Here is a 133,881-nt window from a genome sequence, read left to right on the forward strand (position 1 = left end):
AAATGTACTTTCTACGGTATTTGACAAGGGGTCTTTGCACAGGACTGGAATAGGGGAAATTGCAGAACACAATCGAAAGGAAACTTCACAATGCGTAGTTAAAATTTCCAAAGGTTTTTATTTTTCAACCCTTTATACTTCTTATTGCTATAGTATTGGGCCTAGCTTTCAGCCTAAAACACAAAAGGTTAATTACCATAGATTTTAGTTAAATCTTGTTTAGTGTTAATTTTCAAATGTTGAGGCAAACCTAACTGAACTTTATTGATAAGAGAAGTGTTTTAAGTATACTGAGATTGATTGATTGAACGTAATTATTAAGATTAACAACCTTAATCTTTATTCTTGAAATTATTGCGCGTAAACATTTTAGTTACCACTTTGATCCAAATGCATTTTTTAGTACGGGTGCTGAAACCACTGTATTCCCCACTGGGACATTTACACGAATAATATGACTTGCGCAAAAGGAGGCCTTTGTAATTAACTTTGGTGCAGTCTGTAAAATAAAAGTAACACTTTTCAACCAAAAAATGGGGCGGGGCACAGTATCGTCTGATCGATATTTAAGGGTTAAGACAGTGTTAACATTGATAGGATGTTAAATAGCAAAGTTATCAGAACTGTTTAGAGAAATTACCGTAATTTTTAAATAGGGAAATTTACCGTTTAAAATTTAGGGAAAAGAAAAATTTCAGTTCAGTCGGTATAAGTTTTGGAAATTTATATTTTCCCCTGCTTACAATCAATTACTTTTAACATCGGTTAATTTTGAGCACTATCTTGAATGCTCTTTACACGTAATTGCGGCTTTTGGTGCTAAAAGAGCGCTTATATTTTGTTTAGAAAGAAACAAAAAGAACTATATTGTGGAAAAGGTCTTAAAAAACAAATCTAACTAGCAATAATTAGGAATAAGTAGCAATATTTAGGGGTAAAAACATGTCCAGTTTAATAATTTTCTGGAAAAGGCGAAAATTAATTTAGCTGATAACATCAAAAACAGACGCGCATTTAGCCGCTCATAAAAAACGAACTAGGCCTAGTGAAAACTTTAACGAAAATTTCAGACAACATAACAGATTATACCATAAAAGTCCGGCTGCTTATTCTAAATATAAAAGGAATTAAATATTAAAATAAATTATCTCTTAATACAATATGATAATTAGTCCATTTATTTAGTCTTAAAAATAATCAAGGACTACTGCCTCGCCATCCGCCATTGCTTTAGTGGCGTCTGCTATATCGAACCTCTTAACCCCTACCTCTCTAAGCCTGTGAGAATTCAACCAAATCCTATAGGTGTAGGGGTTCTGGCTAGCAGACGCTATGCACTAAACCAATGGCGAGTGGCGCAGTAGTCCTTGATAGTTGTACAAGGCTAATTAAATGTACTAATTATCATATTGTAATAAGAGATAATTCATTTTACTTTAATTTCAATGTTTAAATCCTTTTATATTTAGAAAAATGAAGCCGTTCTTTTAAGGTATAATCAGTTATGTTACCTAAACTTTCCCTTTAACAACGTCTCGCTAAAATCTTGAAGGAACATTGCAGTATTGAAACTCGATCTCACGACGAATCTAATCACACTATGACCCGGAAACCCGATAACAGAATTCGGATGCCCGCCCTGATAACCGATAAGCAAATTTAAGAGTACCCGAAAACAGTTTGAATTACAAAAATCACTATACGCGCACAACTCAAGAAAGTTTATATTTGAAATTTTGAAGTATTAATTAGACTAGAATCGGCAGGAACCCACCAGGGTGTTAATTCGGCACTAGTTCCCTTTTTTAAATCATCAATATACCCACTAAGCAGTTCAACTACATCTTCATGCAGAGCTGTGCTAATTAATTAGTTAGCTAATTGAATTTCTAATTAATTAGCAACATTTACTAATTGAAAATGGTAATTGAATTTTAATACCTTAGTGCTAATTGAGAAGTAATTAAAATTAATTAGTATGAATAGGAAAGGTAATTATCTAATTAAAATTTAATTAGATTTAGGATTAACTAATTAGCCAATTGGATTTTCAATTAATCTTTTAATTTAGTAAAAACTAAAAATCGAGGAATTAACTCTCGATTGATTTGAATATTTATTTATTTATCAGTTCAGTACAGGTAAGCCACTAGAGCTTATTTAGTACATCCGAGAGAGATTAATGGTTAAGTTATACATTAGTAAGAAAAAAAGAAAAAAAAAAAGATAAGTAACAAAGTTAAAGAAAACAAAAAAATAAAAAAAATAAATATGAAAACGGCCTTATTATATCGATGAGGAAACCTTAGTGCTACTCTAAATATTTCAGCTCCTCAAAACATGAGAGAATAATAGTACCAGGGAGGAAGTAAGGAGAGTCGACTCCGGTAGTTTCCGTAAACGTCCGGTAGAGGCATGACAGAAGCGTTGCAGAAGCTAGTGCTTCTAGCGGCCTCTAGCTCTCGTACGGAACATAATTAGATGCACGGGGGGCAAGGGACTAGTTTCCCCAATGTTAATATCCCCCAGTTTTTCCGTACGACAAAAAGGGGGCGCCACGGTCGCGTTTCGAAAATCGGGTACTACAGCCAAAGCTAGAGTCGGCTATCCTTGTTTCATCCATGATAGTACTAGTAGAAAATTTCGTAAATCATAACTGTCCCATTTCGAAATTTCGACTGTTTTTCCTACTCGAATTTATAGCAGTGCCCATGGATTTACTACTCAGAGTCCATTATAGGAACTGTGGCAAGAAAATGAAGAAATGAGACAAATTTTAACATGACAGACGGCTTGTCTCATTTTTAGTGCATAATTCACGGCTTCCGTAACCGTTTTTCAATGGCATTAAAACATTAAACTTTGCATTACCAAAGTACTAAATCAATGGGCACTTTTAAACTTTTATGTTTACTTATGGTTTCTTTTTTTTCCTTAATTAGACAAGTAATTAATTAGAAATTAGTAATTCTAATTAATTAGTTTGATAAATAAATGGCTAATTTCTAATTCAATTTAATTATTTTCTATGTCTAATTGCTAATTGGCTAATTAATTAGTTCATAAATATTTACCTAATTGCTAATTCTAATTCAATTAGTAGTCAGCTAATTAGCACAGCTCTGTAGAAAACTTCATGTTTACATCGATGAGCTATGTCTAAAGCTGACCGAACACGTATCAACAATAGCTGCTTCAATAAATTTTCTATCAAAGTTTCAAGTAGGAGTAATAATCTAACGCGAGGACAGGAGATGCAGCTTCGCGGCAGAGTAGACAACATATTTATCTTTGTGCTTTTGAATAACGCGTCGTCTGCTACTCATTCTGGAGTGAGATATTGAAGAAAAACTTGAATTATGTAAACTTCAAGCACAGACTCAAGCAGTGCAACCGTGTAAGGGGAAATACCTGTCGCATTCCCGAATGCAAAAGCTACACATTTTCAAATAAAAATATAAGTTTTCATCGGTTTCCCAAAGAAGAACCCGTTAAAAACTGGATTTTTGGCATGGCGCGACCGATTTTTTTAACCGACGGTGGCGCGAGCAGCTTGCCTCGTGAAGCGCGTGGTCGGGTGCGCTACGCCAGAAATTTTCCATCAAAGTTTCCCTCTTCTCTCGTGTCGGGGGGGAAACCACGAAGAGAGAAATTTATTGAAAGAGCTATTTTGTCCAATGTCAATCACATCGGTAAATGACCTTCATATCAAGCGCGAGCACGCAGTACTCAATCTCATCAATATTGATGCTGTCAAGATCTCATTCAGGTAAAGAGAGAACGTTCGAGTTTACCTTCATCTTCGCTACCATCAAGTACTACCTAGGCCCTCCCTAAAAAAAATTCCCGCCATTTTATCGATACACTAACACCACCTGGTGTACTACCCATTCATTATTTATCGAAATTGTCGTTCTCGATCTCGATGTGAGGGAGGCTGACTCCAGAATTAGTAGAAATGTTTATTAAAGCAACAGTTGATAGTGCTGGTTATGTCGATATAAATATAGACCGAATAGTAAATAGTAAAATAGACAATAGTTATTCGATTATTATAAAAAGGAAAGGCCACTATTATTTTCCTTAAGTGCCAGAACAACCAAGGCTTACGTTTGAAACTCCAGGTAAATAGCCATATTTTAATATAATACCACGTTATTTTTATCTGTCCCTACCCCGATTGATAAAAAATATATTTTTAATAAGGCCGATCCGATGTTATTAATCTGAATCGTATACTAATACTTAACATTGTTGTCAATAGTTTCTTTCGACTCTTGCCTAGGCCGACTCTCGAGTCTACTGCGGTTAACCATCAATATTGATCCTAAAATTAGTTGATTTCACGACATCAACGTGGCCCATATAAGCGGCAATAAGCATTGGCGTTTCACCGTCGTCACTCTTTAAATCGTAATTAGCGACGCTTTCAAGTAACAATTTCACGATATCTACGTGGCCCCCATAAGCGGCATAGTGCATTGGGGTTTCACCGTCGTCATTCTTTAAATCGTAATTAGCACCGCGTTCTAGTAACAGTTTCACGACATCAACGCGGCCCTGTTTAGCGGCACGGTGTATTGGGGTTTTACCCCTGTCATTCTTTAAATCGGGATTAGCGTCGCGTTCTATAAACAATTTTACGACATCAACGTGGCCCCATTCAGCGGCATAGTGCATTGGCCTATCACCGTCGTCATTCTTTAAATTGTAATTAGCACCGCATTCTAGAAACAATTTCACGACATCAACGTGGCCCTGGGATGAAACAAGGTGCAACGGGGTCTCCATACTCTCAGAGTTTCTACAGCTCACGTCAGCACCGGCATTGATTAAAAGTTCTGCAATTTTAACGTGGTTGTTTGAAGAGGCAGGGTGTTTACCAGTCATGTCTAGTTATAAGAGCATGCATTACTAATCACGCACCGAAGTATAGCCTAGGTCTGGAGTTCATAATAACCCCCTTGTTATTTAATTTAACCGCGGAATTCTCACTCATACCATGGCCAACTATCAGTAACACTCATCAGGAAAAACATCGATGTTTGGGAATATGAAATCGGTGTTCTTTTGACGTCATGATGACGTTGCAGTTATTGAACGTCGCAATTTTGCGTAATCGATGCATTTCAAAATGGCGACGATATTATGATAACGTTATGGCGGAGGCTAAAATAATAAAACCGAACTATTTACAACGATATTATACTTCGATTTATCAACTAAATAAAAACTCCTTTCTCTTAAAATTCTGTCATAATCCATTTTTTTCGAAATTATATATAGCTTTTTAGCATTTTTATCGATAAGGTTAATATTTGTCAATTCTTCATTATTTAAGATCGCGGAAAATTGGAATGTAGATCCCTCCATTTTTTTGTAACGGCGCAAAATGACGAAACTTATGTCATGAATGCGATGCTCATAAAAAAAAAATCCTCTCACAGCTGATTTTTCTGATGAGCATCCGATAAGCATCATGACGTCACGCCCAAAGACACGAAAAAGCGTTCAGTAAGACATCGATGTCATCTTTCTGTCCTTGATGTTTTTGATGCCGGTTACTGAAAGCAGCCTTAGATAGCCTTCTTTCAGCGGTAGAAGGCCTGCCAGCTTTACCCGAGCCCCATGCTAAAAACGACTAGCAAAAGCGCCCCTAGTTCCGACTTTGGCCGTTAGGTGCGCTACAAACCCAATTTTCCTCGTAATGCTTTTTCCAAGGATGAAGAATGCGCGTGAGGAAATTTGTTTTCACTCTAAAGGATAGGCAACTCTCTATTTCGGACGACAGATAATTCTATATATACTCTATTACAGCATCGGTTGTCAGCAGGCGCAAAGCTAGGTGTCTATGTAACGTAGCTTTGTACGTGCTATCAAGAGACGAAAAACTTCAGGATTTCAAATGTCCGCGAGTTTTTTCGCTCGAGTGCACGGACCTCTTGGCCTTAGTTTCAAATACGTGTGAAATTGCCTACAGCCTACTACCGTTTCTTGTCAGTACGCACAAAGCTAGTTTGCATAGAGACAGAATACGCTGTCTTTCGAGATAGGGAGTTGCTTATTCTAGGAGAGCGGTCGCTCTCTTAGATAAGACTTCATACTGCCTCTAATGTATAAGGATGGTTTTTTGATTGGCCGTAACTTTTTTCGTATTGTGTTTGCTGCTTTGAAATTTTGACAGTGAACTAAAATTCGGACCCTAATTTTGTGGTTAAAATTTCAAAGAGATCCATCTAATAGTTAATTCTTTAAAGGAGAGAGTTGCTAAGGGTGGTTTTCATTTCCACACTGTTAAAAAAAATGGAACTGTTTGACACCTTTAGAGGTGTTTCCTAATGCATCCCCAGTAGCACCTCTATTGGTGTTTAAAAGCACCATTCGAGAGGATGTCAATACGCACCTTTCAAAACGGTGCGAAATAATACCTTCTCTGAAGGTGCTTTTTAAATCCTGTTAGGTGTTTTAATCACTTAGAATAGAGGTGTATATTAATACCAGAAAAAGTGTTAATAAACCCTTTAAAAAAGGTCTTTTTGAGACAAATTTGGTGTTTTTAAATTCCATTGACGTTGGTGCTTTTTAATTCCTGTTAGGTTTAAAACATCACCCTTAATAGAGGTTTATAATTATACCAGAAAGGTGTCTATAGACTCTTAGTTTCTTAAAAGGTGTTTTTTGAAATAATTGTTTTTCAAAACACTCAAAACACATGAGTTACCATAGATTAGTCTTTCAAAATAGCTGCTCAAATCCAGTGGATTAAGGGTAAACGTTTTTTCTGCTGTAAGCCTTATTCAACCGTGTAAGAATTGATACGCGTGCGAAATGGTTACGTTTAACCTTTACTGTATATCCTCAATAGTTCTATTGAAGGACCTGATTTATATCATTCAAAACTGTATTTAATTTTCGGCTCACTGTGAACCGTCAACACCTCCTCAAAGACACACGAATTCATGGAACCAAACCGAACAACGCTTACCAAAATCTTTAGAAGTAGCATTCAGTGTAACTAGGAAAGTTTAATTTCACGTTTACCTTGTATATAAATGTAGTAAAGCTGAATTAAAAAGTAAACACCGAATTTGAAATATTAATATAAAAGATGTTCTTGCAATATTGAAATGAAACAGAGCTTTTTAGCTACAAAACTACAAAAAGAATCGTAATGCCGAAACATACTAAATATTTTCTTTTAATATTCTACAATAAGAAAATGTTATGGTTTTGTAAGAGATAATTTTATTTTACTCGCTTTATATTAACTTTGATATGCGTATATGTTTCGATTCAGATGCAATCTTCATTACTCGTTCTGTATAAACTTTCACTTGTGTCGTTCCGAAGAAAGAAGATTATCTTAAATAATTAAATAAATATAAATGATATTAATTTTTTTAATCGCCAGTATTTTACCTTAATTCTAGTTAAGTGGTTTAAAGAAGCGTTATTCTTAAAATGATTTTAAATATAGCTATTGTTGACGTTTGACTTCTAGCGTAAACCGTTTTCACAAATTTTGGAAATTTAGGGTATATAAGGCGATTGATTGACAAATAGTAGGAATAAGCGCTATTGCGTGAACCTTTGGTCGAAGCCCTGCCATTGGGAGGCTAGTCGTTTCTCGTAACTTAAGCCGTTCGCGCGTACGTCTTAATCCCAACAATGATAATGGAGTAGAAGCTAATGTTTCAGATTTGCGTGTATGTGGTATACACAGATTGTGTTGTCAGAAGCCAATAAGTACAGATAAACGTGTATTTCGTATATACCATTAGAAAAACAAGTGTGGAGATTGCATAATGAAGTAGAATTTTTACCTCTCCGAGTGAAGATGACGTCACGGAGAGGTATTGCACTGGACGTGTCTGTGTGTCTGTCTGGCACCGTGTTCGCAGTTGGCAAATCGAAGCAAACGTGTTCCCAATTTCCGGACCGCGTTCGCAGTATACAGAAATTCGAAAAATGTTACTTCGTTGCTATATCCAAATTATTTAACGTCAATAATTAACTATCCGTTACACCTTCATCTACTGTCTAACCACCAATTGTTTCACCCAATCCCAAACGGTATTTAATGGCTTCTAACATCAATACCATGCAATAGTCTTTCGTGTACACCACATACGCCTTACGCGGCTAGGGTTACGAGAAACGTCTAGCCTCCCAATGGCAGAGCTTCCATCAAAGGTTCACGCAAGTGCGCCCTTTCTTACCTCTTAGTGTGAATCAATCACCTTTTATACCCTTAATTTTCAAAAGTTCTGATATAGGTGTTCCCTAGAAGTATAACGTTAAAGATAGCTATGTTTAAAATTATTTTAGGAATTAAGTTTCTTAAACCGACTTAACTATAATTAACGTAAAATACTGACTATTAAAATAATTAATATCACTTATATTTATTTAATTATTTAAGATCAACTTCTTTCTTTGGAATGAAAAAAGTGAGAGTTTATATAGAACGAGTAATGAAGATTGCATCTGAATCGAAACGCGACACGCATATCAAAGTTAATATAGAGCGAGTAGGATGAAAAGATCTCTTACAAAACGATAATATTTTCTTTTTGCAGAATATTAAATGGAAATATTTTAAATATTTTCGGCATTACGATTCTTTTAGTAGTTGTGTAGCTATAAAGTTCTGTTTCATCTCAGACACAAAGATACGTCCAGTGTAATACCTCTCCGTGACGTCATCGTCACTCGGAGAGATAAAAACCTGTGCCAAGGGGAAATTAAAGAATTTTTTATGAATTACTCTAATTCCAAGAAATTCCAGCATATTGAACTCTTCGAGAATTATTTTCCAATGATTGATAAATCATAATAAGTATGAATTCCTTCAAATATTTGGTATAAGGTAGTGCAAAGTAATTTTTAAAATCTTTGGGATATTTTTAGAATGCTTCACTATGCAGGTAGAATTAATAGGTGATTTCCCTCTAAGGTCATATCAATAACGTTTCACTTAAAAAAAAAACACCATATCAGCTAAATAGTGTTAAGTCAAGCCCAAAGGTGTTTATTCGCACCATTCAAACAGATTTATATTAAAAACACCATTTCCGTTTTTAAAAAATTGATAAGGGTCAATTAACATCTAAAAGTGTTTATACGTACCAGTGAAACAACATTTACTTAAAAAATACCTTAAAAGAGTCAACTAGCTCCTTTTTACGGAGAAAACACCATCTCAGTTAAAAAACACTCTAAAAAGAGTATTTAAACACCTCGAGGTATTTCCGAACACCCATGAAACACCTTTTTTTCTAACAGTGCATAAAATTAATCACAGATTTTGACGAAAAACTGGAAAATCTCCATAGAAATAACATGGGAAATTTTCCAAACTTACCCATTTTGTCCATACCCTTACAAAAATAACTATACATTTGATAGATTTGAAAACGGTCTTAAATGAAAGCCCCATTATCATAATTGGCGCCTATTTTTTTTCATTAAGAAAAATTTCGATTAAGTATTGTTTCTCATAATTTTAATTACATGCCCTGATTTACGTCGTTTTGGGTATTGGAGTTACGGCGCTTTTTCACTGTTAGAGACACGCAATTTACGCCTAATTTATTATGTGGGACTTACAGCGTTTTTGTCGTGAACTCGTGATTAACGCCGTTCCCGTTAGAGGGACTTAAGGAAGAAAAACATGGCGTTCGAGGCACACCCGGTTAAAACCAAAATGTTTTTAATTGGAATTAAAATGGAGGCTAATTAGGTCTGATTTTTATTATTTTCGTAACAAAAACGTGATTGAAATTTACTACAATTATTTTCATCTTTAAAATCATTAGAATATTTTAATATATTTAGCAATACCAGTTCGCATACCCAGTATCCCCTGATCGTACGGCTCCTCAACGACAGCGGCATAAATCTCTAGTTGCGGAGCTCCGCCAGAGGCAGGCGAGGGGTGAAACTGGTCTCTATATTCGTCAGGGCCGTATCTTTCACGATGGGTCCCCCGTGTCTAATGATTATTACCAAGTCGCAAACTCGGGCCCCGCCTCCACCAACACTGGTCCAGGAAATCAGGCCTCAAAAAATGTAACCAGCCTCTCTGCCCCTCCACATCCTTACTACCGGTAGCAACAAATGCGACTCCACTAACTAAAGCTAAACTCAAGATTTTCTACCTCAATGCCCAAAGTTTATTTAACAAAAGAAACGAACTTATCACGATATCGTCAACCTGGGATGCAGACTGTATTTGCGTCACGGAAACATGGGCCTCTCCTTCCCAGCTTGACGCTGTTTTTAATCTTCCCGGCTACACCTTCCTACGGAAGGATAGAATTGACCGTCATGGTGGTGGAATATTGATCTACCTCAAATCCGACATTATTTTTCATGAAATACGTTTACCAGATCAATTCCCAGAATCGCTTTGGTTGGAACTCTACCTACCCACCTCCTCGCTATGGGTAACTCTAGGATGTATATATCGTGCCCCGAACACCCCTCTTATGCAATCTACTAATCTCTTTAATAATATTCGCGATCGCTCGTCAATTACCTCAAACCTTCTGATAGTGGGCGACTTTAAGCTCCCAAAAATTGTCTGGTCAACTTGTACCGTAAATCGGCCCGCATCACCAGAACATGAGCTCCTTCTCGACCTCATCCACAATTCCGCCCTTACCCAGCACGTAGACTTTCCTACCAGGTTTAGCCAGAGTCAGGCAATGGGCAGTAATGTACTTGATCTCGTCCTTACCTCCGCAACAGTCGTGCCATGTATTAGCCATCTACCCCCTCTTGGAGGCAGTGACCATGTGATACTTCAAATTGCCTACCCACTGCAGTGCGTTCTTGATTCTCCAATTCCATTTGAAAACAATTATGACTACACACGAGCTGACTTCCCGGCCCTCACCACCGCTCTTGCCAGAATAGACTGGTCCCCCCTGGGCTCTCTCCCCATTGATGAGGCATGGACTCTCTTTACGGTCAATCTATTTGATTGCATCTCGCGCCATGTGCCTATCTACGATACTTCGACTCGTGATAAGCGTGCTTGGATCCCTTTATCCACTAAACGTGCAATGCGGAAGAAAGAAAGACTATGGAAAAAGCTCCGTCAAGCTAGCTCCACTGGTGACCACCGCACTTTTTCTCACCTCCAGCCCCAGTACAAAGCCCAAGTATCCAGTGTAAAATCCCTCATCTTTCGTGCCAAATCTAATATGACGGATCGCAAATTCAAAAACCTAAAGAAAAATCCTCGCGCGTTTTATCGATTTGTTCGCAAACAAATTAAATCGCTACCAACCCGTCTTAATGTAAAACTGCCAAACGGTGCCAGCACAGACTCTAATTTCCTCATGGCTCAGAGCCTTAATGAGACACTAGTCAAAAACTTTAACCAAGCTCCTACAAATTTAAATGACATTTTTCCCACTATCGCCCCTGAAATGGAAGACTTCTTTCCTTCAACTGAGGACATTATGAATTCTCTTAAGACCCTCGACATTAAGAGTGCCTCAGGACCGGATGGCATCACTTCTCGTCTCCTTAAAAACTGTGCCGGTTCTCTAGCCTTTCCTTTAAACTTAATTTACACTAACACTCTCGTGCATGGTTCAGTCCCGGGGGCTTGGCGGCTTGCTCATGTAACACCGATTTATAAAGGGAAAGGGGAAAAGTGTAATGCCAAAAACTATAGGCCTATAAGTCTCACCTCAGTCGTATGTAAGGTACTTGAGAAAAGTCTCCGAGTTGCCCTACTTCGTCATGTAACCCCGTATCTCAGCGATTATCAACACGGTTTCCTTTCCAATAAGTCAGTGGAGACCAACCTACTGTCTGCTCTTAGCGTTTGGGTAGAGGCTCTTGATAAAGGCGGCCGAGTAGATGTTATTTACCTTGATATCGCTAAGGCGTTTGATTCGGTCCCACACAAGCGTCTCTTGGCTAAGCTTCGCGCTTATGGAATCACAAACAATATATACGCTTGGCTTGAAAGCTACCTATCCAACCGCTACCAGGCTGTACGTGTCGGTAATTCTTTAAGTTTACCCCTTCAAGTTGTTAGTGGTGTCCCCCAAGGTAGTGTTCTAGGCCCCTTATTATTCATCCTATACATTAATGATCTCCCAAGGGTAGTCTCTTCCTCCCTTCGCTTGTTCGCGGATGACCTCAAACTGTTTAGGGAGATCCGTACTTACGAAGATGTTAGTCTTCTTCAGGCGGACCTTTCTCAACTAGAGGCTTGGTCCCTATCAAATGGTCTCATATTCAATGAAGAAAAATCCCTAGTTCTTACAATGCAACGAAAACCCTCAGATCTCTCTGCCCCTTCCCCTTACTTTCTATACGGTTGTAACATCCAACGGGTAAACGATTGTCGGGACCTCGGAGTGCATCTTACTCATAACCTGTCCTTCCACTCTCACATTTTGAAGTCTTGTGCGCGAGCTAATGGTCTTTTGGCTGTGATCAATGCTAACTTCCCCAATATTTCACCCGCTCTTATCTCTCGCCTCTTTAGCTGTTATGTGCGTCCTATTCTAGAATTTGGCTCCCAAGTCTGGAACCCCTCCCACATCCAGGATATAGCGTCTCTCGATAGGGTCCAAAGCCGTGCTTCTCGGCTTCCTTACAGTTTGAAATCCCGCCCAAGGGCACAACGCGTGTCAGCCCTCGGTTGGCCCTCCCTTACTCTTCGACGTTCTTACCTGGACCTTATTAGTCTATTCAAAATTTTAATTGACCCCTCCCAATCTCATTTTATTCAAGCACCCCGTTCCATTAACACTAGAGGTCACTCCCGCAAATTGTTTCTGAAACCTTTCAAGACCGATGTATTAAAACATTCATTCTTCCGTCGCACAATTCCCCTTTGGAACGCCCTCCCCGAGGATGTGATATCAGTCCGGTCCATTGCTCTATTTAAAACCCGACTAAGGGCTCACTTGCAACTTTAAGAGTTCACTACCTATTTAAAATAAAAAAAAATTAACTACCTATTTTTTACTGTGATATGACAATGTGATATGCGATAATGTGATATAAACCTGTTTTGTATGTAGGGAGCTGTATGGCTGACTCAGCCCTAGCTCGACTTTTATTAAAGGAAAAAAAAAAAAAAAAAAAAAAAAATTTTTGCTAAGCCTCGGTCAAAATAACGTTATGTTGTCGTTGATGTTATAGGGTAATGGCAGCCCTCTGCCTTCGACTGTATTAAGCTCTATGGGGAAATAACATGGGGTGCCATTAGAATACTGTCGGTAGTTGCAAATAAATTATAATTATAAACAAATTAATTATTAATCTTACTGGGAGATCAATCAATTACTACATTGTTATCTGTGACAGCTGGGATACATGATTAAGATGTAGAGGTAAATTTTTCACCTTAATGATGAAACCTCCGAGTCGCTGACTAAACGTAGCCGATAACTTTTCAAGGAAAATTATGACAAACAGAACTGTATAGATTCTTCCATTTAATAACATTTTACATTTGCATTATTTAAATTCAAATTCTGCATTAAAGGTAAAAACCATTTCTGTTCATTGGATCTCAAAACATTGTTTTTAATTTCAACAAACCAACGTAGCTCTTGTAATTTGAGGCTGAGTTTTTTTAAAGTCGTTTACAACACGATGTTTAATTAAATGATATTAATTTTGGATTACGTTAAATATGTAAAACACTGTTAAGTGGTTCTGCTACTAAGCCTTCTGAAAGAACCCAAAATGTTTGAAATTATTGGGAAAAATGTTTCTTTGACGCAAATGTACGTTACCTGACCTTACCAAAAATTGTTCCAAACTTACGGTGTCCGAAATTATCAGAGCTAATTATCAAAGACACATATTTAATTGATCTCATTTCGAATTATTTAAATTCAAAGGGCTGTATTAACTTTTAAGGGGAAAACCATTGCGGTTTATTGGACTTCTAACATGCTTTCCAACTTTTTGATATACAAACATAGCATTGTTTGTTTGAGGTTCCGTTTTTTTTAAAGACGCTTAAAACACTATTTTGCTTAATTAAATGGTATTAATTTTGGTTTATGTCAAATATGTACCACAGCTAAGTCGCATAGAAGTAATAAACATTAAGTCAGCTGACTTCATCAGCCGTAGAGTTCTACTCACAAGGGTTTGTTGCAAGTTTGATGAACTCAGTGCCACCACCCGGGATCGAAGCAAATAAATTAATTTTATTTTAAATAGAATATTAACAGTACTAAAAACACATTAAATCTTGGAAATTAGGTATGACGTTCATGATGGATTTCCTAGTCCCGTCACAGCACAAAACGTTATTAAGCATACTTAACGATATCACAAATATGACATTTCTACTCAAATTTAGGTGTTGAATGTGAAAGATAGTGTGGGTTTGCATTTTAATTAATAATTAGAAACATATTACATTTAAGAACATCATGATTATGATTAATTAATGTGGAATTAGTAAATAAAATTGCTTAGTGATTGCTAGCCCCCCCCCCCTTTGTATGAATTAAAAATTGGAATGCAGATAGACAAGATTTAAATGACAAATAAAAAGTGATTTATGGATTTTAATGATTTTCGCAAAATGTATTATTTATTATTTTCAGGGAATGAAATAAATGATTTTTACAAAATGAAAGTATGATTTTTAAAAATGAAATATTTATTATTTTTAGGGAATGAAATATTTATTATTTTTAGGGAATGAAATAAATGATTTTTACAAAATGAAAGTATGATTTTTAAAAACGAAATATTTATTATTTTTAGGAAATGAAATTATGATTTTTAAAAATGAAAATAATGATTTTTACAAATAAAATATTTATGTTATTTACATAAAAAGAAAAAGAAAATTTACTTAAAAAAAAACGAAAAAAAAAATTGTGATGATGCTATATGAAACAAGATGACAAAATTATACTCTTATAAGAATGTTATTGGAACACAGGAAATTAATTTAACTATACAATAGGGGCAGAAAAGCAAGTAACAAATACATTATAAGGCTACTTTAAATTTGAATTTTCGCGCGTTTCAAGCAATAGGTCTCTTCATTAGCATGATAACAAAACCCACCAAATTAACTTGGAAACTTTGAGAATTAACTCATAGCCCTAGCCAAACTTTTGTCTATTCTGGAGCAATACATAGCTTACAAGCATGGAGGATTTCTACCATTAACACAAGGAGACCAAGACAGAGTGTAAAATCGTCTGTTATTTTACACTCTAAGTTGGCTGGTCTCCTTATGCAAATGGTATGAATCCTCCTTGCGTGTAAACTATGTATACTATGCTCATTTTGTATAGGGCGCCAATGTTACTTCCTTATGCTTAATTATTTATTATTATATTTGTTCCTAAATTTTACCATGTTATATGATATTCATGTCTAACACATTAAAAACTGTTAAGATTTTTCCTGTGCCCCGGTTTAATATAAGTCATCACATTTTTGTAATAACTTTAATTTTTATCTTACTTACAAAATAAAAATTAATCTGCCACTGGGGCATCCTTATCGTCGATGACGACATCTTGGGGGGGCTTTGGTTCCGCCCCCTCACCCACTTCCATGCCCTCAGGCATTTTCTCCTCCTTTTTTTCTTTTCCAATAATATAAATAGGCTATTAACTAGTTTACAGGCGTGGAGGATTCCTACCACTAACACAAGGAGACCAAGCGACTTAGAGTGTAAAATCGTCTGCTATTTTACACTCTAAGTTGCCAGGTCTCCTTGTGTAAATGGTATGAATCCTCCACGTCTGTAAACTATGTATACCGTATGTACTCTGTTACAGCATCGGTTATCAGCACGCTCAAAACTAGGTCTCTATGTAACGTAGCTTTGTACATGCTGTCAAGAGACGAAAAACTTCAGTATCGTCAGGATTTAAAATATGCTGGAATTTCTTAGCTGAGTGCACGGACCTCTAGGCCTTAGTTTGAAATACGTGTGAAATTGCCTTGGGCCTAGAGGTCCGTAACCTGGAGTTAAAAAATTCGTGAATTTTTCAAATCCTGAAGATCCCTATTTTCCCCGTCTCTTGTCAGCACGCACAAAGCTAGGTTACATAGAGACCTAGCTTTACGAGTCCTGACAACCGGTGTTGTAACAGAGTACATACAGAATAAGATGTCGTTCGAGATATGGAGTTGCCTATCCTATAGCGTGAAAACAAATTTTCTCACGCGCATTCTTTATCCATGATCATTGGTCACACTAACACCATGGATAAAGAATGCGCGTGAGGAAATTTGTTTTCACTCTACAGGATAGGCAACTCCCTATCTCGAGCGACAGCTTATTCTGTATATACTCTGTTACAACATCGGTTGTCAGCACGCGCAAAGCTGGGTCTCTATGTAATCTAACCTTGCGCGTGCTGACAAGAGACAAAAAACTTCAGGATATTTTAAACGATTTTAAATCCTGAAGATCCTGAAGTTTTTTGTCTCTTGTCAGCACGCGCAGGGCTAGATTACATAGAGACCTAGCTTTGCGCGTGCTGACAACCGATGTTGTAACAGAGTATATACAGAATAAGCTGTCGCTCGAGATAGGGAGTTGCCGATCCTATAGCGTGAAAACAAATTTCCGCACGCGCATTCTTTATCCATGCTAACACCTTCTAAAAAAAGGATCCCCTACCTTTTTGGGCAGGGCAATCTTTTATGAAGTGCCCTTCCTTTTTGCATGCGTAGCACACTCGCGGACGCCTCCCCCCACGTTTATTACGACCGCCTCGACCACCACGACCGCCGCGACCGCCGCGACCGCCGCGACCACCTCGAACACCATTGTTGGTAACGTACACGTTGCCGGTAATTTTACAACTATCCATTTTTTTCTAAGCCTTGGTCGGTTAACAAGGAATTAAAAAAAATCACAATTTAACCACAAAAAGTGCTCCCAATCAATTTTCAAACTAGTTCATATAAATAAACCTTTAAGTTGTTAAATATATGACTTAGTTTAAAAACAAATTAAAAAAAAAATAATTCTTAATAAATTTTGGCATAGAACTCACTTTCGTTTCTTTAAATTTGAAAGTTGGCACCTTGACTATAGCCCACTCGATCACGCACTCCTCCGTCGTGGAGCGCGTAATCGAGTGGGCTATGCACTGTAAAATAAAGAGAGAAATAATAATAATAATAATAATAAAAATTTAAATATTTATGTAAATGCTGAGCTACATAAAGGAGCCGCCTTGTTTCTGAAGGGTGTATACATACAAAAAAAAAAGAAAACCTGTAACCAACAATACATAGTTTACATCGTAGGAGGATCCATACCATTTACACAGGGAGGCCAGGCTTCACGTGTTACACAAGAAGGGCTGACTCACTAGGTGAGTCTAAAGCCATGCCTCCTTTTGCAAATGGTATGTATCCTCCTAGCCTGTAAACTATCTATACAATTACTAGGTCGGGAAACTGTCCACTAGATTGTGCAAAAATAGTGTCGCGTTTTCATTGCCAAGCTATCAATATTTTGGAAAATTTATTGGTCAAAATGTACAGTGACCCCCTTAATTTTTAAAAATATTATGGGACATTTTAAAATTTTATTGAACAATGTCCAGTGTACTGTGCTTATTTCTGGCCCTGCCTATAAATGTTCCTGTGCTTATTTTCGGCCCTGTACACAAGTGACAACTTTGCCTTTTTAACTAAGCCTATTTTTATGTTAAGAGCCACGTTTTCGGGCGCCTTTTTCTGTTTTGGTACGTATTCTCAAGCACAATTTCCTCTGCTACTACTTACTAAGACTTACAATTTCTAATTAATCTTTTAAGGGTTAATAACTTTTATTAGTTCCATTACTTTACAACGTCTGTATTAAATTATTTCCATTTTTTCACTTGTTTAATTTTTATTCTTTTTACTTTTCGCGCTCTTTAGAGCTGAAAAGTATTGTTCCGACCTCTGTTGGCTGGACGGCTGGCTGGATTTGGTGTAACCGCATAATAAGATTCGTCATAAATAAACTTTTTGAATTTCAAATTTCCCGCGAATTTTCGACTCGAGATTCACCCGTAGTTCACGTTACACCTCATAGGTGGCGTAACGTATTTAATTTCAATTGAAATTATTTTTCTGTCGGCGCCGGGCCTCGAACCCGCGAAGTCCTGATCCATACGAGACGACAGTGAAGTCGCCCGTCCGCGCGCGCTGACACGAAGCCACGCTTGCTTGTAATATGAAGCGAGATAAATTATAGTGAAGAGAAGAAAGAGAGAGTTAGAAGGAAATGGACCCCCCCCACCTCCCCGACGCCCGCGTGGGTTTAGCGGGAGACGAGAGAGAGAGCTGTCTGGCTTTAGATATGGACCCCCCTCCCCCACCTCCCCGACGCCCGCCACTGGATGCTGTCGAATATATATTGTATCGAGGTAGAGGAGGAGAGACAGTTGCTTGCAATTTTTTTTGCAATTTATAATTATTTTATATCTTTTTAATCCTAGGCAAGATTAGATTTCAACTTGGGAACTTAAACATTACAATTAATATTATCATATTAATCAAAAAAGAAATTAAAGTTCTCCCCGACAGAAGGCGCGCTAAGCAGAGAGAGTTTTCTAATTTCACCAATGAGTCAATGATATCGTTTTTGAAGACTCGTCTGCTTAAAAGTTAGGGAGGTAACTTGATTTACTAATAAAATTAAATGTATTAACAAAATGAAACTCGAGTCAGCGTTTCAAAACTATAACTAGTTTGGGACGGAGGTACCATTGCTCAATATTTGTTTGGCAAGTTTAAAATTAAATGATCACTTAACGGAACTACATAAAATAATAGGTAGATTTTTGCAGAATTAAATTGCAGATTCTTTGCAAAATTAACTAATCATTTTGGCAGTTTCCGCTCTCGCTGGGTTCATCTACTAATAACAGTTACGTAATAAGTGATAATTTTAAAAATAAAATCAACAACTCAAAGATATAAAATGAAATTTATGATCAAATTGAAACTAATTTCAATCAACGACAAACGGAATCAACTAATCATTTTGGCAGTTTCCACTCTCGCTGGGTTCATCTACTAATAACAGTTACGTAAGTGATAATTATAAAAATAAAATCAACAATCTCATAAAATCAACAACTCAAAATATAAAATGAAATTTATGATCAAAATGAATCTAATTTCAATCAACGACAAACGGAATCAACATGTTCATCTCTCCATCCACGGAAATATGAAATTTCTACATGAAACATGAAAGTGCTATCAACCTAACAATTTTTAGAAATGTAATTTTAATCAATGAAACATACTTGTTTAAAGTTAACTAATTATAAGTCGCTAATTTGATTATTATATTTAAAAAAATTATATTATTTAAGTAATAAATTTAACGATGGTGTTGATAGTACCAATAGAGTATTCAAGGATTGATTACGTTAATATCAACGTATCAAACAAAAAGTATTTAATTATAATTTGGAATTTCAATTTAAATTTATACAGTTTTTTAAATGCCCATTGAGATTCAGAGTCTGTCACTGAATGTTGAAGATATCCAGTCTCTGCCAAGTGATTTAAATTTTCAGACCCTCTCTGTGGGAAAGGGGGAATTAAATTAACGAGACTTACAAACTGACATCATCCTTAAATTAAATAAGGATTATAAATGAAAAGTTAAATCAAGGTATTGAAGGTTTAATTCTAATGTTAGGAAAGGATTTTAAAATATCCATGCGGTGGCATAACTAGTTAAATATCAGCAACAGTTGAAAAACCTTGGCCTAACTTTTAGGGTGGTCTGCTACAGTATAAGGTACAATTCGTTCAGTAATATAAATCGGTTACATAATAATAAAAATATAAATTTAAATAAGATTTGCAAACGCTTCAGAAACTCCCGTTACTCGGACCCCCGAGTCCCCGATGATACCCGACTCCCCGTCCCCGATACACTAAAGACCGAGGCTTAAACCTCCTGAGCGTCCGTGTAGCTCGCGGCCATCTTTATTGTTTACATGAGCTCGTCACTACAGGGTAGGAAATAAGACAGGTTTACAAGTCCCAAACCAGTTTATTAATTCGGAGCCTACGTTAATCATTAACGTAGGCTCCGATTAGTTGCTCGGACCAGTTTATTTATTCCAAAAGTTGGGGTCAGTGGTATCAGGGAGCACTTTATTAATTATGGTTTTTGGAAAAAATAGACGGTGGGACCAGTTTATAAATTCGGGGTTCCTTATTAGAATTTTTCTAGCTCAACCTATTCTACTCCTAGGTAGTTAGTACTCCTTGGCTACAACTTCCCTACAAAAGTTTTGTATTCTATTGACTATTGATCTTGTCTAGCGTCTATACTCTAGAATGAGTCTCTTGTAGTCGACATTCTAGACCATAGCCAGTACTAGTTGTCAGTAGTATTAGGCAGTAGCAGAAGTAAATATTTACTTCTGGCAGTAGTGTATGGTCACATTACTTATTTATTTATTTATGGAACACTGTTCGTGAAGCCAGCAGAGTGGCTTGTGTACGAACATCGGATACAAAGAGAGATGTAAAAACAGAGTAATTATTGAATATAGGGCTAAGAAACAGTGTAGTATAATGAATGAGATTAAGTTGACTAACAACGTAGCCTACGTTAATCACGCTAACAATATAAAAATTATAGGAACATAAGGGAGTATATTAAACAGTATTTGATCTGGCTTACTGATAGCGAGAGAAGATATTGCCACCGAATTTATGTAAAATGCAATAAGGAATAAGGATAGAACTCTTTTTATCTTTTTCTATAACCGCAAGTCTTAATAATAATCATTAATTACACGCCTGAATCAACGACAATTAACAATTAACAAAAGGATTAAGAACCTCAAATATCATTAGACATGTTGATTGATATAATGATATTTAGTGGCAACTAGTTGAAAAATTGTGATAAGAAATAAAAGTTAACTAGGGACTTGGCAATTCGGGCTTAACTCCGCCCCCAGCGCCATTATGGTATGTTTTTTAACAGAATGAAAGCTATATAAGTCCCTCCTCCTGGTATGTTTTTTAGCACTAGTGGAAGGTAGCCTGACGTTGCATGACGTAGTATTGCCAAGTCCCTGTTATGGATGGTTATATGCTACTTTTTCCTACAGTAAAAAATTCAAATTCAATTAGAATTTTCAGCTTCTTTACTTTTGTGTCTTTACGTGCTTTTTATTCTCACCATTTTAGAAATTTAATTTATAGTGGGACCGGTAAAATAATAATTAATGCGAGGGTCACTGGTCCCAAGGACCACCACCACATCCGCGACACCAATTCGCCGCCGCCCACTCCGAAACAGACGAGCGCCTGAAAGGCTCAACCTATGAGACAGCAGCTAAACCAAGTTTTCACCATAATAACAATAACCTCATGAAGGACAGTATAAATAATGAGTTTAAACAAACTTTTCACCATAATAACAATAACCTCATAAAGGACAGTATAAATAATGACTTTAAACAAACTTTTCACCATAATAACAATAACCTCATAAAGGACAGTATAAATAATGACTTTAAACAAACTTTTCACCACATTAACAATAACCTCATAAAGGACAGTATAAAATAGTGACTTAAACGAAGTTAAATCTGAATTACAATCTACCTCATTAAGCTCAACCAAACTGTTACAAATGCATAGCGCAATATTACAAGTTGCCAATGATCTTCGAATTTTATTGTTAAACCCTCACATTATCTTAAGACTCATACAGTCACTGGGTTTTAATCTCACGGGAGAGTATTGCTATATTCGTAATTCCCGCTTATTCCAAACACAACCTAGATGGCGCCCCATCCTCAGATATCGATTGATTGTAACCCCCATTTTCTAAGCATGAGATCATGAACGCTGGATCTCTAAAGGGACCGGAAAACGCCCGCCTTCCACTGTACAAACCGAGTCCTCTCTAGCATAGCGTCGGGGGAAGGTATGGGGGTTGTGAATTTGGGAACACTTAAGGCCATTCGGTCTTTTGTGATTCTGAATAAACCTATTGAAAAGAAATTTAAACGACCTTAGCCGTACCCGTTTTTTTTATTTATTTTTTTACAAAGCAAACGTGCTATAGAGAAAAATCGATTCCGTTTACCAGTCCCTTTAGAGATCCAGCGTTCATGATGAGATATAGGAGAGAACATTCCTCACTTCTTTATCCGCACTCAAGCGGCATCCTTGCCACCCAATGTAACGAATGACCATAATCATATGGTAGAATAAATCTTGGATATTGATTAGTATATCTCGCCTAATTAATCCACCAAGACTTGAACACTACAGTTAATTACTTATTTAATTAAACTGTAAACCAAATTCTTACTAGATTGGTTTTATTCATAATCGGAATGCTATTTTATAAACAATGAAAAAAAAAACCTGAAAATTTTAAATTTGTCGGGGTCAATGAATATAGTAATACTAATTCTAGTCACTAGAGGGCGCGAAAAGTGTAATCTGGCCGGGGCCATCTTGTTTCCCTTCACGTTAAGCCTACTACTTTTTATTACATTTCACTGTATGTTGTTTTTATTTAAGAGTGTATATAATTGTACTTCTTTGTGGTTCCAAAGTGTTCTTTGTGCAACGCTTTATCGGATAGCTTTGTGGTTTCAAAGCGTTCTTTGTGCAACGCTATATTGGATTTCTTTGTGGTTCCAAAACGTTCTTTGTGCAACGCTTTATTGGATAGCTTTGTGGTTTCAAAGCGTTCTTTGTGCAACGCTTTATTGGATTTCTTTGCCGATCAAAGGCGTTCTTTGTGCAATACCTACCTAATTTGGGTTCTTGGCGCAATACCTATTTTGGGTTCTTTGCAAATCCAAGTTGAAAATTGCTGTGTGGAATTAAGATCTGTTTCAAAAATACACTACTGTGTTATATTTCTTAACGAATATTCAAAATGGTTTCAACTGAAGCAGTTAAGAGGAAAAAATTGCGTCAAGCAAAGCAAATATATAGAGCGCAAGTAAAGTTAAAAATGCAACTTGAGAGTAAACCTAAGAGTCAAGCTAACAAGCTATATTGTAAAAAATACTATTTGAAAAACAATGAATACTTTCAAAGAAAAAATGCAAAAAACTATGTGTCACGTAAATCTCACCTTGAGAACCGGAAAGTGCATACAAGAAATATGCCTTCAGGTGGTGGCACTAATGTTCGTACAAAAAATAAAAAACCCAATAACAAACACATTCTGATGGGTAAAATGGGTTTTGCAAAAAACCTCTTAAATGCAGGGATTTTCAAAACAAAGAACAAGAAATTCATAGCTGAAAGCTACAAACGGTTTCTGGTCACACGTTTAACTGAAAGATTGGCAGGATCAAAGTCTATTGACAGTGAGACTTCAAACAGATGCACCAAATCTGTCTCTCACAAGCTGAAATGCCAATTGTTAGCTGGTAGAATACTACACTTGAAAAGGCAAACAACGCCCAACTATCAGGGATGGTTACTCAATTTAAAGATATTGTCGAGAAAATCAAAGAAATTGGGTGTGTTAATCAAGACAACTTGGCGGAAGTTGTAGGTGGGAAAAGGCTTCACAGTAGCCTAAAAGAAGCCTATTTCCACGAAATCACCTATTATGCAATTGGGAATAATGGTAAAATATTAAAAAATGACAATGAGTTGCGTTACAGAAAAATATTTCAATTGGATTCGGATGGTCATGTACAGAAGGTGCTGAGAGACCGTGCTACCAATTCGAACAAAGAATTGTTTGTTGACGAAATGGGGAATTTCGTTGACATAAAAAACAATAACGAGACTAGTAACGTAGAACGAGTTTTACAAGTTAATGAGTCGGGAATTGTTACGAATCTTTTCAAAATTGTTGAAACTGAAGAGAAGAATCCGAAAGCAAATTTTGTGATCAATGAAGGGGGGTTTATTGAAACCCAAAATAAAACTGTATACTGGGAATGCAGTGACATTTGTAATGTTCGAACTCGAGCCATTGCAAAAGTACTAGCTTTCATAAACACAGTTGCCAATGCTAATGAAAAATCTTTGACTAAAATTTTTGAGTCTGATTTGGACCTTTGCGAATTAAGAAAAGAATTTTGCAAAAAATCAAACGTGTTTATACCACCAGATGGGGACGAAGTAGTGGTGAGAATAGTTCCGTTCCTAGGACACACCTCTTACTGCGCTGATAGCGAAGAGTGCCAAAGTAATTTGCGTTCTTTCGCTGAATTGGCTCCACATTATTCGGGAATTAGAAGTATTATGAATAAGATGTATCAAGTCAAAGCCTTGCTCAACGCGTTAACGAAAATTTCAACTGAAATTGAAAGTGGTGATTACGATTCTCTGACGAATGTCATGGTGCAATCGAGAAAAATCCTAGCCACACGTGGGAAAAATTTAAATACCGAACAAAATAATGCTCCCACAGGAAGCGTTAACGCTCCTCGGCCGACTCTCGATGAAAGTGAAATCTTGAGTCTTTATGAGAATCAATTCGCTCGGGCAATGCTAAACACCAACGAGTTTCACGACACGCCCTGCGACTGCTGTTTTAGATTACTGAAAAAAACTGATTTAAGAGCTGTAGAAAAACTAGTAAACAGTGCTGTTTTTGATAACGAGGCCTATCTGATTTTAAGAGCTGGCTGGATAATGAATAATTCGGACGCTAGAGAAGCGGATATGCTTCTATGTCGTTACTGCGCTACGGATTTGGGAAAGGGTAAAGTTCCCATTAGATGTTTTCTGAACAACTTGGCGGTTGACAATCCTCCGCCAGATATCACCAATTTAAACATGTTCGAGAAAGTTTTAATTCAGCTTGTGAAGCCCTTCCACACTGTGGTGCGGTTAGGCACTAAAACCAATTCCAACGTGAAGTTTGGTACGGTTAAAGCTTTAAAGGGAAGAGTAATTTATCTTCCAATTCCAGTGGAAAAAAATTTGAAGATGATTCCCAAAACGTTGCCCAAAAATCACGAACTGCATATCTTGGTGAACGGCGTTCCCACTGCGGACAAAAAGGTTTGGCAGCAGGTTGTTTGCCTCGAAAAAGTGTTGAAAGCTTTCAGTGTGCTGAAAAAATTAATCCTTTTTACAAACATATTGATATTTCGGCAATGAACGAGGATTATATTTGTGGGACGCAATATATCGATGGCGGGGAAAATTCATTGATTCCCGATGAATTACTGAGCGTAGCAGATCCACTTGCGCTGATCAACGATGGCTGTGATGCGGTGCCACGTGGTTCCGCTGCGCTTCCAGTGAATTGCAATCATGACATGCCAGCTGACCAAAACGCTTCAAATATGAGCGTTCAGGGTGAAAATCAGTTGACCCATGCAGCAGATGACTACGCAATTATAACGCAACCCGAGGCTTTGTTGCGAAAACTTTCTAAAGGCGAAGCCAATGATCTGTACGATCATTACTCTATTCATCCGGTGAACGTCCAACCACCGAAGGATTTATTGGGTGCTTACCAAATGAAGCGCGTCGAGGCCGAGCCGGTTAGCACTTGGGACAAAAAACTGGAATACATGAGCTTCGTTCATTTGTTCCCTCGGGGTCGCTTTGGCAAGCACGATGATAGACCATTTGGGAAAATAACGGAAACCGAGTATCGTTTATCCCGTCTTTTGAACAAAAGTCCAATTTTTAGACGAGATTACGCCTATTTGTTCCATTCTTATTAAGAATGCGAAATGAAAGCGATTTCTAGCAGTTTGAACTACGTTCTTCGTGTTAAAAAACCCATGCCAATTGGTGTTGAAAATTGCTCAATCGAGTTGAATCTGGCGATAAAGAACTTGAGAGTAATTTAGCTACTTTCTTGGGTCATATTCGAGGAACGAAGGACTACTGGTATAAAGTTCTTAGGGACGTTCTAGCGATGATTCGGGAATTCGGTCCTCCAACCTGGCTTTTAACTTTTAATCCGGCCGAGTACGATGATATGGAACTGCACGATCACTTGAGAAAAGTGAATTCAGACGTTCCAGGAGTAGAGTCGATGACGGTGGCTGAATTGTTGAATTTAGACCCACTTAGCGTCAATTTGCACTTTCACAACAAAGTGCGGTCGCTGTTAAACAACTTTGTCTTGTGTAAGCAAAATCCAGTTCTTGGCATGATAGAACATCATTTTTGGAGGGTTGAATACCAATCTCGGGGTTTACCTCACTACCATATGCTTTTGTGGGCCAAGGACGCTCCAAAGATTGGAACTTCTTCGACCGAGACTATTTTGGATTACGTGCAAAAACACGTCACGTGTTCGATGCCAAGAGCATCGGTAAGTCCGGAACTACACCGGCTGGTAAAAAAATTCCAAACTCACAAATGCACCTCCAGTTGTTATAAGAAGGTGAAAAATTCTAAAAAAGGATTGAAAGTGTGTCGTTACGGTTTCCCTCGAAACGTAACAAACATTGCCACTATGAATTCTGTTAGATCAGTTACTCGTCACCGTAAAATGAAAAAGGTGCAGAAACGACTGTACGACTTGCCCAGAAAACAGCACGAAGTTTTAATCAATGATTACAATCCCACGCTACTTTTGGCTTCCAAAGCCAACATGGATTTGCAATTTGTCGCTGACAAATCGGAAATAGTGGCAAACTATGTCACGGCTTACGTGACAAAGGGAGACCGGGCTGACATGGACCAAACTTTTGCCGAGTTAGGCAACGAAAGTTTGTCCAAAAAATTATTTGCCTATAGATTGAAATCTTTGAAGTGCAAGCAAATAGGAATTTATGAAGCTCTCGATATGATGCTGGGCCAAGACCTTTACAACAAGTCTGACAGCACTAAATTTATAAACACTAACTTGAAAGAAAACCGATCGAGAATTTTGAAAGGTTTCAAGGAACTCGCTCGTTTGAGGGAAACTGACCCCGAAAGCAAGGACACTTGCCAAAAAGGGTTCGTCGACGACAAATATCCGAATCGTCCTGACAGCTTGGAAAATCTAAGTTTGCGGGAATTTGGTCAGTTTTACGATTATGCGATGCGCTCTGAGGGTGTCGAGAAAAATGCGAATGTAATCCAGTTGAAAAACAATCTGGGTTTCATGAGAAAGAGAATTAAGCCGTACATAATAGAGCACTTTATTCACGACCCGATAGAGGAGAAAGAACAGTATTGTCACGCCCTACTGATCCTGTTCAAACCGTGGCGTGACGAAACTGAGTTATTGGGCGAGTTTGAAACCTACGCCGATGCTTTCGAAAACTCTCTTTCAGTGTTAAAAGAAATGAGAGAATATCACGCGAAGCTCTCTGTTTCCAAAGAAGTTGAAAAGAAACGGAAGGCTTCTAAAAAGGCGAAAGAGTCAGAAACCATCATTTCGGATGTGGAAAGCGACGACGATGAAAATGCTCTGCAAGGGAAAGAAATTGTTATCGAAACCGAGCATGCAATGGCTGATGTGGAAGCTGCCATGGAAATGAATTTCGAGGCTGATGTTGACAATGTGGCGTCACTAAACTCGGATCAAAAGAGAATTTATGATGACATCATGGATCACTTCTCCCAAAAGGGAGAAAAATCTGGAAACAAGTGCCTTTTTGTGTCAGGACCTGGTGGCACTGGGAAATCGTTTCTCATAGACACTCTCGCCAATGCCGTAAGGCGTCGCTTTCAAAATCCTGCTAGCGTAGCCATTGCCGCGCCAACGGGTTTGGCAGCTCTGAATGTTAATGGCGTAACGTTACACAGATTACTAATGCTACCGGTAGATCATGGGCGTATCGCCGAATACCATTCCCTGAGTTCAGACAATATGAGCATTATGAAAGAAACTTTGGGAAACTTAAAACTGTTAATTATTGATGAAATTTCTATGGTCTCATCGGTTTTACTGACTCACGTTCACTTGAGACTGAACGAATTTTGGGAAATGAACCAACCATTTGGTGGAGTGGTCTCTATCCTTGTTTTGGGAGACTTTTTCCAATTGCCTTCGGTTCAAGGGAATCCCGCGTTTATCAAAATCACTTCCGAAGAAGCCAGACTTAGATTCAATTGCATCGGAGGAAGTGATCTTTGGAAGTTTTTTAAATACGATGAACTAACGCAAAATGTTAGACAAGCCAACGAACAAAGTTACGGCGACATTTTAAGCAGAGTTAGAATTGGAAATATTTCCGAAGCTGATGTTGCAACCTTAAAAAGTAGATTGGTTGCTGACGGACAACACATCTTGGTGGCTATGGATCTTTTCATTAAGCTGTCCAATGAAGGGTTTCACCCAATTTGTTTGATGCCAAAATTAGCGATGTGCGAAAAATTCAACTGTGAAATGCTGCGAAAAAACGGCGAGAAAGTTGAAGTCATTCCTTGCCAGGATAGACTCGCTGACTACGGCAAAAAAATGAATAAAAACATTCTCAGGAGACTGCAAAGCCTACAAAACGAACCGTCCAAAACTGGCGGTTTGGAGAGCGAGTTAATTCTTTGCGTTGGCTGCCGTATAATGGTCAGAAGGAATATTAGTTTTGAAAAAGGCGTTGTAAATGGTACGATGGGTTTCGTAACTGGATTCAAGAAGGACGAACAAGGAAACGTTGTTGGCATTTTTCTCAGAGTAGATCGCGAACCGAATAACGACGACGCTAACACTGACTTTTTAGTTGAGAAAATTTGCGCCAAATTTTTGCTCATGACAAACATTTACGTTAAGCGCTCGCAGTTTCCCGTCATCCTGGCGTACGCTATCACGATACACAAAAGCCAAGGAATGAGTTTAAAATGCGCCATTATGGATTTGGGTCCGAATTTATTTGGAACGGGCATGGCGTACGTCGCTTTATCGAGAGTGACGTCCTTAGCCGGACTTCATCTATTACAGTTCGATCCGACTAAAATTAAGGCGGATGGACGAGCCATAATGGAGTATAACAGGCTTCGCAAAAAATATAGGCCAGATCTGCCTGTTTTGAAAATAACGGAGTCGAAAGAAAGGCGAGGTGGGAAAAGAAGTGCGCCTACACTATCTAAAAGCCTTTTAGAAGGCGAGGAAGAGAGATGTGAAGAAACACCGAAGAAGAAAAGGAAAGCCCAACAGAGTTTGGATAGTTTTCCCTTGAAGGGTTTAGCTAACGATGATCAAGTAACGTGCTATTCTAATAGCGTTTTGCAACTGCTCTTATTAGTGCCGGAATTAAGAGAATTGGTTAAGTTTTACAATGGATCGTTCGTTGAAAAACCAGTTTTACGGTGCCTTCATAACACGATAAACGACATCGAGAGTTCTCAAGGAAGTTTCAGTCGTAAAGGGTTGGAACTGAGAATGGCTGTTGGAAATCATTTTACGCAAAACGATCAACAAGACGCCAGTGAATTTTTGATGGTCCTCTTGACGACACTAAGCCAAGAAATGGAAGCCGATTACTCTAAGGTTCTAAAAGAACTTTTTTGGTCAAAGTCGCGAAACGTTACCAAATGCCCCAAATGTCAAGTTGAACAAAATTCGGAAAATATTGTTGAAAGCAACATTTTCAATCTTCCACTAGAAAACCGAGATAAAATTGATTGGAAATCTCTAGAAAAAAGGATGAGATTAACAGAGATGCGGTGCGTTTATTGTAATAATCCAACAATACAAGAGCGTGATGTATTGATATCCAGCGGAAAGTACGTTTTTCTGTGCCTTCTACGGGGCGATTACAGAGATGGTCGACCAATTAAGATTTCGACTAAAATATCAAATTTTGAAAATCAAAATGTCACTTTGAGCAAGATTCTCTTTAAAACTAAAGGGGTGATTATTCATAAAGGTCAATCGTTGGCCGAGGGACATTATGTGAACTTTGTGAGAAAAGACAACGGCTGGTACGAGGTCAGCGATGCAATGATCAGAAAAAAGGAGAGATTCGTCAGTAGCTTGACTGACGTCACTGTTTTGCTCTTGGAAAGAGTCTAAACACTTTAAAGGGGAACTAACGTGCCTGAAGTCCATATTAAATTTACCCCGAGTAAAGCCTAAAATTTCAATAATCGTACCAGAGAGGAGCATCATATCTGTCGAAGATATACTAATAGTTTCATATTCCCTTTTAAGTAATTTATGCTTGGGTAAGATTGTTGGCCCTCGAGCATGTTTAAGGTTTACAATGGTTAGAGATTAATTTTGATGTTGCCCAGACTATAATAACCGTGAATGGGAGAGGAGGGAGGATTGTAGGGCCATGCTATTGTTATGAAAAAAGGCGATGATTCTTGCATTAATTTTTAAATTTTCTAGTGAAGGGTTTTTAATACTCTGTGTTAGTTTTGCCCCAATGGTATTTTATGTAAAAACAAGTTAAAAACGTAGCCCCTGTTGGTAATGCTATGTGATTAAATATAATTCTTTAATAAGCTGGTGAAACTATTGAGACAAACTCATATTATTAGTTAACATTGAACAGATTTTTGGAACTGAGATTTAGACACTCGTAACCAAATATTAAATAAATACTGATTAAAATTAATATATTCGAAGAGTTCTCTAAATATCAGTTTCGCAATTACCATATTTTCTCTTTTAAGCGCGCTATATTTTTTTTTACATTAAGACGCTTATAAATTTTTTTGCATTAACAATTTCAAACCGTTCCAAAAAATCCACGAGATTTTATAAACTAAATTAATTTAATCTAATATTATACTGTTTTAATTTCAACCCCCTGTAGCGAAGATTTTGTGTTTCAATATTATTTATTAATATAACCTTTCCTTTGTATAACTTATCAATAATGTGTACCGGACCCAATCTAATACCACTTACAAAAAGTCATTTTTAAACTATTTAATAGCCATATGAACTTATTAATTTGTCCCACTAACTAATATCCTACTATTGTTGGAGAATTTGTTTTTATAAAGTTTGAGAATTATTTCCCCAATTGCGTTTACCAATATATATATATATATATATATATATATATATTACATTACCCTTGTAAATAGATAACTAAACCATTTTTTTTTACAATTAATATTCCAGGAAGTTTTGCATATTCTCTATGTGTTTCTCACCAGCTGGAGTAGTCTGAGTGACGGGTGGCATTGAGTAAAACCAACAGGGGTAGAATGTGCAAAGCTTTCTGGAATACCTTTTTTTTTCTTCAAAATTTAATAACCTTTTCATTGTCCCTTTGGTAACCCACGCGCAAAACAATAATTCTCATGTCCTAGCAGCACTGTTTCCAATCTTAAAACTAAGAGTTGCGTTACAAAATTTTAAAAATAAACCCTCAAAATCTTATATTTAAATGAACATATAATTGCCAGTAAATTGTAAAGTTTTCTTTCAACCCCCGCCCCTTTACATAACTAATATAACGAAGAACAAAATTATTTCGACATAAATGCTACAAGCAGTGCATATTTTCAACTTTGAAACATGCAATTTAAAGACTATTTTCGTACAACTACGAGCGTATTGTATCAACACGTGCCAGCTGCTAAGCTTCAACAGAAAGATAATTCTAGGAGAGCGATAGCTCTCTTAGATAAGACCTCATACCGACTTTAATGTATAAGGATGGTTTTTTGATTGGTTATAACTTTTTTTGTATCGTATTAACTGCTTTGAAAAAATTCCACAGAACTACAATTCGGGCCCTCAATATGTGGTTAAAATTTCAAAAAGATCCACTCATTAGTTTATTTTATAAAAAATAAAGTTGCTAAGGGTGGTTTTCATTTGCATAAAATGATTCAGCCCTTTTGGTGAAAAAGTTAAATTTTCCCATAGAAATAACATGGAGTTTTTTTCAAATTTAGCCATTTTGTCGCAACCCTTTTGAAATGAAATATTCGTTTGTTACGTTTGGGAACGGTTTTATATCAAAATTTAAACCTTTTTCTAGGACCATTTTTAAGGTTTTTGAGAAAAATTAATTTTAAGTATGTTTAATTTTAAATTTTAAAAACTACCCCAATCTGCGATATTTTAGCATGGATACGCTGTTTTATTGGTAAATATCAGCGAGACCAATATTGGCCTTTTTTTACGTATAGTTGCGTCTTAATAATCCGATTGTTTTTTCTTAATGCCTTTTGGTTGAAATGGCCTATCGATAGTGAGATAAGACTGCTTTAATATTGCCGCCGTGACAAATTACCCCGTTTGTGGCCGCCATTTTTTTAAGGGGAAAAAAATTTGAGAGTGGGTCCTTTTTCGTTGCCATTTTCATATTTTTTGAGGATTTGCTCATGGATGGATTTTAAATATAATTTAAAGTAGGTTTCAAGCTTTAATATAAGCCTAATTTCATAATTTTCCACCTTTTGATTGTCCCACAATCCATTTCTAAACTAGGCACTTTTTTTAAGGCGGTGAAATTGCGCTAAGCCTTGGCTTAACGTTCATTTTTGCCGTTTAAAAAAATGTTTACCTCTCGTTGCCCTTTACTACTTCGCCTTCTCGTATCGTCGTACTTTTAATTAAAGTTTAGACTTTGAAAGTAGTGCTTTGTTTTCTTAAATATTACTTAATTGTATAAAATTTCAATATTATAATTGCATAAAACGAATTCAATTTTGTTTGTTGATGGGACGCGCCTTGCATTTGAATTTCGTTCCCTCGAAACTACCCCCCCCCCGAAGAATTTTTATTTATCGCCGTCTTTCGGTCGCTTCAGCCCGAAAACAGCTGTAGTGAGAATTTAGAAATGTTATTTATTAAAAATGTATGCGCTCAGTGTGTTGTTGTGTTTGCATTTTAATGCTTCTAGAAAATCGTGGTGCGCGTCGAGGTTTACGAATCCAACGTGTGTTGCGAAATGAAAATCAAGGGTGGATACTACATGATCTATGCTTTAAAAGGAATTTGACCGCGCCATGCAGTCAAGCAAAACGGTATTAGGCCTTGCCAAAACTTGACTGAGCTATTGCGCCTTGTCAGATTATCTTGTCTATCTATCAATGATATAATAAATTCACCCTCGGATATCCTGTGACGAGGAGGTGGTTTTAAAGTTACTAACACTCGATTTTGGAGGTAGATACTGTCTTGTGACACTTGATGTAACGATTTTATCTTATAAACAGACTATTATCATAAGCCCATATCGTAAATTAACCGCTGTTGATATCAAAGCTTAATTGAAATACTGATACCAATTTTTTAACTCAATGAATCATCAAAAATTATCTACTAAAAGAGATATCTACTTATATTCCATTCAAATTTCTCGCAACATTTCTAATTAACGAGTAGAAATGTGCAAATGAAGTTCAAACTGATTAATTGGGCAAATTGCTATTTTGGTCACCATTACCGATCACAGATAGATTTGCGCCCTTCAGTAGTGTTTATTATGCTTGTGAAATGGATAGCGAAATCTGTGATTAAAGTTTAAAATGGACATGAGCAAAAACGGCTTTATTCATATCAACTCGATTACCGAATATCTAAATTTGACTAAAATTAACAAAATATTCTATTCATGGTTAAAAATCTTGTTTGAAGCAGCAAGCCATCTAATCCTTATTTACCTTCTTTTGAAAAAAAATAATAGGTTGATACCTCTTTCAGTAGATGATTCATTGATATTTCAGTTTCATTGAGTTTAAAAAAAATTCGTTCCACCATTGGTTGATTTTCAATATTGACCAATCGATAATCACAAATTTTAATAACTAAATTATTAAAACCGGTTCAAAACCATATTAGTTTTGAAACAATTAAATTATAATTTTAAACATATATACTAGTTAATTCCTCGTAGGTAATTAGTTAATTGTCTTAGTCAAATTAATGCTGAATATTACATACAAAAAGTAAATAATAAATTCAACTTCTAAAATTTAAATGTAAAGTGTGTGCATTATTTCCCAATTAATAAAAGATATCCACTTATTTTCATTCAAATTAATTACTAATTTGTGGATAATGGATAGAAAATGTCGAGCTCTAATTGCGATATAGCTAAAATCAATCCCACTGGCTATTTATAATACAATATAACCTTTGCCCTATGTTTACTGTTTTGAATTTTATTTGTGAAATTTAAAACATAAAATAGTATTACAATTTTTTTAATTAAATAATTATTAATAAATTTCAATAAAATAAATTCTGGTTAAATACATAACACTACTTTTTACTAAGTTTCTGAAATTATCAGAGCTAAATATCAAAGACACATATTTAATTGCTCTCATTTCGACATAACTGCAACCGTATAGATTCATTCATTTAATAACATTTTTAAAGGGATGTATTAACTTTTAAAGGTGAAAACCCAGCTGACTTAGAACTTTAGAAGCAGGCTGGGAAATAGCACACTTCCTCTGGTCCAAAACCAGTTTATTAATTGCTTGGACTAGTTTTTTAATTCAAGAAGTGGGGGTTACTGGTCCTCGGGACCAGTTTATTAATTGCAAATCTATTGGAGAGCAAAGGCTGGGACCAGTCCGGAGACCAGTAAATAATTTCAGACACTAGGGGGTCACTGGTCCAAAGGACTAGTTTAAAAAATATCCTTATTTCCCAGCCTGTTTAGAAGTAAAAAAATACCAGGCTGCCAGGCTGTCTCTAACACAACAGAGTTGGCCATTCTCGCTTATGAGAAATGAATCCTTGTCATATGCATCTCTGGACTTTAGGAGCTCCAGGAGTCAGACTCCCAACTGAAGCAGGGTGGGAAATAGGGATTTTTTTAAAACTAGACATTGGGCCAGCGACCCCCTGCCCAGGAATAAATGAACTGGTCCATGACCATTGACCAGGGCGCGGCGTCTGCTAAACTAAAGAAGTGGGTAATTAAAATAGTTGAGATAATGTCTGGACCCTGGTTACCCTAGAATTTCCTTAGTGGTCCTGTGGTCCACTGCTCCCCCTCCGATTTAATTTTTAAACTGGTCATTTTCCCTGTGCCACCGCCTTATTTACAACGCTGAACCAAGAAGTTATATCAGTATCTCAGAGAGAAGATATAAATTCGCCAGATTTCCAGCTTTATTTCCAGTCCTAACGTAGGTCCGCAGTCAATCCCCGTCTCTAAATTACAACCAGCATCTCATTGGTTCTTGAAAACTCACGTCAGCGCGACGACGCGAGTGAGGAAAATTTCCGACTGACTAGAGCGAAATAGCCCGGCGCCTCCTTTTACGTCCCCCCTTGTATTTTGAAAGGGGGACTGGGACTATGGCGCGCGAATACAAAGGCATCTTATATCTTCTCTCTGAGATACTGATATAACTTCTTGGCTGAACTGAAGATTTCTTTTGACCGGACCATAGCCTACTCGATCACGCGCAACACGTCGCAAGCTGCTTGCCCTATAGCGCGAGTCAGGGTGGGAAATAAGGATTTTTTTAAACTGGACATTAGACCAGAGACCCTCCTGACTTGGAATAAATAAACTGGTCCGTGACCATTGGCCAGAGCACGTCGTCTGCTAAGCTAAGGAAGTGGATAATTAAAATATTAGAATTTTAATGTGTGGACTCTGGTTACCCTTGAATTTTTTAGTAGTCTCGTGGACCACTGACCCCCCCCCCCCTCCGATTTAATTTTTGAACTGTACCAGGCGATTTTTAAACTCGTCATTTGCCCTGTGTTACCGCCTTATTTCCCACGCTGGCACGAGCTGCTTTGCGTTGTCGAGTGCGTGATGGAGCGGGCTATGCCTGGAGTCCCAACCCCCGTTACTTACTACCAAAATACCCACTAGCATAGCCCACTCGATCACGCTCTCTTTTCCCCGGCTACATATTTTGAAGAGGGCACTTTGTAGGCGTATTTATTAACAATCTTGGATCACCTTTGTGGACTTTTAGGGTAGCCCTTAAAAATTGAGTCGGCATTGCCCTGACTATATTGTGTTTAAGGTTTATAAGCTTAATATCAAACAGACGTTAGTTAATGCTACAAAAAAGTTCGAAATTGAAAATCTCGGATCGTCGTTGAGAAGTTTTAAGGACATCCGAATTTCATATTGGGCTTATGAAAAGTTTGAGCTAAAGGTTAAACAGACATAGGCTAAATCAGCGTTTTAAAAAATTGTGTAAAACTGTCAATTTGGTCCTATTTGTGGAATTTTTAGGGGAGCGCCTCGCGTTTCAATAAAGGGTTGTAAAAAATTGTATTATGTTAATTACAATAAGAATACAAACTTTCAATGAGTTACGTTTTTATTTTTTGGAGTATCATTATAAATAAATGACTGATTGAGCAAAAGTTACGGTCCCATTTTTATATGTTTCTGCTTAGTGTAGATTTTGAAAATGTAAAACAGTTTCTTAACAATCTTAATTAAAATGAAGACTGAAGGAGCAGATATTAATCAAAAATGTCTTGATTAGAATCAAGTCCTAAAAAGTATCGATAAGACTGAGGTTATCACTTGACTGAAGGATCAGATATTAACTTTTCTTTTTAATTGAAACTTAAAGGCATGCTTAAGAAAAAACAACGTTCCATTACCGTTTTCCGTTGAAATAACTTATTTTACAGGTAATCAATTTCAAAAATTTACTTATCTCGGGTTTTCGGGCACAATTCCATTCCCTCAAAACATTTTATCATTACATTAATCACTTTTGAGAGAGTACGTGTCAAAATAAGCTTTAAAACAATAGAAAACTGAATGAGCGGTCTGTTTAGCCATGACCAAAACCTTCAAATCAGTGTTGCTAATGTTAGAAAGTGGATTTTCCCACTTCCATTTTAAAAATTTGCCGCATTTCCCACACCCCCTTTTTTACAGTCATATTTATCTGGACTATTTTATCATACTAAGTTTAATATGGAATATCACTCCGCATGGCTTTGACAATATGTACAAATGCTATAAAGCTTTAAAATTCTCAAAATATGCTTTCTTTTTTTTCAGTGCCAAACTTAAAATCACCGAATTTATTTCAAAATGTCGCTTGAAATTATTAAACCGGATAAAATTTTGAACAGGAAAATTCCGACATTTGATTGATTTCGGAAAAATATTACTTTTTCCCCACAGAGCCTAAAACCAAACCTAAATCTCCCACGATGTGGGAAATTACCCACACATTTGCAACACTGCTTTAAAAACTTACAACAAGCACACTTTCGAGACATGTTCTGAACAAATTAGTGCTTAACCCGCTAATAGTACGACCACGGAGAATTGATGTAAACTGTATTGAAATATATTCATGTGCGACCCGCGGCACTGAATGGTCTCTAACCATTGTTTGAAACTAGAGAGAGAAATAGTGAGCAGCATTAATCATGTCCTGAGCTATGAGAATGAACAGTATGACTGTTGACTGAAGTACACTAGACATTACATCATTTTTCATAACCACGAGTAAAAATCTAACTGTCCCTACTTAATTTTCCGCCATTGTTTTAAAACGTATCCACTGCGAAGCATGCCGGGCACAAATGAGGGAATGTCATACACGTACTCTCTCAAAAGTGATTAATGTAATGATAAAATGTTTTGGGGGAATGGAATTGTGCCCGAAAACCCGAGATAAGTAAATTTTTGAAATTGATTACCTGTAAAATAAGTTATTTCAACGGAAAACGGTAATGGAACGTTGTTTTTTCTTAAGCATGCCTTTAAGTTTCAATTAAAAAGAAAAGTTAATATCTGATCCTTCAGTCAAGTGATAACCTCAGTCTTATCGATACTTTTTAGGACTTGATTCTAATCAAGACATTTTTGATTAATTCATCATAGCCATTATAAAAGGTTAAAACTACACAGCTAAAAAATATGATCATCATCATTATAAAAAACAACACAACAAGACTTCGATAGACAGATCAACAAATATAAATATTCAACTTCTATGCCGAAATAACAGACACTTTAGACTGGCGTGTTCAAAGAATGAGAGCGACTTTGGATTAAGAACAGCAAAAATATTCAAAGAAATAACCTTCGTATTGCTTGAGTGTGTGTCTATAGAACGTCAAGCTGTACCAAGGCCAAATAATACGTGTCAATTATTTGGTTTCCTTGCATAATTATGTAACGGCTTGGCAAGCCTTGCCTTCAAGTTCATCAACACAATAGAAGTTCATAACAGCTATGAATTCGCTAAAAAAACTTTTTTGAACAAAAGTTGCTTCAACGTTATTAAAATTTAGAACAGCAATGGTTTGTTACTAAAATTATGTACTGTACTATGTTGGGAGTTTGGGCGCACTCCTGTAAGCCAAGCTTCTGGGCGACAAAGTTTTGAGGGAATAAGGGACTTGTCAGCATGCCTACCCTACAGGAACTGACTACCCCGTGTCCGCGGGTGGTGAAATACCCCAAATCCCCCCTCCTTCACCACCCGATTAAACCTCAAGTAATTCACTTGTTACTCTAAAAAAACCAACTGTGATTAACCGCATAATCACCTTGGACTTCAAAATCAATTTCCATCAAAACGCTTAAAGGTAATATACCATCGTTATGAACGTTATTTTACGGACGTTTGCCAATTAATGACGTTAAGCACTAATGCTATCTGAGTTCAAAAGTAATAGATATCCATAAAAAAATAAAATGGACTGGAGATGTCGCTACCAAACACAAGGCACATCATTAACTCTCTGAACTAAATTGCAGATTCTACATTAACAAAACAAAATCACGCGCGATGGAGCCAGTAAAAAAGCTACCAATTACATTAACCACTAACGCCATCTGAGTTCAATAGTGAAACACACGACTCCTCATTAACTCTGAAATAAACTGCTGACTCCACATCAATAAAACAAAACCAAGCGCGATGGAACCAGTAAAAAAAGCTACCAATTAATGACATTAACCACTAACGCCATCTTAGTTCAATAGTATTAAATATAGAAAAAAAAATAATTCAACTGAATTGGAGATATCACTAACGAAATACAAGGCGCTTCATTAACTCTCTGAGCTAAACTGCAGATTCTACACCAATAAATCACTACCCTTTTTAAAAAGCATCTTTAAGTATATTAGCAGTATTTTAACAAACTCCCCCTTCCCTTTTTTATACCTAAAAAAATTTAACATTAAAATCCATGCTTACTATTTTTCTGGCAATTACATATTCTCCATTTTACAGTCCTGGGATTAAATGTGTATAAATATTTTTTTTCATCATTGAATTATTCACTTGAGAGATTAACAAAATGATTATTGGTGTTCAAACGTTAATGTTGAACTTTTCACACTTTTCAAGTCCAACCTTCACGTATGACTGTCTTTGAACATTTTTTTAATCCCTCTCATGTATTCATAGTGAAACTTACATTTTAGATTCAGTTAAAATTAATTATACTTATTCATAGCTTTTCCCTGTTAAGGTCTATTTTTTTGCCAGCCAGGACGCAATCACTAATTATTCTCAAAAGCCTTTCTGGTGTCAAAAATAATTTTCCTTGTAAAGTTATGAATGAAACCCTTTAAAAAGTACGCAACTATTAGCTTTGAACGTGACAAAGAAACTTTTTATTTACTGGAAAATAATTATAATGAATACCATAAATAAATAACAACCAGGGAAATTTAATTAAAAATTGTGTGCTATATTTAAACGTAGCAATTATCAAACCAAATGTGTTTTTAAAATAAATCTTTAGCACATTCCAATAAAATAATAATCATGCGTGTTTAAACTTTGAAAATAAAGTTTAACCAAAATATTCTTAAAGCAATTTGTTGTTTTAATGATTTGAAAGTAATTATTGAACAGCCATAACTTTTAAAAATTACAATTTATATTTTAACTATTATATAAAATAAATAATATTATTTACCCTATCTTTTGTCATCAATAAACTACTGTAACTCTCATTTGAGTTTATTTATCAAAGGTAAAATAGTTGCCATTAGTTTCATAAATACTAGTAAATAATTTGTTGATCCTGTTGTTTCCTATATTCAATAATAAATCTAAGCACAGTTCCATTACCAGACTCCCTTAGTACGCTGGCTAATCATTTATCATCTATCCCAATGGCTAAATCCAATTAAGATTATACTTAAGAACAGAGCTAAAAATAAAATATGCCAAACTACCACACTATACGGAAGAGAAATTCTTTTTAAGACACGCCAAAGGAGGGGCCCTTTGCATTAAAACTGAATGGCTAAATGTATTCCTGTTATTGAATATAAAATTATTATGAAATTGCCATCTTTTCCAAAATACTACAAAATTGTGTTTCTTTTCAAACCCCCAAAACATGGCCAAATTATTGCTAGTTGTCTTATTTAATGTCATTTTTAACAAAAAAATTACTATTTTAGTTTCTTAAATTAGGTTAAAGTTAACCACAAAAGATGGTAATCTATATGTTGAATCTCGTGTAAAGGTTAAGAGAAATATCCGTTCTGAATAAGATCTTGTTGACACAATGACATTGGAAATGGGGTTCAAAATTAGCGTGAAAGCAACTGGTATATTCTGGTCTGGGTTCATCAGAAATAGTCGAACTAAAATCTATGTCATGACATCACACCCTCGTATATCTTACATCATCAGCTCAAATTAAGACTAAAAATATTGATGTGACGTCCCCTTAGCTACAAACTCGCAGTCTATTGAATGACACACTATTTCCTTTTCTGCAGCATGCGGGAATGAGCACTGAAATAAATTAAACACCACCGCATGTACGCAAAATTAATAAAAATTAAGACCGAAGTAACAGATATTAATCAAAACGCGTCTTGGATATAACCAAGACCTAAAAAGTATCGATAAGAACAAGGTTAATCACTTGACTGAATGCACAGATATTGAAACGTTTTTTTAATTAAAACTTACATGCTTAAGAAAGTAATATTCCATCACCCTATTCCATTGAATAAACTTATTTTACTGGTAGTCAATTTTTTTATTTTATTTTTATTTTTATTTACTTATCTCGGGTTTTCGAGCACAATTCCATTCCCCGAAAACATTTTATAACTACATTTATTATCACTTTTAAGAGTTTTCGTGTGGAAAAATACCATATAACTACACATAACAATGACAAAACGAGTTTAGGGTAGTCTGCTTTAGTCTCTGCTGCGCCCGATACGAACAAGTAGGATGTATAGTTGTATACATCCCCCTTGCTAGAAGTACACCTTGTGCCATTCTCATGCCTCGTGCCCTCGTCACTCAATTACGCGTTAAGCTGCTCGAGAATTCTGTGTGAATAGTACTTTTTAAGGTATTCGTCAGCAAATAGTAATTGTTTTTGAGAGCATTCCTCGCCTTGAAATAGGACAACTACGAAATAATTCGACCAAGTTGAAGTTTAATTATTCGAACAAATCTTATTTTATAAATATCTTCTACCATTTCAATTTCTATAAAACTATTCTACCAAATGCATACGGAGTGCTACCAGAAGTCTCTGGGGCTACTAGAAATACTACATTTACATTCGCAGCGACAAGTTTAAAAATCCCATATTTCTTTAAAAACCGTTAATACATTATCCTTGTTCCTGAAAATATACAGACTATGTAGCAGAGTCGAGCCACAGCGTCCTAGATCACGCGACTCGGTGAACGCAGGCTATATTGCAAAATAACCAAGTCAGAATTTTCAGGCTACGACCGCGCTTAAGTTAACAATTACAACAAAGAAAATCAAAAAATTACGAATATCATGAACTCCCCTACGGCTTGCGAACTATACAAACGCCATGGCATAGAACCGTGTGACCATTGTCTGTCGTTCCGCTGCTATAGACCCTTTCTACATAAAAAAAGAGATGTCAATCAGTATCGGGACATACAAGGGGGTTGACCTCTCGCCGTCTCTGCTCTATTTATGATCTTTCCATCAAGCGAGATGGAAGACAAAGTTTTACCCCCGTGTCTTTCCCTCTAAGATATGTCGAAGTGGTCGATTACATAATTCAGTTTAACCAAGAGTAAAAATCATAACGTCCCTATTGAATGTCCTGCCATTGTTGAAATTTGCACTAAAACAAAAGATTTCACTATTGAGCGTACAGGGCATGAACGGGGATATGTTAGTAACCTATTAACGACACAATGTCATACACGTACTCTCTTAAAAGTGATAATAAATGTAGTTATAAAATGTTTTCGGGGAATGGAATTGTGCTCGAAAACCCGAGATAAGTAAATTTTTCAAATTATTGAGAGGGAAAAAATTGACTACCAGTAATATAAGTTTATTCAATGGAATAGGGTGATGGAATATTACTTTCTTAAGCATGTAAGTTTTAATTAAAAAAACGTTTCAATATCTGTGCATTCAGTCAAGTGATTAACCTTGTTCTTATCGATACTTTTTAGGTCTTGGTTATATCCAAGACGCGTTTTGATTAATCCTATAGGGAGCTAACAACTGGATACGGGAAAGAGATAGTTTGACGTCACGCAGCCACCTTCTGGTTGGCATTTTTGCGCGTAGAATACTGTTGACGTGACTCTGGTTGTTCACTAACTGAAAAATCTAAAGGGTTGATCGCGGGTTTAATTTAGGTTTAAATTAAAGAAGATTTAAAACATGAAAAGCAAAAATTTTTTTGAAGGTAAAAAAAATCGCTCCTATCGCTTCAATGTTGAACTTAAGACTACCTTTTTTTCTATTATAACCAAGCTTGGAAAGCCTTCTCAGTTCTCTCCCCTGGCGCCAACTCTCTCTTCAAAAAACCTGGGAGGTCGTACCCCTTTTGCGGGTTGCAAGCAAGGAAATTCGTAGCTCGGGCTCCTTACTGTTGATGCGTCAGAGAGAAAACCCCGAAAACTTTCCATTCTACGAAAGGTACTGGCGCGAGTTATAATTCTTAAGAGCGAAAATTTACAGAAGTATATTAACAAAAAATAACCAAAAAAAGAAACGTGAATTTAAACTTTGAAGTAATATTGATTATTATTCAATTTACGACATCCTCCCCCTAAAAATGAGGATTACTGATTTTATTTTTTCTTTCATTTTACTTAGAAATTTCTAAGGGGAATAGTAATTGTAGTGGTCTTTTTATCTCTGAGCCTAAATGAGTTTTTAACGTGGCAGATCTAACAATTCCATCCCTTCCTACATGTAAATTAGTTATTATACACAATTTCCAAAGATGAGGTTGAATTCGCTCATCTTTCAGAATGACAACATCTCCCACTTTGGGTTCTCTAGAGTTAGCTACAAGTTCCCCTGATTTCTGGGCAGACCTTAATTCAAGGAGATAATCTTTTCTCCATCTGGTCCAGAACCTATTTAGCAACTCTCGGCGGTATTTCCACCTTTTTTTTTTCTAAATCTCCATAGCCAATTTGCAACTCTCCTAATTTGAACTTTCTGGGGGGTAGCGCATCTAATCTTTTCCCAATAAGAAAATGGGATGGTGTGAGCGCTGAAGGTTCGCTTTGATCGCTGTAGCTAATAGGTCGTGAGTTTACAACCGATTCTGCTTCTATGACGACGGTTTCTAATTCCTCGTACGTTAATAAGGCACGACCTACAACTTTCTTCAAACAACCATTCAGTACTCCAACCATTCTCTCCCACATCCCACCCCACCAAGGAGCGCGATCTATGTATCTCCAGTCTATCTATTTCTCTCCGAAATACTGGATAAGTTCTGGAGTGACTACTGTTTTCCATAGTTTGTTTAGTTCTTTTTCAGTCTTCTTGAATGTTTTTGCATTGTCTGACATCATGATTCTACACTATCCGCGACGCGCCACAAATCTCTTAAAAGCCATAATGAAATGCTTGGCGCTTAAATTTGTCACAACTTCGAGGTGGACAGCTCGAGTCGTCGCGCACGTAAACAAGGCGATATAGCTTTTTGATTCGACCAATGCTTTCTTTTCCGCGACGTAATTTTTGACCAAAAACGGTCCGCAAAAATCTACTCCCGTATTTTCAAAGATCGCGCCTTCGTTTACGCGAATCGGTGGTAGAGGCGCGGTTTCACATTCGAAAGCCTTAGCTTTCACGCGCGCGCATTTTAAACATGTAAAGAGCACGTTTTTGACAACTTGCCGACCTCTTGGAATCCAAAAACGTGTACGGAGACTCGATAGCGTAGCGTTGACTCTCATGTGGAGAACGTCCTCGTGATGCTTCTTTATTAATAGCCGTGTGAAGTGGCCTTGGCTGGGAAGTATAATTGGGTGTTTTTCATCAAAATTGAGGTCCGAAAATCCCAATCATCCTCCCATGCGGCAAATACCCTCCTGGTCTAAGAATGGCTTTAATTCAGCGATGAGTGAATCTTTCTTGAACTCTTTCTTCTCCTTCATCGCGTCGATGTCGTAAGGAAAAGCTTACCTCTGGGTGGTTTTTATCGAATAATTTTCAGATTCGAGAATTTCTTGCGTGTTCAACTCCCCCCGTCTCTTGTGGTCCTTGTTTCTCGCATTGAATGTAAATCTTTTTATCCAGGCCACGATCCTTACTACCCTAGAGCAGCGCTTCTCAAACTGTAATCCGTGGACCAGCACCGGTCCGCGGACATGCGGCTGGTATGGTCTGTCATACATAGTTGAAAAAAAAAACCGGTCCGCAAGGTTAAAAAGTTTGAGAAGCGCTGCTCTAGAGTACTTGGAATATTTCTCAATTTCCAAAAGAGGTTCGATCTTGGGGTTTGAACTCGCGACGAGGTAACACGCGCAGTCTTCATACTTTGCTCTTCGTTCAGCTTCAACCAAGTAGTGACTGCGCTCGACGCTTCTTAACTTCGGTTATCGGACGAGAACCGGTGTATTCAGCGTGATATGGCCGTTGCCGAGAGTGCTTGTTAATAATTTGAATTTAATTAACTTTCATCTTTATAACACAATAACAAAAAGAAGATATGTTTGCTTTTTTCATATCTGGTGGAATTTGAAAGAGAAAACAAAAGTGAAAAAGCCAACGGCACGCAGTATTCCCAAGTACTGTATGCGCTCGACGCTGCTTAACTTCGGTGATCGGACGAGAACCGGTGTTTTCAGCGTGATATGGCCGTTGCCGAGAGTGCTAGTTAATAATTCGAATTTAAATTAAGTGAGACAAATTAACCTTCATCATTTTAAAACAATAAGAAAAAGAAAACATGTTTGCTTTTTTCATATCTATTAAAATTTTAAAGAGGAAAAAAAAATGAAAAAGCCAACGGCACGCAGTGTTCCTAAGTGGTCTCCCTCCCAAGTACTGACTGCGCTCGACGCTGCTTAACTTCGGTGATCGGACGAGAACCGGTGTTTTCAGCGTGATATGGTCGTTAATGCAGATACGATGTTAACTTCAAATACATTATTAGGAAATGCCGTTCTCAGGTAAACCACAGCGCCGTAAGCCCTTTCGCTTGCGTCCGTGAAGCAATGAAGTTCATGGAAAATTCGTTGTTTCTTCGGTAGCGCGTGGTAACATCTGGGAATCAGTAGATAAAAAAAAAATAGATGAAAAAAGCAAACATATTTTCTTTTTGTTATTGTTTTAAAAAGATGATGGTTAATTTGTCTCACTTAATTTAAATACGAATTATTATCTAGCACTCTAGGCAACGGCCATATCACGCTGAAAACACCGGTTCTCGTCCGATCACCGAAGTTAAGCAGCGTCGAGCGCAGTCTGTACTTGGGAGGGAGACCACTGAGGAACACTGCGTGCCGTTGGCTTTGTTAAATGTCGTATTTCAAGTAGGCTTTCGGGGTGAAGGGGAATTTAAGCGAACTGGGGACTTGGACAATTTATCTCAATGTGGCTAAAGAAATTATCTATTTTATGAAGACAACCAGGATTTGTTAATTTAAACTAATATTTAAAATCTAATATTTATTCATAAAAATATTAATGGTGTACATAAACTATTTAATACAACATCCTCTAACATATTAACAAGAACAAACAATATTTTAGAATGCCCCCAATGCAAAACTTCAAAAAAGCTAAACTCAATCTTTTATGTAGGAGTAAAACTATACAACCAAATTTATTTACTTATATGTGATACCAAATCCTTTGCTTTAGTTAAAAAAAAACTTAAAATTCATATACTTAATGGCAGTGTGTAGCCATCTTTGATCTATTTGTTTATTTATTTTTTTATTTATATATTTATTTATTCCTGATTTTGATTGTTTTATTTAAAGAAAAACAATAACTCGTTTATATTTTATATTAAACGAAGTAAAAAAGTCATGCTTTACAAAAGATATTAAACTATATTCATGTATTTGCAAAACTTTATTTAAATTTTAATTTATATTATTTTTTTATGGTTATTCTCTTTTAATATTCTTTATCTAATTTTGATGTCCAATTGACGTTAATCTTAAGAAATTTAAGGAGGGCAATAAGTCGCTTGAAGACTTGGTCCCTCCTCATGAGCTTTTGTACTAAACTATGCCAAATAAACTTTGAAACTTTATTTAAAATGCATATAGTTATAACACCGCGTCTTGGGATTGATTAAACAACAAACTAATTCAAGAAATATCTAGGCTAGAACTGATGATTAAATTGATTCTGAGTTAGTTTTTATATACAAATGAATTTAAAAACATCATCCGGCTGGTCTATGTTTTAACGATAACGTTTAAGTTTAAAATCTAATCTAATTTTTGCCAGCATTAAATATTATTAGATTAAATTTAGATACAGTTCTAATCTATTTTTTAACATCCTCCCCCCGATAATATTTTGTGTTGAGAGTCGCTATCCTTTAGTTCCATTGGGTACAGGAGTTGCACCGGTCTGCGAAGAGTACCCTTTGCTGTTTTCACTAAGCATGCTCTAATTTTTCCGTCTCTGCCGGGATATAGCTCTTCAATTCGTCCAATTCGCCAAAGGTGTCGAGGGCACTTGTCTTCATGTATCAAGACCAGGTCATTGATTTGTAGATAAATCGAGGGTTTGGCGTCAGAAGACATATGGGCAGATCTTAGTTCGAGCAAATATTCGTTGCGCCAGCGTTGCCAGAATTTATTGAGCAATGATTCTCGATACAGCCATCTTTTTGTCATGTCTCTCCGGTTTGAAATTTCCTTCAGTTGAATCTTCGGTGGAAGGGAGTTGAGGCGTCTTCCAATTAATAGATGAGCGGGCGTCAATGGAGATGGCTCGGATGGGTCGCTGTTGAAATAAGTTAATGGTCTAGAGTTTATAGTACCTTCGATTTCGACCAATAAGGGTTCCAATTCTTCATATTTGACTAAGGCGCGACCTAAGGTTTTCTTTAAACATGTCTTGACCGTTCTCACTAGGCGTTTGAAAAATACTCCCCACCATGGTGCTCGTTCGACGTTGAATTTCCATTTGATGTTAGAGGTGATGAAGAATTCTTTGAGTTCGGTTTTAGATATCTTCTTCCAGAGGTCCTGTATTTTTCCATTGGCTCTCTTGAACGTCTTGGCATTGTCGGATAGAATTACTTCGCATATGCCCCGTCTTCCGATGAATCGTTTCAGCGCTAGTATAAACGTTTCCGTGCTGAGGTTGGTTGCAAGTTCTAAGTGAACTGCTCGACTCGTTGCGCATGTGAATAGTACGACGTACGTTTTCTCCGTTCTTGTTTCGGTGTTGGCTTTTACGAAAATCGGACCCGCAAAGTCGATGCCCGTTGCTTGGAATGGGATTGTGTTGGAAATACGATCTCGTGGCAAGGGTGCGGTTTCTTGTGTGATGGCTTTCGCTTGTAGCTTTCGGCATATCCAGCACTTTGACAGGAGTTGTTTAACGACTTGACGCCCTTTTGGGATCCAAAAACGATCTCGAAGATGTGTTAGAGTACTGGTGAGGCCCAAGTGGAACATCCTTTCATGGCTGTTGATAATTTGTAGTTTGGCAAAGTGAGTATTCCCAGGGAGAATTATAGGATGAGAAACGTCGAAGTCGAATTGAGATTGTTGTAGTCGCCCTCCTGCTCGTAGAATGAGTTGGTCGTCTAGGAAAGGTCGAAGGTTCTTGATCTTGGAGTCATGTTTTATTTCTTGATTGCTTGCTAGGCACTTGATTTCGTCGGAAAAGACTTCAAGTTGAACAAGTTTCATCCAATAAGTAGTAGCTGCGTCCAAGTCGGTGATCTCCAATTCTTTACTATGTCGTCTATTAGTTTTGTGTGTGAGATTGTGGTAATATCGCAGGACCCAGGCAGTGACGCGTAGAAGTCGGTTAAGGGAGCTAAAGCGTGTCGCAACTATGACGGGCTCTTGGATTCGAATGTGGCAGGTCGCTTGTGTAATTTGGACTATCTTCCTTTCTCGTCGCAATTCTGGATCTTGTAATTCTTCAGTTGGCTGCGTTGGTTGAATCTTCTTCGGCCAAAGATCGTTTGGTTTTGAGAGGAATTTGGGTCCATGCCACCAGTTTTCACTGTTGTGTAAAGCTTCTATTTTCATGCCTCGGCTGAGAATGTCGGCTGGATTATCGGGACCGGGTACGTGGGACCATTGACTGGGTTCTGAATTCATCTGGATTTCCACGATGCGATTTTGAGACGAATGGTTTCCAGTTGGTGGCTGCGTCTCTTATCCAATGGTAGACAATCATGCAGTCCGTCCAGAAATGTTGAGTTGGTTGATCGTTCTCGAAACAGGTAGCGACGGATTTCATAAGCCGTGATCCTATTACGGCGGCTAATAACTCTAATCTTGGGATCGTTGCTTTCTTGAGTGGAGCAACACGGGTCTTTGCAGATACGATGTTAACTTCAAATACATTAATAGGAAATGCCGTTCTCAGGTAAACCACAGCGCCGTAAGCCCTTTCGCTAGCGTCCGTGAAGCAATGAAGTTCATGGAAAATTCGTTGTTTCTTCGGTAGCGCGTGGTAACATCTGGGAATCTTTATTTTTTTTCAGCGCGTTCGGCTGTTATCCGAAAGGTTGGTGGTTCGAGCACGCCCAGGAGCGGTGTTGTGAGGTCTCAGATGTAACGTAAAAAGTCAAAGCTTTCCACAATACCTGACGACCATTTTTTTTCTGAGCTTCCGTGGCTCAATGGTTAGTGCGTTCAGCTGTTAACCGAAAGGTTGGTGGTTCGAGCCCACCCGGGAGCGGTGTTGTTGGATCTCAGATGTAACGTAAAAAGTCAAAGTTTTTCCACAATACTTGACGACCATTTAATATTTGGCTTCCGTTGCGCAATGGTTAGCGCGTTCGGCTGTTAACCGAAAGGTTGGTGGATCGAGCCCACCTGGAAGCTGTGTTGTGGGGTCTCAGATGTAGCGTAAAAAGACAAAGTTTTTCCACAATACCTGACGACCATTTAATTTTTTGCTTCCATGACGCAATGGTTTGCGCATTTGGCTGTTAACCGAAAGGTTGGTGGTTCGAGCCCATCCGGGAATATTGGTGTGAAATTTTATAAGTAACGTAAAAAGTCAAAGTTTTTCCACAATATCTGACGACCATTTAGTTTTTGGGCTTCCGTGGCGCAACTGTTAGCGCGTTCAGCTGTTAACCGAAATGTTGGTGGTTCGAGCCGACCCGGCAGCGTAGGTGTGAAGTTTTATAAGTAATGTAAAACGGCAAAGTGTTTCCACAATACCTGAACACCATTTAATTTTTAGGCTTCATTGGCGCGATAGTTAGCGCGTTCGGCTGTTAGACAAAAGGTTGGTGGTTCGAGGAAAGCCGGGAGCGGTGTTTTGGCGTCTCAGATGTTGCGTAAAAAAACATAATTTTTCCACAATACCTGACGACCATTTAATTTTTGGGCTTCCGTTGCGCAAGGGGAAGCGCGTTCAGCTGTTAATCAAAAGGTTGGTGGTTCGAGCCCATCCGCGAGCGGTGTTGTGAGGTCTCTGATGTAACGTAAAGAGTCAATGCTTTTCCACAATACCTGACAACCATTTAATTTTTGGCTTCCGTGGCGCAATGGTTAGCGCGTTCGGCTGTTAACCGAAAGGTTGGTGGATCGAACACTCCCGGGAGCGGTGTTGTGAGGTCTCAGATATGACGTAAAAAGCCAAAGTTTTTCCACAATACCTGACGACCATTTAATTTATGGGCTTCCGTGGCGCAATGATTAGCGCGTTTAGCTGTTAATCAAAAGGTTGGTGGTTCGAGCCCACCCGGGAGCGGTAATGTAAGGTCTCAGATGTAACGTATAAAATCAAAGTTTTTCCACCATACCTGACGAACATTTAATTTTTGGGCTTCCGTGGCGCAATGCTTTACGCGTCCGGCTGTTTAATATCTATTAAAATTTAAAAGAGGAAAAAAAAGTGAAAAAGCCAACGGCACGAAGTGTTCCTAAGTGGTCTCCCTCCCAAGTACTGACTGCGCTCGATGCTGCTTCACTTCGGTGATCGGAAGAGAACCGGTTTTCTCAGCGTGATATGGCCGTTGCCGAGAGTGCTAGTTTATAATTTGAATTTAATTAACCTTCATCTTTATAAAACAATAACAAAAAGAAGATATGTTTTACCTCTCCGAGTGACGATGACGTCACGGAGAGGTTTTACACTGAACGTGTCTGTGTGTCTGTCTGTGTGTCTGTCTGTGTGTCTGTCTGTCACACCCCACGTGACCGCGTTCGCAGTTTCCAAATCGGAGCAAACGTGTTCGCCATGTCCGAACTGCTTTCACAGTCACGGAAATGGCTCCTCTACTTGAGTTCTCACACCACTATCTTCTAGTCTTTGTCCATCCCACACGGACACCAGTCTGTACATACTGGCTTCTAACCACCACCATCTTCTGGTCTTCGTCCATTCCACTTGGACAGCAGTCTGTACATACTGGCTTCTAATCACCACCATCTTCTGCTCTTTGTCCATCCCACTTGGACACCAGTCTGTACATTCTGGCTTCTAAACACCACCATCTACTGGTCTTCCGTCTATTCCACATAGACACCAATCTGTCTCATTGGCTTCTACTCCATTATCATCGATTGGTTTTAGGATATACGCGGCGATCAGCTAGGGTTACGAGAAACGTCTAGCCTCCCTAAGGTGGGATCGCCACCAAAGGTTTTCGCAATTGCGCTTTTTCCTTACTATTATAATGGAAACGAATCGTATATATACCCCAAAATTTGAAGAAAGCGGGCAAGAGGGGTACCCTTCATTTTAAACGTCAATATTAGCAAAGTTTGAGATGATAATAGGTATAACTTTATTTTAAACGATTTAACTATTATTAATGTTAATTATTGAAGATTAAAATAATTAAAAATAATTATATTTATTTAAATATTAAAGATAATCTTGTTTCTCAACTCTAAATTAATACGGAAAGAGTTAAAAAGCAGTCTATGTTTTTGTCTGTGTGTGTCCGTCCATTGTTACATAGTGCGTCGCGTTACCAGTTAGCCTTGTGTTGATGTGTTAAGAAATCATACAGAACCTTAATATTCCCTTTTCCCATAATATAAAGTGAATATGTGGAAGTATTTTTTGTAATTATGATGCATTTAGTACTTTTGTAGCTTTAAAGCTCTGTTTCATTTTGATATTCCAAAGACTTTTTTTAATATTGTTATTTGAAATGGCTGTTTATATATTACTTAAGCTATACTACATCTGTATATAGAATAATCCTTGGTTTAGTGATTTCATGAAGAAAACTAAGACCTAGACTCCGGCGGGTATATTAAGTATCATCCGCCATAGGCTTAGTGAAACAAAGAGTAAGTAATTGAGGCCTGAGGTGAAGTAAACTTTGGGCTTTGATTTTCGTGTCTGAAATGAAGAGACATCAACGGTTCAGAGTGAGCCGAAAGTTAAGTACACTATTAAATAATCAGGTTAAGATTTTATAATAGAAGAAAAGATCATGGCGGCAATTAGAATAGTAAAAGGGCTAATGGTAAACGGGTAGTAGCTACAGACTTTTTATTCTCTTTATGGTGCGCATTGACTATGAGTGCGTTTAGCTACAATTTAGCTTTGGTGTTATTTAACGTTAACATTCATGTTGGCAAACTAAGAATATTGTTGAGGTGAGACGAGACGATTGTGTTTACATTGCAAACCAGTTGTGAATGCAGCTATCAGAATATACGGTAAACAGCTGAAGCGTAGACTTCATTTCCTGATCTTTTCCCCATTGACTGATTTCCATGTGTCCAAGATTTATCCTTATTGGATGTAAAATGTCGTCTGCTTTACTGTATTATTCGCTATGCTTGGAATAATGCTTCAATATTTCGTAAATTTTTACTTCAAAAAAGAGAAATAATTCCATATCTAGGTAAATACGTTTGTAGTAGTAGTAGTTTGACTCGGAGAGGTAATATTTTGGTTTTCCCAACTTGTTTCATATCAATTGGAATTTAAAAGAGGAAAAAAAAGTGAAAATGCCAACGGTACGCAGTGTTCCTAAGTGGTCTCCCTCCCAAGTAATGACTGCGCTCGACGCTGCTTAACTTCAGTGATCGGACGAGAACCGGTGTATTCAGCGTGATATGGCCGTTGCCGAGAGTGGTAGTTAATAATTTGAATTTAATTAACCTTCATCTTTATAAAACAATAACAAAAAGAAGATATGTTTGCTTTTTTCATATCTATTGGAATTTAAAAGTGAAAAAGCCAACGGCACGCAGTGTTCCTAAATGGTCTCCCTCCCAAGTAATGACTGCGCTCGACGCTGCTTAACTTCGGTTATCGGACGAGAACCGGTGTATTCAGCGTGATATGGCCGTTGCCGAGAATGCTAGTTAATAATTTGAATTTAATTAACTTTCTTCTTTATAAAACAAAAAAAAAGAAGATATGTTTGCTTTTTTCATATCTGGTGGAATTTAAAAGAGAAAACAAAAGTGAGAAAGCAAACGGCACGCAGTATTCCCAAGTACTGTATGCGCTCGACGCTGCTTAACTTCGGTGATCGGACGTGAACCGGTGTTTTCAGCGTGATATGGCCGTTGCCGAGAGTGCTAGTTAATAATTCGAATTTAAATTAAGTGAGACAAATTAACCTTCATCATTTTAAAACAATAACAAAAAGAAAACATGTTTGCTTTTTTCATATCTATTAAAATTTAAAAGAGGAAAAAAAAGTGAAAAAGCCAACGGCACGCAGTGTTCCTAAGTGGTCTCCCTCCCAAGTAAAGACTGCGCTCGACGCTGCTTAACTTCGGTTATCGGACGAGAACCGGTGTATTCAGAGTGATATGGCCGTTGCCGAGAGTGCTAGTTAATAATTTGAATTTAATTAACTTTCATCTTTATAAAACAATAACATAAAGAAGATATGTTTGCTTTTTTCATATCTGGTGGAATTTGAAAGAGGAAACAAAAGTGAAAAAGCCAACGGCACGCAGTATTCCCAAGTACTGTATGCGCTCGACGCTGCTAAACTTCGGTGATCGGACGTGAACCGGTGTTTTCAGCGTGATATGGCCGTTGCCGAGAGTGCTAGTTAATAATTCGAATTTAAATTAAGTGAGACAAATTAACCTTCATCATTTTAAAACAATAACAAAAAGAAAACCTGTTTGCTTTTTACATATCTATTAAAATTTAAAAGAGGAAAAAAAAAAGAGAAAAAGCCAACGGCACGCAGTGTTCCTAAGTGGTCTCCCTCCCAAGTAAAGACTGCGCTCGACGCTGCTTAACTTCGGTTGTCGGACGAGAACCGGTGTATTCAGCGTGATATGGCCGTTGCCGAGAGTGCTAGTTAAAAATTTGAATTTAATTAACTTTCATCTTTATAAAACAATAACAAAAAGAAGATATGTTTGCTTTTTTCATATCTGGTGGAATTTGAAAGAGGAAAAAAAAGTGAAAAAGCCAACGGCACGCAGTATTCCCAAGTACTGTATGCGCTCGACGCTGCTTAACTTCGGTGATCGGACGTGAACCGGTGTTTTCAGCGTGATATGGCCGTTGCCGAGAGTGCTAGTTAATAATTCGAATTTAAATTAAGTGAGACAAATTATCCTTCATCATTTTAAAACAATAACAAAAAGAAAACCTGTTTGCTTTTTACATATCTATTAAAATTTAAAAGAGGAAAAAAAAGTGAAAAAGCCAACGGCACGCAGTGTTCCTAAGTGGTCTCCCTCCCAAGTAATGACTGCGCTCGACGCTGCTTAACTTCGGTTATCGGACGAGAACCGGTGTATTCAGCGTGATATGGCCGTTGCCGAAAGTGCTAGTTAATAATTTGAATTTAATTAACTTTCATCTTTATAAAACAATAACAAAAAGAAGATATGTTTGCTTTTTTCATATCTGGTGGAATTTGAAAGAGGAAACAAAAGTGAAAAAGCCAACGGCACGCAGTATTCCCAAGTACTGTATGCGCTCGACGCTGCTTAACTTCGGTGATCGGACGTGAACCGGTGTATTCAGCGTGATATGGCCGTTGCCGAGAATGCTAGTTAATAATTTGAATTTAATTAACTTTCTTCTTTATAAAACAATAACAAAAAGAAGATATGTTTGCTTTTTTCATATCTGGTGGAATTTAAAAGAGGAAACAAAAGTGAGAAAGCAAACGGCACGCAGTATTGCCAAGTACTGTATGCGCTCGACGCTGCTTAACTTCGGTGATCGGACGTGAACCGGTGTTTTCAGCGTGATATGGCCGTTGCCGAGAGTGCTAGTTAATAATTCGAATTTAAATTAAGTGAGACAAATTAACCTTCATCATTTTAAAACAATAACAAAAAGAAAACATGTTTGCTTTTTTCATATCTATTAAAATTTAAAAGAGGAAAAAAAAGTGAAAAAGCCAACGGCACGCAGTGTTCCTAAGTGGTCTCCCTCCCAAGTAAAGACTGCGCTCGACGCTGCTTAACTTCGGTTATCGGACGAGAACCGGTGTATTCAGAGTGATATGGCCGTTGCCGAGAGTGCTAGTTAATAATTTGAATTTAATTAACTTTCATCTTTATAAAACAATAACAAAAAGATGATATGTTTGCTTTTTTCATATCTGGTGGAATTTGAAAGAGGAAACAAAAGTGAAAAAAGCAAACGGCACGCAGTATTCCTAAGTACTGACTGCGCTCGACGCTGCTAACGTCGGCGATCGGACGAGAACCGGTGTTCTCAGCGTGATATGGCCGTTGCCGAGAGTGCTAGATAATAATTCGAATTTAAATTAAGTGAGACAAATTAACCTTCATCTTTTTCAAACAATAACAAAAAGAAAATATGTTTGCTTTTTTCATATCTGGTGGAATTTGAAAGAGGAAACAAAAGTGAAAAAGCCAACGGCACGCAGTATTCCCAAGTACTGTATGCGCTCGACGCTGCTTAACTTCGGTGATCGGACGTGAACCGGTGTATTCAGCGTGATATGGCCGTTGCCGAGAATGCTAGTTAATAATTTGAATTTAATTAACTTTCTTCTTTATAAAACAATAACAAAAAGAAGATATGTTTGCTTTTTTCATATCTGGTGGAATTTAAAAGAGGAAACAAAAGTGAGAAAGCAAACGGCACGCAGTATTCCCAAGTACTGTATGCGCTCGACGCTGCTTAACTTCGGTGATCGGACGTGAACCGGTGTTTTCAGCGTGATATGGCCGTTGCCGAGAGTGCTAGTTAATAATTCGAATTTAAATTAAGTGAGACAAATTAACCTTCATCATTTTAAAACAATAACAAAAAGAAAACATGTTTGCTTTTTTCATATCTATTAAAATTTAAAAGAGGAAAAAAAAGTGAAAAAGCCAACGGCACGCAGTGTTCCTAAGTGGTCTCCCTCCCAAGTAAAGACTGCGCTCGACGCTGCTTAACTTCGGTTATCGGACGAGAACCGGTGTATTCAGAGTGATATGGCCGTTGCCGAGAGTGCTAGTTAATAATTTGAATTTAATTAACTTTCATCTTTATAAAACAATAACAAAAAGATGATATGTTTGCTTTTTTCATATCTGGTGGAATTTGAAAGAGGAAACAAAAGTGAAAAAAGCAAACGGCACGCAGTATTCCTAAGTACTGACTGCGCTCGACGCTGCTAACGTCGGCGATCGGACGAGAACCGGTGTTCTCAGCGTGATATGGCCGTTGCCGAGAGTGCTAGATAATAATTCGAATTTAAATTAAGTGAGACAAATTAACCTTCATCTTTTTCAAACAATAACAAAAAGAAAATATGTTTGCTTTTTTCATATCTATTGGAATTTAAAAGAGGAAAAAAAAGTGAAAAAGCCAACGGCACGCAGTGTTCGTAAGTGGTCTCCCTCCCAAGTAATGACTGCGCTCGACGCTGCTTAACTTCGGTTATCGGACGAGAATCGGTGTATTCAGCGTGATATGCCCGTTGCCGAGAGTGCTAGTTAATAATTTGAATTTAAATTAAGTGAGACAAATTAACCTTCATCATTTTAAAACAATAACAAAAAGAAAACCTGTTTGCTTTTTACATATCTATTAAAATTTAAAAGAGGAAAAAAAAGTGAAAAAGCCAACGGCACGCAGTGTTCGTAAGTGGTCTCCCTCCCAAGTAATGACTGCGTTCGACGCTGCTTAACTTCGGTTATCGGACGAGAATCGGTGTATTCAGCGTGATATGGCCGTTGCCGAGAGTGCTAGTTAATAATTTGAATTTAATTAACTTTCATCTTTATAAAACAATAACAAAAAGAAGATATGTTTGCTTTTTGCATACCTGGTGGAATTTGAAAGAGGAAACAAAAGTGAAAAAAGCAAACGGCACGCAGTATTCCCAAGTACTGACTGCGCTCGACGCTGCTAACGTCGGCGATCGGACGAGAACCGGTGTTCTCAGCGTGATATGGCCGTTGCCGAGAGTGCTAGATAATAATTCGAATTTAAATTAAGTGAGAAAAATTAACCTTCATCTTTTTCAAACAATAACAAAAAGAAAATATGTTTGCTTTTTTCATATCTATTGGAATTTAAAAGAGGAAAAAAAAGTGAAAAAGCTAACGGCACGCAGTGTTCCTAAGTGGTCGCCCTCCCAAGTACTGACTGCGCTCGACGCTGCTTAACTTCGGTGATCGGACGTGAACCGGTGTTTTCAGCGTGATATGGCCGTAGCCGAACGTGCTAGTTAATAATTCGAATTTAAATTAAGTGAGACAAATTAACCTTCATCATTTTAAAACAATAACAAAAAGAAAACCTGTTTGCTTTTTACATATCTATTAAAATTTAAAAGAGGAAAAAAAAGTGAAAAAGCCAACGGCACGCAGTGTTCGTAAGTGGTCTCCCTCCCAAGTAATGACTGCGTTCGACGCTGCTTAACTTCGGTTATCGGACGAGAATCGGTGTATTCAGCGTGATATGGCCGTTGCCGAGAGTGCTAGTTAATAATTTGAATTTAATTAACTTTCATCTTTATAAAACAATAACAAAAAGAAGATATGTTTGCTTTTTTCATATCTGGTGGAATTTGAAAGAGGAAACAAAAGTGAAAAAGCAAACGGCACGCAGTATTCCCAAGTACTGACTGCGCTCGACGCTGCTAACGTCGGCGATCGGACGAGAACCGGTGTTCTCAGCGTGATATGGCCGTTGCCGAGAGTGCTAGATAATAATTCGAATTTAAATTAAGTGAGACAAATTAACCTTCATCTTTTTCAAACAATAACAAAAAGAAAATATCTTTGCTTTTTTCATATCTATTGGAATTTAAAAGAGGAAAAAAAAGTGAAGAAGCTAACGGCACGCAGTGTTCCTAAGTGGTCGCCCTCCCAAGTACTGACTGCGCTCGACGCTGCGTAACTTCGGTTATCGGACGAGAACCGGTGTATTCAGCGTGATATGGCCGTTGCCGAGAGTGCTAGTTAATAATTTGAATTTAATTAACCTTCATCTTTATAAAACAATAACAAAAAGAAGATATGTTTGCTTTTTTCATATCTGGTGGAATTTAAAAGAGGAAACAAAAGTGAAAAAACAAACGGCACGCAGTATTCCCAAGTACTGTATGCGCTCGACGCTGCTTAACTTCGGTGATCGGACGTGAACCGGTGTTTTCAGCGTGATATGGCCGTTGCCGAGAGTGCTAGTTAATAATTCGAATTTAAATTAAGTGAGGCAAATTAACCTTCATCATTTTAAAACAATAACAAAAAGAAAACCTGTTTGCTTTTTACATATCTATTAAAATTTAAAAGAGGAAAAAAAGTGAAAAAGCCAACGGCACGCAGTGTTCCTAAGTGGTCTCCCTCCCAAGTAATGACTGCGCTCGACGCTGCTTAACTTCGGTGATCGGACGTGAACCGGTGTTTTCAGCGTGATATGGCCGTTGCCGAGAGTGCTAGTTAAAAATTCGAATTTAAATTAAGTGAGAAAAATTAACCTTCATCATTTTAAAACAATAACAAAAAGAAAACGTGTTTGCTTTTATCATATCTATTAAAATTTAAAAGAGGAAAAAAAGTGAAAAAGCCAACGGCACGCAGTGTTCCTAAGTGGTCTCCCTCCCAAGTAGTGACTGCGCTCCACGCTGCCTAACTTCGGTTATCGGACGAGAACCGGTGTATTCAGCGTGATATGGCCGTTGCCGATAGTACTAGTTAATAATTTGAATTTAATTAACCTTCATCTTTATAAAACAATAACAAAAAGAAGATAGGTTTGCTTTTTTCATATCTGGTGGAATTTAAAAGAGGAAACAAAAGTGAAAAACAAACGGCACGCAGTATTCCCAAGTACTGTATGCGCTCGACGCTGCTTAACTTCGGTGATCGGACGTGAATCGGTGTTTTCAGCGTGATATGGCCGTTGCCGAGAGTGCTAGTTAATAATTCGAATTTAAATTAAGTGAGACAAATTAACCTTCATCATTTTAAAACAATAACAAAAAGAAAACCTGTTTGCTTTTTACATATCAATTAAAATTTAAAAGAGGAAAAAAAGTGAAAAAGCCAACGGTACGCAGTGTTCCTAAGTGGTCGCCCTCCCAAGTACTGACTGCGCTCGACGCTGCTTAACTTCGGTTATCGGACGAGAACCGGTGTATTCAGCGTGATATGGCCGTTGCCGATAGTACTAGTTAATAATTTGAATTTAATTAACCTTCATCTTTATAAAACAATAAAAAAAGAAGATATGTTTGCTTTTTTCATATCTGGTGGAATTTAAAAGAGGAAACAAAAGTGAAAAAACAAACGGCACGCAGTATTCCCAAGTACTGTATGCGCTCGACGCTGCTTAACTTCGGTGATCGGACGTGAACCGGTGTTTTCAGCGTGATATGACCGTTGCCGAGAGTGCTAGTTAATAATTCGAATTTAAATTAAGTGAGACAAATTAACCTTCATCATTTTAAAACAATAACAAAAAGAAAACCTGTTTGCTTTTTACATATCTATTAAAATTTAAAAGAGGGAAAAAAGTGAAAAAGCCAACGGCACGCAGTGTTCCTAAGTGGTCTCCCTCCCAAGTAATGATTGCGCTCGACGCTGCTTAACTTCGGTGATCGGACGTGAACCGGTGTTTTCAGCGTGATATGGCCGTTGACGAGAGTGCTAGTTAATAATTCGAATTTAAATTAAGTGAGACAAATTAACCTTCATCATTTTAAAACAATAACAAAAAGAAAACCTGTTTGCTTTTTACATATCTATTAAAATTTAAAAGAGGAAAAAAAGTGAAAAAGCCAACGGCACGCAGTGTTCCTAAGTGGTCTCCCTCCCAAGTAATGATTGCGCTCGACGCTGCTTAACTTCGGTGATCGGACGTGAACCGGTGTTTTCAGCGTGATATGGCCGTTGACGAGAGTGCTAGTTAATAATTCGAATTTAAATTAAGTGAGAAAAATTAACCTTCATCATTTTAAAACAATAACAAAAAGAAAACGTGTTTGCTTTTATCATATCTATTAAAATTTAAAAGAGGAAAAAAAGTGAAAAAGCCAACGGCACGCAGTGTTCCTAAGTGGTCTCCCTCCCAAGAAGTGACTGCGCTCGACGCTGCTTAACTTCGGTTATCGGACGAGAACCGGTGTATTCAGCGTGATACGGCCGTTGCTTAGAGTGCTAGTTAATAATTTTAATTTAATTAACTTTCATCTTTATAAAACAATAACAAAAAGAAGATATGTTTGCTTTTTTCATATCGGGTGGAATTTGAAAGAGGAAACAAAAGTGAAAAAGCCAACGGCACGCAGTATTCCCAAGTACTGTATGCGCTCGAAGCTGCTTAACTTCGGTGATCGGACGTGAACTGGTGTTTTCAGCGTGATATGGACGTTGCGGAGAGTGCTAGTTAATAATTCGAATTTAAATTAAGTGAGTCAAATTAACCTTCATCATTTTAAAACAATAACAAAAAGGAAACCTGTTTGCTTTTTACATATCTATTAAAGTTTAAAAGAGGAAAAAAAAGTGAAAAAGCCAACGGCACGAAGTGTTCCTAAGTGGTCTCCCTCCCAAGTAATGACTGCGCTCGACGCTGCTTAACTTCGGTTATCGGACGAGAACCGGTGTATTCAACGTGATATGGCCGTTGCCGAGAGTGCTAGTTAATAATTCGAATTTAAATTAAGTGAGACAAATTAACCTTCATCATTTTAAAACAATAACAAAAAGAAAACCTGTTTGCTTTTTACATATCTATTAAAATTTAAAAGAGGAAAAAAAGTGAAAAAGCCAACGGCACGCAGTGTTCCTAAGTGGTCTCCCTCCCAAGTAATGATTGCGCTCGACGCTGCTTAACTTCGGTGATCGGACGTGAACCGGTGTTTTCAGCGTGATATGGCCGTTGACGAGAGTGCTAGTTAATAATTCGAATTTAAATTAAGTGAGGCAAATTAACCTTCATCATTTTAAAACAATAACAAAAAGAAAACCTGTTTGCTTTTTACATATCTATTAAAATTTAAAAGAGGAAAAAAAGTGAAAAAGCCAACGGCACGCAGTGTTCCTAAGTGGTCTCCCTCCCAAGTAATGACTGCGCTCGACGCTGCTTAACTTCGGTGATCGGACGTGAACCGGTGTTTTCAGCGTGATATGGCCGTTGCCGAGAGTGCTAGTTAAAAATTCGAATTTAAATTAAGTGAGAAAAATTAACCTTCATCATTTTAAAACAATAACAAAAAGAAAACGTGTTTGCTTTTATCATATCTATTAAAATTTAAAAGAGGAAAAAAAGTGAAAAAGCCAACGGCACGCAGTGTTCCTAAGTGGTCTCCCTCCCAAGTAGTGACTGCGCTCCACGCTGCCTAACTTCGGTTATCGGACGAGAACCGGTGTATTCAGCGTGATATGGCCGTTGCCGATAGTACTAGTTAATAATTTGAATTTAATTAACCTTCATCTTTATAAAACAATAACAAAAAGAAGATAGGTTTGCTTTTTTCATATCTGGTGGAATTTAAAAGAGGAAACAAAAGTGAAAAACAAACGGCACGCAGTATTCCCAAGTACTGTATGCGCTCGACGCTGCTTAACTTCGGTGATCGGACGTGAATCGGTGTTTTCAGCGTGATATGGCCGTTGCCGAGAGTGCTAGTTAATAATTCGAATTTAAATTAAGTGAGACAAATTAACCTTCATCATTTTAAAACAATAACAAAAAGAAAACCTGTTTGCTTTTTACATATCTATTAAAATTTAAAAGAGGAAAAAAAGTGAAAAAGCCAACGGCACGCAGTGTTCCTAAGTGGTCTCCCTCCCAAGTAATGACTGCGCTCGACGCTGCTTAACTTCGGTGATCGGACGTGAACCGGTGTTTTCAGCGTGATATGGCCGTTGCCGAGAGTGATAGTTAATAATTCGAATTTAAATTAAGTGAGACAAATTAACCTTCATCATTTTAAAACAATAACAAAAAGAAAACCTGTTTGCTTTTTACATATCAATTAAAATTTAAAAGAGGAAAAAAAGTGAAAAAGCCAACGGTACGCAGTGTTCCTAAGTGGTCGCCCTCCCAAGTACTGACTGCGCTCGACGCTGCTTAACTTCGGTTATCGGACGAGAACCGGTGTATTCAGCGTGATATGGCCGTTGCCGATAGTACTAGTTAATAATTTGAATTTAATTAACCTTCATCTTTATAAAACAATAAAAAAAGAAGATATGTTTGCTTTTTTCATATCTGGTGGAATTTAAAAGAGGAAACAAAAGTGAAAAAACAAACGGCACGCAGTATTCCCAAGTACTGTATGCGCTCGACGCTGCTTAACTTCGGTGATCGGACGTGAACCGGTGTTTTCAGCGTGATATGACCGTTGCCGAGAGTGCTAGTTAATAATTCGAATTTAAATTAAGTGAGACAAATTAACCTTCATCATTTTAAAACAATAACAAAAAGAAAACCTGTTTGCTTTTTACATATCTATTAAAATTTAAAAGAGGGAAAAAAGTGAAAAAGCCAACGGCACGCAGTGTTCCTAAGTGGTCTCCCTCCCAAGTAATGATTGCGCTCGACGCTGCTTAACTTCGGTGATCGGACGTGAACCGGTGTTTTCAGCGTGATATGGCCGTTGACGAGAGTGCTAGTTAATAATTCGAATTTAAATTAAGTGAGACAAATTAACCTTCATCATTTTAAAACAATAACAAAAAGAAAACCTGTTTGCTTTTTACATATCTATTAAAATTTAAAAGAGGAAAAAAAGTGAAAAAGCCAACGGCACGCAGTGTTCCTAAGTGGTCTCCCTCCCAAGTAATGATTGCGCTCGACGCTGCTTAACTTCGGTGATCGGACGTGAACCGGTGTTTTCAGCGTGATATGGCCGTTGACGAGAGTGCTAGTTAATAATTCGAATTTAAATTAAGTGAGAAAAATTAACCTTCATCATTTTAAAACAATAACAAAAAGAAAACGTGTTTGCTTTTATCATATCTATTAAAATTTAAAAGAGGAAAAAAAGTGAAAAAGCCAACGGCACGCAGTGTTCCTAAGTGGTCTCCCTCCCAAGAAGTGACTGCGCTCGACGCTGCTTAACTTCGGTTATCGGACGAGAACCGGTGTATTCAGCGTGATACGGCCGTTGCTTAGAGTGCTAGTTAATAATTTTAATTTAATTAACTTTCATCTTTATAAAACAATAACAAAAAGAAGATATGTTTGCTTTTTTCATATCGGGTGGAATTTGAAAGAGGAAACAAAAGTGAAAAAGCCAACGGCACGCAGTATTCCCAAGTACTGTATGCGCTCGAAGCTGCTTAACTTCGGTGATCGGACGTGAACCGGTGTTTTCAGCGTGATATGGACGTTGCGGAGAGTGCTAGTTAATAATTCGAATTTAAATTAAGTGAGTCAAATTAACCTTCATCATTTTAAAACAATAACAAAAAGGAAACCTGTTTGCTTTTTACATATCTATTAAAGTTTAAAAGAGGAAAAAAAAGTGAAAAAGCCAACGGCACGAAGTGTTCCTAAGTGGTCTCCCTCCCAAGTAATGACTGCGCTCGACGCTGCTTAACTTCGGTTATCGGACGAGAACCGGTGTATTCAACGTGATATGGCCGTTGCCGAGAGTGCTAGTTAATAATTCGAATTTAAATTAAGTGAGACAAATTAACCTTCATCATTTTAAAACAATAACAAAAAGAAAACCTGTTTGCTTTTTACATATCTATTAAAATTTAAAAGAGGAAAAAAAGTGAAAAAGCCAACGGCACGCAGTGTTCCTAAGTGGTCTCCCTCCCAAGTAATGACTGCGCTCGACGCTGCTTAACTTCGGTGATCGGACGTGAACCGGTGTTTTCAGCGTGATATGGCCGTTGACGAGAGTGCTAGTTAATAATTCGAATTTAAATTAAGTGAGAAAAACTAACCTTCATCATTTTAAAACAATAACAACAAGTCGGGAAAACCAAAATATTACCTCTCCGTGTCGAGAAGATTATATAAACTTAAGTAACCAATGAAAACGTCGACCTTTTTGCCCTCATCTTTTCCCGCGCTTTGCGCTTCCGCATTTCATCCTTACTCTCAACATTATCTTCCTCCATTTTACATACAAAAATCGAATACTCACAAAAAGAAGCGGCAAAAACCTGCTGGCTCTTTACAACCACTTAATTTGACTTAATATCCAACTTCCAAACACAAATATTTACTGGTAGATAAATTGACAACCTACAAGCAAAGAAAAATTCTCAAGAATGGCTCCCGCAAATTTAAAAGGTCTATTTTCAACTAGGTTTTTTTTAAATTTTTGGTCTAACTGTTATCTACACCTAGATGGTTTTCAGTGAAACAAACAAGGAGCATAAACACAATAATGGAAGCTTCAGTTTTATTTAAAACATGTAAAACAATTATCATCTCTGCAAATAGCTTACACATGTCTTTTTTACCAATGCCTAACCGTTTGGATTTTTCTAAAGCAATCTCAGCACCAAAAAATATTTTTTGATACAAAATAAATGTTTTATATTCTTATTAAGAATAAAACAAGAGGATAAAAAAGATCTGTCCTCTCGTAATTTTTTAAGCTTTTATCAAGATTACTCTATACAACAGTAACAAGGAGTATAAACCCATTAGTGGAAGCAGTATTTTTTTTCCGAAACAATCTCGCTTATGTTTATCCTCTCTAGGCTTCGCTAAATACGTATTTCTCTTACGTAAAATATTAATAGACAGGCAAGGATTCATACCATTAAAGAAGGAGAGCAATATTATCCATATTTTCATTTCATATACAGAGAAAAGAAATTATTATGTTTCTGAGAGGAGCTTCCCATTTTTGTTGTTGTTTTGAAAAATATATCGCAATGCACGGGCCTTAATAGATAAAGGAGGCAATGAAGGAAATATATCGCATGCACGGGCCTTGGTAGATGTAGGAGGCAATGATAATCTCTCTCTTTGCACGAGAGGTTTATCTTTAATATTTAAATAAATATAATTATTTTTAATTATGTTAATCTTCAATAATTAACATTAATAATAGTTAAATCGTTTAAAATAAAGTTATACCTATTATCATCTCAAACTTTGCTAATATTGACGTTTAAAGTGAAGGGTACCCCTCTTGCCCGCTTTTTTCAAATTTGGGGTATATATACGATTCGTTTCCATTATAATAGTAAGGAAAAAGCGCAATTGCGAAAACCTTTGGTGGAGATCCCACCTTAGGGAGGCTAGACGTTTCTCGTAACCCTAGCTGATCGCCGCGTATATCCTAAAACCAAACGATGATAATGGAGTAGAAGCCAATGATATAGATTGGTGTCTATGTGGAATAGACTTTGTGGATGGTGGTGTTAGAAGCCAGTGTAAGTGCAGACTGGTGTCAATGTGGGATTGACAAAGAATAGAAGATGGTGGTGGTGGAAGCCAGAAAAGTACCAGACCGGTGTTCATATGGGATGGACGAAGACCAAACATGGTGGTGTGAGAACTCAAGTATAGAATAGCCAAAGGAGAGAAATACAATTTTCCAAATTTCTGTGAACTGTTAATGCGGTCCGGAAATTGGGAACACGTTTGCTCCGATACGCAAACTGCGAACGCGGTCACGTGGGTGTAACAACGGACAGACAGACACACAGACAGACACACACACACACACACAGACAGACACGGCCGTTACAGAACCTCTCCTGGACTACGTCACACGGAGAGGTAAAAAGAAAACGTGTTTGCTTTTTACATATCTATTAAAATTTAAAAGAGGAAAAAAAGTGAAAAAGCCAACGGCACGCAGTGTTCCTAAGTGGTCTCCCTCCCAAGTAGTGACTGCGCTCGACGCTGCTTAACTTCGGTTATCGGACGAGAACCGGTGTATTCAGCGTGATACGGCCGTTGCCGAGAGTGCTAGTTAATAATTTGAATTTAATTTACTTTCACCTTTATAAAACAATAACAAAAAGAAGATATGTTTGCCTTTTTCATATCTGGTGGAATTTGAAAGAGGAAACAAAAGTGAAAAAGCCAACGGCACGCAGTATTCCCAAGTACTGTATGTGCTCGACGCTGCTTAACTTCGGTGATCGGACGTGAACCGGTGTTTTCAGCGTGATATGGCCGTTGCGGAGAGTGCTAGTTAATAATTCGAATTTAAATTAAGTGAGTCAAATTAACCTTCATCATTTTAAAACAATAACAAAAAGGAAACCTGTTTGCTTTTTACATATCTATTAAAATTTAAAAGAGGAAAAAAAAGTGAAAAAGCCAACGGCACGCAGTGTTCCTAAGTGGTCTCCCTCCCAAGTAATGACTGCGCTCGACGCTGCTTAACTTCGGTTATCGGACTAGAACCGGTGTATTCAGCGTGATATGGCCGTTGCCGAGAATGCTAGTTAATAATTTGAATTTAATTAACTTTCTTCTTTATAAAACAATAACAAAAAGAAGATATGTTTGCTTTTTTCATATCTGGTGGAATTTAAAAGAGGAAACAAAAGTGAAAAAACAAACGGCACGCAGTATTCCCAAGTACTGTATGCACTCGACGCTGCTTAACTTCGGTGATCGGACGTGAACCGGTGTTTTCAGCGTGATATGGCCGTTGCCGAGAGTGCTAGTTAATAATTCGAATTTAAATTAAGTGAGACAAATTAACCTTCATCATTTTAAAACAATAACAAAAAGAAAACGTGTTTGCTTTTTACATATCTATTAAAATTTAAAAGAGGAAAAAAAGTGAAAAAGCCAACGGCACGCAGTGTTCCTAAGTGGTCTCCCTCCCAAGTAGTGACTGCGCTCGACGCTGCTTAACTTCGGTTATCGGACGAGAACCGGTGTATTCAGCGTGATACGGCCGTTGCCGAGAGTGCTAGTTAATAATTTGAATTTAATTTACTTTCACCTTTATAAAACAATAACAAAAAGAAGATATGTTTGCCTTTTTCATATCTGGTGGAATTTGAAAGAGGAAACAAAAGTGAAAAAGCCAACGGCACGCAGTATTCCCAAGTACTGTATGCGCTCGACGCTGCTTAACTTCGGTGATCGGACGTGAACCGGTGTTTTCAGCGTGATATGGCCGTTGCGGAGAGTGCTAGTTAATAATTCGAATTTAAATTAAGTGAGTCAAATTAACCTTCATCATTTTAAAACAATAACAAAAAGGAAACCTGTTTGCTTTTTACATATCTATTAAAATTTAAAAGAGGAAAAAAAAGTGAAAAAGCCAACGGCACGCAGTGTTCCTAAGTGGTCTCCCTCCCAAGTAATGACTGCGCTCGACGCTGCTTAACTTCGGTTATCGGACGAGAACCGGTGTATTCAGCGTGATATGGCCGTTGCCGAGAATGCTAGTTAATAATTTGAATTTAATTAACTTTCTTCTTTATAAAACAATAACAAAAAGAAGATATGTTTGCTTTTTTCATATCTGGTGGAATTTAAAAGAGGAAACAAAAGTGAAAAAGCAAACGGCACGCAGTATTCCCAAGTACTGTATGCGCTCGACGCTGCTTAACTTCGGTGATCGGACGTGAACCGGTGTTTTCAGAGTGATATGGCCGTTGCCGAGAGTGCTAGTTAATAATTCGAATTTAAATTAAGTGAGACAAATTAACCTTCATCATTTTAAAACAATAACAAAAAGAAAACCTGTTTGCTTTTTACATATCTATTAAAATTTAAAAGAGGAAAAAAAGTGAAAAAGCCAACGGCACGCAGTGTTCCTAAGTGGTCTCCCTCCCAAGTAATGACTGCGCTCGACGCTGCTTAACTTCGGTGATCGGACGTGAACCGGTGTTTTCAGCGTGATATGGCCGTTGCCGAGAGTGCTAGTTAATAATTCGAATTTAAATTAAGTGAGACAAATTAACCTTCATCATTTTAAAACAATAACAAAAAGAAAACCTGTTTGCTTTTTACATATCAATTAAAATTTAAAAGAGGAAAAAAAGTGAAAAAGCCAACGGTACGCAGTGTTCCTAAGTGGTCGCCCTCCCAAGTACTGACTGCGCTCGACGCTGCTTAACTTCGGTTATCGGACGAGAACCGGTGTATTCAGCGTGATATGGCCGTTGCCGATAGTACTAGTTAATAATTTGAATTTAATTAACCTTCATCTTTATAAAACAATAAAAAAAGAAGATATGTTTGCCTTTTTCATATCTGGTGGAATTTGAAAGAGGAAACAAAAGTGAAAAAGCCAACGGCACGCAGTATTCCCAAGTACTGTATGCGCTCGACGCTGCTTAACTTCGGTGATCGGACGTGAACCGGTGTTTTCAGCGTGATATGGACGTTGCGGAGAGTGCTAGTTAATAATTCGAATTTAAATTAAGTGAGTCAAATTAACCTTCATCATTTTAAAACAATAACAAAAAGGAAACCTGTTTGCTTTTTACATATCTATTAAAGTTTAAAAGAGGAAAAAAAAGTGAAAAAGCCAACGGCACGCAGTGTTCCTAAGTGGTCTCCCTCCCAAGTAATGACTGCGCTCGACGCTGCTTAACTTCGGTTATCGGACGAGAACCGGTGTATTCAGCGTGATATGGCCGTTGCCGAGAGTGCTAGTTAATAATTCGAATTTAAATTAAGTGAGACAAATTAACCTTCATCATTTTAAAACAATAACAAAAAGAAAACCTGTTTGCTTTTTACATATATATTAAAATTTAAAAGAGGAAAAAAAGTGAAAAAGCCAACGGCACGCAGTGTTCCTAAGTGGTCTCCCTCCCAAGTAATGACTGCGCTCGACGCTGCTTAACTTCGGTGATCGGACGTGAACCGGTGTTTTCAGCGTGATATGGCCGTTGACGAGAGTGCTAGTTAATAATTCGAATTTAAATTAAGTGAGAAAAACTAACCTTCATCATTTTAAAACAATAACAAAAAGAAAACGTGTTTGCTTTTTACATATCTATTAAAATTTAAAAGAGGAAAAAAAGTGAAAAAGCCAACGGCACGCAGTGTTCCTAAGTGGTCTCCCTCCCAAGTAGTGACTGCGCTCGACGCTGCTTAACTTCGGTTATCGGACGAGAACCGGTGTATTCAGCGTGATACGGCCGTTGCCGAGAGTGCTAGTTAATAATTTGAATTTAATTTACTTTCACCTTTATAAAACAATAACAAAAAGAAGATATGTTTGCCTTTTTCATATCTGGTGGAATTTGAAAGAGGAAACAAAAGTGAAAAAGCCAACGGCACGCAGTATTCCCAAGTACTGTATGTGCTCGACGCTGCTTAACTTCGGTGATCGGACGTGAACCGGTGTTTTCAGCGTGATATGGCCGTTGCGGAGAGTGCTAGTTAATAATTCGAATTTAAATTAAGTGAGTCAAATTAACCTTCATCATTTTAAAACAATAACAAAAAGGAAACCTGTTTGCTTTTTACATATCTATTAAAATTTAAAAGAGGAAAAAAAAGTGAAAAAGCCAACGGCACGCAGTGTTCCTAAGTGGTCTCCCTCCCAAGTAATGACTGCGCTCGACGCTGCTTAACTTCGGTTATCGGACGAGAACCGGTGTATTCAGCGTGATATGGCCGTTGCCGAGAATGCTAGTTAATAATTTGAATTTAATTAACTTTCTTCTTTATAAAACAATAACAAAAAGAAGATATGTTTGCTTTTTTCATATCTGGTGGAATTTAAAAGAGGAAACAAAAGTGAAAAAACAAACGGCACGCAGTATTCCCAAGTACTGTATGCACTCGACGCTGCTTAACTTCGGTGATCGGACGTGAACCGGTGTTTTCAGCGTGATATGGCCGTTGCCGAGAGTGCTAGTTAATAATTCGAATTTAAATTAAGTGAGACAAATTAACCTTCATCATTTTAAAACAATAACAAAAAGAAAACCTGTTTGCTTTTTACATATCTATTAAAATTTAAAAGAGGAAAAAAAGTGAAAAAGCCAACGGCACGCAGTGTTCCTAAGCGGTCTCCCTCCCAAGTAATGACTGCGCTCGACGCTGCTTAACTTCGGTGATCGGACGTGAACCGGTGTTTTCAGCGTGATATGGCCGTTGCGGAGAGTGCTAGTTAATAATTCGAATTTAAATTAAGTGAGTCAAATTAACCTTCATCATTTTAAAACAATAACAAAAAGGAAACCTGTTTGCTTTTTACATATCTATTAAAATTTAAAAGAGGAAAAAAAAGTGAAAAAGCCAACGGCACGCAGTGTTCCTAAGTGGTCTCCCTCCCAAGTAATGACTGCGCTCGACGCTGCTTAACTTCGGTTATCGGACGAGAACCGGTGTATTCAGCGTGATATGGCCGTTGCCGAGAATGCTAGTTAATAATTTGAATTTAATTAACTTTCTTCTTTATAAAACAATAACAAAAAGAAGATATGTTTGCTTTTTTCATATCTGGTGGAATTTAAAAGAGGAAACAAAAGTGAAAAAGCCAACGGCACGCAGTATTCCCAAGTACTGTATGCGCTCGACGCTGCTTAACTTCGGTGATCGGACGTGAACCGGTGTTTTCAGCGTGATATGGCCGTTGCGGAGAGTGCTAGTTAATAATTCGAATTTAGATTAAGTGAGACAAATTAACCTTCATCATTTTAAAACAATAACAAAAAGAAAACCTGTTTGCTTTTTACATATCTATTAAAATTTAAAAGAGGAAAAAAAGTGAAAAAGCCAACGGCACGCAGTGTTCCTAAGTGGTCTCCCTCCCAAGTAATGACTGCGCTCGACGCTGCTTAACTTCGGTGATCGGACGTGAACCGGTGTTTTCAGCGTGATATGGCCGTTGACGAGAGTGCTTGTTAATAATTCGAATTTAAATTAAGTGAGAAAAATTAACCTTCATCATTTTAAAACAATAACAAAAAGAAAACGTGTTTGCTTTTTACATATCTATTAAAATTTAAAAGAGGAAAAAAAGTGAAAAAGCCAACGGCACGCAGTGTTCCTAAGTGGTCTCCCTCCCAAGTAGTGACTGCGCTCGACGCTGTTTAACTTCGGTTATCGGACGAGAACCGGTGTATTCAGCGTGATACGGCCGTTGCCGAGAGTGCTAGTTAATAATTTGAATTTAATTTACTTTCACCTTTATAAAACAATAACAAAAAGAAGATATGTTTGCCTTTTTCATATCTGGTGGAATTTGAAAGAGGAAACAAAAGTGAAAAAGCCAACGGCACGCAGTATTCCCAAGTACTGTATGCGCTCGACGCTGCTTAACTTCGGTGATCGGACGTGAACCGGTGTTTTCAGCGTGATATGGCCGTTGCGGAGAGTGCTAGTTAATAATTCGAATTTAAATTAAGTGAGTCAAATTAACCTTCATCATTTTAAAACAATAACAAAAAGGAAACCTGTTTGCTTTTTACATATCTATTAAAATTTAAAAGAGGAAAAAAAAGTGAAAAAGCCAACGGCACGCAGTGTTCCTAAGTGGTCTCCCTCCCAAGTAATGACTGCGCTCGACGCTGCTTAACTTCGGTTATCGGACGAGAACCGGTGTATTCAGCGTGATATGGCCGTTGCCGAGAATGCTAGTTAATAATTTGAATTTAATTAACTTTCTTCTTTATAAAACAATAACAAAAAGAAGATATGTTTGCTTTTTTCATATCTGGTGGAATTTAAAAGAGGAAACAAAAGTGAAAAAGCCAACGGCACGCAGTATTCCCAAGTACTGTATGCGCTCGACGCTGCTTAACTTCGGTGATCGGACGTGAACCGGTGTTTTCAGCGTGATATGGCCGTTGCGGAGAGTGCTAGTTAATAATTCGAATTTAGATTAAGTGAGACAAATTAACCTTCATCATTTTAAAACAATAACAAAAAGAAAACCTGTTTGCTTTTTACATATCTATTAAAATTTAAAAGAGGAAAAAAAGTGAAAAAGCCAACGGCACGCAGTGTTCCTAAGTGGTCTCCCTCCCAAGTAATGACTGCGCTCGACGCTGCTTAACTTCGGTGATCGGACGTGAACCGGTGTTTTCAGCGTGATATGGCCGTTGACGAGAGTGCTAGTTAATAATTCGAATTTAAATTAAGTGAGAAAAATTAACCTTCATCATTTTAAAACAATAGCAAAAAGAAAACGTGTTTGCTTTTTACATATCTATTAAAATTTAAAAGAGGAAAAAAAGTGAAAAAGCCAACGGCACGCAGTGTTCCTAAGTGGTCTCCCTCCCAAGTAGTGACTGCGCTCGACGCTGCTTAACTTCGGTTATCGGACGAGAACCGGTGTATTCAGCGTGATATGGCCGTTGCCGAGAATACTAGTTAATAATTTGAATTTAATTAACTTTCTTCTTTATAAAACAATAACAAAAAGAAGATATGTTTGCTTTTTTCATATCTGGTGGAATTTAAAAGAGGAAACAAAAGTGAAAAAGCCAACGGCACGCAGTATTCCCAAGTACTGTATGCGCTCGACGCTGCTTAACTTCGGTGATCGGACGTGAACCGGTGTTTTCAGCGTGATATGGCCGTTGCGGAGAGTGCTAGTTAATAATTCGAATTTAGATTAAGTGAGACAAATTAACCTTCATCATTTTAAAACAATAACAAAAAGAAAACCTGTTTGTTTTTTACATATCTATTAAAATTTAAAAGAGGAAAAAAAGTGAAAAAGCCAACGGCACGCAGTGTTCCTAAGTGGTCTCCCTCCCAAGTAATGACTGCGCTCGACGCTGCTTAACTTCGGTGATCGGACGTGAACCGGTGTTTTCAGCGTGATATGGCCGTTGACGAGAGTGCTAGTTAATAATTCGAATTTAAATTAAGTGAGAAAAATTAACCTTCATCATTTTAAAACAGTAACAAAAAGAAAACCTGTTTGCTTTTTACATATCAATTAAAATTTAAAAGAGGAAAAAAAGTGAAAAAGCCAACGGTACGCAGTTTTCCTAAGTGGTCTCCCTCCCAAGTAGTGACTGCGCTCGACGCTGCTTAAATTCGGTTATCGGACGAGAACCGGTGTATTCAGCGTGATATGGCCGTTGCCGAGAGTGCTAGTTAATAATTTGAATTTAATTAACTTTCACCTTTATAAAACAATAACAAAAAGAAGATATGTTTGCCTTTTTCAAATCTGGTGGAATTTGAAAGAGGAAACAAAAGTGAAAAAGCCAACGGCACGCAGTATTCCCAAGTACTGTATGCGCTCGACGCTGCTTAACTTCGGTGATCGGACGTGAACCGGTGTTTTCAGCGTGATATGGCCGTTGCCGAGAGTGCTAGTTAATAATTCGAATTTAGATTAAGTGAGTCAAATTAACCTTCATCATTTTAAAACAATAACAAAAAGGAAACCTGTTTGCTTTTTACATATCTATTAAAATTTAAAAGAGGAAAAAAAATTGAAAAAGCCAACGGCACGCAGTGTTCCTAAGTGGTCTCCCTCCCAAGTAATGACTGCGCTCGACGCTGCTTAACTTCGGTTATCGGACGAGAACCGGTGTATTCAGCGTGATATGGCCGTTGCCGAGAATGCTAGTTAATAATTTGAATTTAATTAACTTTCTTCTTTATAAAACAATAACAAAAAGAAGATATGTTTGCTTTTTTCATATCTGGTGGAATTTAAAAGAGGAAACAAAAGTGAGAAAGCAAACGGCACGCAGTATTCCCAAGTACTGTGTGCGCTCGACGCTGCTTTACTTCGGTGATCGGACGTGAACCGGTGTTTTCAGCGTGATATGGCCGTTGCCGAGAATGCTAGTTAATAATTCGAATTTAAATTAAGTGAGACAAATTAACCTTCATCATTTTAAAACAATAACAAAAAGAAATCCTGTTTGCTTTTTACATATCAATTAAAATTTAAAAGAGGAAAAAAAGTGAAAAAGCCAACGGCACGCAGTATTCCTAAGTGGTCTCCCTCCCAAGTAATGACTGCGCTCGACGCTGCTTAACTTCGGTGATCGGACGTGAACCGGTGTTTTCAGCGTGATATGGCCGTTGCCGAGAGTGCTAGTTAATAATTCGAATTTAAATTAAGTGAGACAAATTAACCTTCATCATTTTAAAACAATAACAAAAAGAAAACCTGTTTGCTTTTTACATATCAATTAAAATTTAAAAGAGGAAAAAAAGTGAAAAAGCCAACGGTACGCAGTTTTCCTAAGTGGTCTCCCTCCCAAGTAGTGACTGCGCTCGACGCTGCTTAAATTCGGTTATCGGACGAGAACCGGTGTATTCAGCGTGATATGGCCGTTGCCGAGAGTGCTAGTTAATAATTTGAATTTAATTAACTTTCACCTTTATAAAACAATAACAAAAAGAAGATATGTTTGCCTTTTTCAAATCTGGTGGAATTTGAAAGAGGAAACAAAAGTGAAAAAGCCAACGGCACGCAGTATTCCCAAGTACTGTATGCGCTCGACGCTGCTTAACTTCGGTGATCGGACGTGAACCGGTGTTTTCAGCGTGATATGGCCGTTGCCGAGAGTGCTAGTTAATAATTCGAATTTAAATTAAGTGAGACAAATTAACCTTCATCATTTTAAAACAATAACAAAAAGAAAACCTGTTTGCTTTTTACATATCAATTAAAATTTAAAAGAGGAAAAAAAGTGAAAAAGCCAACGGTACGCAGTTTTCCTAAGTGGTCTCCCTCCCAAGTAGTGACTGCGCTCGACGCTGCTTAAATTCGGTTATCGGACGAGAACCGGTGTATTCAGCGTGATATGGCCGTTGCCGAGAGTGCTAGTTAATAATTTGAATTTAATTAACTTTCACCTTTATAAAACAATAACAAAAAGAAGATATGTTTGCCTTTTTCAAATCTGGTGGAATTTGAAAGAGGAAACAAAAGTGAAAAAGCCAACGGCACGCAGTATTCCCAAGTACTGTATGCGCTCGACGCTGCTTAACTTCGGTGATCGGACGTGAACCGGTGTTTTCAGCGTGATATGGCCGTTGCCGAGAGTGCTAGTTAATAATTCGAATTTAGATTAAGTGAGTCAAATTAACCTTCATCATTTTAAAACAATAACAAAAAGGAAACCTGTTTGCTTTTTACATATCTATTAAAATTTAAAAGAGGAAAAAAAATTGAAAAAGCCAACGGCACGCAGTGTTCCTAAGTGGTCTCCCTCCCAAGTAATGACTGCGCTCGACGCTGCTTAACTTCGGTTATCGGACGAGAACCGGTGTATTCAGCGTGATATGGCCGTTGCCGAGAATGCTAGTTAATAATTTGAATTTAATTAACTTTCTTCTTTATAAAACAATAACAAAAAGAAGATATGTTTGCTTTTTTCATATCTGGTGGAATTTAAAAGAGGAAACAAAAGTGAGAAAGCAAACGGCACGCAGTATTCCCAAGTACTGTGTGCGCTCGACGCTGCTTTACTTCGGTGATCGGACGTGAACCGGTGTTTTCAGCGTGATATGGCCGTTGCCGAGAATGCTAGTTAATAATTCGAATTTAAATTAAGTGAGACAAATTAACCTTCATCATTTTAAAACAATAACAAAAAGAAATCCTGTTTGCTTTTTACATATCAATTAAAATTTAAAAGAGGAAAAAAAGTGAAAAAGCCAACGGCACGCAGTATTCCTAAGTGGTCTCCCTCCCAAGTAATGACTGCGCTCGACGCTGCTTAACTTCGGTGATCGGACGTGAACCGGTGTTTTCAGCGTGATATGGCCGTTGCCGAGAGTGCTAGTTAATAATTCGAATTTAAATTAAGTGAGACAAATTAACCTTCATCATTTTAAAACAATAACAAAAAGAAAACCTGTTTGCTTTTTACATATCAATTAAAATTTAAAAGAGGAAAAAAAGTGAAAAAGCCAACGGTACGCAGTTTTCCTAAGTGGTCTCCCTCCCAAGTAGTGACTGCGCTCGACGCTGCTTAAATTCGGTTATCGGACGAGAACCGGTGTATTCAGCGTGATATGGCCGTTGCCGAGAGTGCTAGTTAATAATTTGAATTTAATTAACTTTCACCTTTATAAAACAATAACAAAAAGAAGATATGTTTGCCTTTTTCAAATCTGGTGGAATTTGAAAGAGGAAACAAAAGTGAAAAAGCCAACGGCACGCAGTATTCCCAAGTACTGTATGCGCTCGACGCTGCTTAACTTCGGTGATCGGACGTGAACCGGTGTTTTCAGCGTGATATGGCCGTTGCCGAGAGTGCTAGTTAATAATTCGAATTTAAATTAAGTGAGACAAATTAACCTTCATCATTTTAAAACAATAACAAAAAGAAAACCTGTTTGCTTTTTACATATCAATTAAAATTTAAAAGAGGAAAAAAAGTGAAAAAGCCAACGGTACGCAGTTTTCCTAAGTGGTCTCCCTCCCAAGTAGTGACTGCGCTCGACGCTGCTTAAATTCGGTTATCGGACGAGAACCGGTGTATTCAGCGTGATATGGCCGTTGCCGAGAGTGCTAGTTAATAATTTGAATTTAATTAACTTTCTTCTTTATAAAACAATAACAAAAAGAAGATATGTTTGCTTTTTTCATATCTGGTGGAATTTAAAAGAGGAAACAAAAGTGAGAAAGCCAACGGCACGCAGTATTCCCAAGTACTGTATGCGCTCGACGCTGCTTAACTTCGGTGATCGGACGTGAACCGGTGTTTTCAGCGTGATATGGCCGTTGCCGAGAGTGCTAGTTAATAATTCGAATTTAAATTAAGTGAGACAAATTAACCTTCATCATTTTAAAACAATAACAAAAAGAAAACCTGTTTGCTTTTTACATATCAATTAAAATTTAAAAGAGGAAAAAAAGTGAAAAAGCCAACGGTACGCAGTTTTCCTAAGTGGTCTCCCTCCCAAGTAGTGACTGCGCTCGACGCTGCTTAAATTCGGTTATCGGACGAGAACCGGTGTATTCAGCGTGATATGGCCGTTGCCGAGAGTGCTAGTTAATAATTTGAATTTAATTAACTTTCACCTTTATAAAACAATAACAAAAAGAAGATATGTTTGCCTTTTTCAAATCTGGTGGAATTTGAAAGAGGAAACAAAAGTGAAAAAGCCAACGGCACGCAGTATTCCCAAGTACTGTATGCGCTCGACGCTGCTTAACTTCGGTGATCGGACGTGAACCGGTGTTTTCAGCGTGATATGGCCGTTGCCGAGAGTGCTAGTTAATAATTCGAATTTAAATTAAGTGAGACAAATTAACCTTCATCATTTTAAAACAATAACAAACAGAAAACCTGTTTGCTTTTTACATATCTATTAAAATTTAAAAGAGGAAAAAAAAGTGAAAAAGCCAACGGCACGCAGTGTTCCTAAGTGGTCTCCCTCCCAAGTAATGACTGCGCTCGACGCTGCTTAACTTCGGTTATCGGACGAGAACCGGTGTATTCAGCGTGATATGGCCGTTGCCGAGAATGCTAGTTAATAATTTGAATTTAATTAACTTTCTTCTTTATAAAACAATAACAAAAAGAAGATATGTTTGCTTTTTTCATATCTGGTGGAATTTAAAAGAGGAAACAAAAGTGAAAAAGCCAACGGCACGCAGTATTCCCAAGTACTGTATGCGCTCGACGCTGCTTAACTTCGGTGATCGGACGTGAACCGGTGTTTTCAGCGTGATATGGCCGTTGCGGAGAGTGCTAGTTAATAATTCGAATTTAGATTAAGTGAGACAAATTAACCTTCATCATTTTAAAACAATAACAAAAAGAAAACCTGTTTGCTTTTTACATATCTATTAAAATTTAAAAGAGGAAAAAAAGTGAAAAAGCCAACGGCACGCAGTGTTCCTAAGTGGTCTCCCTCCCAAGTAATGACTGCGCTCGACGCTGCTTAACTTCGGTGATCGGACGTGAACCGGTGTTTTCAGCGTGATATGGCCGTTGACGAGAGTGCTAGTTAATAATTCGAATTTAAATTAAGTGAGAAAAATTAACCTTCATCATTTTAAAACAGTAACAAAAAGAAAACCTGTTTGCTTTTTACATATCAATTAAAATTTAAAAGAGGAAAAAAAGTGAAAAAGCCAACGGTACGCAGTTTTCCTAAGTGGTCTCCCTCCCAAGTAGTGACTGCGCTCGACGCTGCTTAAATTCGGTTATCGGACGAGAACCGGTGTATTCAGCGTGATATGGCCGTTGCCGAGAGTGCTAGTTAATAATTTGAATTTAATTAACTTTCACCTTTATAAAACAATAACAAAAAGAAGATATGTTTGCCTTTTTCAAATCTGGTGGAATTTGAAAGAGGAAACAAAAGTGAAAAAGCCAACGGCACGCAGTATTCCCAAGTACTGTATGCGCTCGACGCTGCTTAACTTCGGTGATCGGACGTGAACCGGTGTTTTCAGCGTGATATGGCCGTTGCCGAGAGTGCTAGTTAATAATTCGAATTTAGATTAAGTGAGTCAAATTAACCTTCATCATTTTAAAACAATAACAAAAAGGAAACCTGTTTGCTTTTTACATATCTATTAAAATTTAAAAGAGGAAAAAAAATTGAAAAAGCCAACGGCACGCAGTGTTCCTAAGTGGTCTCCCTCCCAAGTAATGACTGCGCTCGACGCTGCTTAACTTCGGTTATCGGACGAGAACCGGTGTATTCAGCGTGATATGGCCGTTGCCGAGAATGCTAGTTAATAATTTGAATTTAATTAACTTTCTTCTTTATAAAACAATAACAAAAAGAAGATATGTTTGCTTTTTTCATATCTGGTGGAATTTAAAAGAGGAAACAAAAGTGAGAAAGCAAACGGCACGCAGTATTCCCAAGTACTGTGTGCGCTCGACGCTGCTTTACTTCGGTGATCGGACGTGAACCGGTGTTTTCAGCGTGATATGGCCGTTGCCGAGAATGCTAGTTAATAATTCGAATTTAAATTAAGTGAGACAAATTAACCTTCATCATTTTAAAACAATAACAAAAAGAAATCCTGTTTGCTTTTTACATATCAATTAAAATTTAAAAGAGGAAAAAAAGTGAAAAAGCCAACGGCACGCAGTATTCCTAAGTGGTCTCCCTCCCAAGTAATGACTGCGCTCGACGCTGCTTAACTTCGGTGATCGGACGTGAACCGGTGTTTTCAGCGTGATATGGCCGTTGCCGAGAGTGCTAGTTAATAATTCGAATTTAAATTAAGTGAGACAAATTAACCTTCATCATTTTAAAACAATAACAAAAAGAAAACCTGTTTGCTTTTTACATATCAATTAAAATTTAAAAGAGGAAAAAAAGTGAAAAAGCCAACGGTACGCAGTTTTCCTAAGTGGTCTCCCTCCCAAGTAGTGACTGCGCTCGACGCTGCTTAAATTCGGTTATCGGACGAGAACCGGTGTATTCAGCGTGATATGGCCGTTGCCGAGAGTGCTAGTTAATAATTTGAATTTAATTAACTTTCACCTTTATAAAACAATAACAAAAAGAAGATATGTTTGCCTTTTTCAAATCTGGTGGAATTTGAAAGAGGAAACAAAAGTGAAAAAGCCAACGGCACGCAGTATTCCCAAGTACTGTATGCGCTCGACGCTGCTTAACTTCGGTGATCGGACGTGAACCGGTGTTTTCAGCGTGATATGGCCGTTGCCGAGAGTGCTAGTTAATAATTCGAATTTAAATTAAGTGAGACAAATTAACCTTCATCATTTTAAAACAATAACAAAAAGAAAACCTGTTTGCTTTTTACATATCAATTAAAATTTAAAAGAGGAAAAAAAGTGAAAAAGCCAACGGTACGCAGTTTTCCTAAGTGGTCTCCCTCCCAAGTAGTGACTGCGCTCGACGCTGCTTAAATTCGGTTATCGGACGAGAACCGGTGTATTCAGCGTGATATGGCCGTTGCCGAGAGTGCTAGTTAATAATTTGAATTTAATTAACTTTCTTCTTTATAAAACAATAACAAAAAGAAGATATGTTTGCTTTTTTCATATCTGGTGGAATTTAAAAGAGGAAACAAAAGTGAGAAAGCCAACGGCACGCAGTATTCCCAAGTACTGTATGCGCTCGACGCTGCTTAACTTCGGTGATCGGACGTGAACCGGTGTTTTCAGCGTGATATGGCCGTTGCCGAGAGTGCTAGTTAATAATTCGAATTTAAATTAAGTGAGACAAATTAACCTTCATCATTTTAAAACAATAACAAAAAGAAAACCTGTTTGCTTTTTACATATCAATTAAAATTTAAAAGAGGAAAAAAAGTGAAAAAGCCAACGGTACGCAGTTTTCCTAAGTGGTCTCCCTCCCAAGTAGTGACTGCGCTCGACGCTGCTTAAATTCGGTTATCGGACGAGAACCGGTGTATTCAGCGTGATATGGCCGTTGCCGAGAGTGCTAGTTAATAATTTGAATTTAATTAACTTTCACCTTTATAAAACAATAACAAAAAGAAGATATGTTTGCCTTTTTCAAATCTGGTGGAATTTGAAAGAGGAAACAAAAGTGAAAAAGCCAACGGCACGCAGTATTCCCAAGTACTGTATGCGCTCGACGCTGCTTAACTTCGGTGATCGGACGTGAACCGGTGTTTTCAGCGTGATATGGCCGTTGCCGAGAGTGCTAGTTAATAATTCGAATTTAAATTAAGTGAGACAAATTAACCTTCATCATTTTAAAACAATAACAAACAGAAAACCTGTTTGCTTTTTACATATCTATTAAAATTTAAAAGAGGAAAAAAAAGTGAAAAAGCCAACGGCACGCAGTGTTCCTAAGTGGTCTCCCTCCCAAGTAATGACTGCGCTCGACGCTGCTTAACTTCGGTTATCGGACGAGAACCGGTGTATTCAGCGTGATATGGCCGTTGCCGAGAATGCTAGTTAATAATTTGAATTTAATTAACTTTCTTCTTTATAAAACAATAACAAAAAGAAGATATGTTTGCTTTTTTCATATCTGGTGGAATTTAAAAGAGGAAACAAAAGTGAAAAAGCCAACGGCACGCAGTATTCCCAAGTACTGTATGCGCTCGACGCTGCTTAACTTCGGTGATCGGACGTGAACCGGTGTTTTCAGCGTGATATGGCCGTTGCGGAGAGTGCTAGTTAATAATTCGAATTTAGATTAAGTGAGACAAATTAACCTTCATCATTTTAAAACAATAACAAAAAGAAAACCTGTTTGCTTTTTACATATCTATTAAAATTTAAAAGAGGAAAAAAAGTGAAAAAGCCAACGGCACGCAGTGTTCCTAAGTGGTCTCCCTCCCAAGTAATGACTGCGCTCGACGCTGCTTAACTTCGGTGATCGGACGTGAACCGGTGTTTTCAGCGTGATATGGCCGTTGACGAGAGTGCTAGTTAATAATTCGAATTTAAATTAAGTGAGAAAAATTAACCTTCATCATTTTAAAACAGTAACAAAAAGAAAACCTGTTTGCTTTTTACATATCAATTAAAATTTAAAAGAGGAAAAAAAGTGAAAAAGCCAACGGTACGCAGTTTTCCTAAGTGGTCTCCCTCCCAAGTAGTGACTGCGCTCGACGCTGCTTAAATTCGGTTATCGGACGAGAACCGGTGTATTCAGCGTGATATGGCCGTTGCCGAGAGTGCTAGTTAATAATTTGAATTTAATTAACTTTCACCTTTATAAAACAATAACAAAAAGAAGATATGTTTGCCTTTTTCAAATCTGGTGGAATTTGAAAGAGGAAACAAAAGTGAAAAAGCCAACGGCACGCAGTATTCCCAAGTACTGTATGCGCTCGACGCTGCTTAACTTCGGTGATCGGACGTGAACCGGTGTTTTCAGCGTGATATGGCCGTTGCCGAGAGTGCTAGTTAATAATTCGAATTTAGATTAAGTGAGTCAAATTAACCTTCATCATTTTAAAACAATAACAAAAAGGAAACCTGTTTGCTTTTTACATATCTATTAAAATTTAAAAGAGGAAAAAAAATTGAAAAAGCCAACGGCACGCAGTGTTCCTAAGTGGTCTCCCTCCCAAGTAATGACTGCGCTCGACGCTGCTTAACTTCGGTTATCGGACGAGAACCGGTGTATTCAGCGTGATATGGCCGTTGCCGAGAATGCTAGTTAATAATTTGAATTTAATTAACTTTCTTCTTTATAAAACAATAACAAAAAGAAGATATGTTTGCTTTTTTCATATCTGGTGGAATTTAAAAGAGGAAACAAAAGTGAGAAAGCAAACGGCACGCAGTATTCCCAAGTACTGTGTGCGCTCGACGCTGCTTTACTTCGGTGATCGGACGTGAACCGGTGTTTTCAGCGTGATATGGCCGTTGCCGAGAATGCTAGTTAATAATTCGAATTTAAATTAAGTGAGACAAATTAACCTTCATCATTTTAAAACAATAACAAAAAGAAATCCTGTTTGCTTTTTACATATCAATTAAAATTTAAAAGAGGAAAAAAAGTGAAAAAGCCAACGGCACGCAGTATTCCTAAGTGGTCTCCCTCCCAAGTAATGACTGCGCTCGACGCTGCTTAACTTCGGTGATCGGACGTGAACCGGTGTTTTCAGCGTGATATGGCCGTTGCCGAGAGTGCTAGTTAATAATTCGAATTTAAATTAAGTGAGACAAATTAACCTTCATCATTTTAAAACAATAACAAAAAGAAAACCTGTTTGCTTTTTACATATCAATTAAAATTTAAAAGAGGAAAAAAAGTGAAAAAGCCAACGGTACGCAGTTTTCCTAAGTGGTCTCCCTCCCAAGTAGTGACTGCGCTCGACGCTGCTTAAATTCGGTTATCGGACGAGAACCGGTGTATTCAGCGTGATATGGCCGTTGCCGAGAGTGCTAGTTAATAATTTGAATTTAATTAACTTTCACCTTTATAAAACAATAACAAAAAGAAGATATGTTTGCCTTTTTCAAATCTGGTGGAATTTGAAAGAGGAAACAAAAGTGAAAAAGCCAACGGCACGCAGTATTCCCAAGTACTGTATGCGCTCGACGCTGCTTAACTTCGGTGATCGGACGTGAACCGGTGTTTTCAGCGTGATATGGCCGTTGCCGAGAGTGCTAGTTAATAATTCGAATTTAAATTAAGTGAGACAAATTAACCTTCATCATTTTAAAACAATAACAAAAAGAAAACCTGTTTGCTTTTTACATATCAATTAAAATTTAAAAGAGGAAAAAAAGTGAAAAAGCCAACGGTACGCAGTTTTCCTAAGTGGTCTCCCTCCCAAGTAGTGACTGCGCTCGACGCTGCTTAAATTCGGTTATCGGACGAGAACCGGTGTATTCAGCGTGATATGGCCGTTGCCGAGAGTGCTAGTTAATAATTTGAATTTAATTAACTTTCACCTTTATAAAACAATAACAAAAAGAAGATATGTTTGCCTTTTTCAAATCTGGTGGAATTTGAAAGAGGAAACAAAAGTGAAAAAGCCAACGGCACGCAGTATTCCCAAGTACTGTATGCGCTCGACGCTGCTTAACTTCGGTGATCGGACGTGAACCGGTGTTTTCAGCGTGATATGGCCGTTGCCGAGAGTGCTAGTTAATAATTCGAATTTAGATTAAGTGAGTCAAATTAACCTTCATCATTTTAAAACAATAACAAAAAGGAAACCTGTTTGCTTTTTACATATCTATTAAAATTTAAAAGAGGAAAAAAAATTGAAAAAGCCAACGGCACGCAGTGTTCCTAAGTGGTCTCCCTCCCAAGTAATGACTGCGCTCGACGCTGCTTAACTTCGGTTATCGGACGAGAACCGGTGTATTCAGCGTGATATGGCCGTTGCCGAGAATGCTAGTTAATAATTTGAATTTAATTAACTTTCTTCTTTATAAAACAATAACAAAAAGAAGATATGTTTGCTTTTTTCATATCTGGTGGAATTTAAAAGAGGAAACAAAAGTGAGAAAGCAAACGGCACGCAGTATTCCCAAGTACTGTGTGCGCTCGACGCTGCTTTACTTCGGTGATCGGACGTGAACCGGTGTTTTCAGCGTGATATGGCCGTTGCCGAGAATGCTAGTTAATAATTCGAATTTAAATTAAGTGAGACAAATTAACCTTCATCATTTTAAAACAATAACAAAAAGAAATCCTGTTTGCTTTTTACATATCAATTAAAATTTAAAAGAGGAAAAAAAGTGAAAAAGCCAACGGCACGCAGTATTCCTAAGTGGTCTCCCTCCCAAGTAATGACTGCGCTCGACGCTGCTTAACTTCGGTGATCGGACGTGAACCGGTGTTTTCAGCGTGATATGGCCGTTGCCGAGAGTGCTAGTTAATAATTCGAATTTAAATTAAGTGAGACAAATTAACCTTCATCATTTTAAAACAATAACAAAAAGAAAACCTGTTTGCTTTTTACATATCAATTAAAATTTAAAAGAGGAAAAAAAGTGAAAAAGCCAACGGTACGCAGTTTTCCTAAGTGGTCTCCCTCCCAAGTAGTGACTGCGCTCGACGCTGCTTAAATTCGGTTATCGGACGAGAACCGGTGTATTCAGCGTGATATGGCCGTTGCCGAGAGTGCTAGTTAATAATTTGAATTTAATTAACTTTCACCTTTATAAAACAATAACAAAAAGAAGATATGTTTGCCTTTTTCAAATCTGGTGGAATTTGAAAGAGGAAACAAAAGTGAAAAAGCCAACGGCACGCAGTATTCCCAAGTACTGTATGCGCTCGACGCTGCTTAACTTCGGTGATCGGACGTGAACCGGTGTTTTCAGCGTGATATGGCCGTTGCCGAGAGTGCTAGTTAATAATTCGAATTTAAATTAAGTGAGACAAATTAACCTTCATCATTTTAAAACAATAACAAAAAGAAAACCTGTTTGCTTTTTACATATCAATTAAAATTTAAAAGAGGAAAAAAAGTGAAAAAGCCAACGGTACGCAGTTTTCCTAAGTGGTCTCCCTCCCAAGTAGTGACTGCGCTCGACGCTGCTTAAATTCGGTTATCGGACGAGAACCGGTGTATTCAGCGTGATATGGCCGTTGCCGAGAGTGCTAGTTAATAATTTGAATTTAATTAACTTTCACCTTTATAAAACAATAACAAAAAGAAGATATGTTTGCCTTTTTCAAATCTGGTGGAATTTGAAAGAGGAAACAAAAGTGAAAAAGCCAACGGCACGCAGTATTCCCAAGTACTGTATGCGCTCGACGCTGCTTAACTTCGGTGATCGGACGTGAACCGGTGTTTTCAGCGTGATATGGCCGTTGCCGAGAGTGCTAGTTAATAATTCGAATTTAGATTAAGTGAGTCAAATTAACCTTCATCATTTTAAAACAATAACAAAAAGGAAACCTGTTTGCTTTTTACATATCTATTAAAATTTAAAAGAGGAAAAAAAATTGAAAAAGCCAACGGCACGCAGTGTTCCTAAGTGGTCTCCCTCCCAAGTAATGACTGCGCTCGACGCTGCTTAACTTCGGTTATCGGACGAGAACCGGTGTATTCAGCGTGATATGGCCGTTGCCGAGAATGCTAGTTAATAATTTGAATTTAATTAACTTTCTTCTTTATAAAACAATAACAAAAAGAAGATATGTTTGCTTTTTTCATATCTGGTGGAATTTAAAAGAGGAAACAAAAGTGAGAAAGCAAACGGCACGCAGTATTCCCAAGTACTGTGTGCGCTCGACGCTGCTTTACTTCGGTGATCGGACGTGAACCGGTGTTTTCAGCGTGATATGGCCGTTGCCGAGAATGCTAGTTAATAATTCGAATTTAAATTAAGTGAGACAAATTAACCTTCATCATTTTAAAACAATAACAAAAAGAAATCCTGTTTGCTTTTTACATATCAATTAAAATTTAAAAGAGGAAAAAAAGTGAAAAAGCCAACGGCACGCAGTATTCCTAAGTGGTCTCCCTCCCAAGTAATGACTGCGCTCGACGCTGCTTAACTTCGGTGATCGGACGTGAACCGGTGTTTTCAGCGTGATATGGCCGTTGCCGAGAGTGCTAGTTAATAATTCGAATTTAAATTAAGTGAGACAAATTAACCTTCATCATTTTAAAACAATAACAAAAAGAAAACCTGTTTGCTTTTTACATATCAATTAAAATTTAAAAGAGGAAAAAAAGTGAAAAAGCCAACGGTACGCAGTTTTCCTAAGTGGTCTCCCTCCCAAGTAGTGACTGCGCTCGACGCTGCTTAAATTCGGTTATCGGACGAGAACCGGTGTATTCAGCGTGATATGGCCGTTGCCGAGAGTGCTAGTTAATAATTTGAATTTAATTAACTTTCACCTTTATAAAACAATAACAAAAAGAAGATATGTTTGCCTTTTTCAAATCTGGTGGAATTTGAAAGAGGAAACAAAAGTGAAAAAGCCAACGGCACGCAGTATTCCCAAGTACTGTATGCGCTCGACGCTGCTTAACTTCGGTGATCGGACGTGAACCGGTGTTTTCAGCGTGATATGGCCGTTGCCGAGAGTGCTAGTTAATAATTCGAATTTAAATTAAGTGAGACAAATTAACCTTCATCATTTTAAAACAATAACAAAAAGAAAACCTGTTTGCTTTTTACATATCAATTAAAATTTAAAAGAGGAAAAAAAGTGAAAAAGCCAACGGTACGCAGTTTTCCTAAGTGGTCTCCCTCCCAAGTAGTGACTGCGCTCGACGCTGCTTAAATTCGGTTATCGGACGAGAACCGGTGTATTCAGCGTGATATGGCCGTTGCCGAGAGTGCTAGTTAATAATTTGAATTTAATTAACTTTCTTCTTTATAAAACAATAACAAAAAGAAGATATGTTTGCTTTTTTCATATCTGGTGGAATTTAAAAGAGGAAACAAAAGTGAGAAAGCCAACGGCACGCAGTATTCCCAAGTACTGTATGCGCTCGACGCTGCTTAACTTCGGTGATCGGACGTGAACCGGTGTTTTCAGCGTGATATGGCCGTTGCCGAGAGTGCTAGTTAATAATTCGAATTTAAATTAAGTGAGACAAATTAACCTACATCATTTTAAAACAATAACAAAAAGAAAACCTGTTTGCTTTTTACATATCAATTAAAATTTAAAAGAGGAAAAAAAGTGAAAAAGCCAACGGTACGCAGTTTTCCTAAGTGGTCTCCCTCCCAAGTAGTGACTGCGCTCGACGCTGCTTAAATTCGGTTATCGGACGAGAACCGGTGTATTCAGCGTGATATGGCCGTTGCCGAGAGTGCTAGTTAATAATTTGAATTTAATTAACTTTCACCTTTATAAAACAATAACAAAAAGAAGATATGTTTGCCTTTTTCAAATCTGGTGGAATTTGAAAGAGGAAACAAAAGTGAAAAAGCCAACGGCACGCAGTATTCCCAAGTACTGTATGCGCTCGACGCTGCTTAACTTCGGTGATCGGACGTGAACCGGTGTTTTCAGCGTGATATGGCCGTTGCCGAGAGTGCTAGTTAATAATTCGAATTTAAATTAAGTGAGACAAATTAACCTTCATCATTTTAAAACAATAACAAACAGAAAACCTGTTTGCTTTTTACATATCTATTAAAATTTAAAAGAGGAAAAAAAAGTGAAAAAGCCAACGGCACGCAGTGTTCCTAAGTGGTCTCCCTCCCAAGTAATGACTGCGCTCGACGCTGCTTAACTTCGGTTATCGGACGAGAACCGGTGTATTCAGCGTGATATGGCCGTTGCCGAGAATGCTAGTTAATAATTTGAATTTAATTAACTTTCTTCTCTATAAAACAATAACAAAAAGAAGATATGTTTGCTTTTTTCATATCTGGTGGAATTTAAAAGAGGAAACAAAAGTGAGAAAGCAAACGGCACGCAGTATTCCCAAGTACTGTATGCGCTCGACGCTGCTTTACTTCGGTGATCGGACGTGAACCGTTGTTTTCAGCGTGATATGGCCGTTGCCGAGAGTGCTAGTTAATAATTCGAATTTAAATTAAGTGAGACAAATTAACCTTCATCATTTTAAAACAATAACAAAAAGAAAACATGTTTGCTTTTTTCATATCTATTAAAATTTAAAAGAGGAAAAAAAGTGAAAAAGCCAACGGCACGCAGTTTTCCTAAGTGGTCTCCCTCCCAAGTAGTGACTGCGCTCGACGCTGCTTAAATTCGGTTATCGGACGAGAACCGGTGTATTCAGCGTGATATGGCCGTTGCCGAGAGTGCTAGTTAATAATTTGAATTTAATTAACTTTCACCTTTATAAAACAATAACAAAAAGAAGATATGTTTGCCTTTTTCAAATCTGGTGGAATTTGAAAGAGGAAACAAAAGTGAAAAAGCCAACGGCACGCAGTATTCCCAAGTACTGTATGCGCTCGACGCTGCTTAACTTCGGTGATCGGACGTGAACCGGTGTTTTCAGCGTGATATGGCCGTTGCCGAGAATTCTAGTTAATAATTCGAATTTAAATTAAGTGAGACAAATTAACCTTCATCATTTTAAAACAATAACAAAAAGAAAACCTGTTTGCTTTTTACATATCTATTAAAATTTAAAAGAGGAAAAAAAAGTGAAAAAGCCAACGGCACGCAGTGTTCCTAAGTGGTCTCCCTCCCAAGTAATGACTGCGCTCGACGCTGCTTAACTTCGGTTATCGGACGAGAACCGGTGTATTCAGCGTGATATGGCCGTTGCCGAGAATGCTAGTTAATAATTTGAATTTAATTAACTTTCTTCTTTATAAAACAATAACAAAAAGAAGATATGTTTGCTTTTTTCATATCTGGTGGAATTTAAAAGAGGAAACAAAAGTGAGAAAGCAAACGGCACGCAGTATTCCCAAGTACTGTATGCGCTCGACGCTGCTTTACTTCGGTGATCGGACGTGAACCGGTGTTTTCAGCGTGATATGGCCGTTGCCGAGAGTGCTAGTTAATAATTCGAATTTAAATTAAGTGAGACAAATTAACCTTCATCATTTTAAAACAATAACAAAAAGAAAACATGTTTGCTTTTTTCATATCTATTAAAATTTAAAAGAGGAAAAAAAAGTGAAAAAGCCAACGGCACGCAGTTTTCCTAAGTGGTCTCCCTCCCAAGTAGTGACTGCGCTCGACGCTGCTTAACTTCGGTTATCGGACGAGAACCGGTGTATTCAGCGTGATATGGCCGTTGCCGAGAGTGCTAGTTAATAATTTGAATTTAATTAACTTTCACCTTTATAAAACAATAACAAAAAGAAGATATGTTTGCCTTTTTCATATCTGGTGGAATTTGAAAGAGGAAACAAAAGTGAAAAAGCCAACGGCACGCAGTATTCCCAAGTACTGTATGCGCTCGACGCTGCTTAACTTCGGTGATCGGACGTGAACCGGTGTTTTCAGCGTGATATGGCCGTTGCCGAGAATTCTAGTTAATAATTCGAATTTAAATTAAGTGAGACAAATTAACCTTCATCATTTTAAAACAATAACAAAAAGAAAACCTGTTTGCTTTTTACATATCTATTAAAATTTAAAAGAGGAAAAAAAAGTGAAAAAGCCAACGGCACGCAGTGTTCCTAAGTGGTCTCCCTCCCAAGTAATGACTGCGCTCGACGCTGCTTAACTTCGGTTATCGGACGAGAACCGGTGTATTCAGCGTGATATGGCCGTTGCCGAGAATGCTAGTTAATAATTTGAATTTAATTAACTTTCTTCTTTATAAAACAATAACAAAAAGAAGATATGTTTGCTTTTTTCATATCTGGTGGAATTTAAAAGAGGAAACAAAAGTGAGAAAGCAAACGGCACGCAGTATTCCCAAGTACTGTATGCGCTCGACGCTGCTTTACTTCGGTGATCGGACGTGAACCGGTGTTTTCAGCGTGATATGGCCGTTGCCGAGAGTGCTAGTTAATAATTCGAATTTAAATTAAGTGAGACAAATTAACCTTCATCATTTTAAAACAATAACAAAAAGAAAACATGTTTGCTTTTTTCATATCTATTAAAATTTAAAAGAGGAAAAAAAAGTGAAAAAGCCAACGGCACGCAGTTTTCCTAAGTGGTCTCCCTCCCAAGTAGTGACTGCGCTCGACGCTGCTTAACTTCGGTTATCGGACGAGAACCGGTGTATTCAGCGTGATATGGCCGTTGCCGAGAGTGCTAGTTAATAATTTGAATTTAATTAACTTTCACCTTTATAAAACAATAACAAAAAGAAGATATGTTTGCCTTTTTCATATCTGGTGGAATTTGAAAGAGCAAACAAAAGTGAAAAAGCCAACGGCACGCAGTATTCCCAAGTACTGTATGCGCTCGACGCTGCTTAACTTCGGTGATCGGACGTGAACCGGTGTTTTCAGCGTGATATGGCCGTTGCCGAGAGTGCTAGTTAGTAATTCGAATTTAAATTAAGTGAGACAAATTAACGTTCATCATTTTAAAACAATAACAAAAAGAAAACCTGTTTGCTTTTTACATATCTATTAAAATTTAAAAGAGGAAAAAAAAGTGAAAAAGCCAACGGCACGCAGTGTTCCTAAGTGGTCTCCCTCCCAAGTAATGACTGCGCTCGACGCTGCTTAACTTCGGTTATCGGACGAGAACCGGTGTATTCAGCGTAATATGGCCGTTGCCGAGAATGCTAGTTAATAATTTGAATTTAATTAACTTTCTTCTTTATAAAACAATAACAAAAAGAAGATATGTTTGCTTTTTTCATATCTGGTGGAATTTAAAAGAGGAAACAAAAGTGAGAAAGCAAACGGCACGCAGTATTCCCAAGTACTGTATGCGCTCGACGCTGCTTTACTTCGGTGATCGGACGTGAACCGGTGTTTTCAGCGTGATATGGCCGTTGCCGAGAGTGCTAGTTAATAATTCGAATTTAAATTAAGTGAGACAAATTAACCTTCATCATTTTAAAACAATAACAAAAAGAAAACATGTTTGCTTTTTTCATATCTATTAAAATTTAAAAGAGGAAAAAAAAGTGAAAAAGCCAACGGCACGCAGTGTTCCTAAGTGGTCTCCCTCCCAAGTAATGACTGCGCTCGACGCTGCTTAACTTCGGTTATCGGACGAGAACCGGTGTATTCAGCGTGATATGGCCGTTGCCGAGAATGCTAGTTAATAATTTGAATTTAATTAAGTTTCTTCTTTATAAAACAATAACAAAAAGAAGATATGTTTGCTTTTTTCATATCTGGTGGAATTTAAAAGAGGAAACAAAAGTGAGAAAGCAAACGGCACGCAGTATTCCCAAGTACTGTATGCGCTCGACGCTGCTTTACTTCGGTGATCGGACGTGAACCGGTGTTTTCAGCGTGATATGGCCGTTGCCGAGAGTGCTAGTTAATAATTCGAATTTAAATTAAGTGAGACAAATTAACCTTCATCATTTTAAAACAATAACAAAAAGAAAACATGTTTGCTTTTTTCATATCTATTAAAATTTAAAAGAGGAAAAAAAAGTGAAAAAGCCAACGGCACGCAGTTTTCCTAAGTGGTCTCCCTCCCAAGTAGTGACTGCGCTCGACGCTGCTTAACTTCGGTTATCGGACGAGAACCGGTGTATTCAGCGTGATATGGCCGTTGCCGAGAGTGCTAGTTAATAATTTGAATTTAATTAACTTTCACCTTTATAAAACAATAACAAAAAGAAGATATGTTTGCCTTTTTCATATCTGGTGGAATTTGAAAGAGGAAACAAAAGTGAAAAAGCCAACGGCACGCAGTATTCCCAAGTACTGTATGCGCTCGACGCTGCTTAACTTCGGTGATCGGATGTGAACCGGTGTTTTCAGCGTGATATGGCCGTTGCCGAGAGTGCTAGTTAGTAATTCGAATTTAAATTAAGTGAGACAAATTAACGTTCATCATTTTAAAACAATAACAAAAAGAAAACCTGTTTGCTTTTTACATATCTATTAAAATTTAAAAGAGGAAAAAAAAGTGAAAAAGCCAACGGCACGCAGTGTTCCTAAGTGGTCTCCCTCCCAAGTAATGACTGCGCTCGACGCTGCTTAACTTCGGTTATCGGACGAGAACCGGTGTATTCAGCGTAATATGGCCGTTGCCGAGAATGCTAGTTAATAATTTGAATTTAATTAACTTTCTTCTTTATAAAACAATAACAAAAAGAAGATATGTTTGCTTTTTTCATATCTGGTGGAATTTAAAAGAGGAAACAAAAGTGAGAAAGCAAACGGCACGCAGTATTCCCAAGTACTGTATGCGCTCGACGCTGCTTTACTTCGGTGATCGGACGTGAACCGGTGTTTTCAGCGTGATATGGCCGTTGCCGAGAGTGCTAGTTAATAATTCGAATTTAAATTAAGTGAGACAAATTAACCTTCATCATTTTAAAACAATAACAAAAAGAAAACATGTTTGCTTTTTTCATATCTATTAAAATTTAAAAGAGGAAAAAAAAGTGAAAAAGCCAACGGCACGCAGTGTTCCTAAGTGGTCTCCCTCCCAAGTAATGACTGCGCTCGACGCTGCTTAACTTCGGTTATCGGACGAGAACCGGTGTATTCAGCGTGATATGGCCGTTGCCGAGAATGCTAGTTAATAATTTGAATTTAATTAAGTTTCTTCTTTATAAAACAATAACAAAAAGAAGATATGTTTGCTTTTTTCATATCTGGTGGAATTTAAAAGAGGAAACAAAAGTGAGAAAGCAAACGGCACGCAGTATTCCCAAGTACTGTATGCGCTCGACGCTGCTTTACTTCGGTGATCGGACGTGAACCGGTGTTTTCAGCGTGATATGGCCGTTGCCGAGAGTGCTAGTTAATAATTCGAATTTAAATTAAGTGAGACAAATTAACCTTCATCATTTTAAAACAATAACAAAAAGAAAACATGTTTGCTTTTTTCATATCTATTAAAATTTAAAAGAGGAAAAAAAAGTGAAAAAGCCAACGGCACGCAGTTTTCCTAAGTGGTCTCCCTCCCAAGTAGTGACTGCGCTCGACGCTGCTTAACTTCGGTTATCGGACGAGAACCGGTGTATTCAGCGTGATATGGCCGTTGCCGAGAGTGCTAGTTAATAATTTGAATTTAATTAACTTTCACCTTTATAAAACAATAACAAAAAGAAGATATGTTTGCCTTTTTCATATCTGGTGGAATTTGAAAGAGGAAACAAAAGTGAAAAAGCCAACGGCACGCAGTATTCCCAAGTACTGAATGCGCTCGACGCTGCTTAACTTCGGTGATCGGACGTGAACCGGTGTTTTCAGCGTGATATGGCCGTTGCCGAGAGTGCTAGTTAATAATTCGAATTTAAATTAAGTGAGACAAATTAACCTTCATCATTTTAAAACAATAACAAAAAGAAAACCTGTTTGCTTTTTACATATCTATTAAAATTTAAAAGAGGAAAAAAAAGTGAAAAAGCCAACGGCACGCAGTGTTCCTAAGTGGTCTCCCTCCCAAGTAACGACTGCGCTCGACGCTGCTTAACTTCGGTTATCGGACGAGAACCGGTGTATTCAGCGTGATATGGCCGTTGCCGAGAATGCTAGTTAATAATTTGAATTTAATTAACTTTCTTCTTTATAAAACAATAACAAAAAGAAGATATGTTTGCTTTTTTCATATCTGGTGGAATTTAAAAGAGGAAACAAAAGTGAGAAAGCAAACGGCACGCAGTATTCCCAAGTACTGTATGCGCTCGACGCTGCTTTACTTCGGTGATCGGACGTGAACCGGTGTTTTCAGCGTGATATGGCCGTTGCCGAGAGTGCTAGTTAATAATTCGAATTTAAATTAAGTGAGACAAATTAACCTTCATCATTTTAAAACAATAACAAAAGGAAAACGTGTTTGCTTTTTTCATAACTATTAAAATTTAAAAGAGGAAAAAAAAGTGAAAAAGCCAAAGGCACGCAGTGTTCCTAAGTGGTCTCCCTCCCAAGTAATGACTGCGCTCGACGCTGCTTAACTTCGGTTATCGGACGAGAATCGGTGTATTCAGCGTGATATGGCCGTTGCCGAGAGTGCTAGTTAATAATTTGAATTTAATTAACTTTCATCTTTATAAAACAATAACAAAAAGAAGATATGTTTGCTTTTTTCATATCTGGTGGAATTTGAAAGAGGAAACAAAAGTGAAAAAAGCAAACGGCACGCAGAATTCCCAAGTACTGACTGCGCTCGACGCTGCTAACGTCGGCGATCGGAGGAGAACCGGTGTTCTCAGCGTGATATGGCCGTTGCCGAGAGTGCTAGATAATAATTCGAATTTAAATTAAGTGAGACAAATTAACCTTCATGTTTTTCAAACAATAACAAAAAGAAAATATGTTTTCTTTTTTCATATCTATTGGAATTTAAAAGAGGAAAAAAAAGTGAAAAAGCTAACGGCACGCAGTGTTCCTAAGTGGTCGCCCTCCCAAGTACTGACTGCGCTCGACGCTGCTTAACTTTGAGTATGTTTTAGTCCAATTTGTCCCCCATCTTACCATACTAAAAACATTGAGCTACGACAAACAGGGGCCGAGATATTAAGCAAAATGTTCGTCAACTTTGGTATCGTCTCACTTATTTTTATTATGTTACTTTTGCACTATACTTTTGAGGCTCATAACTCTTGTTCTACAAGAGATACTGGGATCTCCTTTGGTTATGTTATAGTAATCTTTGCTCCCCATACAAGGATACTTTAAACTTGAGGCTACCTGAATATCGTCGTCAACTTATTTTTTGTCTCACTTATTGTTAGAAGGTTACTTTTGATTTTTGAAAATACACTTTGCTGGCTCGTAACTCTGTTTCTACTGGAGATACGGGGATGTCCTTTGAGTATGTTATACACCAATTTGTCCCCCACCTAGCCATACTAAGAATTAGGGCTACGACAAACAGTAGTCGAGTAATTAAGCTAATCGTAAACAAACAAACCCCTCCATAGGAAATACATTAGACTAAATTCTGGAGGCTCGTAACTCTGGTTCTACCAGAGATACGGAGATGTAAATAATGTGACCTTGACACAAATGTTCGGATAATTATAAAAAAAAAAACTTCGCGGTTTCGAACCTGTGGCCTTCCGGGAGTGAGGCGGATGCGATAACCGCTACACTAAAGATATGTTATTATTTTTAATCGAAGGAACAGGGTCAAATAATTAAGCAATACGTGAACAAACAAACCCCTCCATAGAAAATGCATTAGACTATACTTTGCAGGCTCGTAACTCTGTTTCTACTGGAGATACGGGGATGTCCTTTGAGTATGTTGTAGTCCAAATTGTCCCCCATCTAACTATACTAAAAACTTTGGGCTACGAAAAACAGGGGCCGAGTAAATAAGCTAAACGTAAACAAACAACCCCTCCATAGGAAATGCATTAGACTATACTTTGCAGGCTCGTAACTCTGTTTCTTCTGGAGATACGAGGATGTCCTTAGGATATGTTATAGTCCAAATTGTCCCCCATCTAACTATACTAAAAACTTTGGGCTACGAAAAACAGGGGCCGAGTAAATAAGCTAAACGTAAACAAACAACCCCTCCATAGGAAATGCATTAGACTATACTTTGCAGGCTCGTAACTCTGTTTCTACTGAGATACGGGGATGTCCTTTGAGTATGTTTTAGTCCAATTTGTCCCCCATCTAACCATTTTAAAAACATTGAGCTACGACAAACAGGGGCCGAGATATTAAGCAAAATGTTCGTCAACTTTGGTATCGTCTCACTTATTTTTATTATGTTACTTATGATTTTTGCACTAAACTTTGGAGGCTCATAACTCTTGTTCTACAAGAGATACTGGGATCTCCTTTGGATATGTTATAGTACTCTTTGCTCCCCATACAAGGATACTTTAAACTTGAGGCTACCTCAATATCGTCGTCAACTTATTTTTTGTCTCACTTATTGTGAGAAGGTTACTTTTGATTTTTGAAAATAAACTTTGCAGGCTCGTAACTCTGTTTCTACTGGAGATACGGGGATGTCCTTTGAGTATGTTGTAGTTCAATTTGTCCCCCATCTAACCATACTAAAAACATTGAGCTACGACAAACAGGGGCCGAGTAATTAAGCTAAACGTAAACAAACAACCCCTCCATAGGAAATGCATTAGACTATACTTTGCAGGCCCATACCTCTGTGTCTACTAGAGATACGGGGATGTCCTTAGGATATGTTATAGTCCAAATTGTCCCCCTTCTAACCATACTAAAAACTTTGGGCTACGACAAACAGGGGCCGAGAACTTAAGCAAAACGTAACGAAACAAACCCCCTCCCTAGGAAATGCATTAGACTATAATTTGCAGGCTCGTAACTCTGTTTCTACTGGAGATACGGGGATGTCCTTTGAGTATGTTATTGTCCAATATGTCCCCCATCTAACCATACTAAAAACTTTGGGCTACGACAAACAGGGGCCGAGTAATTAAGCTAAAAGTAAACAAACAACCCCTCCATAGGAAATGCATTAGACTATACTTTGCAGGCCCATAACTCTGTGTCTACTAGAGATACGGGGATGTCCTTAGGATATGTTATAGTCCAATTTGTCCCCCTTCTAACCATACTAAAAACTTTGGGCTACGACAAACAGGGGCCGAGTACTTAAGCAAAACGTATAGAAACAACCCCTCCATAGGAAATGCATTAGACTATACTTTGCAGGCTCGTAACTCTGCTTCTACTGGAGATACGGGGATGTCCTTTAAGTATGTTATTGTCCAATTTGTCCCCCATCTAACCATACTAAAAACTTTGGGCTACGACAAACAGGGGCCGAGTAATTAAGCTAAAAGTAAACAAACAACCCCTCCATAGGAAATGCATTAGACTATACTTTGCAGGCCCATAACTCTGTGTCTACTAGAGATACGGGGATGTCCTTAGGATATGTTATAGTCCAATTTGTCCCCCATCTAACCATACTAAAAACTTTGGGCTACGACAAACAGGGGTTGAGTAATTAAGCTAAACGTAAACAAACAACCCCTCCATAGGAAATGCATTAGACTATACTTTGTAGGCTCGTAACTCTGTTTCTACTGAGATACGGGGATGTCCTTTGAGTATGTTTTAGTCCAATTTGTCCCCCATCTAACCATTTTAAAAACATTGAGCTACGACAAACAGGGGTTGAGTAATTAAGCTAAACGTAAACAAACAACCCCTCCATAGGAAATGCATTAGACTATACTTTGCAGGCCCATAACTCTGTGTCTACTAGAGATACGGGGATGTCCTTAGGATATGTTATAGTCCAATTTGTCCCCCATCTAACCATACTAAAAACTTTGGGCTACGACAAACAGGGGCCGAGTACTTAAGCAAAACGTATAGAAACAACCCCTCCATAGGAAATGCATTAGACTATACTTTGCAGGCTCGTAACTCTGCTTCTACTGGAGATACGGGGATGTCCTTTAAGTATGTTATTGTCCAATTTGTCCCCCATCTAACCATACTAAAAACTTTGGGCTACGACAAACAGGGGCCGAGTAATTAAGCTTAAAGTAAACAAACAACCCCTCCATAGGAAATGCATTAGACTATACTTTGCAGGCCCATAACTCTGTGTCTACTAGAGATACGGGGATGTCCTTAGGATATGTTATAGTCCAATTTGTCCCCCATCTAACCATACTAAAAACTTTGGGCTACGACAAACAGGGGCCGAGTACTTAAGCAAAACGTATAGAAACAACCCCTCCATAGGAAATGCATTAGACTATACTTTGCAGGCTCGTAACTCTGCTTCTACTGGAGATACGGGGATGTCCTTTGAGTATGTTATTGTCCAATTTGTCCCCCATCTAACCATACTAAAAACTTTGGGCTACGACAAACAGGGGCCGAGTAATTAAGCTAAACGTAAACAAACAACCCGTCCATAGAAAATGCATTAGACTATACCTTGCAGGCCCATAACTCTGTGTCTACTAGAGATACGGGGATGTCCTTAGGATATGTTATAGTCCAAATTATCCCCCATCTAACCATACTAAAAACTTTGGGCTACGACAAACAGGGGTTGAGTAATTAAGCTAAACGTAAACAAACAACCCCTCCATAGGAAATGCATTAGACTATACTTTGTAGGCTCGTAACTCTGTTTCTACTGGAGATACGGGGATGGCCTTTGAGTATGTTATTGTCCAATTTGTCCCCCATCTAACCATACTAAAAACATTGAGCTACGACAAACAGGGGCCGAGATATTAAGCAAAATGTTCGTCAACTTTGGTATCGTCTCACTTATTTTTATTATGTTACTTATGATTTTTGCACTAAACTTTGGAGGCTCATAACTCTTGTTCTACAAGAGATACTGGGATCTCCTTTGGATATGTTATAGTACTCTTTGCTCCCCATACAAGGATACTTTAAACTTGAGGCTACCTCAATATCGTCGTCAACTTATTTTTTGTCTCACTTATTGTGAGAAGGTTACTTTTGATTTTTGAAAATAAACTTTGCAGGCTCGTAACTCTGTTTCTACTGGAGATACGGGGATGTCCTTTGAGTATGTTCTAGTTCAATTTGTCCCCCATCTAACCATACTAAAAACATTGAGCTACGACAAACAGGGGCCGAGTAATTAAGCTAAACGTAAACAAACAACCCCTCCATAGGAAATGCATTAGACTATACTTTGCAGGCCCATAACTCTGTGTCTACTAGAGATACGGGGATGTCCTTAGGATATGTTATAGTCCAAATTGTCCCCCTTCTAACCATACTAAAAACTTTGGGCTACGACAAACAGGGGCCGAGAACTTAAGCAAAACGTAACGAAACAAACCCCCTCCCTAGGAAATGCATTAGACTATAATTTGCAGGCTCGTAACTCTGTTTCTACTGGAGATACGGGGATGTCCTTTGAGTATGTTATTGTCCAATATGTCCCCCATCTAACCCTACTAAGAACTTTGGGCTACGACAAACAGGGGCCGAGTAATTAAGCTAAAAGTAAACAAACAACCCCTCCATAGGAAATGCATTAGACTATACTTTGCAGGCCCATAACTCTGTGTCTACTAGAGATACGGGGATGTCCTTAGGATATGTTATAGTCCAATTTGTCCCCCTTCTAACCATACTAAAAACTTTGGGCTACGACAAACAGGGGCCGAGTACTTAAGCAAAACGTATAGAAACAACCCCTCCATAGGAAATGCATTAGACTATACTTTGAAGGCTCGTAACTCTGCTTCTACTGGAGATACGGGGATGTCCTTTAAGTATGTTATTGTCCAATTTGTCCCCCATCTAACCATACTAAAAACTTTGGGCTACGACAAACAGGGGCCGAGTAATTAAGCTAAAAGTAAACAAACAACCCCTCCATAGGAAATGCATTAGACTATACTTTGGAGGCCCATAACTCTGTGTCTACTAGAGATACGGGGATGTCCTTAGGATATGTTATAGTCCAATTTGTCCCCCATCTAACCATACTAAAAACTTTGGGCTACGAAAAACAGGGGCCGAGTAAATAAGCTAAACGTAAACAAACAACCCCTCCATAGGAAATGCATTAGACTATACTTTGCAGGCTCGTAACTCTGTTTCTACTGAGATACGGGGATGTCCTTTGAGTATGTTTTAGTCCAATTTGTCCCCCATCTAACCATTTTAAAAACATTGAGCTACGACAAACAGGGGCCGAGATATTAAGCAAAATGTTCGTCAACTTTGGTATCGTCTCACTTATTTTTATTATGTTACTTATGATTTTTGCACTAAACTTTGGAGGCTCATAACTCTTGTTCTACAAGAGATACTGGGATCTCCTTTGGATATGTTATAGTACTCTTTGCTCCCCATACAAGGATACTTTAAACTTGAGGCTACCTCAATATCGTCGTCAACTTATTTTTTGTCTCACTTATTGTGAGAAGGTTACTTTTGATTTTTGAAAATAAACTTTGCAGGCTCGTAACTCTGTTTCTACTGGAGATACGGGGATGTCCTTTGAGTATGTTCTAGTTCAATTTGTCCCCCATCTAACCATACTAAAAACATTGAGCTACGACAAACAGGGGCCGAGTAATTAAGCTAAACGTAAACAAACAACCCCTCCATAGGAAATGCATTAGACTATACTTTGCAGGCCCATAACTCTGTGTCTACTAGAGATACGGGGATGTCCTTAGGATATGTTATAGTCCAAATTGTCCCCCTTCTAACCATACTAAAAACTTTGGGCTACGACAAACAGGGGCCGAGAACTTAAGCAAAACGTAACGAAACAAACCCCCTCCCTAGGAAATGCATTAGACTATAATTTGCAGGCTCGTAACTCTGTTTCTACTGGAGATACGGGGATGTCCTTTGAGTATGTTATTGTCCAATATGTCCCCCATCTAACCCTACTAAGAACTTTGGGCTACGACAAACAGGGGCCGAGTAATTAAGCTAAAAGTAAACAAACAACCCCTCCATAGGAAATGCATTAGACTATACTTTGCAGGCCCATAACTCTGTGTCTACTAGAGATACGGGGATGTCCTTAGGATATGTTATAGTCCAATTTGTCCCCCTTCTAACCATACTAAAAACTTTGGGCTACGACAAACAGGGGCCGAGTACTTAAGCAAAACGTATAGAAACAACCCCTCCATAGGAAATGCATTAGACTATACTTTGAAGGCTCGTAACTCTGCTTCTACTGGAGATACGGGGATGTCCTTTAAGTATGTTATTGTCCAATTTGTCCCCCATCTAACCATACTAAAAACTTTGGGCTACGACAAACAGGGGCCGAGTAATTAAGCTAAAAGTAAACAAACAACCCCTCCATAGGAAATGCATTAGACTATACTTTGGAGGCCCATAACTCTGTGTCTACTAGAGATACGGGGATGTCCTTAGGATATGTTATAGTCCAATTTGTCCCCCATCTAACCATACTAAAAACTTTGGGCTACGAAAAACAGGGGCCGAGTAAATAAGCTAAACGTAAACAAACAACCCCTCCATAGGAAATGCATTAGACTATACTTTGCAGGCTCGTAACTCTGTTTCTACTGAGATACGGGGATGTCCTTTGAGTATGTTTTAGTCCAATTTGTCCCCCATCTAACCATTTTAAAAACATTGAGCTACGACAAACAGGGGCCGAGATATTAAGCAAAATGTTCGTCAACTTTGGTATCGTCTCACTTATTTTTATTATGTTACTTATGATTTTTGCACTAAACTTTGGAGGCTCATAACTCTTGTTCTACAAGAGATACTGGGATCTCCTTTGGATATGTTATAGTACTCTTTGCTCCCCATACAAGGATACTTTAAACTTGAGGCTACCTCAATATCGTCGTCAACTTATTTTTTGTCTCACTTATTGTGAGAAGGTTACTTTTGATTTTTGAAAATAAACTTTGCAGGCTCGTAACTCTGTTTCTACTGGAGATACGGGGATGTCCTTTGAGTATGTTCTAGTTCAATTTGTCCCCCATCTAACCATACTAAAAACATTGAGCTACGACAAACAGGGGCCGAGTAATTAAGCTAAACGTAAACAAACAACCCCTCCATAGGAAATGCATTAGACTATACTTTGCAGGCCCATAACTCTGTGTCTACTAGAGATACGGGGATGTCCTTAGGACATGTTATAGTCCAAATTGTCCCCCTTCTAACCATACTAAAAACTTTGGGCTACGACAAACAGGGGCCGAGAACTTAAGCAAAACGTAACGAAACAAACCCCCTCCCTAGGAAATGCATTAGACTATAATTTGCAGGCTCGTAACTCTGTTTCTACTGGAGATACGGGGATGTCCTTTGAGTATGTTATTGTCCAATATGTCCCCCATCTAACCATACTAAAAACTTTGGGCTACGACAAACAGGGGCCGAGTAATTAAGCTAAAAGTAAACAAACAACCCCTCCTTAGGAAATGCATTAGACTATACTTTGCAGGCCCATAACTCTGTGTCTACTAGAGATACGGGGATGTCCTTAGGATATGTTATAGTCCAATTTGTCCCCCTTCTAACCATACTAAAAACTTTGGGCTACGACAAACAGGGGCCGAGTACTTAAGCAAAACGTATAGAAACAACCCCTCCATAGGAAATGCATTAGACTATACTTTGCAGGCTCGTAACTCTGCTTCTACTGGAGATACGGGGATGTCCTTTAAGTATGTTATTGTCCAATTTGTCCCCCATCTAACCATACTAAAAACTTTGGGCTACGACAAACAGGGGCCGAGTAATTAAGCTAAAAGTAAACAAACAACCCCTCCATAGGAAATGCATTAGACTATACTTTGCAGGCCCATAACTCTGTGTCTACTAGAGATACGGGGATGTCCTTAGGATATGTTATAGTCCAATTTGTCCCCCATCTAACCATACTAAAAACTTTGGGCTACGACAAACAGGGGCCGAGTACTTAAGCAAAACGTATAGAAACAACCCCTCCATAGGAAATGCATTAGACTATATTTTGCAGGCTCGTAACTCTGCTTCTACTGGAGATACGGGGATGTCCTTTGAGTATGTTATTGTCCAATTTGTCCCCCATCTAACCATACTAAAAACATTGAGCTACGACAAACAGGGGCCGAGATATTAAGCAAAATGTTCGTCAACTTTGGTATCGTCTCACTTATTTTTATTATGTTACTTATGATTTTTGCACTAAACTTTGGAGGCTCATAACTCTTGTTCTACAAGAGATACTGTGATCTCCTTTGGATATGTTATAGTACTCTTTGCTCCCCATACAAGGATACTTTAAACTTGAGGCTACCTCAATATCGTCGTCAACTTATTTTTTGTCTCACTTATTGTGAGAAGGTTACTTTTGATTTTTGAAAATAAATTTTGCAGGCTCGTAACTCTGTTTCTACTGGAGATACGGGGATGTCCTTTGAGTATGTTCTAGTTCAATTTGTCCCCCATCTAACCATACTAAAAACATTGAGCTACGACAAACAGGGGCCGAGTAATTAAGCTAAACGTAAACAAACAACCCCTCCATAGGAAATGCATTAGACTATACTTTGCAGGCCCATACCTCTGTGTCTACTAGAGATACGGGGATGTCTTTAGGATATGTTATAGTCCAAATTGTCCCCCTTCTAACCATACTAAAAACTTTGGGCTACGACAAACAGGGGCCGAGAACTTAAGCAAAACGTAACGAAACAAACCCCCTCCCTAGGAAATGCATTAGACTATAATTTGCAGGCTCGTAACTCTGTTTCTACTGGAGATACGGGGATGTCCTTTGAGTATGTTATTGTCCAATATGTCCCCCATCTAACCATACTAAAAACTTTGGGCTACGACAAACAGGGGCCGAGTAATTAAGCTAAAAGTAAACAAACAACCCCTCCATAGGAAATGCATTAGACTATACTTTGCAGGCCCATAACTCTGTGTCTACTAGAGATACGGGGATGTCCTTAGGATATGTTATAGTCCAATTTCTCCCCCTTCTAACCATACTAAAAACTTTGGGCTACGACAAACAGGGGCCGAGTACTTAAGCAAAACGTATAGAAACAACCCCTCCATAGGAAATGCATTAGACTATACTTTGCAGGCTCGTAACTCTGCTTCTACTGGAGATACGGGGATGTCCTTTAAGTATGTTATTGTCCAATTTGTCCCCCATCTAACCATACTAAAAACTTTGGGCTACGACAAACAGGGGCCGAGTAATTAAGCTAAAAGTAAACAAACAACCCCTCCATAGGAAATGCATTAGACTATACTTTGCAGGCCCATAACTCTGTGTCTACTAGAGATACGGGGATGTCCTTAGGATATGTTATAGTCCAATTTGTCCCCCATCTAACCATACTAAAAACTTTGGGCTACGACAAACAGGGGCCGAGTACTTAAGCAAAACGTATAGAAACAACCCCTCCATAGGAAATGCATTAGACTATACTTTGCAGGCTCGTAACTCTGCTTCTACTGGAGATACGGGGATGTCCTTTGAGTATGTTATTGTCCAATTTGTCCCCCATCTAACCATACTAAAAACATTGAGCTACGACAAACAGGGGCCGAGATATTAAGCAAAATGTTCGTCAACTTTGGTATCGTCTCACTTATTTTTATTATGTTACTTATGATTTTTGCACTAAACTTTGGAGGCTCATAACTCTTGTTCTACAAGAGATACTGTGATCTCCTTTGGATATGTTATAGTACTCTTTGCTCCCCATACAAGGATACTTTAAACTTGAGGCTACCTCAATATCGTCGTCAACTTATTTTTTGTCTCACTTATTGTGAGAAGGTTACTTTTGATTTTTGAAAATAAACTTTGCAGGCTCGTAACTCTGTTTCTACTGGAGATACGGGGATGTCCTTTGAGTATGTTCTAGTTCAATTTGTCCCCCATCTAACCATACTAAAAACATTGAGCTACGACAAACAGGGGCCGAGTAATTAAGCTAAACGTAAACAAACAACCCCTCCATAGGAAATGCATTAGACTATACTTTGCAGGCCCATACCTCTGTGTCTACTAGAGATACGGGGATGTCTTTAGGATATGTTATAGTCCAAATTGTCCCCCTTCTAACCATACTAAAAACTTTGGGCTACGACAAACAGGGGCCGAGAACTTAAGCAAAACGTAACGAAACAAACCCCCTCCCTAGGAAATGCATTAGACTATAATTTGCAGGCTCGTAACTCTGTTTCTACTGGAGATACGGGGATGTCCTTTGAGTATGTTATTGTCCAATATGTCCCCCATCTAACCATACTAAAAACTTTGGGCTACGACAAACAGGGGCCGAGTAATTAAGCTAAAAGTAAACAAACAACCCCTCCATAGGAAATGCATTAGACTATACTTTGCAGGCCCATAACTCTGTGTCTACTAGAGATACGGGGATGTCCTTAGGATATGTTATAGTCCAATTTGTCCCCCTTCTAACCATACTAAAAACTTTGGGCTACGACAAACAGGGGCCGAGTACTTAAGCAAAACGTATAGAAACAACCCCTCCATAGGAAATGCATTAGACTATACTTTGCAGGCTCGTAACTCTGCTTCTACTGGAGATACGGGGATGTCCTTTAAGTATGTTATTGTCCAATTTGTCCCCCATCTAACCATACTAAAAACTTTGGGCTACGACAAACAGGGGCCGAGTAATTAAGCTAAAAGTAAACAAACAACCCCTCCATAGGAAATGCATTAGACTATACTTTGCAGGCCCATAACTCTGTGTCTACTAGAGATACGGGGATGTCCTTAGGATATGTTATAGTCCAATTTGTCCCCCATCTAACCATACTAAAAACTTTGGGCTACGACAAACAGGGGCCGAGTACTTAAGCAAAACGTATAGAAACAACCCCTCCATAGGAAATGCATTAGACTATACTTTGCAGGCTCGTAACTCTGCTTCTACTGGAGATACGGGGATGTCCTTTGAGTATGTTATTGTCCAATTTGTCCCCCATCTAACCATACTAAAAACATTGAGCTACGACAAACAGGGGCCGAGATATTAAGCAAAATGTTCGTCAACTTTGGTATCGTCTCACTTATTTTTATTATGTTACTTATGATTTTTGCACTAAACTTTGGAGGCTCATAACTCTTGTTCTACAAGAGATACTGGGATCTCCTTTGGATATGTTATAGTACTCTTTGCTCCCCATACAAGGATACTTTAAACTTGAGGCTACCTCAATATCGTCGTCAACTTATTTTTTGTCTCACTTATTGTGAGAAGGTTACTTTTGATTTTTGAAAATAAACTTTGCAGGCTCGTAACTCTGTTTCTACTGGAGATACGGGGATGTCCTTTGAGTATGTTCTAGTTCAATTTGTCCCCCATCTAACCATACTAAAAACATTGAGCTACGACAAACAGGGGCCGAGTAATTAAGCTAAACGTAAACAAACAACCCCTCCATAGGAAATGCATTAGACTATACTTTGCAGGCCCATAACTCTGTGTCTACTAGAGATACGGGGATGTCCTTAGGATATGTTATAGTCCAAATTGTCCCCCATCTAACCATAATAAAAACTTTGGGCTACGACAAACAGGGGCCGAGTACTTAAGCAAAACGTATAGAAACAACCCCTCCATAGGAAATGCATTAGACTATACTTTGCAGGCTCGTAACTCTGCTTCTACTGGAGATACGGGGATGTCCTTTAAGTATGTTATTGTCCAATTTGTCTCCCATCTAACCATACTAAAAACTTTGGGCTACGACAAACAGGGGCCGAGTAATTAAGCTAAAAGTAAACAAACAACCCCTCCATAGGAAATGCATTAGACTATACTTTGCAGGCCCATAACTCTGTGTCTACTAGAGATACGGGGATGTCCTTAGGATATGTTATAGTCCAATTTGTCCCCCATCTAACCATACTAAAAACTTTGGGCTACGACAAACAGGGGCCGAGTACTTAAGCAAAACGTATAGAAACAACCCCTCCATAGGAAATGCATTAGACTATACTTTGAGGCTCGTAACTCTGCTTCTACTGGAGATACGGGGATTACCTTTGAGTATGTTATTGTCCAATATGTCCCCCATCTAACCATACTAAAAACTTTGGGCTACGACAAACAGGGGCCGAGTAATTAAGTTAAAAGTAAACAAACAACCCCTCCATAGGAAATGCATTAGACTATACTTTGCAGGCCCATAACTCTGTGTCTACTAGAGATACGGGGATGTCCTTAGGATATGATATAGTCCAATTTGTCCCCCTTCTAACCATACTAAAAACTTTGGGCTACGACAAACAGGGGCCGAGTACTTAAGCAAAACGTATAGAAACAACCCCTCCATAGGAAATGCATTAGACTATACTTTGCAGGCTCGTAACTCTGCTTCTACTGGAGATACGGGGATGTCCTTTAAGTATGTTATTGTCCAATTTGTCTCCCATCTAACCATACTAAAAACTTTGGGCTACGACAAACAGGGGCCGAGTAATTAAGCTAAAAGTAAACAAACAACCCCTCCATAGGAAATGCATTAGACTATACTTTGCAGGCCCATAACTCTGTGTCTACTAGAGATACGGGGATGTCCTTAGGATATGTTATAGTCCAATTTGTCCCCCATCTAACCATACTAAAAACTTTGGGCTACGACAAACAGGGGCCGAGTAATTAAGCAAAACGTATAGAAACAACCCCTCCATAGGAAATGCATTAGACTATACTTTGAGGCTCGTAACTCTGCTTCTACTGGAGATACGGGGATGTCCTTTGAGTATGTTATTGTCCAATATGTCCCCCATCTAACCATACTAAAAACTTTGGGCTACGACAAACAGGGGCCGAGTAATTAAGCTAAAAGTAAACAAACAACCCCTCCATAGGAAATGCATTAGACTATACTTTGCAGGCCCATAACTCTGTGTCTACTAGAGATACGGGGATGTCCTTAGGATATGTTATAGTCCAATTTGTCCCCCTTCTAACCATACTAAAAACTTTGGGCTATGACAAACAGGGGCCGAGATATTAAGCAAAATGTTCGTCAACTTTGGTATCGTCTCACTTATTTTTATTATGTTACTTATGATTTTTGCACTAAACTTTGGAGGCTCATAACTCTTGTTCTACAAGAGATACTGGGATCTCCTTTGGATATGTTATAGTACTCTTTGCTCCCCATACAAGGATACTTTAAACTTGAGGCTACCTCAATATCGTCGTCAACTTATTTTTTGTCTCACTTATTGTGAGAAGGTTACTTTTGATTTTTGAAAATAAACTTTGCAGGCTCGTAACTCTGTTTCTACTGGAGATACGGGGATGTCCTTTGAGTATGTTCTAGTTCAATTTGTCCCCCATCTAACCATACTAAAAACATTGAGCTACGACAAACAGGGGCCGAGTAATTAAGCTAAACGTAAACAAACAACCCCTCCATAGGAAATGCATTAGACTATACTTTGCAGGCCCATAACTCTGTGTCTACTAGAGATACGGGGATGTCCTTAGGATATGTTATAGTCCAAATTGTCCCCCATCTAACCATAATAAAAACTTTGGGCTACGACAAACAGGGGCCGAGTACTTAAGCAAAACGTATAGAAACAACCCCTCCATAGGAAATGCATTAGACTATACTTTGCAGGCTCGTAACTCTGCTTCTACTGGAGATACGGGGATGTCCTTTAAGTATGTTATTGTCCAATTTGTCTCCCATCTAACCATACTAAAAACTTTGGGCTACGACAAACAGGGGCCGAGTAATTAAGCTAAAAGTAAACAAACAACCCCTCCATAGGAAATGCATTAGACTATACTTTGCAGGCCCATAACTCTGTGTCTACTAGAGATACGGGGATGTCCTTAGGATATGTTATAGTCCAATTTGTCCCCCATCTAACCATACTAAAAACTTTGGGCTACGACAAACAGGGGCCGAGTACTTAAGCAAAACGTATAGAAACAACCCCTCCATAGGAAATGCATTAGACTATACTTTGAGGCTCGTAACTCTGCTTCTACTGGAGATACGGGGATTACCTTTGAGTATGTTATTGTCCAATATGTCCCCCATCTAACCATACTAAAAACTTTGGGCTACGACAAACAGGGGCCGAGTAATTAAGTTAAAAGTAAACAAACAACCCCTCCATAGGAAATGCATTAGACTATACTTTGCAGGCCCATAACTCTGTGTCTACTAGAGATACGGGGATGTCCTTAGGATATGATATAGTCCAATTTGTCCCCCTTCTAACCATACTAAAAACTTTGGGCTACGACAAACAGGGGCCGAGTACTTAAGCAAAACGTATAGAAACAACCCCTCCATAGGAAATGCATTAGACTATACTTTGCAGGCTCGTAACTCTGCTTCTACTGGAGATACGGGGATGTCCTTTAAGTATGTTATTGTCCAATTTGTCTCCCATCTAACCATACTAAAAACTTTGGGCTACGACAAACAGGGGCCGAGTAATTAAGCTAAAAGTAAACAAACAACCCCTCCATAGGAAATGCATTAGACTATACTTTGCAGGCCCATAACTCTGTGTCTACTAGAGATACGGGGATGTCCTTAGGATATGTTATAGTCCAATTTGTCCCCCATCTAACCATACTAAAAACTTTGGGCTACGACAAACAGGGGCCGAGTACTTAAGCAAAACGTATAGAAACAACCCCTCCATAGGAAATGCATTAGACTATACTTTGAGGCTCGTAACTCTGCTTCTACTGGAGATACGGGGATGTCCTTTGAGTATGTTATTGTCCAATATGTCCCCCATCTAACCATACTAAAAACTTTGGGCTACGACAAACAGGGGCCGAGTAATTAAGCTAAAAGTAAACAAACAACCCCTCCATAGGAAATGCATTAGACTATACTTTGCAGGCCCATAACTCTGTGTCTACTAGAGATACGGGGATGTCCTTAGGATATGTTATAGTCCAATTTGTCCCCCTTCTAACCATACTAAAAACTTTGGGCTACGACAAACAGGGGCCGAGTACTTAAGCAAAACGTATAGAAACAACCCCTCCATAGGAAATGCATTAGACTATACTTTGCAGGCTCGTAACTCTGCTTCTACTGGAGATACGGGGATGTCCTTTAAGTATGTTATTGTCCAATTTGTCTCCCATCTAACCATACTAAAAACTTTGGGCTACGACAAACAGGGGCCGAGTAATTAAGCTAAAAGTAAACAAACAACCCCTCCATAGGAAATGCATTAGACTATACTTTGCAGGCCCATAACTCTGTGTCTACTAGAGATACGGGGATGTCCTTAGGATATGTTATAGTCCAATTTGTCCCCCATCTAACCATACTAAAAACTTTGGGCTACGACAAACAGGGGCCGAGTACTTAAGCAAAACGTATAGAAACAACCCCTCCATAGGAAATGCATTAGACTATACTTTGAGGCTCGTAACTCTGCTTCTACTGGAGATACGGGGATGTCCTTTGAGTATGTTATTGTCCAATATGTCCCCCATCTAACCATACTAAAAACTTTGGGCTACGACAAACAGGGGCCGAGTAATTAAGCTAAAAGTAAACAAACAACCCCTCCATAGGAAATGCATTAGACTATACTTTGCAGGCCCATAACTCTGTGTCTACTAGAGATACGGGGATGTCCTTAGGATATGTTATAGTCCAATTTGTCCCCCTTCTAACCATACTAAAAACATTGAGCTACGACAAACAGGGGCCGAGATATTAAGCAAAATGTTCGTCAACTTTGGTATCGTCTCACTTATTTTTATTATGTAACTTATGATTTTTGCACTAAACTTTGGAGGCTCATAACTCTTGTTCTACAAGAGATACTGGGATCTCCTTTGGATATGTTATAGTACTCTTTGCTCCCCATACAAGGATACTTTAAACTTGAGGCTACCTCAATATCGTCGTCAACTTATTTTTTGTCTCACTTATTGTGAGAAGGTTACTTTTGATTTTTGAAAATAAACTTTGCAGGCTCGTAACTCTGTTTCTACTGGAGATACGGGGATGTCCTTTGAGTATGTTATTGTCCAATTTGTCCCCCATCTAACCCTTCTAAAAACTTTTGGCTACGACAAACAGGGGCCGAGTAATTAAGCTAAACGTAAACAAACAACCCCTCCATAGGAAATGCATTAGACTATACTTTGCAGGCCCATAACTCTGTGTCTACTAGAGATACGGGGATGTCCTTAGGATATGTTATAGTCCAAATTGTCCCCCTTCTAACCATACTAAAAACTTTGGGCTACGACAAAAAGGGGCCGAGTACTTAAGCAAAACGTAACGAAACAAACCCCCTCCATAGGAAATGCATTAGACTATACTTTGCAGGCTCGTAACTCTGTTTCTACTGGAGATACGGGGATGTCCTTTGAGTATGTTATTGTCCAATTTGTCTTCCATCTAACCATACTAAAAACTTTGGGCTACGACAAACAGGGGCCGAGTAATTAAGCTAAAAGTAAACAAACAACCCCTCCATAGGAAATGCATTAGACTATACTTTGCAGGCCCATAACTCTGTGTCTACTAGAGATACGGGGATGTCCTTAGGATATGTTATAGTTCAATTTGTCTCCCATCTAACCATACTAAAAACTTTGGGCTACGACAAACAGGGGCCGAGTAATTAAGCTAAAAGTAAACAAACAACCCCTCCATAGGAAATGCATTAGACTATACTTTGCAGGCCCATAACTCTGTGTCTACTAGAGATACGGGGATGTCCTTAGGATATGTTATAGTCCAATTTGTCCCCCATCTAACCATACTAAAAACTTTGGGCTACGACAAACAGGGGCCGAGTACTTAAGCAAAACGTATAGAAACAACCCCTCCATAGGAAATGCATTAGACTATACTTTGAGGCTCGTAACTCTGCTTCTACTGGAGATACGGGGATGTCCTTTGAGTATGTTATTGTCCAATATGTCCCCCATCTAACCATACTAAAAACTTTGGGCTACGACAAACAGGGGCCGAGTAATTAAGCTAAAAGTAAACAAACAACCCCTCCATAGGAAATGCATTAGACTATACTTTGCAGGCCCATAACTCTGTGTCTACTAGAGATACGGGGATGTCCTTAGGATATGTTATAGTCCAATTTGTCCCCCTTCTAACCATACTAAAAACATTGAGCTACGACAAACAGGGGCCGAGATATTAAGCAAAATGTTCGTCAACTTTGGTATCGTCTCACTTATTTTTATTATGTAACTTATGATTTTTGCACTAAACTTTGGAGGCTCATAACTCTTGTTCTACAAGAGATACTGGGATCTCCTTTGGATATGTTATAGTACTCTTTGCTCCCCATACAAGGATACTTTAAACTTGAGGCTACCTCAATATCGTCGTCAACTTATTTTTTGTCTCACTTATTGTGAGAAGGTTACTTTTGATTTTTGAAAATAAACTTTGCAGGCTCGTAACTCTGTTTCTACTGGAGATACGGGGATGTCCTTTGAGTATGTTATTGTCCAATTTGTCCCCCATCTAACCCTTCTAAAAACTTTTGGCTACGACAAACAGGGGCCGAGTAATTAAGCTAAACGTAAACAAACAACCCCTCCATAGGAAATGCATTAGACTATACTTTGCAGGCCCATAACTCTGTGTCTACTAGAGATACGGGGATGTCCTTAGGATATGTTATAGTCCAAATTGTCCCCCTTCTAACCATACTAAAAACTTTGGGCTACGACAAAAAGGGGCCGAGTACTTAAGCAAAACGTAACGAAACAAACCCCCTCCATAGGAAATGCATTAGACTATACTTTGCAGGCTCGTAACTCTGTTTCTACTGGAGATACGGGGATGTCCTTTGAGTATGTTATTGTCCAATTTGTCTTCCATCTAACCATACTAAAAACTTTGGGCTACGACAAACAGGGGCCGAGTAATTAAGCTAAAAGTAAACAAACAACCCCTCCATAGGAAATGCATTAGACTATACTTTGCAGGCCCATAACTCTGTGTCTACTAGAGATACGGGGATGTCCTTAGGATATGTTATAGTTCAATTTGTCCCCCATCTAACCATACTAAAAACTTTGGGCTACGACAAACAGGGGCCGAGTAATTAAGCTAAAAGTAAACAAACAACCCCTCCATAGGAAATGCATTAGACTATACTTTGCAGGCCCATAACTCTGTGTCTACTAGAGATACGGGGATGTCCTTAGGATATGTTATAGTCCAATTTGTCCCCCATCTAAACATACTAAAAACTTTGGGCTACGACAAACAGGGGCCGAGTACTTAAAAAAAACGTATAGAAACAACCCCTCCATAGGAAATGCATTAGACTATACTTTGCAGGCTCGTAACTCTGCTTCTACTGGAGATACGGGGATGTCCTTTGAGTATGTTATTGTCCAATTTGTCCCCCATCTAACCCTTCTAAAAACTTTTGGCTACGAAAAACAGGGGCCGAGTAATTAAGCTCAACGTAAACAAACAACCCCTCCATAGGAAATGCATTAGACTATACTTTGCAGGCCCATAACTCTGTGTCTACTAGAGTTACGGGGATGTCCTTAGGATATGTTATAGTCCAAATTGTCCCCCTTCTAACCATACTAAAAACTTTGGGCTACGACAAAAAGGGGCCGAGTACTTAAGCAAAACGTAACGAAACAAACCCCCTCCATAGGAAATGCATTAGACTATACTTTGCAGGCTCGTAACTCTGTTTCTACTGGAGATACGGGGATGTCCTTTGAGTATGTTATTGTCCAATTTGTCCCCCATCTAATCATACTAAAAACTTTGCGCTACGACAAACAGGGGCCGAGTAATTAAGCTAAAAGTAAACAAACAACCCCTCCATAGGAAATGCATTAGACTATACTTTGCAGGCCCATAACTCTGTGTCTACTAGAGATACGGGGATGTCCTTAGGATATGTTATAGTCCAATTTGTCCCCCATCTAACCATACTAAAAACTTTGGGCTACGACAAACAGGGGCCGAGTAATTAAGCTAAAAGTAAACAAACAACCCCTCCATATTAAATGCATTAGACTATACTTTGCAGGCCCATAACTCTGTGTCTACTAGAGATACGGGGATGTCCTTAGGATATGTTATAGTCCAATTTGTCCCCCATCTAAACATACTAAAAACTTTGGGCTACGACAAACAGGGGCCGAGTACTTAAAAAAAACGTATAGAAACAACCCCTCCATAGGAAATGCATTAGACTATACTTTGCAGGCTCGTAACTCTGCTTCTACTGGAGATACGGGGATGCCCTTTGAGTATGTTATTGTCCAATTTGTCCCCCATCTAACCCTTCTAAAAACTTTTGGCTACGACAAACAGGGGCCGAGTAATTAAGCTAAACGTAAACAAACAACCCCTCCATAGGAAATGCATTAGACTATACTTTGCAGGCTCAAAACTCTGTTTCTACTGGAGATACGGGGATGTCCTTTGAGTATGTTATTGTCCAATTTGTCCCCCATCTAACCATACTAAAAACATTGAGCTACGACATACAGGGGCCGAGTAATTAAGCTAAACGTAAACAAACAACCCCTCCATAGGAAATGCATTAGACTATACTTTGCAGGCCCATAACTCTGTGTCTACTAGAGATACGGGGATGTCCTTAGGATATGTTATAGTCCAAATTGTCCCCCTTCTAACCATACTAAAAACTTTGGGCTACGACAAACAGGGGCCGAGTACTTAAGCAAAACGTAACGAAACAAACCCCCTCCATAGGAAATGCATTAGACTATACTTTGCAGGCTCGTAACTCTGTTTCTACTGGAGATACGAGGATGCCCTTAGGATATGTTATAGTCCAAATTGTCCCCCATCTAACCATACTAAAAACTTTGGGCTACGACAAACAGGGGCCGAGTAATTAAGCTAAACGTAAACAAACAACCCCTCCATAGGAAATGCATTAGACTATACTTTGCAGGCCCATAACTCTGTGTCTACTAGAGATACGGGGATGTCCTTAGGATATGTTATAGTCCAATTTGTCCCCCATCTAACCATACTAAAAACTTTGGGCTACGACAAACAGGGGCCGAGTACTTAAGCAAAACGTATAGAAACAACCCCTCCATAGGAAATGCATTAGACTATACTTTGCAGGCTCGTAACTCTGCTTCTACTGGAGATACGGGGATGTCCTTTGATTATGTTATAGTTCAATTTGTCCCCCATCTAACTATACTAAAAACATTGAGCTACGACATACAGGGGCCGAGTAATTAAGCTAAACGTAAACAAACAACCCCTCCATAGGAAATGCATTAGACTATACTTTGCAGGCCCATAACTCTGTGTCTACTAGAGATACGGGGATGTCCTTAGGATATGTTATAGTCCAAATTGTCCCCCTTCTAACCATACTAAAAACTTTGGGCTACGAAAAACAGGGGCCGAGTACTTAAGCAAAACGTAACGAAACAAACCCCCTCCATAGGAAATGCATTAGACTATACTTTGCAGGCCCATAACTCTGTGTCTACTAGAGATACGGGGATGTCCTTAGGATATGTTATAGTCCAATTTGTCCCCCATCTAACCATACTAAAAACCTTGGGCTTCGACAAACAGGGGCCGAGTACTTAAGCAAAACGTAAAGAAACAACCCCTCCATAGGAAATGCATTAGACTATACTTTGCAGGCTCGTAACTCTGCTTCTACTGGAGATACGGGGATGTCCTTTGAGTATGTTATAGTTCAATTTGTCCCCCATCTAACCATACTAAAAACTTTGGGGGACAAATTGGACTAAAACATACTCAAAGGACATCCCCGTATCTCAGTAGAAACAGAGTTACGAGCCTGCAAAGTATAGTCTAATGCATTTCCTATGGAGGGGTTGTTTGTTTACGTTTAGCTTAATTACTCGGCCCCTGTTTGTCGTAGCTCAATGTTTTTAGTATGGTTAGATGGGGGACAAATTGGACTAAAACTTACTCAAAGGACATCCCCGTATCTCAGTAGAAACAGAGTTACGAGCCTGCAAAGTATAGTCTAATGCATTTCCTATGGAGGGGTTGTTTGTTTACGTTTAGCTTAATATCTCGGCCCCTGTTTGTCGTAGCTCAATGTTTTTAGTATGGTTAGATGGGGGACAAATTGGACTAAAACATACTCAAAGGACATCCCCGTATCTCAGTAGAAACAGAGTTACGAGCCTGCAAAGTATAGTCTAATGCATTTCCTATGGAGGGGTTGTTTGTTTACGTTTAGCTTAATTACTCGGCCCCTGTTTTTCGTAGCCCAATGTTTTTAGTATGGTTAGATGGGGGACAAATTGGACTAAAACATACTCAAAGGACATCCCCGTATCTCAGTAGAAACAGAGTTACGAGCCTGCAAAGTATAGTCTAATGCATTTCCTATGGAGGGGTTGTTTGTTTACTTTTAGCTTAATTACTCGGCCCCTGTTAGTCGTAGCCCAAAGTTTTTAGTATGGTTAGATGGGGGACAATTTGGACTATAACATACTCAAAGGACATCCCCGTATCTCCAGTAGAAACAGAGTTACGAGCCTGCAAAGTATAGTCTAACTCATTTCCTATGGAGGGGGTTTGTTTCTTTACGTTTTGCTTAAGTACTCGGCCCCTGGTTTGTCGTAGCCCAAAGTTTTTATTATGGTTAGATTTGGGACAAATTGGACTAAAACATACTCATAGGACATCCCCGTATATCCAGTAGAATCAGAGTTACGAGCCTGCAATGTATAGTCTAATGCATTTCCTATGGAGGGGTTGTTTGTTTACGTTTAGCTTAATTACTCGGCCCCTGTTTGTCGTAGCCCAAGGTTTTTAGTATGGTAAGATGGGGGACAAATTGGACAATAACATACTCAAAGGACATCCCCGTATCTCCAGTAGAAACAGAGTTACGAGCCTGCAAAGTTTATTTTCAAAAATCAAAAGTAACCTTCTAACAATAAGTGAGACAATAAATAAGTTGACGACGATATTGAGGTAGCCTCAAGTTTAAAGTATCCTTGTATGATGATCAAAGAGTACTATAACATATCCAAAGGAGATCCCAGTATCTCTTGTAGAACAAGAGTTATGAGCCTCCAAAGTTTAGTGCAAAAATCATAAGTAACATAATAAAAATAAGTGAGACGATACCAAATTTGACGAACATTTTGCTTAATATCTCGGCCCCTGTTTGTCGTAGCTCAATGTTTTTAGTAAGGTTAGATGGGGGACAAATTGGACTAAAACATACTCAAAGGACATCCCCGTATCTCAGTAGAAACAGAGTTACGAGCCTGCAAAGTATAGTCTAATGCATTTCCTATGGAGGGGTTGTTTGTTTACGTTTAGCTTAATTACTCGGCCCCTGTTTTTCGTAGCCCAATGTTTTTAGTATGGTTAGATGGGGGACAAATTGGACTAAAACATACTCAAAGGACATCCCCGTATCTCAGTAGAAACAGAGTTACGAGCCTGCAAAGTATAGTCTAATGCATTTCCTATGGAGGGGTTGTTTGTTTACTTTTAGCTTAATTACTCGGCCCCTGTTAGTCGTAGCCCAAAGTTTTTAGTATGGTTAGATGGGGGACAATTTGGACTATAACATACTCAAAGGACATCCCCGTATCTCCAGTAGAAACAGAGTTACGAGCCTGCAAAGTATAGTCTAACTCATTTCCTATGGAGGGGGTTTGTTTCTTTACGTTTTGCTTAAGTACTCGGCCCCTGGTTTGTCGTAGCCCAAAGTTTTTATTATGGTTAGATTTGGGACAAATTGGACTAAAACATACTCATAGGACATCCCCGTATATCCAGTAGAAACAGAGTTACGAGCCTGCAATGTATAGTCTAATGCATTTCCTATGGAGGGGTTGTTTGTTTACGTTTAGCTTAATTACTCGGCCCCTGTTTGTCGTAGCCCAAGGTTTTTAGTATGGTAAGATGGGGGACAAATTGGACAATAACATACTCAAAGGACATCCCCGTATCTCCAGTAGAAACAGAGTTACGAGCCTGCAAAGTTTATTTTCAAAAATCAAAAGTAACCTTCTAACAATAAGTGAGACAATAAATAAGTTGACGACGATATTGAGGTAGCCTCAAGTTTAAAGTATCCTTGTATGATGATCAAAGAGTACTATAACATATCCAAAGGAGATCCCAGTATCTCTTGTAGAACAAGAGTTATGAGCCTCCAAAGTTTAGTGCAAAAATCATAAGTAACATAATAAAAATAAGTGAGACGATACCAAATTTGACGAACATTTTGCTTAATATCTCGGCCCCTGTTTGTCGTAGCTCAATGTTTTTAGTATGGTTAGATGGGGGACAAATTGGACAATAACATACTCAAAGGCCATCCCCGTATCTCCAGTAGAAGCAGAGTTACGAGCCTGCAAAGTATAGTCTAATGCATTTCCTATGGAGGGGTTGTTTGTTTACGTTTAGCTTAATTACTCGGCCCCTGTTTTTCGTAGCCCAATGTTTTTAGTATGGTTAGATGGGGGACAAATTGGACTAAAACATACTCAAAGGACATCCCCGTATCTCCAGTAGACACAGAGTTATGGGCCTGCAAAGTATAGTCTAATGCATTTCCTATGGAGGGGGTTTGTTTCTTTACGTTTTGCTTAAGTACTCGGCCCCTGGTTTGTCGTAGCCCAAAGTTTTTATTATGGTTAGATTTGGGACAAATTGGACTAAAACATACTCATAGGACATCCCCGTATATCCAGTAGAAACAGAGTTACGAGCCTGCAATGTATAGTCTAATGCATTTCCTATGGAGGGGTTGTTTGTTTACGTTTAGCTTAATTACTCGGCCCCTGTTTGTCGTAGCCCAAGGTTTTTAGTATGGTAAGATGGGGGACAAATTGGACAATAACATACTCAAAGGACATCCCCGTATCTCCAGTAGAAACAGAGTTACGAGCCTGCAAAGTTTATTTTCAAAAATCAAAAGTAACCTTCTAACAATAAGTGAGACAATAAATAAGTTGACGACGATATTGAGGTAGCCTCAAGTTTAAAGTATCCTTGTATGATGATCAAAGAGTACTATAACATATCCAAAGGAGATCCCAGTATCTCTTGTAGAACAAGAGTTATGAGCCTCCAAAGTTTAGTGCAAAAATCATAAGTAACATAATAAAAATAAGTGAGACGATACCAAATTTGACGAACATTTTGCTTAATATCTCGGCCCCTGTTTGTCGTAGCTCAATGTTTTTAGTAAGGTTAGATGGGGGACAAATTGGACTAAAACATACTCAAAGGACATCCCCGTATCTCAGTAGAAACAGAGTTACGAGCCTGCAAAGTATAGTCTAATGCATTTCCTATGGAGGGGTTGTTTGTTTACGTTTAGCTTAATTACTCGGCCCCTGTTTTTCGTAGCCCAATGTTTTTAGTATGGTTAGATGGGGGACAAATTGGACTAAAACATACTCAAAGGACATCCCCGTATCTCAGTAGAAACAGAGTTACGAGCCTGCAAAGTATAGTCTAATGCATTTCCTATGGAGGGGTTGTTTGTTTACTTTTAGCTTAATTACTCGGCCCCTGTTAGTCGTAGCCCAAAGTTTTTAGTATGGTTAGATGGGGGACAATTTGGACTATAACATACTCAAAGGACATCCCCGTATCTCCAGTAGAAACAGAGTTACGAGCCTGCAAAGTATAGTCTAACTCATTTCCTATGGAGGGGGTTTGTTTCTTTACGTTTTGCTTAAGTACTCGGCCCCTGGTTTGTCGTAGCCCAAAGTTTTTATTATGGTTAGATTTGGGACAAATTGGACTAAAACATACTCATAGGACATCCCCGTATATCCAGTAGAAACAGAGTTACGAGCCTGCAATGTATAGTCTAATGCATTTCCTATGGAGGGGTTGTTTGTTTACGTTTAGCTTAATTACTCGGCCCCTGTTTGTCGTAGCCCAAGGTTTTTAGTATGGTAAGATGGGGGACAAATTGGACAATAACATACTCAAAGGACATCCCCGTATCTCCAGTAGAAACAGAGTTACGAGCCTGCAAAGTTTATTTTCAAAAATCAAAAGTAACCTTCTAACAATAAGTGAGACAATAAATAAGTTGACGACGATATTGAGGTAGCCTCAAGTTTAAAGTATCCTTGTATGATGATCAAAGAGTACTATAACATATCCAAAGGAGATCCCAGTATCTCTTGTAGAACAAGAGTTATGAGCCTCCAAAGTTTAGTGCAAAAATCATAAGTAACATAATAAAAATAAGTGAGACGATACCAAATTTGACGAACATTTTGCTTAATATCTCGGCCCCTGTTTGTCGTAGCTCAATGTTTTTAGTATGGTTAGATGGGGGACAAATTGGACAATAACATACTCAAAGGCCATCCCCGTATCTCCAGTAGAAGCAGAGTTACGAGCCTGCAAAGTATAGTCTAATGCATTTCCTATGGAGGGGTTGTTTGTTTACGTTTAGCTTAATTACTCGGCCCCTGTTTTTCGTAGCCCAATGTTTTTAGTATGGTTAGATGGGGGACAAATTGGACTAAAACATACTCAAAGGACATCCCCGTATCTCCAGTAGACACAGAGTTATGGGCCTGCAAAGTATAGTCTAATGCATTTCCTATGGAGGGGTTGTTTGTTTACGTTTAGCTTAATTACTCGGCCCCTGTTAGTCGTAGCTCAATGTTTTTAGTATGGTTAGATGGGGGACAAATTGGACTATAACATACTCAAAGGACATCCCCGTATCCCCAGTAGAAACAGATCGAGTTACGAGCCTGCAAAATATAGTCTAACTCATTTCCTATGGAGGGGTTGTTTGTTTACGTTTAGCTTAATATCTCGGCCCCTGTTTGTCGTAGCCCAATGTTTTTAGTATGGTTAGATGGGGGACAAATTGGACTAAAACATACTCAAAGGACATCCCCGTATCTCAGTAGAAACAGAGTTACGAGCCTGCAAAGTATAGTCTAATGCATTTCCTATGGAGGGGTTGTTTGTTTACTTTTAGCTTAATTACTCGGCCCCTGTTAGTCGTAGCCCAAAGTTTTTAGTATGGTTAGATGGGGAACAATTTGGACTATAACATATCCTAAGGACATCGCCGTATCTCTAGTAGACACAGAGTTATGGGCCTGCAAAGTATAGTCTAATGCATTTCCTATGGACGGGTTGTTTGTTTACGTTTAGCTTAATTACTCGGCCCCTGTTAGTCGTAGCTCAATGTGTTTAGTATGGTTAGATGGGGGACAAATTGGACTATAACATACTCAAAGGACATCCCCGTATCTCAGTAGAAACAGAGTTACGAGCCTGCAAAGTATAGTCTAACTCATTTCCTATGGAGGGGGTTTGTTTCTTTACGTTTTGCTTAAGTACTCGGCCCCTGTTTGTCGTAGCCCAAAGTTTTTATTATGGTTAGATGGGGGACAAATTGGACTAAAACATACTCAAAGGACATCCCCGTATCTCAGTAGAAACAGAGTTACGATTCTGCAAAGTATAGTCTAATGCATTTCCTATGGAGGGGTTGTTTGTTTACGTTTAGCTTAATATCTCGGCCCCTGTTTGTCGTAGCTCAATGTTTTTAGTATGGTTAGATGGGGGACAAATTGGACTAAAACATACTCAAAGGACATCCCCGTATCTCAGTAGAAACAGAGTTACGAGCCTGCAAAGTATAGTCTAACTCATTTCCTATGGAGGGGGTTTGTTTCTTTACGTTTTGCTTAAGTACTCGGCCCCTGTTAGTCGTAGCCCAAAGTTTTTAGTATGGTTAGATGGGGGACAATTTGGACTATAACATATCCTAAGGACATCGCCGTATCTCTAGTAGACACAGAGTTATGGGCCTGCAATGTATAGTCTAATGCATTTCCTATGGAGGGGTTGTTTGTTTACGTTTAGCTTAATTACTCGGCCCCTGTTTGTCGTAGCCCAAAGTTTTTAGTATGGTTAGATGGGGGACAAATTGGACAATAACAAACTCAAAGGACATCCCCGTATCTCCAGTAGAAACAGAGTTACGAGCCTGCAAAGTATAGTCTAACTCATTTCCTATGGAGGGGGTTTGTTTCTTTACGTTTTGCTTAAGTACTCGGCCCCTGTTTGTCGTAGCCCAAAGTTTTTATTATGGTTAGATGGGGGACAAATTGGACTAAAACATACTCAAAGGACATCCCCGTATCTCAGTAGAAACAGAGTTACGATTCTGCAAAGTATAGTCTAATGCATTTCCTATGGAGGGGTTGTTTGTTTACGTTTAGCTTAATATCTCGGCCCCTGTTTGTCGTAGCTCAATGTTTTTAGTATGGTTAGATGGGGGACAAATTGGACTAAAACATACTCAAAGGACATCCCCGTATCTCAGTAGAAACAGAGTTACGAGCCTGCAAAGTATAGTCTAACTCATTTCCTATGGAGGGGGTTTGTTTCTTTACGTTTTGCTTAAGTACTCGGCCCCTGTTTGTCGTAGCCCAAAGTTTTTATTATGGTTAGATGGGGGACAAATTGGACTAAAACATACTAAAGGACATCCCCGTATATCCAGTAGAAACAGAGTTGCGAGCCTGCAATGTATAGTCTAATGCATTTCCTATGGAGGGGTTGTTTGTTTACGTTTAGCTTAATTACTCGGCCCCTGTTTGTCGTAGCCCAAAGTTTTTAGTATGGTTAGATGGGGGACAAATTGGACAATAACAAACTCAAAGGACATCCCCGTATCTCCAGTAGAAACAGAGTTACGAGCCTGCAAAGTTTATTTTCAAAAATCAAAAGTAACCTTCTAACAATAAGTGAGACAATAAATAAGTTGACGACGATATTGAGGTAGCCTCAAGTTTAAAGTATCCTTGTATGGCGATCAAAGAGTACTATAACATATCCAAAGGAGATATCAGTATCTCTTGTAGAACAAGAGTTATGAGCCTCCAAAGTTTAGTGCAAAAATCATAAGTAACATAATAAAAATAAGTGAGACGATACCAAAGTTGACGAACATTTTGCTTAATATCTCGGCCCCTGTTTGTCGTAGCCCAAAGTTTTTATTATGGTTAAATTTAGGACAAATTGGACTAAAACTTACTCATAGGACATCCCCGTATATCCAGTAGAAACAGAGTTACGAGCCTGCAATGTATAGTCTAATGCATTTCCTATGGAGGGGTTGTTTGTTTACGTTTAGCTTAATTACTCGGCCCCTGTTTGTCGTAGCCCAAGGTTTTTAGTATGGTAAGATGGGGGACAAATTGGACAATAACATACTCAAAGGACATCGGCGTATCTCTAGTAGACACAGAGTTATGGGCCTGCAAAGTATAGTCTAATGCATTTCCTATGGACGGGTTGTTTGTTTACGTTTAGCTTAATTACTCGGCCCCTGTTAGTCGTAGCTCAATGTGTTTAGTATGGTTAGATGGGGGACAAATTGGACTATAACATACTCAAAGGACATCCCCGTATCTTCAGTAGAAACAGAGTTACGAGCCTGCAAAGTATAGTCTAACTCATTTCCTATGGAGGGGGTTTGTTTCTTTACGTTTTGCTTAAGTACTCGGCCCCTGTTTGTCGTAGCCCAAAGTTTTTATTATGGTTAGATGGGGGACAAATTGGACTAAAACATACTCAAAGGACATCCCCGTATCTCAGTAGAAACAGAGTTACGATTCTGCAAAGTATAGTCTAATGCATTTCCTATGGAGGGGTTGTTTGTTTACGTTTAGCTTAATATCTCGGCCCCTGTTTGTCGTAGCTCAATGTTTTTAGTATGGTTAGATGGGGGACAAATTGGACTAAAACATACTCAAAGGACATCCCCGTATCTCAGTAGAAACAGAGTTACGAGCCTGCAAAGTATAGTCTAATGCATTTCCTATGGAGGGGTTGTTTGTTTACGTTGAGCTTAATTACTCGGCCCCTGTTAGTCGTAGCCCAAAGTTTTTAGTATGGTTAGATGGGGGACAATTTGGACTATAACATATCCTAAGGACATCGGCGTATCTCTAGTAGACACAGAGTTATGGGCCTGCAAAGTATAGTCTAATGCATTTCCTATGGACGGGTTGTTTGTTTACGTTTAGCTTAATTACTCGGCCCCTGTTAGTCGTAGCTCAATGTGTTTAGTATGGTTAGATGGGGGACAAATTGGACTATAACATACTCAAAGGACATCCCCGTATCTTCAGTAGAAACAGAGTTACGAGCCTGCAAAGTATAGTCTAACTCATTTCCTATGGAGGGGGTTTGTTTCTTTACGTTTTGCTTAAGTACTCGGCCCCTGTTTGTCGTAGCCCAAAGTTTTTATTATGGTTAGATGGGGGACAAATTGGACTAAAACATACTCAAAGGACATCCCCGTATCTCAGTAGAAACAGAGTTACGATTCTGCAAAGTATAGTCTAATGCATTTCCTATGGAGGGGTTGTTTGTTTACGTTTAGCTTAATATCTCGGCCCCTGTTTGTCGTAGCTCAATGTTTTTAGTATGGTTAGATGGGGGACAAATTGGACTAAAACATACTCAAAGGACATCCCCGTATCTCAGTAGAAACAGAGTTACGAGCCTGCAAAGTATAGTCTAATGCATTTCCTATGGAGGGGTTGTTTGTTTACTTTTAGCTTAATTACTCGGCCCCTGTTAGTCGTAGCCCAAAGTTTTTAGTATGATTAGATGGGGGACAATTTGGACTATAACATACCCTAAGGACATCGCCGTATCTCTAGTAGACACAGAGTTATGGGCCTGCAAAGTATAGTCTAATGCATTTCCTATGGACGGGTTGTTTGTTTACGTTTAGCTTAATTACTCGGCCCCTGTTTGTCGTAGCTCAATGTTTTTAGTATGGTTAGATGGGGGACAAATTGGACTAAAACATACTCAAAGGACATCCCCGTATCTCCAGTAGAAACAGAGTTACGAGCCTGCAAAGTTTATTTTCAAAAATCAAAAGTAACCTTCTAACAATAAATGAGACAATAAATAAGTTGACGACGATATTGAGGTAGCCTCAAGTTTAAAGTATCCTTGTATGGGATCAAAGAGTACTATAACATATCCAAAGGAGATCCCAGTATCTCTTGTAGAACAAGAGTTATGAGCCTCCAAAATTTAGTGCAAAAATCATAAGTAACATAATAAAAATAAGTGAGACGATACCAAAGTTGACGAACATTTTGCTTAATATCTCGGCCCCTGTTTGTCGTAGCTCAATGTTTTTAAAATGGTTAGATGGGGGACAAATTGGACTAAAACATACTCAAAGGACATCCCCGTATCTCAGTAGAAACAGAGTTTCGAGCCTGCAAAGTATAGTCTAACTCATTTCCTATGGAGGGGGTTTGTTTCTTTACGTTTTGCTTAAGTACTCGGCCCCTGGTTTGTCGTAGCCCAAAGTTTTTATTATGGTTAGATTTGGGACAAATTGGACTAAAACATACTCATAGGACATCCCCGTATATCCAGTAGAAACAGAGTTACGAGCCTGCAATGTATAGTCTTATGCATTTCCTATGGACGGGTTGTTTGTTTACGTTTAGCTTAATTACTCGGCCCCTGTTTGTCGTAGCTCAATGTTTTTAGCATGGTTAGATGGGGAACAAATTGGACTATAACATACTCAAAGGACATCCCCGTATCTCCAGTAGAAACAGAGTTATGGGCCTGCAAAGTATAGTCTAATGCATTTCCTATGGACGGGTTGTTTGTTTACGTTCAGCTTAATTACTCGGCCCCTGTTTGTCGTAGCTCAATGTTTTTAGTATGGTTAGATGGGGGACAAATTGGACTAAAACATACTCAAAGGACATCCCCGTATCTCAGTAGAAACAGAGTTACGAGCCTGCAAAGTATAGTCTAATGCATTTCCTATGGACGGGTTGTTTGTTTACGTTTAGCTTAATTACTCGGCCCCTGTTTGTCGTAGCTCAATGTTTTTAGTATGGTTAGATGGGGGACAAATTGGACTAAAACATACTCAAAGGACATCCCCGTATCTCAGTAGTAACAGAGTTACGAGCCTGCAAAGTGTAGTCTAATGCATTTCCTATGGACGGGTTGTTTGTTTACGTTCAGCTTAATTACTCGGCCCCTGTTTGTCGTAGCTCAATGTTTTTAGTATGGTTAGATGGGGGACAAATTGGACTAAAACATACTCAAAGGACATCCCCGTATCTCAGTAGAAACAGAGTTACGAGCCTGCAAAGTATAGTCTAATGCATTTCCTATGGACGGGTTGTTTGTTTACGTTTAGCTTAATTACTCGGCCCCTGTTTGTCGTAGCTCAATGTTTTTAGTATGGTTAGATGGGGGACAAATTGGACTAAAACATACTCAAAGGACATCGCCGTATCTCTAGTAGACACAGAGTTATGGGCCTGCAAAGTATAGTCTAATGCATTTCCTATGGACGGGTTGTTTGTTTACGTTTAGCTTAATTACTCGGCCCCTGTTTGTCGTAGCTCAATGTTTTTAGTATGGTTAGATGGGGGACAAATTGGACTAAAACATACTCAAAGGACATCCCCGTATCTCCAGTAGAAACAGAGTTACGAGCCTGCAAAGTTTATTTTCAAAAATCAAAAGTAACCTTCTAACAATAAATGAGACAATAAATAAGTTGACGACGATATTGAGGTAGCCTCAAGTTTAAAGTATCCTTGTATGGGATCAAAGAGTACTATAACATATCCAAAGGAGATCCCAGTATCTCTTGTAGAACAAGAGTTATGAGCCTCCAAAATTTAGTGCAAAAATCATAAGTAACATAATAAAAATAAGTGAGACGATACCAAAGTTGACGAACATTTTGCTTAATATCTCGGCCCCTGTTTGTCGTAGCTCAATGTTTTTAAAATGGTTAGATGGGGGACAAATTGGACTAAAACATACTCAAAGGACATCCCCGTATCTCAGTAGAAACAGAGTTTCGAGCCTGCAAAGTATAGTCTAACTCATTTCCTATGGAGGGGGTTTGTTTCTTTACGTTTTGCTTAAGTACTCGGCCCCTGGTTTGTCGTAGCCCAAAGTTTTTATTATGGTTAGATTTGGGACAAATTGGACTAAAACATACTCATAGGACATCCCCGTATATCCAGTAGAAACAGAGTTACGAGCCTGCAATGTATAGTCTAATGCATTTCCTATGGAGGGGTTGTTTGTTTACGTTTAGCTTAATTACTCGGCCCCTGTTTGTCGTAGCCCAAGGTTTTTAGTATGGTAAGATGGGGGACAATTTGGACTATAACATATCCTAAGGACATCGGCGTATCTCTAGTAGACACAGAGTTATGGGCCTGCAAAGTATAGTCTAATGCATTTCCTATGGACGGGTTGTTTGTTTACGTTTAGCTTAATTACTCGGCCCCTGTTAGTCGTAGCTCAATGTGTTTAGTATGGTTAGATGGGGGACAAATTGGACTATAACATACTCAAAGGACATCCCCGTATCTTCAGTAGAAACAGAGTTACGAGCCTGCAAAGTATAGTCTAACTCATTTCCTATGGAGGGGGTTTGTTTCTTTACGTTTTGCTTAAGTACTCGGCCCCTGTTTGTCGTAGCCCAAAGTTTTTATTATGGTTAGATGGGGGACAAATTGGACTAAAACATACTCAAAGGACATCCCCGTATCTCAGTAGAAACAGAGTTACGATTCTGCAAAGTATAGTCTAATGCATTTCCTATGGAGGGGTTGTTTGTTTACGTTTAGCTTAATATCTCGGCCCCTGTTTGTCGTAGCTCAATGTTTTTAGTATGGTTAGATGGGGGACAAATTGGACTAAAACATACTCAAAGGACATCCCCGTATCTCAGTAGAAACAGAGTTACGAGCCTGCAAAGTATAGTCTAATGCATTTCCTATGGAGGGGTTGTTTGTTTACTTTTAGCTTAATTACTCGGCCCCTGTTAGTCGTAGCCCAAAGTTTTTAGTATGATTAGATGGGGGACAATTTGGACTATAACATACCCTAAGGACATCGCCGTATCTCTAGTAGACACAGAGTTATGGGCCTGCAAAGTATAGTCTAATGCATTTCCTATGGACGGGTTGTTTGTTTACGTTTAGCTTAATTACTCGGCCCCTGTTTGTCGTAGCTCAATGTTTTTAGTATGGTTAGATGGGGGACAAATTGGACTAAAACATACTCAAAGGACATCCCCGTATCTCCAGTAGAAACAGAGTTACGAGCCTGCAAAGTTTATTTTCAAAAATCAAAAGTAACCTTCTAACAATAAATGAGACAATAAATAAGTTGACGACGATATTGAGGTAGCCTCAAGTTTAAAGTATCCTTGTATGGGATCAAAGAGTACTATAACATATCCAAAGGAGATCCCAGTATCTCTTGTAGAACAAGAGTTATGAGCCTCCAAAATTTAGTGCAAAAATCATAAGTAACATAATAAAAATAAGTGAGACGATACCAAAGTTGACGAACATTTTGCTTAATATCTCGGCCCCTGTTTGTCGTAGCTCAATGTTTTTAAAATGGTTAGATGGGGGACAAATTGGACTAAAACATACTCAAAGGACATCCCCGTATCTCAGTAGAAACAGAGTTTCGAGCCTGCAAAGTATAGTCTAACTCATTTCCTATGGAGGGGGTTTGTTTCTTTACGTTTTGCTTAAGTACTCGGCCCCTGGTTTGTCGTAGCCCAAAGTTTTTATTATGGTTAGATTTGGGACAAATTGGACTAAAACATACTCATAGGACATCCCCGTATATCCAGTAGAAACAGAGTTACGAGCCTGCAATGTATAGTCTAATGCATTTCCTATGGAGGGGTTGTTTGTTTACGTTTAGCTTAATTACTCGGCCCCTGTTTGTCGTAGCCCAAGGTTTTTAGTATGGTAAGATGGGGGACAAATTGGACAATAACATACTCAAAGGACATCCCCGTATCTCCAGTAGAAACAGAGTTACGAGCCTGCAAAGTTTATTTTCAAAAATCAAAAGTAACCTTCTAGCAATAAGTGAGACAATAAATAAGTTGACGACGATATTGAGGTAGCCTCAAGTTTAAAGTATCCTTGTATGGGGATCAAAGAGTACTATAACATATCCAAAGGAGATCCCAGTATCTCTTGTAGAACAAGAGTTATGAGCCTCCAAAGTTTAGTGCAAAAATCATAAGTAACATAATAAAAATAAGTGAGACGATACCAAAGTTGACGAACATTTTGCTTAATATCTCGGCCCCTGTTTGTCGTAGCTCAATGTTTTTAGTATGGTTAGATGGGGGTCAATTTGGACTATAACATATCCTAAGGACATCCCCGTATCTCCAGTAGACACAGAGTTATGGGCCTGCAAAGTATAGTCTAATGCATTTCCTATGGAGGGGTTGTTTGTTTACGTTTAGCTTAATTACTCGGCCCCTGTTAGTCGTAGCTCAATGTTTTTAGTATGGTTAGATGGGGGACAAATTGGACTATAACATACTCAAAGGACATCCCCGTATCCCCAGTAGAAACAGAGTTACGAGCCTGCAAAATATAGTCTAACTCATTTCCTATGGAGGGGGTTTGTTTCTTTACGTTTTGCTTAAGTACTCGGCCCCTGTTTGTCGTAGCCCAAAGTTTTTATTATGGTTAGATGGGGGACAAATTGGACTAAAACATACTCAAAGGACATCCCCGTATCTCAGTAGAAACAGAGTTACGATTCTGCAAAGTATAGTCTAATGCATTTCCTATGGAGGGGTTGTTTGTTTACGTTTAGCTTAATATCTCGGCCCCTGTTTGTCGTAGCCCAATGTTTTTAGTATGGTTAGATGGGGGACAAATTGGACTAAAACATACTCAAAGGACATCCCCGTATCTCAGTAGAAACAGAGTTACGAGCCTGCAAAGTATAGTCTAATGCATTTCCTATGGAGGGGTTGTTTGTTTACTTTTAGCTTAATTACTCGGCCCCTGTTAGTCGTAGCCCAAAGTTTTTAGTATGATTAGATGGGGGACAATTTGGACTATAACATATCCTAAGGACATCGCCGTATCTCTAGTAGACACAGAGTTATGGGCCTGCAAAGTATAGTCTAATGCATTTCCTATGGACGGGTTGTTTGTTTACGTTTAGCTTAATTACTCGGCCCCTGTTTGTCGTAGCTCAATGTTTTTAGCATGGTTAGATGGGGGACAAATTGCACTATAACATACTCAAAGGACATCCCCGTATCTTCAGTAGAAACAGAGTTACGAGCCTGCAAAGTATAGTCTAACTCATTTCCTATGGAGGGGTTGTTTGTTTACGTTTAGCTTAATTACTCGGCCCCTGTTTGTCGTAGCCCAAAATTTTTAGTATGGTTAGATGGGGGACAAATTGGACAATAACAAACTCAAAGGACATCCCCGTATCTCCAGTAGAAACAGAGTTACGAGCCTGCAAAGTTTATTTTCAAAAATCAAAAGTAACCTTCTAACAATAAGTGAGACAATAAATAAGTTGACGACGATATTGAGGTAGCCTCAAGTTTAAAGTATCCTTGTATGGGGATCAAAGAGTACTATAACATATCCAAAGGAGATATCAGTATCTCTTGTAGAACAAGAGTTATGAGCCTCCAAAGTTTAGTGCAAAAATCATAAGTAACATAATAAAAATAAGTGAGACGATACCAAAGTTGACGAACATTTTGCTTAATATCTCGGCCCCTGTTTGTCGTAGCTCAATGTTTTTAGTATGGTTAGATGGGGGACAAATTGGACTAAAACATACTCAAAGGACATCCCTGTATCTCCAGTAGAAACAGAGTTACGAGCCTGCAAAGTTTATTTTCAAAAATCAAAAGTAACCTTCTAACAATAAATGAGACAATAAATAAGTTGACGACGATATTGAGGTAGCCTCAAGTTTAAAGTATCCTTGTATGGGATCAAAGAGTACTATAACATATCCAAAGGAGATCCCAGTATCTCTTGTAGAACAAGAGTTATGAGCCTCCAAAATTTAGTGCAAAAATCATAAGTAACATAATAAAAATAAGTGAGACGATACCAAAGTTGACGAACATTTTGCTTAATATCTCGGCCCCTGTTTGTCGTAGCTCAATGTTTTTAAAATGGTTAGATGGGGGACAAATTGGACTAAAACATACTCAAAGGACATCCCCGTATCTCAGTAGAAACAGAGTTACGAGCCTGCAAAGTATAGTCTAATGCATTTCCTATGGAGGGGTTGTTTGTTTACGTTTAGCTTAATTACTCAACCCCTGTTTGTCGTAGCCCAAAGTTTTTAGTATGGTTAGATGGGGGATAATTTGGACTATAACATATCCTAAGGACATCCCCGTATCTCTAGTAGACACAGAGTTATGGGCCTGCAAAATATAGTCTAATGCATTTCCTATGGACGGGTTGTTTGTTTACGTTTAGCTTATTACTCGGCCCCTGTTTGTCGTAGCTCAATGTTTTTAAAATGGTTAGATGGGGGACAAATTGGACTAAAACATACTCAAAGGACATCCCCGTATCTCAGTAGAAACAGAGTTACGAGCCTGCAAAGTATAGTCTAATGCATTTCCTATGGAGGGGTTGTTTGTTTACGTTTAGCTTAATTACTCAACCCCTGTTTGTCGTAGCCCAAAGTTTTTATTATGGTTAGATGGGGGATAATTTGGACTATAACATATCCTAAGGACATCCCCGTATCTCTAGTAGACACAGAGTTATGGGCCTGCAAAATATAGTCTAATGCATTTCCTATGGACGGGTTGTTTGTTTACGTTTAGCTTAATTACTCGGCCCCTGTTTGTCGTAGCCCAAAGTTTTTATTATGGTTAGATGGGGGACAAATTGGACTAAAACATACTCAAAGGACATCCCCGTATATCCAGTAGAAACAGAGTTACGAGCCTGCAAAGTTTATTTTCAAAAATCAAAAGTAACCTTCTAACAATAAGTGAGACAATAAATAAGTTGACGACGATATTGAGGTAGCCTCAAGTTTAAAGTATCCTTGTATGGGGATCAAAGAGTACTATAACATATCCAAAGGAGATATCAGTATCTCTTGTAGAACAAGAGTTATGAGCCTCCAAAGTTTAGTGCAAAAATCATAAGTAACATAATAAAAATAAGTGAGACGATACCAAAGTTGACGAACATTTTGCTTAATATCTCGGCCCCTGTTTGTCGTAGCTCAATGTTTTTAGTATGGTTAGATGGGGGTCAATTTGGACTATAACATATCCTAAGGACATCCCCGTATCTCCAGTAGACACAGAGTTATGGGCCTGCAAAATATAGTCTAATGCATTTCCTATGGACGGGTTGTTTGTTTACGTTTAGCTTAATTACTCGGCCCCTGTTTGTCGTAGCTCAATGTTTTTAAAATGGTTAGATGGGGGACAAATTGGACTAAAACATACTCAAAGGACATCCCCGTATCTCAGTAGAAACAGAGTTACGAGCCTGCAAAGTATAGTCTAATGCATTTCCTATGGAGGGGTTGTTTGTTTACGTTTAGCTTAATTACTCAACCCCTGTTTGTCGTAGCCCAAAGTTTTTAGTATGGTTAGATGGGGGATAATTTGGACTATAACATATCCTAAGGACATCCCCGTATCTCTAGTAGACACAGAGTTATGGGCCTGCAAAATATAGTCTAATGCATTTCCTATGGACGGGTTGTTTGTTTACGTTTAGCTTAATTACTCGGCCCCTGTTTGTCGTAGCTCAATGTTTTTAGCATGGTTAGATGAAGGGACAAATTGGACTATAACATACTCAAAGGACATCCCCGTATCTCCAGTAGAAACAGAGTTACGAGCCTGCAAAGTATAGTCTAACTCATTTCCTATGGAGGGGGTTTGTTTCTTTACGTTTTGCTTATGTACTCGGCCCCTGTTTGTCGTAGCCCAAAGTTTTTAGTATGGTTAGATGGGGGACAAATTGGACTATAACATAACCTAAGGACATCCCGGTATCTCTAGTAGACACAGAGTTATGGGCCTGCAAAGTATAGTCTAATGCATTTCCTATGGACGGGTTGTTTGTTTACGTTTAGCTTAATTACTCGGCCCCTGTTTGTCGTAGCTCAATGTTTTTAGCATGGTTAGATGAAGGGACAAATTGGACTATAACATACTCAAAGGACATCCCCGTATCTCCAGTAGAAACAGAGTTACGAGCCTGCAAAGTATAGTCTAACTCATTTCCTATGGAGGGGGTTTGTTTCTTTACGTTTTGCTTATGTACTCGGCCCCTGTTTGTCGTAGCCCAAAGTTTTTAGTATGGTTAGATGGGGGACAAATTGGACTATAACATAACCTAAGGACATCCCGGTATCTCTAGTAGACACAGAGTTATGGGCCTGCAAAGTATAGTCTAATGCATTTCCTATGGACGGGTTGTTTGTTTACGTTTAGCTTAATTACTCGGCCCCTGTTTGTCGTAGCTCAATGTTTTTAAAATGGTTAGATGGGGGACAAATTGGACTAAAACATACTCAAAGGACATCCCCGTATCTCAGTAGAAACAGAGTTACGAGCCTGCAAAGTATAGTCTAATGCATTTCCTATGGAGGGGTTGTTTGTTTACGTTTAGCTTAATTACTCAACCCCTGTTTGTCGTAGCCCAAAGTTTTTAGTATGGTTAGATGGGGGATAATTTGGACTATAACATATCCTAAGGACATCCCCGTATCTCTAGTAGACACAGAGTTATGGGCCTGCAAAATATAGTCTAATGCATTTCCTATGGACGGGTTGTTTGTTTACGTTTAGCTTAATTACTCGGCCCCTGTTTGTCGTAGCTCAATGTTTTTAGCATGGTTAGATGAAGGGACAAATTGGACTATAACATACTCAAAGGACATCCCCGTATCTCCAGTAGAAACAGAGTTACGAGCCTGCAAAGTATAGTCTAACTCATTTCCTATGGAGGGGGTTTGTTTCTTTACGTTTTGCTTATGTACTCGGCCCCTGTTTGTCGTAGCCCAAAGTTTTTAGTATGGTTAGATGGGGGACAAATTGGACTATAACATTACCTAAGGACATCCCGGTATCTCTAGTAGACACAGAGTTATGGGCCTGCAAAGTATAGTCTAATGCATTTCCTATGGACGGGTTGTTTGTTTACGTTTAGCTTAATTACTCGGCCCCTGTTTGTCGTAGCTCAATGTTTTTAGCATGGTTAGATGAAGGGACAAATTGGACTATAACATACTCAAAGGACATCCCCGTATCTCCAGTAGAAACAGAGTTACGAGCCTGCAAAGTATAGTCTAACTCATTTCCTATGGAGGGGGTTTGTTTCTTTACGTTTTGCTTATGTACTCGGCCCCTGTTTGTCGTAGCCCAAAGTTTTTAGTATGGTTAGATGGGGGACAAATTGGACTATAACATAACCTAAGGACATCCCGGTATCTCTAGTAGACACAGAGTTATGGGCCTGCAAAGTATAGTCTAATGCATTTCCTATGGACGGGTTGTTTGTTTACGTTTAGCTTAATTACTCGGCCCCTGTTTGTCGTAGCTCAATGTTTTTAGCATGGTTAGATGGGGAACAAATTGGACTATAACATACTCAAAGGACATCCCCATATCTCCAGTAGAAACAGAGTTACGAGCCTGCAAAGTATAGTCTAACTCATTTCCTATGGAGGGGGTTTGTTTCTTTACGTTTTGCTTAAGTACTCGGCCTCTGTTTGTCGTAGCCCAAAGTTTTTATTATGGTTAGATGGGGGACAAATTGGACTAAAACATACTCAAAGGACATCCCCGTATATCCAGTAGAAACAGAGTTACGAGCCTGCAAAGTTTATTTTCAAAAATCAAAAGTAACCTTCTAACAATAAGTGAGACAATAAATAAGTTGACGACGATATTGAGGTAGCCTCAAGTTTAAAGTATCCTTGTATGGGGATCAAAGAGTACTATAACATATCCAAAGGAGATATCAGTATCTCTTGTAGAACAAGAGTTATGAGCCTCCAAAGTTTAGTGCAAAAATCATAAGTAACATAATAAAAATAAGTGAGACGATACCAAAGTTGACGAACATTTTGCTTAATATCTCGGCCCCTGTTTGTCGTAGCTCAATGTTTTTAGTATGGTTAGATGGGGGTCAATTTGGACTATAACATATCCTAAGGACATCCCCGT

The 133,881-nt window shown here is 38.4% G+C and overlaps 2 protein-coding genes, 4 long non-coding RNA genes, 13 other non-coding genes and 122 pseudogenes across 19 annotated transcripts; 5 read left to right on the forward strand and 136 right to left on the reverse strand.

Moving 5' to 3' along the window:
- The first annotated feature begins 12,973 nt into the window (after positions 1-12,973).
- On the forward strand, positions 12,974-14,635 carry LOC149714397 (uncharacterized). Its single transcript, XR_016371514.1, has 2 exons — positions 12,974-13,253; positions 13,342-14,635. It is a non-coding gene; the product is annotated as an uncharacterized LOC149714397 (long non-coding RNA).
- A 4,471-nt stretch (positions 14,636-19,106) lies between these two features.
- On the reverse strand, positions 19,107-19,903 carry LOC149714398 (uncharacterized). The gene is made up of 2 exons (XR_016371515.1): positions 19,763-19,903; positions 19,107-19,569 (listed from the first exon to the last, which is right to left on the reverse strand). It is a non-coding gene; the product is annotated as an uncharacterized LOC149714398 (long non-coding RNA).
- An 8,300-nt stretch (positions 19,904-28,203) lies between these two features.
- Positions 28,204-29,308, forward strand: LOC149714399 (ATP-dependent DNA helicase PIF1-like). The gene is made up of 2 exons (XM_089849089.1): positions 28,204-29,104; positions 29,205-29,308. The coding sequence occupies exons 1-2, from the start codon at positions 28,205-28,207 to the stop codon at positions 29,229-29,231; spliced, it is 927 nt and encodes a 308-aa protein (XP_089705215.1). The 5' UTR covers position 28,204; the 3' UTR covers positions 29,232-29,308.
- Positions 29,309-32,576: 3,268 nt separating this feature from the next.
- On the forward strand, positions 32,577-36,169 carry LOC149714400 (uncharacterized). Its single transcript, XR_016371516.1, has 2 exons — positions 32,577-35,820; positions 35,911-36,169. It is a non-coding gene; the product is annotated as an uncharacterized LOC149714400 (long non-coding RNA).
- An 8,616-nt stretch (positions 36,170-44,785) lies between these two features.
- LOC149714401 (5S ribosomal RNA) lies at positions 44,786-44,888 on the reverse strand (annotated as a pseudogene).
- Positions 44,889-45,025: 137 nt separating this feature from the next.
- On the reverse strand, positions 45,026-45,144 carry LOC149714402 (5S ribosomal RNA; annotated as a pseudogene).
- Positions 45,145-45,417: 273 nt separating this feature from the next.
- Positions 45,418-45,536, forward strand: LOC149714403 (5S ribosomal RNA). The gene has a single exon (XR_016374309.1). It is a non-coding gene; the product is annotated as a 5S ribosomal RNA (ribosomal RNA).
- A 999-nt stretch (positions 45,537-46,535) lies between these two features.
- Positions 46,536-48,329, reverse strand: LOC149714404 (uncharacterized). The gene has a single exon (XM_089844835.1). The coding sequence runs from the start codon at positions 48,327-48,329 to the stop codon at positions 46,536-46,538; it is 1,794 nt and encodes a 597-aa protein (XP_089700961.1).
- Positions 48,330-50,092: 1,763 nt separating this feature from the next.
- On the reverse strand, positions 50,093-50,211 carry LOC149714405 (5S ribosomal RNA; annotated as a pseudogene).
- Positions 50,212-52,164: 1,953 nt separating this feature from the next.
- Positions 52,165-52,283, reverse strand: LOC149714406 (5S ribosomal RNA; annotated as a pseudogene).
- A 110-nt stretch (positions 52,284-52,393) lies between these two features.
- LOC149714407 (5S ribosomal RNA) lies at positions 52,394-52,512 on the reverse strand (annotated as a pseudogene).
- A 120-nt stretch (positions 52,513-52,632) lies between these two features.
- LOC149714408 (5S ribosomal RNA) lies at positions 52,633-52,735 on the reverse strand (annotated as a pseudogene).
- A 137-nt stretch (positions 52,736-52,872) lies between these two features.
- LOC149714409 (5S ribosomal RNA) lies at positions 52,873-52,991 on the reverse strand (annotated as a pseudogene).
- Positions 52,992-53,113: 122 nt separating this feature from the next.
- LOC149714410 (5S ribosomal RNA) lies at positions 53,114-53,216 on the reverse strand (annotated as a pseudogene).
- A 139-nt stretch (positions 53,217-53,355) lies between these two features.
- On the reverse strand, positions 53,356-53,474 carry LOC149714411 (5S ribosomal RNA; annotated as a pseudogene).
- A 122-nt stretch (positions 53,475-53,596) lies between these two features.
- Positions 53,597-53,699, reverse strand: LOC149714412 (5S ribosomal RNA; annotated as a pseudogene).
- A 137-nt stretch (positions 53,700-53,836) lies between these two features.
- Positions 53,837-53,955, reverse strand: LOC149714413 (5S ribosomal RNA; annotated as a pseudogene).
- A 122-nt stretch (positions 53,956-54,077) lies between these two features.
- LOC149714414 (5S ribosomal RNA) lies at positions 54,078-54,180 on the reverse strand (annotated as a pseudogene).
- A 362-nt stretch (positions 54,181-54,542) lies between these two features.
- Positions 54,543-54,661, reverse strand: LOC149714415 (5S ribosomal RNA; annotated as a pseudogene).
- A 362-nt stretch (positions 54,662-55,023) lies between these two features.
- LOC149714416 (5S ribosomal RNA) lies at positions 55,024-55,126 on the reverse strand (annotated as a pseudogene).
- Positions 55,127-55,248: 122 nt separating this feature from the next.
- On the reverse strand, positions 55,249-55,351 carry LOC149714417 (5S ribosomal RNA; annotated as a pseudogene).
- A 137-nt stretch (positions 55,352-55,488) lies between these two features.
- Positions 55,489-55,607, reverse strand: LOC149714418 (5S ribosomal RNA; annotated as a pseudogene).
- Positions 55,608-55,969: 362 nt separating this feature from the next.
- Positions 55,970-56,088, reverse strand: LOC149714419 (5S ribosomal RNA; annotated as a pseudogene).
- A 137-nt stretch (positions 56,089-56,225) lies between these two features.
- On the reverse strand, positions 56,226-56,344 carry LOC149714420 (5S ribosomal RNA; annotated as a pseudogene).
- A 362-nt stretch (positions 56,345-56,706) lies between these two features.
- Positions 56,707-56,824, reverse strand: LOC149714421 (5S ribosomal RNA; annotated as a pseudogene).
- A 138-nt stretch (positions 56,825-56,962) lies between these two features.
- LOC149714422 (5S ribosomal RNA) lies at positions 56,963-57,081 on the reverse strand (annotated as a pseudogene).
- A 361-nt stretch (positions 57,082-57,442) lies between these two features.
- On the reverse strand, positions 57,443-57,561 carry LOC149714423 (5S ribosomal RNA; annotated as a pseudogene).
- Positions 57,562-57,922: 361 nt separating this feature from the next.
- On the reverse strand, positions 57,923-58,041 carry LOC149714424 (5S ribosomal RNA; annotated as a pseudogene).
- A 136-nt stretch (positions 58,042-58,177) lies between these two features.
- LOC149714425 (5S ribosomal RNA) lies at positions 58,178-58,296 on the reverse strand (annotated as a pseudogene).
- A 360-nt stretch (positions 58,297-58,656) lies between these two features.
- Positions 58,657-58,775, reverse strand: LOC149714426 (5S ribosomal RNA; annotated as a pseudogene).
- A 360-nt stretch (positions 58,776-59,135) lies between these two features.
- LOC149714427 (5S ribosomal RNA) lies at positions 59,136-59,254 on the reverse strand. Its single transcript, XR_016374318.1, has one exon. It is a non-coding gene; the product is annotated as a 5S ribosomal RNA (ribosomal RNA).
- A 136-nt stretch (positions 59,255-59,390) lies between these two features.
- Positions 59,391-59,509, reverse strand: LOC149714428 (5S ribosomal RNA). Its single transcript, XR_016374319.1, has one exon. It is a non-coding gene; the product is annotated as a 5S ribosomal RNA (ribosomal RNA).
- Positions 59,510-59,645: 136 nt separating this feature from the next.
- LOC149714429 (5S ribosomal RNA) lies at positions 59,646-59,764 on the reverse strand (annotated as a pseudogene).
- Positions 59,765-60,126: 362 nt separating this feature from the next.
- On the reverse strand, positions 60,127-60,245 carry LOC149714430 (5S ribosomal RNA; annotated as a pseudogene).
- A 136-nt stretch (positions 60,246-60,381) lies between these two features.
- LOC149714431 (5S ribosomal RNA) lies at positions 60,382-60,500 on the reverse strand. The gene has a single exon (XR_016374331.1). It is a non-coding gene; the product is annotated as a 5S ribosomal RNA (ribosomal RNA).
- A 136-nt stretch (positions 60,501-60,636) lies between these two features.
- Positions 60,637-60,755, reverse strand: LOC149714432 (5S ribosomal RNA; annotated as a pseudogene).
- Positions 60,756-60,891: 136 nt separating this feature from the next.
- LOC149714433 (5S ribosomal RNA) lies at positions 60,892-61,010 on the reverse strand (annotated as a pseudogene).
- Positions 61,011-61,370: 360 nt separating this feature from the next.
- On the reverse strand, positions 61,371-61,489 carry LOC149714434 (5S ribosomal RNA; annotated as a pseudogene).
- Positions 61,490-61,625: 136 nt separating this feature from the next.
- Positions 61,626-61,744, reverse strand: LOC149714435 (5S ribosomal RNA; annotated as a pseudogene).
- Positions 61,745-62,104: 360 nt separating this feature from the next.
- LOC149714436 (5S ribosomal RNA) lies at positions 62,105-62,223 on the reverse strand. The gene has a single exon (XR_016374335.1). It is a non-coding gene; the product is annotated as a 5S ribosomal RNA (ribosomal RNA).
- Positions 62,224-62,359: 136 nt separating this feature from the next.
- LOC149714437 (5S ribosomal RNA) lies at positions 62,360-62,478 on the reverse strand. Its single transcript, XR_016374336.1, has one exon. It is a non-coding gene; the product is annotated as a 5S ribosomal RNA (ribosomal RNA).
- A 136-nt stretch (positions 62,479-62,614) lies between these two features.
- On the reverse strand, positions 62,615-62,733 carry LOC149714438 (5S ribosomal RNA; annotated as a pseudogene).
- Positions 62,734-63,095: 362 nt separating this feature from the next.
- On the reverse strand, positions 63,096-63,214 carry LOC149714439 (5S ribosomal RNA; annotated as a pseudogene).
- Positions 63,215-63,350: 136 nt separating this feature from the next.
- Positions 63,351-63,469, reverse strand: LOC149714440 (5S ribosomal RNA). The gene has a single exon (XR_016374113.1). It is a non-coding gene; the product is annotated as a 5S ribosomal RNA (ribosomal RNA).
- A 75-nt stretch (positions 63,470-63,544) lies between these two features.
- Positions 63,545-64,183, forward strand: LOC149714441 (uncharacterized). Its single transcript, XR_016371517.1, has 2 exons — positions 63,545-63,870; positions 63,928-64,183. It is a non-coding gene; the product is annotated as an uncharacterized LOC149714441 (long non-coding RNA).
- A 1,199-nt stretch (positions 64,184-65,382) lies between these two features.
- On the reverse strand, positions 65,383-65,501 carry LOC149714442 (5S ribosomal RNA; annotated as a pseudogene).
- A 362-nt stretch (positions 65,502-65,863) lies between these two features.
- On the reverse strand, positions 65,864-65,982 carry LOC149714443 (5S ribosomal RNA; annotated as a pseudogene).
- Positions 65,983-66,343: 361 nt separating this feature from the next.
- Positions 66,344-66,462, reverse strand: LOC149714444 (5S ribosomal RNA; annotated as a pseudogene).
- A 122-nt stretch (positions 66,463-66,584) lies between these two features.
- On the reverse strand, positions 66,585-66,687 carry LOC149714445 (5S ribosomal RNA; annotated as a pseudogene).
- A 137-nt stretch (positions 66,688-66,824) lies between these two features.
- Positions 66,825-66,943, reverse strand: LOC149714446 (5S ribosomal RNA; annotated as a pseudogene).
- Positions 66,944-67,304: 361 nt separating this feature from the next.
- On the reverse strand, positions 67,305-67,423 carry LOC149714447 (5S ribosomal RNA; annotated as a pseudogene).
- Positions 67,424-67,559: 136 nt separating this feature from the next.
- LOC149714448 (5S ribosomal RNA) lies at positions 67,560-67,678 on the reverse strand (annotated as a pseudogene).
- Positions 67,679-68,039: 361 nt separating this feature from the next.
- Positions 68,040-68,158, reverse strand: LOC149714449 (5S ribosomal RNA; annotated as a pseudogene).
- Positions 68,159-68,294: 136 nt separating this feature from the next.
- On the reverse strand, positions 68,295-68,413 carry LOC149714450 (5S ribosomal RNA). The gene has a single exon (XR_016374114.1). It is a non-coding gene; the product is annotated as a 5S ribosomal RNA (ribosomal RNA).
- A 136-nt stretch (positions 68,414-68,549) lies between these two features.
- LOC149714451 (5S ribosomal RNA) lies at positions 68,550-68,668 on the reverse strand (annotated as a pseudogene).
- A 362-nt stretch (positions 68,669-69,030) lies between these two features.
- Positions 69,031-69,149, reverse strand: LOC149714452 (5S ribosomal RNA; annotated as a pseudogene).
- A 361-nt stretch (positions 69,150-69,510) lies between these two features.
- LOC149714453 (5S ribosomal RNA) lies at positions 69,511-69,629 on the reverse strand (annotated as a pseudogene).
- Positions 69,630-69,766: 137 nt separating this feature from the next.
- On the reverse strand, positions 69,767-69,885 carry LOC149714454 (5S ribosomal RNA; annotated as a pseudogene).
- A 122-nt stretch (positions 69,886-70,007) lies between these two features.
- Positions 70,008-70,110, reverse strand: LOC149714455 (5S ribosomal RNA; annotated as a pseudogene).
- Positions 70,111-70,246: 136 nt separating this feature from the next.
- On the reverse strand, positions 70,247-70,365 carry LOC149714456 (5S ribosomal RNA). The gene has a single exon (XR_016374116.1). It is a non-coding gene; the product is annotated as a 5S ribosomal RNA (ribosomal RNA).
- Positions 70,366-70,501: 136 nt separating this feature from the next.
- LOC149714457 (5S ribosomal RNA) lies at positions 70,502-70,620 on the reverse strand (annotated as a pseudogene).
- A 122-nt stretch (positions 70,621-70,742) lies between these two features.
- Positions 70,743-70,845, reverse strand: LOC149714458 (5S ribosomal RNA; annotated as a pseudogene).
- A 137-nt stretch (positions 70,846-70,982) lies between these two features.
- On the reverse strand, positions 70,983-71,101 carry LOC149714459 (5S ribosomal RNA; annotated as a pseudogene).
- Positions 71,102-71,223: 122 nt separating this feature from the next.
- On the reverse strand, positions 71,224-71,326 carry LOC149714460 (5S ribosomal RNA; annotated as a pseudogene).
- A 136-nt stretch (positions 71,327-71,462) lies between these two features.
- Positions 71,463-71,581, reverse strand: LOC149714461 (5S ribosomal RNA). The gene has a single exon (XR_016374118.1). It is a non-coding gene; the product is annotated as a 5S ribosomal RNA (ribosomal RNA).
- Positions 71,582-71,717: 136 nt separating this feature from the next.
- On the reverse strand, positions 71,718-71,836 carry LOC149714462 (5S ribosomal RNA; annotated as a pseudogene).
- Positions 71,837-71,958: 122 nt separating this feature from the next.
- LOC149714463 (5S ribosomal RNA) lies at positions 71,959-72,061 on the reverse strand (annotated as a pseudogene).
- Positions 72,062-72,197: 136 nt separating this feature from the next.
- LOC149714464 (5S ribosomal RNA) lies at positions 72,198-72,316 on the reverse strand. Its single transcript, XR_016374121.1, has one exon. It is a non-coding gene; the product is annotated as a 5S ribosomal RNA (ribosomal RNA).
- Positions 72,317-72,452: 136 nt separating this feature from the next.
- On the reverse strand, positions 72,453-72,571 carry LOC149714465 (5S ribosomal RNA; annotated as a pseudogene).
- Positions 72,572-72,693: 122 nt separating this feature from the next.
- On the reverse strand, positions 72,694-72,796 carry LOC149714466 (5S ribosomal RNA; annotated as a pseudogene).
- A 137-nt stretch (positions 72,797-72,933) lies between these two features.
- On the reverse strand, positions 72,934-73,052 carry LOC149714467 (5S ribosomal RNA; annotated as a pseudogene).
- Positions 73,053-73,413: 361 nt separating this feature from the next.
- On the reverse strand, positions 73,414-73,532 carry LOC149714468 (5S ribosomal RNA; annotated as a pseudogene).
- A 136-nt stretch (positions 73,533-73,668) lies between these two features.
- LOC149714469 (5S ribosomal RNA) lies at positions 73,669-73,787 on the reverse strand (annotated as a pseudogene).
- Positions 73,788-73,909: 122 nt separating this feature from the next.
- Positions 73,910-74,012, reverse strand: LOC149714470 (5S ribosomal RNA; annotated as a pseudogene).
- Positions 74,013-74,148: 136 nt separating this feature from the next.
- Positions 74,149-74,267, reverse strand: LOC149714471 (5S ribosomal RNA; annotated as a pseudogene).
- A 122-nt stretch (positions 74,268-74,389) lies between these two features.
- On the reverse strand, positions 74,390-74,492 carry LOC149714472 (5S ribosomal RNA; annotated as a pseudogene).
- A 137-nt stretch (positions 74,493-74,629) lies between these two features.
- On the reverse strand, positions 74,630-74,748 carry LOC149714473 (5S ribosomal RNA; annotated as a pseudogene).
- A 361-nt stretch (positions 74,749-75,109) lies between these two features.
- On the reverse strand, positions 75,110-75,228 carry LOC149714474 (5S ribosomal RNA; annotated as a pseudogene).
- Positions 75,229-75,364: 136 nt separating this feature from the next.
- Positions 75,365-75,483, reverse strand: LOC149714475 (5S ribosomal RNA; annotated as a pseudogene).
- A 122-nt stretch (positions 75,484-75,605) lies between these two features.
- LOC149714476 (5S ribosomal RNA) lies at positions 75,606-75,708 on the reverse strand (annotated as a pseudogene).
- Positions 75,709-75,844: 136 nt separating this feature from the next.
- Positions 75,845-75,963, reverse strand: LOC149714477 (5S ribosomal RNA; annotated as a pseudogene).
- A 122-nt stretch (positions 75,964-76,085) lies between these two features.
- LOC149714478 (5S ribosomal RNA) lies at positions 76,086-76,188 on the reverse strand (annotated as a pseudogene).
- Positions 76,189-76,324: 136 nt separating this feature from the next.
- On the reverse strand, positions 76,325-76,443 carry LOC149714479 (5S ribosomal RNA; annotated as a pseudogene).
- A 122-nt stretch (positions 76,444-76,565) lies between these two features.
- Positions 76,566-76,668, reverse strand: LOC149714480 (5S ribosomal RNA; annotated as a pseudogene).
- A 137-nt stretch (positions 76,669-76,805) lies between these two features.
- On the reverse strand, positions 76,806-76,924 carry LOC149714481 (5S ribosomal RNA; annotated as a pseudogene).
- A 122-nt stretch (positions 76,925-77,046) lies between these two features.
- On the reverse strand, positions 77,047-77,149 carry LOC149714482 (5S ribosomal RNA; annotated as a pseudogene).
- A 136-nt stretch (positions 77,150-77,285) lies between these two features.
- Positions 77,286-77,404, reverse strand: LOC149714483 (5S ribosomal RNA). The gene has a single exon (XR_016374122.1). It is a non-coding gene; the product is annotated as a 5S ribosomal RNA (ribosomal RNA).
- A 136-nt stretch (positions 77,405-77,540) lies between these two features.
- Positions 77,541-77,659, reverse strand: LOC149714484 (5S ribosomal RNA; annotated as a pseudogene).
- A 122-nt stretch (positions 77,660-77,781) lies between these two features.
- On the reverse strand, positions 77,782-77,884 carry LOC149714485 (5S ribosomal RNA; annotated as a pseudogene).
- A 137-nt stretch (positions 77,885-78,021) lies between these two features.
- LOC149714486 (5S ribosomal RNA) lies at positions 78,022-78,140 on the reverse strand (annotated as a pseudogene).
- A 361-nt stretch (positions 78,141-78,501) lies between these two features.
- On the reverse strand, positions 78,502-78,620 carry LOC149714487 (5S ribosomal RNA; annotated as a pseudogene).
- A 136-nt stretch (positions 78,621-78,756) lies between these two features.
- Positions 78,757-78,875, reverse strand: LOC149714488 (5S ribosomal RNA; annotated as a pseudogene).
- A 122-nt stretch (positions 78,876-78,997) lies between these two features.
- On the reverse strand, positions 78,998-79,100 carry LOC149714489 (5S ribosomal RNA; annotated as a pseudogene).
- Positions 79,101-79,236: 136 nt separating this feature from the next.
- On the reverse strand, positions 79,237-79,355 carry LOC149714490 (5S ribosomal RNA; annotated as a pseudogene).
- A 122-nt stretch (positions 79,356-79,477) lies between these two features.
- LOC149714491 (5S ribosomal RNA) lies at positions 79,478-79,580 on the reverse strand (annotated as a pseudogene).
- Positions 79,581-79,716: 136 nt separating this feature from the next.
- Positions 79,717-79,835, reverse strand: LOC149714492 (5S ribosomal RNA; annotated as a pseudogene).
- Positions 79,836-79,957: 122 nt separating this feature from the next.
- Positions 79,958-80,060, reverse strand: LOC149714493 (5S ribosomal RNA; annotated as a pseudogene).
- Positions 80,061-80,197: 137 nt separating this feature from the next.
- Positions 80,198-80,316, reverse strand: LOC149714494 (5S ribosomal RNA; annotated as a pseudogene).
- Positions 80,317-80,438: 122 nt separating this feature from the next.
- LOC149714495 (5S ribosomal RNA) lies at positions 80,439-80,541 on the reverse strand (annotated as a pseudogene).
- Positions 80,542-80,677: 136 nt separating this feature from the next.
- LOC149714496 (5S ribosomal RNA) lies at positions 80,678-80,796 on the reverse strand. The gene has a single exon (XR_016374124.1). It is a non-coding gene; the product is annotated as a 5S ribosomal RNA (ribosomal RNA).
- Positions 80,797-80,932: 136 nt separating this feature from the next.
- Positions 80,933-81,051, reverse strand: LOC149714497 (5S ribosomal RNA; annotated as a pseudogene).
- A 122-nt stretch (positions 81,052-81,173) lies between these two features.
- Positions 81,174-81,276, reverse strand: LOC149714498 (5S ribosomal RNA; annotated as a pseudogene).
- Positions 81,277-81,413: 137 nt separating this feature from the next.
- LOC149714499 (5S ribosomal RNA) lies at positions 81,414-81,532 on the reverse strand (annotated as a pseudogene).
- Positions 81,533-81,893: 361 nt separating this feature from the next.
- LOC149714500 (5S ribosomal RNA) lies at positions 81,894-82,012 on the reverse strand (annotated as a pseudogene).
- Positions 82,013-82,148: 136 nt separating this feature from the next.
- LOC149714501 (5S ribosomal RNA) lies at positions 82,149-82,267 on the reverse strand (annotated as a pseudogene).
- Positions 82,268-82,389: 122 nt separating this feature from the next.
- On the reverse strand, positions 82,390-82,492 carry LOC149714502 (5S ribosomal RNA; annotated as a pseudogene).
- A 136-nt stretch (positions 82,493-82,628) lies between these two features.
- LOC149714503 (5S ribosomal RNA) lies at positions 82,629-82,747 on the reverse strand (annotated as a pseudogene).
- A 122-nt stretch (positions 82,748-82,869) lies between these two features.
- On the reverse strand, positions 82,870-82,972 carry LOC149714504 (5S ribosomal RNA; annotated as a pseudogene).
- Positions 82,973-83,109: 137 nt separating this feature from the next.
- LOC149714505 (5S ribosomal RNA) lies at positions 83,110-83,228 on the reverse strand (annotated as a pseudogene).
- A 361-nt stretch (positions 83,229-83,589) lies between these two features.
- Positions 83,590-83,708, reverse strand: LOC149714506 (5S ribosomal RNA; annotated as a pseudogene).
- A 136-nt stretch (positions 83,709-83,844) lies between these two features.
- LOC149714507 (5S ribosomal RNA) lies at positions 83,845-83,963 on the reverse strand (annotated as a pseudogene).
- Positions 83,964-84,085: 122 nt separating this feature from the next.
- LOC149714508 (5S ribosomal RNA) lies at positions 84,086-84,188 on the reverse strand (annotated as a pseudogene).
- A 136-nt stretch (positions 84,189-84,324) lies between these two features.
- Positions 84,325-84,443, reverse strand: LOC149714509 (5S ribosomal RNA; annotated as a pseudogene).
- Positions 84,444-84,565: 122 nt separating this feature from the next.
- On the reverse strand, positions 84,566-84,668 carry LOC149714510 (5S ribosomal RNA; annotated as a pseudogene).
- A 137-nt stretch (positions 84,669-84,805) lies between these two features.
- Positions 84,806-84,924, reverse strand: LOC149714511 (5S ribosomal RNA; annotated as a pseudogene).
- Positions 84,925-85,285: 361 nt separating this feature from the next.
- On the reverse strand, positions 85,286-85,404 carry LOC149714512 (5S ribosomal RNA; annotated as a pseudogene).
- Positions 85,405-85,540: 136 nt separating this feature from the next.
- LOC149714513 (5S ribosomal RNA) lies at positions 85,541-85,659 on the reverse strand (annotated as a pseudogene).
- A 122-nt stretch (positions 85,660-85,781) lies between these two features.
- On the reverse strand, positions 85,782-85,884 carry LOC149714514 (5S ribosomal RNA; annotated as a pseudogene).
- Positions 85,885-86,020: 136 nt separating this feature from the next.
- On the reverse strand, positions 86,021-86,139 carry LOC149714515 (5S ribosomal RNA; annotated as a pseudogene).
- Positions 86,140-86,261: 122 nt separating this feature from the next.
- Positions 86,262-86,364, reverse strand: LOC149714516 (5S ribosomal RNA; annotated as a pseudogene).
- A 136-nt stretch (positions 86,365-86,500) lies between these two features.
- LOC149714517 (5S ribosomal RNA) lies at positions 86,501-86,619 on the reverse strand (annotated as a pseudogene).
- Positions 86,620-86,741: 122 nt separating this feature from the next.
- On the reverse strand, positions 86,742-86,844 carry LOC149714518 (5S ribosomal RNA; annotated as a pseudogene).
- Positions 86,845-86,981: 137 nt separating this feature from the next.
- Positions 86,982-87,100, reverse strand: LOC149714519 (5S ribosomal RNA; annotated as a pseudogene).
- Positions 87,101-87,461: 361 nt separating this feature from the next.
- Positions 87,462-87,580, reverse strand: LOC149714520 (5S ribosomal RNA; annotated as a pseudogene).
- A 122-nt stretch (positions 87,581-87,702) lies between these two features.
- On the reverse strand, positions 87,703-87,805 carry LOC149714521 (5S ribosomal RNA; annotated as a pseudogene).
- Positions 87,806-87,942: 137 nt separating this feature from the next.
- Positions 87,943-88,061, reverse strand: LOC149714522 (5S ribosomal RNA; annotated as a pseudogene).
- A 362-nt stretch (positions 88,062-88,423) lies between these two features.
- LOC149714523 (5S ribosomal RNA) lies at positions 88,424-88,542 on the reverse strand (annotated as a pseudogene).
- Positions 88,543-88,664: 122 nt separating this feature from the next.
- Positions 88,665-88,767, reverse strand: LOC149714524 (5S ribosomal RNA; annotated as a pseudogene).
- A 137-nt stretch (positions 88,768-88,904) lies between these two features.
- LOC149714525 (5S ribosomal RNA) lies at positions 88,905-89,023 on the reverse strand (annotated as a pseudogene).
- Positions 89,024-89,385: 362 nt separating this feature from the next.
- LOC149714526 (5S ribosomal RNA) lies at positions 89,386-89,504 on the reverse strand (annotated as a pseudogene).
- Positions 89,505-89,626: 122 nt separating this feature from the next.
- LOC149714527 (5S ribosomal RNA) lies at positions 89,627-89,729 on the reverse strand (annotated as a pseudogene).
- Positions 89,730-89,866: 137 nt separating this feature from the next.
- On the reverse strand, positions 89,867-89,985 carry LOC149714528 (5S ribosomal RNA; annotated as a pseudogene).
- Positions 89,986-90,347: 362 nt separating this feature from the next.
- LOC149714529 (5S ribosomal RNA) lies at positions 90,348-90,466 on the reverse strand (annotated as a pseudogene).
- A 362-nt stretch (positions 90,467-90,828) lies between these two features.
- LOC149714530 (5S ribosomal RNA) lies at positions 90,829-90,947 on the reverse strand (annotated as a pseudogene).
- A 122-nt stretch (positions 90,948-91,069) lies between these two features.
- Positions 91,070-91,172, reverse strand: LOC149714531 (5S ribosomal RNA; annotated as a pseudogene).
- Positions 91,173-91,309: 137 nt separating this feature from the next.
- Positions 91,310-91,428, reverse strand: LOC149714532 (5S ribosomal RNA; annotated as a pseudogene).
- Positions 91,429-91,790: 362 nt separating this feature from the next.
- Positions 91,791-91,909, reverse strand: LOC149714533 (5S ribosomal RNA; annotated as a pseudogene).
- Positions 91,910-92,271: 362 nt separating this feature from the next.
- Positions 92,272-92,390, reverse strand: LOC149714534 (5S ribosomal RNA; annotated as a pseudogene).
- A 122-nt stretch (positions 92,391-92,512) lies between these two features.
- Positions 92,513-92,615, reverse strand: LOC149714535 (5S ribosomal RNA; annotated as a pseudogene).
- Positions 92,616-92,752: 137 nt separating this feature from the next.
- LOC149714536 (5S ribosomal RNA) lies at positions 92,753-92,871 on the reverse strand (annotated as a pseudogene).
- Positions 92,872-93,233: 362 nt separating this feature from the next.
- Positions 93,234-93,352, reverse strand: LOC149714537 (5S ribosomal RNA; annotated as a pseudogene).
- Positions 93,353-133,881: the final 40,529 nt, after the last annotated feature.

This window comes from Phalangium opilio, unplaced genomic scaffold (genome assembly GCF_054372755.1).
Source record: "Phalangium opilio isolate 3A_F unplaced genomic scaffold, DU_Popi_V2 ptg000009l_1, whole genome shotgun sequence".
NCBI lineage: Eukaryota > Metazoa > Arthropoda > Arachnida > Opiliones > Phalangiidae > Phalangium > Phalangium opilio.

Coding starts and splice junctions, on each gene's coding strand:
- LOC149714399 (XM_089849089.1), top strand. CDS start 28,205: ATGGATCTTTTCATTAAGCTGTCCAATGAAGGGTTTCACCCAATTTGT. Junction 29,105..29,204: donor GTTTAGCTAACGATGATCAA/GTAACGTGCTAT, acceptor TTGAAAAACCAG/TTTTACGGTGCCTTCATAAC.
- LOC149714404 (XM_089844835.1), bottom strand. CDS start 48,329: ATGAATTCAGAACCCAGTCAATGGTCCCACGTACCCGGTCCCGATAAT.